General features: G+C 46.4%; 2 protein-coding genes across 2 annotated transcripts in view; both read right to left on the bottom strand.

The window, feature by feature from the left end:
* Window positions 1–45752: 45752 nt before the first annotated feature.
* On the bottom strand, window positions 45753–97870 carry RAD51 (RAD51 recombinase). Its single transcript, XM_040333763.1, has 10 exons — window positions 97706–97870; window positions 90050–90139; window positions 79720–79857; window positions 70165–70282; window positions 69976–70067; window positions 68269–68363; window positions 59049–59162; window positions 50843–50972; window positions 46523–46644; window positions 45753–46384 (listed from the first exon to the last, which is right to left on the bottom strand). The coding sequence occupies exons 2-10, from the start codon at window positions 90122–90124 to the stop codon at window positions 46261–46263; spliced, it is 1008 nt and encodes a 335-aa protein (XP_040189697.1). The 5' UTR covers window positions 90125–90139; window positions 97706–97870; the 3' UTR covers window positions 45753–46260.
* A 30436-nt stretch (window positions 97871–128306) lies between these two features.
* KNL1 (kinetochore scaffold 1) overlaps window positions 128307–144179 on the bottom strand; it is a 201129-nt gene continuing 185256 nt past the window's right edge. Inside the window, exons 24-26 of the mRNA XM_040332074.1 lie at window positions 138447–138565; window positions 130512–130634; window positions 128307–130306 (exon numbers count right to left, since the gene is read on the bottom strand). Coding sequence (XP_040188008.1) covers window positions 130210–130306; window positions 130512–130634; window positions 138447–138565 — 339 coding nt within the window. The 3' untranslated portion in view covers window positions 128307–130209. The remainder of the gene's footprint in view (window positions 130307–130511; window positions 130635–138446; window positions 138566–144179) is intronic.

Here is a 144179-nt window from a genome sequence, read left to right as displayed (position 1 = left end):
CTAGCAGGAAGAACCATCCCCACTGATCTGGACGGAGTGATCTCCTTGTGTAATCAGATCGATATTCGCTTTCAGGAAAGGACCCTAGAAAAGCGACGCCAACATTCCTTGGCCCTTAGTCAGCCTGAGCTCCCCTCTCTTCGACCCGTGGAGCATCCCTTGCCAACTGAGGAACCCATGCAGCTGGGTCGGACCAGGCTATCCCCTGAGGAACGTGCCAGGCGCAGAACTCTAGGCCTGTGTCTATACTGTGGGGGCAAAAGTCATTTTCGTGACACTTGCCCTCTTCGCCCCGAGAAACGCTCGGGTTCAATACATCTGGAAGGTGGAGTATTGGATCCAGAAATATCTCCTTCACCTTCTCGTCTTTTTCTTCCTGTGTCCCTTCATTTTGGTGCTTCTTCTCATTCGGTCTCGGCATATCTGGATTCCGGAGCCGCTGGCAATTTCATAGACTGGGAAATCGCATCGTCCATGAGACTTACCCTTTTGCCCCTCACCACACCATTGGTGGTCTCGGCGATTGATGGCACTGTTCTCCCGGGGGGTCCTATTCGCTTCCAGACGGTCCCTGTTAAGATGTCAGTAGGCACACTTCACCAGGAGTGGATATCCTTCCTTGTTCTACCTAAGACCTCAGCTCCTATCGTTTTGGGTCTTCCTTGGTTAAGACTCCATTCTCCTCACATTGACTGGACTGCCGGACAGATCCTGGCTTGGGGTCCCTCCTGTTCCACGTCTTGCCTACCCAAGGTTGCCCCAAAAGAGAAACTTCCTGTTGCCACCATTCCAGAATCTTTTGCTCGTCCCACCACATGTAGTGATGTCCGGAATGTGTCCTGCAATAGTCAGGCTGATGCACTTTTTAGCCAATGTAGCACTCTGGATGAGGAGCCCGTCTGTGAACCTGAGCCGATCATTCACTCCAGTTTACCGTTGACTGTCCCTAAAACGCACAGCCAGGCTAACTTGTCTGCGAGTTCTGCAGTCACTACGCCTTGTGATGCGATTCGGGTAATCGCTACACCTGAATATGCTATTCAATCGGCCTCTGCATCAGCTATGCCAGGTCAGCCCATGCCCAGTGAGCCTCCTACCTTTTCTTGTTCAGGCCCTCCTGCAACCTGTCTAAGGGGCTCAATCCATCCTTTGGATAGATTGCCATCGTCGGCCAAATGGGGTTTTCTACCTTGTTTTCAGGGCTCTCTGCATTCTGCTGGTTTCCCTGCTATCCAGCTTGACTCCTGTGCCCTGTCACCTTCTAACCAACCTGACTTCAGGGTTCCTCTGACCTCTGCCCAGTCTGATGGTCCTGTGCTTAATCCCCAGTTCATCTTTAAGGGTCTGCTTGATCCTCCTCGGATTCCTGTTGACCCTCTCATGCCCTTACTTATTCCTAAAAGGCCTTTGGTCCTCAATAAATCCTCTCCTCCTGTCCCTACTTCGGTTCTGGTCAATGAGGATACTCAAGTTCTGGATTCTCGTCTCCGCAGAGGCGTTCTTCAGTACCTTGTGCTTTGGAGAGGATTTGGTCCTGAGGAGGCGTCTTGGATTTCTGCATCTGAGATCTTTGCGCCCCATTTGTCGAAGAGGTTTCTTCTGGGATTCCCCTTTAGCCCTGGCTCCAGGCTGGGGAGGGGGAGGGGCCTTAAGAGGGAGGGTACTGTCATGAATATGCATCAAGCCTGTCTGCCTACCTGATCTCCATGTGTTCATTAGAGGCAGATCCTGCTCTGGTTCCCCTTTTTATCACTTCCTCTTCCTGTATGGCTCCACCCTAGTCCATCCCAGGAAGCCTATATTAACCGTTGCTCTACAGGTCTGCAGTGCTGTTCAACAGTGTTCCATGCTTAGTTCCTGTCTGCAGTGTATTGCTAGTTCCTGTTTGCAGAGTGCTACGATCATCTTCCGTGTACCGTTTTGGCTTGTCCCCGACTTCCCTGTCTGCCTGTGCCCCTGACTATTTGCATGTTCCACGGTTATCCTTGTCTGCCTGTTGCCCTGACCTCGGCCTGTCCATCACCACTGTTTGGTCTGCTGGCTGCTTCCCCCTTCTCCCTGCGGAGTGTGACTTGAGGAATCTCGGGGATGCGACCTGGACCCAGTAGCGGCCAAGACCATCCTTACCATCAAAGGCTCTGGTGAATACAATACTGGGTCTTAGACTCCGCGCCCTGGGTGATCTTAGGTTCACGCTTCGTCTCCGCTAGCAGCAGTCGGCCATAGGATTCACCACCCTGTGGTGCATCCCTGACCCCTACGGGGTGCACTTGTCACCTGGCTACGGGTGACCTGACAGGGAGTCAATGTTCGATTGTATCTCATACTCCTCATGGTTCGAAACCTGAACCGGCTGAGGATGTGGTACCGAGGTGGTGAAGCGGTTGCACACCAAAGGTTTTAATAAGGAGACATGGAATACATTTGAAATACGCACGTTAGAAGGAAAGTCTAATGCGTAAGCCATTGGGTTGATATTATGGAGAATACGGAAAGGCCCAATAAACCGTGGTGCCAGTTTTAGTGAGGGAACACGGAGTTGGAGGATGAAAGCCAGACCCTCTCCCCAACCTGGTAGAAAGGCACAGGTAGGCATCTGCGGTCAGCATGGAGTCTGTGCCTATCACTGGCACGTCGCAAGGACTCTTGGACCTGTACCCAAGTGGACGAAGATCACGGAGATGCTCCTCTAACGCAGGAATTCTTTGAGCAACAATTTAGTTAGGCAACATGGATTGTTGGAAACCATAATTCGCCATAAACTGAGACAAATAGGGAAGCGTTATTGACAGCACTATTGTGAGCAAACTCCACCCAAGGTAGGAGGTCTGACTAGTTCTTATGATGCTTAGAAATATAGCAATATAGAAACTGCTCCAAGGCTTGGTTGGCTCTTTCTGCGGCCCCATTGGACTGCGGGTGATAGGCAGAGGAGAACGAAAGCTGAATTCCCTATGTGCACAAATGGCTCGCCAAAACCTGGAGACAATCTGGCTACCCATGTCTGGGGTGATAACCTTGGGTATATACCATGTAATCAAAATCTCCTGAGTAAAAATGGATGCCAGTTCTTTGGATGTGGGCAACTTCTTAAGTGGAATACAATGTGACATCTTTGAGAAACGGTCAACCACCATAAGAAAAACTGTGTTGCCCTAATGCCACGTACATACGATTGTTTTTCGGCATGAATTTTTTTTTTCTTTTTTCAGCATGTCCAAAAAAACAACGTTTTTCCAACTTCATCATTAAAAACGATGTTGCCCACACACCATCGTTTTAGAAAAATGATGAACAAAGCGTGGTGACGTACAACACGTATGACGGCACTCTAAAGGGGAAGTTCTATTGGCCTTTGGGCTGCTTTTAGCTGACTCCTTGTTAGTGAAAGACGATTCGTGCTTTTTTGTCTGTTACAGCGTGATGAATTTGCTTACTCCATTATGTATGGTAGTTTTACCTGAACGAGCGCTCCCGTCTCATAACTTGCTTCTGGGCATGCGCGGGTTTAAAACTTCGTTTTTGCCCACACACGATCATTTTTTACAACCCGAAAAACAACATTTTTTAAAACGACGTTAAAAAATGCAGCATGTTCGAAAAAAATTTTGGTCGTTTTTCAGAAGCCGAAAAACGATGTGAAGCCCACACACGATCATTTTAAATGGCGTTTTTAAAAACTTCGATTTTTTTACATGCCGAAAAATGATCGTGTGTATGCGGCATGAGAGTCGGGTAACTCCACAAAAACAAAAAAACATAGACAGATGAGTCCAAGGCCTCTCTCCATTGAGTATGGGTTGAAGGAGATCCACTGGAAGGTGTCGTGGTGTCTTACTCTGAGCACACATGGAAAAAGCAGCTATGAAGGCGGCTACATCAGCACAGAGACTAGGCCACCAGAATTGTTGAGAAATAGCCCAAAAAAGTTGTTTCTTGCCTGGGTAGCCAGCTGCTTTGGGAGAATGGTAAGTCCGGAGCAAAGCAGTGCGGAGATTCTTAGGGACAAAGCAGCAGTCACAAGGTTTCTTGGGAGGAGATTGGATCTGAGCGGCAAGAACACCCAATAAGAGGATAGTATGCGACCAGTCTAAACTACGTAGCATGTTCAGCAATGCCAGGAGCCTGGCGGACAAGATGGGTGAACTAGAGATACTGTTGTACGAGGAGGATTTGGATTTTCTGGGAATTTCAGAGACCTGGTTCAACAGCTCTCATGATTGGTTGGCAACCATTCAAGGGTATACCCTTTATTGCAAGGAGAGAGAGGGTAAAAAAGGGGGAAGGGTATGCCTATATATCAAGAATAATGTACAAGTGAATGTGAGAGATGACATCGCTAAAGGAGCTAGGGAGGAGGTGGAATCCTTATAGGTAGAGCTCCAAAGGGATGAAGCTAAGGGGGAAATAATACTGGGAGTATGCTATAGGCCCCGTAACCTGAGGGAGGAGGGGGAGACAGACCTCCTTAGCAGCAAGGATGGGAAGTGTCATCATAATGGGGGATTTTAATTATCCAGACATAGACTGGGCGGAGGGAACCACGTATTCATCTAAGGCTCACCAGTTCCTAAATGTCTTGCAGGACAATTTTATGGGTCAGATTGTAGTCGCACCAACTAGAAATAAAGCTTTACTGGATCTACTGATTACCAACCTGATTACAGACCCGATCACGGATGTGGAAATACGGGGCAATCTAGGTAACAGTGATCACAGGTCAATTGGCTTCAGGGGAATACAAAGACACTGAATTTCAAAAGAGCCAACTTCCCTAAATTACGAACCTTGAAAGAAGGCATGAATTGGGATAAAATCTTAGGAACAAAGAACACAGAGGAGAGATTGCTTTAAGAGCATATTAAATAAGGGCATTAGCCAATGCATCGCATTGGGTAATACATTTAAAAGAGCAAGCAAAAGTCGTGGATGGCTTAACTCCAATGGAAAAATGCATATAAAAGCAAAAGAGAAGGGCTTCAAAAAAATACAAGGTTGAGGGATCATCATCAGCATTCAGACTTTATAAATAATGCAACAAGAAATGTAAGGGTGCAATTAGGGCGGACAAGATAGAACATAAAAGACAAGAGCAAAAAAAATCTTTAAGTATGTAAACAACCCTTTAAGAACTACAGACCATATTGGCCCCATAAATGACCATTTAAGAAGGAGGACAGACTATATTGGCCCCATAAAGAATGAGGAAGGACATCTGGTTACAAAGCATGGGGAGATGGCGAAAGTATTGATTTTATTCTTCCCAGTCTTCACGAGGTAATCGGGGGCTTCAGTAACCAAAATTTCAGTGTCTATCCTCATGACACATCATAGGAAGCACCTCCATGGTTAACAGAGGACAGAATTAAAATTAAACTTGGAAAACGTAATATTAATAAATCACTGGAACAAGATGGCTTGCACCCGAGGGTACTTGGGAAACTCAGTCAAGTAATTGCCAGACCATTGTTCCTAATTTTTACTGACAGTCTACTGACTGGAATAGTACCAGCTGATTGGAGAACAGCCAATGTAGCACCAATATTTAAAAAGGGCCCAAAATACATCCCTGGGAATTACAGACCAGTTAGCCTAACATCAATAGTATGTAAGCTCTTGGAGGGGATGATAAGGGACTATATACAAGATTTTAGTAATGACAACGGTATCATTAGCAGTAATCAGCATGGATTCATGAAGAATTGTTCTTGCCAAACTGATCTATTAACCTTCTATGAGGAGGCCAGTTGCCATCTAGATAAAGGAAGGCCCGTAGACGTGGTGTATCAGGATTTTGCAAAAGCATTTGACACAGTTCCTCATAAACATTTACTGTACAAAATAGGGTCTGTTGGCATGGACCATAGGGTGAGTACATGGATTGAAAACTGGCTACAAGGGTTCAGATGGTGGTGATAAATGGGGAGTACTCGGAATGGTCAGGAGTGGGTAGTGGGGTTCTCCAGGGTTCTGTGCTGGGACCAATCCTGTTTAATTTGTTCATAAACAACCTGGAGGATGGGGTAAGCAGTACAATCTCTGTATTTGCAGATGATACTAAGCTAAGCAGGAAAATAACTTCTCCGCAGGATGTGGAAACCTTGCAAAAAGATCTGAACAAATTAATGGGGTGGGCAAATACATGGCAAATGAAGTTCAATTTAGAAACATTTTAACCTCTTCCATACAGGGCTTTTATACACACCTCCATACCGGGCCTATTCTGGCACTTCTCTCCTACATGTACAAATCATAATTTTTTTGCTAGAAAATTACGCAGAACCCCCAAACATTATATATGTTTTTTTTAGCAGACACCCTAGGAAATAAAACGACGGTCATTGAAACCTTTTATTTTGCACGGTATTTGCGCAATCATTTTTCAAGCGCCTTTTTTTTTGAAAAAAAATGTTTCATGAATTAAAAAAATAACAAAACAGTAAAGTTAGCCCAATTTTTTTGTAAAATATGAAAGATTATGTTACACCAAGTAAATAGATACCTAACATGTCACGCTTTAAAATTGCGCACACTCATGGAATGGCGCCAAACTTCGGTACTTAAAAATCTCCATAGGCAACGCTTTGAAATTTTTTACAGGTTACCAGTTTAGATTTACAGAGGAGATCTAGTGCTAGAATTGTTGCTGGCACTCTAGCGCACGCGGCGATACCTCACATATGTGGTTTAAACGGCGTTAACATATGTCGGCGGGACTTGCGCGTGCATTCGCTTCTGCGCACAAGCTACTGGGGACAGGGGTGTTAAAAAAAAAAATGTCTTTCTTTTTTTTTTTTTTTACATATTTATTTATTTTTTTTACACTTTTCTTTTTTTTTTTTTATTATCACTTTTATTCCTATTACAAGGAATGTAAACATCCCTTGTAATAGGAATGTGTGTGACAGGTACTCTTTATGGAGAGATGCAGGGTCAATAAGACCCCACATCTCTCCTCCAGGCTGGAAAGCATGAAATCGGTGAAAAAAAATTCACAGATCTCATGTTTACTGTTGCTTAGCAGCCGCAATCGCGGCTTTGTTTACTTACGGGGACCCGGGCGTGACGTCATCACATCGCGCCCGGGTCCTCCGACGGTCATAGAGATGACTGGTGACCATCTGGTCACCAGTCATCTCTATGCTTCCTGCCAGCGCCGGACGATTCGTTCTCCGGGCCCCCGATGGCACGGGAGAGCCCGGAGAAGCACCGGATGGCGGCGGGAGGGGGGGGATGTCCCCTCCCGCCGCCTGTAAGAACGATCTAGCGGCGGAACCGCCGCTATGATCGTTCTTACGTTGTGCAGAATCGCCGGCACAAGAGAAGGATATCTGAATGATGCCTCTAGCTGCAGGCATCATTCAGATATCCCCCCCACAAAGCCCAGGACGTCATATGACGTCCACTCTGAACGGCAGAGGTTCTTTGTGGACGTCATTTTACTATGGGCCGGTAGGGAAGTGGTTAAATAATGCATTTGGGTGGCAAAAAATACGAATGCAATCTATACAATGGGGGAGAACCTCTGGGGGAATCTAGGATGGGAAGGGACCTGGTGTCCTAGTAGGTGATAGGCTCAGCAATGGCATGCAATTGCCAAGCTGCTGCTAACAAAGCAAAGAGAATATTGGCATGCATTAAAAAGGGGATTAACTCCGGAGATAAAATGATAATTATTTCACTCTACAAGACTCTGGTACGGCCGCACTTAGAGTATGCTGTTCAGTTCTGGGCACCAGTCCTCAGGAAGGATGTGCTGGAAACGGAGAGAGTACAAATAAGGGGAACAAAGCTAATAAAGGGTCTGGAGGATTTTAGTTATGAGGAAAGGTTGCGAGCACTGAACTTATTCTCTCTGGAGAAGAGACACTTGAGAATTGATATGATTTCAAATTACAAATACCATACTAGTGACCCCACAATAGGGAAGAGAGTTTACATGTGGCCACTCATTAAAATTAGAAGAAAATACGTAGAGGGTTCTTTACTGTAAGAGTGGCAATGATGTGGAATTCCCTTTCACAGGCGGTGGTCTCAGCGGGGGTCATCAATGGTTTCAATAAACTATTAGATAAGCACCTGAACAAACAAAACATACAGGGATATACAAGGTAATACTGACATATGGTCATACACATAGGTTGGACTTGATGGACTTTTTTGAACCTCACCTACTATGTAATTATGTAATTCTGTCACCCAAAGGTGATGTGAGACTAGTACGAACAGTGGCCAGAATACGATCGGGAGGTATCACAGGAGCAGGAACCAACTCCATCTTGGAAGCAGAGGAAAACTGTCACGACAATAGATCAGCCCTTACATTCTTAGTACTGGGTAAAAATGTGACTATGTAATTGAACCTTTACAGAAAAAGAGCACATCATGCTCTTCTGGGAGATAAGCATTTTGACTAGACATGTGCAATTTGCAAAAATTAGAAAAATTCGAAAATTGAAAAATTCGAAATTCAATTTTCGAATTTTTCAATTTTCGAATTTCGAATTGTTCAATTTTCAAAATTTCAATTTTTTTTTTTCGTTTCATTCGTTTTTTTTTCGTTTCATTCGTTTTTTCAGTTTTTTGCGTTTTCGGAAATCTGAAAATTTCCCGAATTTACGAAAAAAGCAAAAAAACAAATCTTTTTTTTCTTTCGAAATTTACGAATTTACGAAAAAGTATAAAAAAAACGAATGAAACAAAAACGGAAAAAACACATTTTTCGAATTTCCCGGATTTACGAAAAAATTAAAAAAACGAAAATGCACATGTCTAATTTTGACTCAGACAAGAATGTGAGATTCTTATGGTCAGTCAAAATAAGGACCAGCATGGTGGTACCTTCGAGGAGATGCCTCCATTCCTAAATGATAGCTAACAATTCTCTGTCCCCAATCTCTCTCTGCAGGAGACAATTTCTTAGAAAAGTAGCCACAAGGATGCATATAGCTACTTCAGTCTCAGATGCATCAACCTCAAGAATAAAGGGTAACGTAGGATAAGGATGTGCCAGCACAGGAGCTGAAACAAAGGCAGCCTTGAGAAACTCAAAGGCTTTAATGGAATCCGGAGACTAATTCTTTCACCGTCCTTTCTGGTCATATCAGTCAGGGGTTTGAACAGAGAAGAGAAGTTCCAAATACATTTCCGATAATAATTGTCAAAGCCAAGAAAACGTTGTAGCGTGCATAGATCTACGGGTTGAGGCCACTGTAGAACTGCAGATAAGTTTCTCTGGGTCCATCGAAAAAGCAGCAGTAGAAATGACATAACCCAGAAATGTAACCTGTTCACGATGGAACTCGCACCAACTTACAATAAAGGTTATTATTTCTCAGCCTCTATGTGGTGGCTCTCTAGGGATTTAGAATGCATGAGGATATCGTCGAGATAAACCACCACACATTGCTGCAACATATCTCGGGGGACATCGTTGATGAATTCCTGAAAAACTGCAGGAGTGTTGCAAAGACTAACTGGCATTACAAGGAATTCGTAATGTCCTGTACTGGTATTAAACTCAGTTTTCCATTCATCGCCCTCCTTGATCCTCACAAGATAGTATGCCCCTCTCAGATCGAGCTTCATGAAAACCATTGCTCCCTTGAGGCGATCAAATAATTCCATAATCAACAAAATCAGTGAAGCAATTGAGACCCCTATAATCGATACAAGGTCTCAGTTAACCACTCTTCTTTTTCACAAAGGAGAAGCCAGCACTAGCAGGAGGCGAGGATTTGCGGATGAAACCTTGAGAAAGTGCGTCGGCAACATACTCCTCCATGGCTTTATCCTAAGAGACAGACAAAGGGTAAACCAGGAAATGAGGGGGCATGGCACCAGGTTGAAGATCAATTGAGCAAACATATGACCAGTGTGGAGGCAAACTACCAGCTTGACCTTTGTCAAAGACATTGCTAAACTCATGGTACTCCTCTGACAAGGAGGAGACTGAAGGGGTTCACAAGACCTTAGCCACTTTCTGAAAACATGTTTTACTGCATTGTGGCAACCAGGAAAGAACCTCAGCACAAAGCTAATCAAAAGAGGGGTTGTGCCTCTATAACCAAGGATAACCAATAATCACTGGGAAATGAGGTGAGGAAATGAATTGGATTGTATCATGGTAAATACAGGCATGGTCAAGGGAGCAGTCTCATGAGTCACATGGGAAGGCTGTAGAGGTCTTGCATCAATTGAAAGTGGAGTGGCATTATGCTGCAGCAGAATTGAGTGTTTAGACAAAAAGGCACCATCTATAAACAGGCCTAAAGCCCCCCTTCTATCCATTTACCGGGATGGAGGCCTATGGTAGTTCTATCATATGCCTCATTTAAAGTCCCAACCTTATCCCCCCTTTTTTTACATTATCCAGGGATGGAGATGCGTTTCAGGAGTGGAATAAAGTGCCTCCACCGATCTACCACTGACAGTTAATTATGCATTGTCATTTTTTGACTAGCTGACCCAGGTTGATGTGGTCTGCTTTTGGTTTGGTGGTGTTTTGGTTTGGTAGGCATGTTTGGTTCAACTCTTGCATTTCTTTTGTTTTTCCAGTGCTCTTTTTTGCTAGACCAACTATAGGTAGGGGCATGGTCAGGTGATCACCTGCCCTTTATGTATTGATTAGCACTCCTGTGCTATTATTGAGGAGACTTTAAAATTCATAGTTAGGACTGCAGTAGACAGAGTGCCTTGACGGGGCCTGCAGCTTACACAGGTATTTGCAAAAGCATGCAACTAAACCTTTGTTTTTAATGCCTACAGCTAGACAGGATAATTTGGTTTATTGCTTTTTTGGTTGGTAATTTTGAGCCTGGCTATTATGGAAACATTTTTTATATTCCATATATACATTTAATTGCATACTGCTAAAAACACATCTCATTTAAAGTCCCAAAACCTCCCCCCCGTCTATCCATTTACAGGGATGGAGGCCTATGGTAGTTCTATCATATGCCTCATTTAAAGTCCCAACCTTATCCCCTCTTTTTTTACAGAGTCAATTAGAGTCTGTCTCAATAGACGACTCAGACCAAGAAAGGGTAACCACAACTAAAGGTTTATCCTTCAGGATAACTGGGGATGTAACAACGCCACCTAAGGTCTGTCCCCTACAAGACCTCAGGTGCAATGCATTTCCCTGATGGGTAGGACAAGACTGGCCTCAATAAAGGAACAATCTCTCCCTCCTCCTAAAGGCCCTCTCATCCGCAGAGAGATGTGTGAAGCCCAACTGCATGGGTTCTACTTTACTGGTGGACTCTGTACCAGGAGGCATGGGAGGCAAGGGTGGGACTGCAAAGCTCAAAGCCAAATGTACAGAAGGCTTCTGCAAGCGCTCCTTAAAGGAAGGTCTCTCTCAGAGTCTGGAGTCAATCAGAATGGCAAATGTGATCAACTTCTCCAGATCCGTAGGTATGTCTCGAGCTGCTATTTCATCATTGATATTATCTGAGAACCCATGAAAAAAAGCAGCCATGAGGGTCTCAATGTTCCAAGCGACCTCTGCTGCCAGAGTACGAAATTCAGTGGCGTAATCGGCAACAGTTCTCATACTCTGTTTAATGGACATAAGGCTCTTGGCAGCAGAAGTGGAGCATGCAGGAACGTCAAATACCCTTTTAAAGGAAGCCACAAACTAAGGGTAACTTAGGACAATGGGTTTTGCCATCTCCCATAGAGGGTTTGCCTAGGCCAGAAAGCAAAGAAATAATGAAGCCTACTTTGCTTCTGTCCATGGGGAATGCATGGGACAGCATCTCAATCTACTGTTTCCTTGTCGGAATTTCCGATCGTGTGTACGCGGCATAAGAGTTTAAATTTGTATGTAATCAGGCAGACCCTTGTACTACATGGTTTTGGTAAATCTAAAGACAAAAATCTGCAGAAAATCTAATAGTGTGTATGGGGCTTAAGTAATATACACTGATTTGGGTTATTTTAACCAAAGGTATGTAGCAGTATACATTTTGGCCAAAATGTATAAATAAAAATGACTAATTTGTAAAACTTTATAACAGAAACAAAGATTTTTTTTTTTTTTTTTTTAACCAGTTCCCGACCCCCGCATGTTCATGTACGTCCACAATATGGCACGTACAGGCACATGGGCGTACACGTACGTCCTCGCCTATTAGCGGGTGGGGGGTCCGATCGGGACCCCCCCCGCTACATGCGGAGGTCGGGTCCGCTCGGGGAGCGATCCGGGACCACGGCGCGGCTATTTGTTTATAGCCGCTCCGTCGCAATCGCTCCCCGGAGCTGAAGAACGGGGTGAGCCGTGTGTAAACACGGCTTCCCCGTCCTTCACTATGGCGGCGCATCGATCGCGTCATTCCCTTTATAGGGAAGACACGATCGATGACGTCATTCCTACAGCCACACCACCAAACAGTTGTAAACACATACTAGGTGCACCCTAACTCCTACAGCGCCACCTGTGGTTAACTCCCAAACTGCAACTGTCATTTTCACAATAAAGAATGCAATTTAAATGCATTTTTTGCTGTGAAAATGACAATGGTCCCAAAAATGTGTCAAAATTGTCCGAAGTGTCCGCCATAATGTCGCAGTCACGAAAAAAATTGCTGATCGCCGCCATTAGTAGTAAAAAAAAAAATAATAATAAAAATGCAATAAAACTATCCCCTATTTTGTAAACACTATAAATTTTGCGCAAACCAATCGATAAACGCTTATTGCGATTTTTTTTACTAAAAATAGGTAGAAGAATACGTATCGGCCTAAACTGAGGAAAAAAAATGTTTTTATATATGTTTTTGGGGGATATTTATTACAGCAAAAAGTAAAAAATATTGCTTTTTTTTCAAAATTGTCGCTCTATTTTTGTTTATAGCGCAAAAACTAAAAACCGCAGATGTGATCAAATACCACCAAAAGAAAGCTCTATTTGTGGGGAAAAAAGGACGCCAATTTTGTTTGGGAGCCACGTCGCACGACCGCGCAATTGTCTGTTAAAGCGACGCAGTCCCGAACTGTAAAAACACCTTGGGTCTTTAGGCTGCATATTGGTCCGGGGCTTAAGTGGTTAAGAAAGCTCTATTAGTGTGGGAAAAAAAGGACAAATATTTTGTATAGGTACAGTGTTGTATGACTGAGTAAATGTCATTAAAAATGTGAGAGCACTGAAAGCTGAAAATTGGTCTGGTTAGGAAGGGGGTTTAAGTGCCCAGTGGGCAAGTGGTTAATTTACAAAATGACCTTTGTATGCACATCTTCAGAAAGAAAAAGATAGTATGGAAATTCCATCCCTCGTAGAATACATTTTTATATCAAATGAGTTTAATAGCATTATGAGCCATTAACCACTTACCCCCCGGACCATATTGCTGCCCAAAGACCAGAGTACTTTTTGCGATTCGGGACTGCGTAGCTTTAACAGACAATTGCGCGGTCGTGCGACGTGGCTCCCAAACAAAATTGGCGTCCTTTTTTTCCCACAAATAGAGCTTTCTTTTGGTGGTATTTGATCACCTCTGCATTTTTTATTTTTTGCGCTATAAACAAAAATAGAACGACAATTTTGAAAAAAATGAATATTTTTTACTTTTTGCTGTAATAAATATCCCCCAAAAATATATAAAAAAACTTTTTTTTTCCTCAGTTTAGGCCGATACGTATTCTTCTACATATTTTTCGTAAAATAAGCGTTTATTGATTGGTTTGCGCTAGGGTTGTCCCGATACCACTTTTTTAGGACTGAGTACGAGTACCGATACTTTTTTTCAAGTAGTCGCCGATACCGAATACCGATACTTTTTTTTAAATGTGTCCCCAAATGCAGCGATGTCCCCCCACAGATGCAGCCAGCGTCACCCCCCATCCAGCCAGCGTCACCCCCCATCCAGCCAGCGTCACCCCCCATCCAGCCAGCGTCACCCCCCATCCAGCCAGCGTCACCCCCCATCCAGCCATTGTCTCCCCCCATGCAGCAATGTATCCCCCCATCCAGCCATTGTCACCCCCCATCCAGCAATGTATTCCCCCAGCCATTGTCACCCCCCATGCAGCCATTGTCACCCCCCATCCAGCCAGCGTCACCCCCCATCCAGCAATGTATTCCCCCAGCCATTGTCACCCCCCATGCAGCCAGCGTCACCCCCCATGCAGCCAGCGTCACCCCCCATGCAGCCAGCGTCACCCCCCATCCAGCCAGCGTCACCCCCCATCCAGCCAGCGTCACCCCCCATGCAGCCATTGTCACCCCCCCATCCAGCAATGTATTCCCCCAGCCATTGTCACCCTCCATGCAGCCATTGTCACCCCCCATGCAGCCAGCGTCACCCCCCATGCAGCCAGCGTCACCCCCCATGCAGCCAGCGTCACCCCCATGCAGCCAGCGTCACCCCCCATGCAGCCAGCGTCACCCCCCATGCAGCCAGCGTCACCCCCCATGCAGCCAGCGTCACCCCCCATCCAGCCAGCGTCACCCCCCCATCCAGCCAGCGTCACCCCCCATGCAGCCATTGTCACCCCCCATCCAGCAATGTATTCCCCCAGCCATTGTCACCCCCCATGCAGCCATTGTCACCCTCCATGCAGCCATTGTCACCCCCCATGCAGCCAGTGTCACCCCCCATGCAGCCAGCGTCACCCCCCATGCAGCCAGCGTCACCCCCCATGCAGCCAGCGTCACCCCCCATGCAGCCAGCGTCACCCCCCATGCAGCCAGCGTCCCCCCATCCAGCCAGCGTCACCCCCCATCCAGCCAGCGTCCCCCCATGCAGCCAGCGTCACCCCCCATCCAGCCAGCGTCACCCCCCATCCAGCCAGCGTCCCCCCATCCAGCCAGCGTCACCCCCCATCCAGCCAGCGTCACCCCCCATCCAGCCAGCGTCCCCCCATGCAGCCAGCGTCACCCCCCATCCAGCCAGCGTCCCCCCATCCAGCCAGCGTCTCCCCCCATCCAGCGTCTCCCCCCATCCAGCCATGTCACGCTTACCTGCATCCCCGCTGCCGCCGACTCTGTAATACGGGCGGGAACATTACAACTTTGAATCTCTGTTATGATTGGCGCCGCCCTTGCGTATAGACACTCCCCCTCGCTCGGGATTGGACAGTTCACCCGAGCGAGGGGGAGTGTCTATGCGTGGTGCGAATCATTACAGCTATTCAAAGCTGTAATGTTCCCGCCCGTATTACAGAGTCGGCGGCAGCGGGGATGAGGCGAATGGCGGCGGATTACGGCGTTTCGTGGCGGCTGGCGGCGTTCGGCGGCGGGCGGCGTTCGGCGGCGGCGGTCGGCGGCAAGTATTCTATTTATGTATCGGGGCGGGGTATCGGCGTCTGAGTATCGCCGAAAAAACTCGGAATCGGTCCCGATACCGATACTAGTATCGGTATCGGGACAACCCTAGTTTGCGCAAAAGTTATAGCGTTTACAAAATAGGGGGTATTTTTATGGCATTTTTATTAATATTTTTTTTTACTAGTAATGGCGGCGATCAGCGATTTTTTTTTCGGTATTGCGACATTATGGCGGACACTTCGGACATTTTTGACACATTTTTGGGACCATTGGCATTTTTATAGCGATCAGTGCTATAAAAATGCATTAGATTACTATAAAAATGCCACTGGCAGTGAAGGGGTTAACACTAGGGGGCGGGGAAGGGGTTAAGTATGCCTGTGTGTTCTTACTGTGGGGGGGGGGTGGCCTCACTAGGGGAAACACTGATCTTCTGTTCATACATTGTATGAACAGAAAATCAGCATTTCCCCTGCTGACAGGAACGAGAGCTGTGTGTTTACACACACAGCTCCCGTTCCCCGCTCTGTACCGAGCGATCGCGTGTGCCCGGCGGCGATCGCGCCCGCCGGGCACACGCACGGGAGTCGGGGGCGAGCGGGGGGCAGCTAATAGGCAGGACGTCATATTACGTGCTCTCGCCTAGGAGAGCCACCTTGTGGACGTATTTCGACGGTGCGGCGACGGCAAGTGGTTAATGAATTTTTGTAATGTTTTAGATGCCTTCAAAGTGTTGTTGCTAGGCAGAATAGTTAATCTTCCCACTTCCTGCACCTAGGTGCTTAATGCTTCCTAACCTACACCGCACAGACTCCTGGGAATGTAGTGGGTGTAAATTTCCAGGAGTCTGTGCACTCCCCAGTCTCAAAGAATCATGTGACTTGGACAGCACAGGTGCTGAAACCTGATCTGACACTGCTTGTGCAGCACTGAGCATGTTCGAGATCTGCAAGGCTGAAATCCAGGAAGTCATACAGTCTGGCTTCATGATGCCCACACTTAAGATGGCCCCAGTCAATTTCTATTTTATAAAGTGTCTAAATGCTGTAACAACCTAACAAAACGGACCTTAGTTTACAGGCCAACTTCACTAGAATACATTAAGCTTGTGTATTACAGGGGTATTTATATTTAAAAAGTGAAATTGTGGCCAGAACTCCACTTTAAGGGCAGGTATGCCTGGAGGGAGTCGACCCCTCCCTAAATGTATAGGGACGCACTGGACACCCATCAATAGCACAATGGCAATTAAAAACCAGTGTCCCCTCACCAGTTCACCGACAGTACAAACAAATGGCAACCACCCCAACCTAAATCTGGCTTTTGCAGCAAGCAGCACATGAAAGGGCGACACATATCAAAAAACAACAAACTAAGATTTTTATAGGATTGAATTGGTCATATACAGGGGTCAAGTCCTGGGGAAAAAAGTGTGGGAACTCCCACCCAAGATCCACTCCCCCACCAAAAAAAAAAAAAATGATACGCTCATATGCATAATTACTAAACCGCATGTTTTTTTTTTCTTTTGTCGATCCACTGTACCTTAGCAATCCTTTATGTTACTGGCCGCTTCCTGTATATGGATTCATTGGGTAGTGTGCGGGTATTCCGTCACTTCCTCGATGCCGCAATGTCTCCTGGGAGCTTTTGTCATTTTTCCCAGGAGACATTGCGGAGGTCTGCCGCGAGTTATCGTGGGATTTAGAAAGAACTTGAAGTTCTTTCTAAATCCCGCGATGACTCGCGGAAGACCTCCGCAATGTCTCCTGGGAAAAATGACAAAAGCTCCCAGGAGACATTGTGGCATCGAGGAAGTGATGCCCCTGACAGTGACTCAAGCTGGGCATCGCCGCTTAGTGAAGGATTGGCTCGGGCGGCTCGGCTGCTCTAGTCCTGCAAAGGGAACTGCATTCCTGCTGTGAAAAAGTGCAGGAACTCCGTTCCCACGCGTTCCCGCAGGACTTGAGCCCTGGTCATATACAGTATTATCATAGCAGTTTATACCATTTTACATTGGTTTATTTATGGCAGAAATCATTTAAATAAATTCTTATGGTTACTTTGGTCACTTTTGCTTATTTTTTTTCTTTTTGACACATGAATATATTCAGGTATTAATTATGTCTATTTAAAGGAGTAATGGTGTATGAAGTTTCAGGTGTCCCCAAAAAACTGCCAAAGCCATTCAACAATGGTTTTGGCAGCTTTTTGTGGGACACCTTAAGCTTCATACATTATTACCCCTTAAAACGAGCTAAAAATAACAATCTTGTATAGTATGCATACTGTTTTGTGAACTATAACTTTATTTCTTTTTAATTGAGATAAAACTCATAAATATCTGCATTCCACCACCTCTTACATACTGTATACGCACACCAAAAGCTGTAAGGAAAAGAAAAGGACATTAACTTGTGTACTCCGTTTGTATTCCATTTTTACTCAAGATACAGAATACAATACCCAAGGATTATAAATGTGTAAGAATCCATTAGCCCTAATATCTAGCTTTTTTTTTTTTTTTCCCTATCTAGGTATCCTAGTTGCTGTGAACCCTGGAAAATTAACCCCCCCTATCCAGGTATCCTAGTTGCCGTGAACCCTGGAAAATTAACCCCTAAATGTCCGTCCTTTAAGATAGTTTGCAGCACTATTTTCAGGGGGGAGTTAGGTTAATTTCATGTCACAGTGGATTAATGCTGACAGCAGAAGGAGAGGGGTGGGGGTAAGGGCCAGGCCTTGACAAGACAGATGACAGAGCTACATGCCAATGCGTGAGAATCCTACCCCTGCTCTGTTTTTCTTGCGTGACTGTTGCTTCCTCTTCTCCAACAGACAATTCTTATCTCCCGAAGGACAATCTTAACTATTTTCCTACAAGGAGCCTCTAGGCAATACTAAACAAAAACATAAGGAAAGTATTTTAAGGTGTCATTTAAGAACATATTGCCACTAGCACTTGTGCGCAGAAAACTATAGGAAACAGACCAGCATTTATTAAAATGTCAAAATTTAAAAACTAAAATATCGACTGCGCTCCTGCTTCAATACAACTGTAAATACAATCAAATTAGTAGATGATTGTCAAGGATCTCCAAAACACCTGTGAGTAGCTGCAGTATCTATTGCTACATTACTCAAGTAAGCATAGTTTTTGATTTTCATGTCTTATTGAGATAACCTAAATATACAGAAAGAAATTTTACACAGAGTTGCACTGCCTTTCAGTTACAGAAGGAAAAGAAACAAATAAAATGACCAGTGTAGTAAGGGGGCTAAAGGAGAACTCCAGATAAGATAAAATGTGCAAATAAATTGAATTAGTAAAGAAAGAAAAAGCAAGATTCCTAAAATGTACTGAGTTGGCCCGGGAAATAGTTACATGGGCCCAGATTCACATAGAACTGCGGCGGCGTAACGTATCGTAGATACGTTACACCGCCGCAAGTTTTCATCGCAAGTGCCTGATTCACCAAGCACTTGCATGAAAACTTACGCCGACGTAATTCAAAGGGGCGTGTGCCATTTAAATTAGGCGCGCTCCCACGCCGGACCTACTGCGCATGCTCTGTTTTGAAATTCCCGCCGTGCTTTGCACGAAGTGACGTCATTTTTTTCGAACGGCGACGTGCGTAGCGTACTTTCGTATTCCCGGACGTCTTACGCAAGAAAAAAAAAATTAAATTTCGACGCGGGAACGACGGCCATACTTCATACAGCACATATGTGGGCTGTGTAAAGTTAGGGCAGGTGTAGAGGCCCTCACACATTTACCCCTTCGCGGTCCCAGGGCTCCATACGATTTGACCACCCCCATGCGCACGACTCTGAAGGCCTGGGGGGCGGGATTGGGAATTGAGAAGTTCCCACGGACTGCAGTCTCCCCACATGCTCCCCTATGGAACAACCCTACACTGCCCCATTTTTTTTCATTACCGGATCCCATAATATGGGCCAAATGCGGTGTTAAACTGTTATCTGACCTCGCCACCGGCACGTCTATACGCCCCTTTAATCATATGGTATCCCATAACGGTGTGCCTTCCTCGCATTTATTTCGTTATATGCAACTGTCTCACGCGTTTAAAGCCCAAATAACACCGAATGTCACGCAAATAGTGCAATCTGATCTTGAGAGAGTCATTCGTTATGAATGTACCAAGAAACCGACCTCGGTCCTCTACGCGCATCTCCTTAGAGTCTCCTCCCCAGATTTGTCTAAGCTTCGTCAGCGATGGACACAGGACGTCCCGGGACTGGACTCAGAGGATTGGGAGGACATGTGGGATTTCCCCTTCAAAATACTGGTCTCCCTTCGAGACCGTCTCATACAATATAAAATTCTACACAGGGCCTATATTACCCCGTATAGGTTGCATAAGATGAAAGCCTCCCTGTCAGCGGAGTGCTGGAGGTGTACTGGGGACCCGGGAGACTTTATACACATCTTCTGGTCCTGCCCAGTAATTAAACACTACTGGACACAAGTACTATCGGTGATACAAGAGGTGGTAGGAATAGATGTAGCCCCAACTCCGCAGATATGCCTTTTGGGCTTAGTAGAAGAATTAGCCCCCAGGGTGGCAGAGAGAACTCTGATTGGACTCCTGTTATTCTTTGCCAGGAAAATGATCACTCTCTGCTGGAAAAAACGCGCCCCGCCATCCATACTGCTATGGAAATCACATGTCAATAAAGTACTGCCACTCTATAAAGGAACCTACCAAAATAGAGGATGCCCCAAAAAGTATGATAGAGTGTGGGCCAAATGGCTAGCAGAGGCCTCCACGGCGACCGGAGACTGACTGAGCTTGTAATTGTGTTTGTCTTTATTGTTTTGTTTCTCCTCTCTGTATTAGAACCTCTGCTATGGGTTTGCTGGATATAATTTGCGGTCCCTGGGGCCTCGACTGAAGAATTTGATACTTGGACATTTTAATTGAGCGAGAGCCACTACTGCACTAGGTTGTTTGTTTGTTGTCCCTTCTTGTAAACGTGCTGCAGCTGTATGTTACTAATGATGGAAGCAGCCTATGGCCAGCTGGTACTGACTCCTGCGTGGGTGTAGTCCCAATGCTGTGGCAGGTTTACTGATGTGGTTGTTTGTGTGTTTTATACTCAATAAAAAGATTTTCAAAAAAAAAAAAGTTAGGGCAGGTAAAACGACGACTAAAATTGCGACGGGAAACTAGACTAGCGACGACGTACCGAACGCGAAAAACCGGCGTGGATCGCCGTAAAACCTCATTTGCATACCCGACGCTGGAATACGACGCGAACTCCACCCAGCGGCGGCCGTGGTATTGCATCCTAAGATTCGACAGTGTAAAACAATTACACCTGTCGGATCTAAGGGCTATCTATGCGTAACTGATTCTATGAATCAGTCACATAGATACTCTGAGAGATACGACGGAGTATCTGAGATACGACGGAGTATCTGAGATACGACGGAGTATCTGAGATACGACGGAGTATCTGAGATACGACGGAGTATCTGAGATACGACGGAGTATCTGAGATACGACGGAGTATCTGAGATACTCCGTCGTATCTCTGCTGTGAATCTGGGCCATAGTACAAAGTCCATCAAGTTCAACCATAAGAAATAAAATAATAATAATATCGTACAATCACATATACCCAATTCTATACCCACAGTTGATCCAGAGGAAGGCAAAACCCCCCAGCAAAGCATGATCCAATTTGCTACAGCAAGGGAAAAAAAAGGGATTTTTATTAACAGCTTACCTGTAAAATCCTTTTCTTGTAGTACATCACGGGACACAGAGCAGCATAGCCATTACATATGGGTTATATAGTGTACCTTCAGGTGATGGACACTGGCACTCTCCGACAGGAAGTTCCCTCCCTATATAACCCCCACCCATAGTGGGAGTACCTCAGTTTTGTAGCAAGCAATATGCATCCCAAAATTCCCCATAAGAGGGGTGGGAGCTCTGTGTCCCGTGATGTACTACAAGAAAAGGATTTTACAGGTAAGCTGTTAATAAAAATCCCTTTTTCTTTATCGTACATCACGGGACACAGAGCAGCATAGCCATTACATATGGGATGTCCCCAAGCAATGCTCCATGAGGGGAGGGAGACAACCAGAAAAAAACAAACAAGAGGTGCCACCGGACAAGAGGAGATTAAACTGCGGCCCGCAGTACCGCCTGCCCAAAGGCTGAATCAGCGTTCCTCCTAACGTCCATTTGATAAAATTTTGCAAATGTGTGGACAGATGACCAGGTTGCTGCCCTGCAGACCTGAGCCATAGGGACCTGGTGATACGCTGCCCAAGAGGCACTTATAGCTCTAGTGGAATGAGCCTTAACCGATAAGGGTGGACTCTTCCCCTTCAGGCCATAGGTCTGAATAATCGTCTGCCTAATCCACTTAGCAATAGTGGCCTTAGACGCTGCCTGGCCCTTCTTGGGCCCTTCCGGCAGAATGAATAAGACGTCCGTCTTACGAATCTGGGCTGTAGCTTCCAAGTAAATCTTTACAGCTCTAACTACATCCAAGGAATGTAGTAACCTCTCTTCCTTAGAAGAAGGCTTTGGAAAAAATGATGGAAGAATCACATCTTGATTAAGGTGAAAATTTGATACCACCTTAGGCAGGAAGGACGGAAGCGGCCGCAAAACGACCCTGTCCTTATGCAATAATAAATAAGGTGCCTTACATGACAAGGCTGCCAACTCCGACACCCTTCTGGCGGATGCCATGGCCACCAGAAACACTAGTTTCCTAGTCAAAAGGACCAAAGGGATCACGGACAAGGGCTCAAAGGGCTGGCTTTGCAAGGCCGATAGAACCAAATTTAGATCCCAAGGATACAGGGGAGCTTTAATCGGGGGATTCACCCGAATAACACCTTGTAAAAAGGATTTCATTAAGGAATGGGCAGCCAACGATCTCTGGAAGAAGACCGACAAGGCAGACACCTGCCCCTTGATTGTGCCGACCGCCAAACCTTTTTCCACTCCCAACTGTAAAAACTCCAGGATTCTCCCAATAGTATATTTGCGGGGATCCCATTTCCTGGTTTCACACCAGGTAATATAGGCCTTCCACACCCTATAGTATATTAACCTGGAAACTGGTTTTCTTGCGTTTATAAGGGTAGAAACGACCTGCCCTGAAAGGCCTCTGTTTCTGAGAATCAGGGACTCAGCCGCCAGGCCGTTAAATTTAGGGCCTGTAAGGCAGGGTGGTAGAATGGCCCTTGTGAGAGGAGGTCCGGACGTAGAGGGAGGACCCAAGGCTCCTCTACGGTCATCCTTTTTATCAAGGAGTACCAAGGTCTTCGGGGCCACGCTGGGGCCACTAGAATCGCTGGCTTGCGTTCCCTTTGAATTCTGTGAAGAAGACGGGGTAGCATCCGTATTGGAGGGAAGGCATAGATTAGCGCATGCTAATGGACACACCAAGGCATCTGTCCCGCAGGCCAATGGATCCCTCGTTCGAGAGACAAAGTTTGCTACTTTGGCATTGAATCTGGACGCCATAATGTCCACCTCCGGAGTACCCCACTTCCGGCAAATGACCTGGAACACTTCGGGATGGAGGGACCACTCCCCTGGGGACATCTGTTGGCGGCTGAGGAAGTCCGCTTGCCAATTGTCCACCCCGGGGATAAAGATAGCTGAGATGCAGGGGACATGGGCTTCTGCCCATGAAAAGATCCGATCTACCTCCCTTTGGGCTGCCTGACTCCTGGTGCCACCCTGGTGGTTTATATAAGCTACGGCAGTGGCATTGTCGGATTGTACCCTTACTGGGGAGCCCTGCAGAACCTCCGTCCAGCCCAAAAGAGCCAACCGAGCTGCTCGGATCTCTAAGACATTTATGGGTAGGGCTGATTCTGCCCTTGACCATTTCCCCTGTAGGGTTAAATCGTCTAGGACTGCACCCCAACCTGATAGGCTGGCGTCCGTGGTTACTATCCTCCATGAGGGGGGATTGAACGATCTTCCTTTCAGAAGATTTTTTGTGACTAGCCACCAACACAGGCTCTGCCTTACCGCATAGGGAAGGGAAATGGGAAGATCCAAGGCCTGGAGTCTTTTGTCCCAGGCCGTGAGAATTGCTCTCTGTAGCCTCCGAGAATGGATCTGGGCATAGGGCACTGCCTCGAAGGTGGCCACTAGCTTTCCCAACAGGCGCATGCAGAGGCGTATAGATGGCCTTGTGCTGCTTAGGACTATGTGGATTAACTCCCTTATCGAGTCCACTCTGGACTGGGGCAGGAAGATCCGTTGTTGTCTTGTATCTAAAATCAGACCTAGATACTCCAACCTTCTTGTGGGCTGTAAAGCCGATTTGTCCCGGTTTAGAACCCAACCCAGGGACTCTAGGCAGTTTACTGCTAGCAACACTGCCCGATTTAGACCGGCCGCTGAGTGGTCGACTACCAGAAGATCGTCTAGGTAGGCCATGATCAGAATGCCCTGTTCCCTTAGGATGGCTAATACGGGGGCCAGGATCTTCGTAAAAACCCGAGGGGCCGTGGCTAGTCCGAACGGAAGAGCCACGAACTGATAATGCCGATAGTTTAGGGCAAAACGCAGATACCTGTAATGGCCTGGGAAAATCGGAACGTGCAGGTATGCGTCCTTTATATCGATGGAGGCCAAGAACTCCTTTCCTTGGAGGGCGGCCACCACCGAACGAATGGACTCCATTCGAAAAGACCGGACTCTTAAAAAGCGGTTTAATAACTTTAGGTCCAGAATAGGCCTGACGTCGCCGTTTGGCTTCGGGACAACGAAGAGGTTTGAGTAAAACCCTTGTCCTTGCTCCCCTGCTGGTACTTCCATAATCACTCCTTGAGATAGGAGTCGCTCTAGGGCGGACAGAAGCGATGCCTGTCTCTGAGGGTCGCCTGGAAGTCTTGACGTTTGAAAGTGAGGAGGGGGGAACTCCCGAAACTCCAGCTTGTACCCCTGAGTTACTGAGGACAGAACCCATTGGTCGGTAACTTGGGCCCCCCACAACTCCGAGAACAACCGGAGTCTTCCCCCCACTCGAGAGAGTGGGGGCGCCCCTTCACAAGGCTGCCTTAGGGGCAGCCTTAACCGGCTTACGGTTCCACGGTCTCTTGTTCCCTGCAGCTTGCCCCTGGGGCCTGTTTCCAGCTGCGCGTCCAGGAGGCCGTCGATACTGCCTAGAGAATGAGGGCCCTGGAACTGGAGAGGTTGGGCGCTTAAAAGAGGGACCTCGGAACCTTTTCTTAACCGGCAAAAGGGTGCTCTTACCACTAGAGATCTTTTGAATATATTTGTCAAGATCTTCTCCAAACAATCTCTCTCCTTGAAAGGAGAATCCTGTAAGGAGTTTTTTGCAGGGGGTTTCTGCAGACCAGTTCTTTAACCAAAGTAATCTTCTCATGTGAACCAAATACAGGGATAGGCGGGACGCCTGTTGGATTGAATCCTTGATAGCGTCTACCGCGAAACATAAAGCTCTAGGTAGATCGGCTAAGTCCTGAGCCTGTTGAGCCGGAAGGTCCTTTAGGGCCTGCTTGGCCTGGTCTTTTAAAGCCTGGCAGACGCCAATGGCAGCTACAGCTGGCTGGACCACTGCCCCCGCTGTGGCAAAGGATGCCTTCAGTAAGGTCTCAAGCCTTTTATCCACAGGATCTTTGAACATGTGAATATTGTCCACCGGACACGTTAACGCTTTATTGACACATGATATGGCTGCGTCAACAGTGGGGACAGCCCATTTCCTTGAAAACTCCTCCTCTAAAGGGTACATAACTGCGAACCTTTTAGGAGGCAAAAAAATCCTGTCTGGCTTAACCCAGTCCTGAAATATCAGGTCCTTTAATAAAGGATGGACCGGGAACACCAGGTTGGCTTGGGGCGCTTTTAGGGAGCCCAATGAGGACACAGCGGAGGCCAGAGGCTGAGGCAAAGGCATTTTAAAAGCTGACCGCACCATATCCGTTAAGGACTGGACCCACAATTTTTCTGCGTGAGAAGCTGAAAAAGGTTCTTCTATAGTAGAATCTTCAGAACCTAAATGGTCCAGGTGATCCTCAGCCTGGTCTCCTGTATCTTCCAATTCCTCAGTGGAAAGGACATCTTCCTCAGGAGATTCAAACCTGGGAGACGGGGACCTAGCCCGCTTCTTCCCGGATAAAGAGGCCGTAATAAGAGCGGCCATCCTTTTTTCAAATCCACCCAAGGTGGAGGCTAACATCTCTTCCGTTACATAGGAAGGAGTTGGTTGAATAGGGCCCGCCATAGCACCTAGCAACCCCGATGGCTCACCCAGGGCAGCAACCTCCGGATCCTCCGGGGAGGTAGGGGCAGGTGGATTCTGGGAAATATCCTCCGAGCCCGATGGGGAACCCTTCGGCTTTTTAACACCTTTAGCATTTTTAGCGTTCCCTGCACCCTTAGGAGCCATAATAAACAAATCTGAGATACTCCGCTAATATACAACTAACTGTAATAGCTGGAGAAAAACACACATTTAAATAAATGAGGAAAAAAATTAGGCTAGGGTAATGTTAGACAGAAAACTAAACTTCCCAAAACCTAACAAGAGATAGCAATATTGAGCCCCAAGGGCTTAATCATATCCTAATATTGCTTCCCTTAATGCTGGGCTAAGAGAGTACCAAATGCTAAGTACTCTGACTGCTACTTAGTACACCGGCTTTTCAGAGAAAATATGAGCTTAAACAGCTCTTTAGCAAGGTGTGTACAAAAAAACGGCCACTAGGTGTCACTGTGTCAGCATAACATAGGCAAACCTATCCTGCTCAGCTCAGCATCGCTGCTCCGTGTCCCTTCACAGCCTTCAGCAAACTGACAGGCTAAATAGAGTTTTCCCTCTGATGTACAGAGGGGAGGGAACTCCCTGGGCGTCCCCCGCCCCTCCACGCAGCGTCGGCGCCTATAACAGTGCGCGCGCACGCGCGCGCGCGCGCACGCTCCCGACGCCGCTCTACAGGAAGCAGGAAGCAGAATCCATGTGGGGAGAGGAGCCCGGGAGCTGCTGGAGACACACAGACATCAGGAAGTAAGTAATTTAAACCTGACATGCTCCCCTTTACATTTCATGGAGCAAAAACACCTTGTAGCAGCAGCAGCAGTCTATTAGCCCAGCCAGAGGAACAGTATACCTGGGTGTTTGAGCCATCCAGTCATGCAGACTTTGTGGTTTCTCTTTAGCCCATGCACAGAGGCATAAAAAAAGGCTTTTCCCCAGAGTCCCCTGTGGGGAGCCCACTGACAAACCAAGTTCCGTAGGCCCCCCGCTTACCTTTCCACGCCGCAGGGTATTGCTCATGCAAGAGGCCCAATCTTCCCCCTTCACCGTGGGTATGGTCATAGACCTTCAGGGACCGGGGTCCAAGTCAGGAACACCACACACCTGGACCTATACAGCACTACTGGCAGCAGGTATCCATAGGTTAAAAAACCCAGTCCTGGAACCCAGAGTCCAGCCCTCCAAGGAGAGGCATTATAGGCAAAACCCCATCCACGAATTGGGGCCCGGGTACCGTCCACTTTGGCTATGAAGCACCTTGGACGGATCCGGTCGGCTGGCCCTGGTCCCAAGGACAAACTGCAGGCACAACCTTCAACGTGCACCAACACCTAAGACACTGGCGAAAAAACTGAGGTACTCCCACTATGGGTGGGGGTTATATAGGGAGGGAACTTCCTGTCGGAGAGTGCCAGTGTCCATCACCTGAAGGTACACTATATAACCCATATGTAATGGCTATGCTGCTCTGTGTCCCGTGATGTACGATAAAGAAATTCCTTCCTGATCCCCTATGAGGCAATCGGATGTTCCCCGGATCAACTTTACCTATAAATGTTAGTACCCAGTTATATTATGTACATTTAGGAAAGTATCCAGACCTTTCTTAAAGCAATCTACTGAGCTGGCCAGAACCACGTCTGGAGGGAGTCTGTTCCACATTTTCACAGCTCTTACTGTGAAGAAACCTTTCCTTATTCTCCTCTTCTCAAGAGTGAATAAATTCAGTTCCTCTCATCTTTCCTCATAGCTGAGCTCCTCCATTCCTCTTATCAGTTTGGTTGCCCTTCTCTGCACTTTCTCCAGTTCCCCGATATCCTTTTTGAGAACTGGTGCCCAAAACTGAACTGCATATTCCAGATGAGGTCTTACTAATGATTTGTACAGGGGCAAAATTATATCTCTCTCTCTCTGGAGTCCATACCTCTCTTATACAAGAAAGGACTTTGGAAACCGCAGCTTGGCATTGCATGCCATTATTGAGCTTATGATCTACCAAAACCCCCAGATCCTTCTCCACTACAGATCCCCCCAGTTGTACTCCCCCTAGTATGTATGATGCATGCATATTCTTAGCCCCCAAGTGCATAACTTTACATTTATCTACATTAAACCTCATTTGCCACTTAGTCGCCCAATTAGACAGAGCATTGAGGTCGGCTTGTAAATTGGAGACATCCTGTAAGGACGTTATTCCACTGCATAGCTTGGTGTCATCTGCAAAGACAGAAATGTTACTTTTGATCTCAGACCCAATATCATTTATAAAGATATTAAAAAGTAAGGGTCCCAACACTGAACCTTGGGGTACACCACTGAGATAACCTTGGACCATTCAGAGTAAGAATCATTAACCACGACTCTCTGAATTCTGTCTTTTAGACAGTTTTCTATCCATTTACAAACTGATATTTCCAATCCTGTAGACTTTACCTTACACATGAGCCGTGTGTGCGGAACTGTATCGAACGCTTTTGCAAAATCCAAGTATACCACGTCCACAGCCACTCTGTCCAAGGTTTTACTTACCTCTTCATAAAAGGAAATCGGGTTTGTCTGACAATTTGTCTTTCATGAATCCATGCTGTCTGTTGCTTATTTTTTTTTCCAGCAAGAACTCATCCATGTGGTCTTTTATTTATTTATCTCTCCAGTATCTTCCCAACTATAGAAGTTAAACTAACAGGTCTATAGTTGCTTGGTAAAGACTTTGTTCCCTTTTTAAATATGGGCACCACATTGGCCCTGCGCCAATCCAGTGGTACTATTCCCGTCATAATGAGTCCCTAAAAATTAGATACAATGGCTTTGAAATTACAGAGCTCAATTCTTTTAGGATCGGTGGGTGGATGCCATCAGGCCTAGGTGCTTTATCCACCTTTTATTCTGTCTAAACATTTCTGGACCATATCACTTTTGAGCCATTGTGTATCATTTGGGGCTTTGTCACTCCCACCCCATGTCTTTACTTGTCTAGTATCATTCATTTATTTATCTACAAAAAGAGAAAAATAGTCAAACATACAGTAGGTCTAGAAATTTACATCTAGAATGGTGTCCAGACAAAAATATGATGGGGAGAAAAGAGGAACTTTGGCTTACGCCTTGCTCACATGAGCGGCCAGGGGGCGGTAAAACCAGGTGGTTGAGCCATAGTTCAACTGCCCCCAACTGCTTGCCTGACCACTGTCAGCCAGGCACTCTACGCTGTACACAGCCGCTAAGCAGCAGGAGTCACCATCACTGAACGCGACCAATACAGATCTATGGGGCAGCACTGCAACTATGTGCAGTTGGCTAGGCGTGAAGGTCCCTGAGGACCCTCCATTGGCTACCCCTGAAGGATCGGGTCACATTCAAGACCCTCTGCCTCTTTTACAAATGCACACAAGGAAACGCTCCTCAATACCTATGTGAGAAAATAAAACAACACACCCCTAGTCACCCCCTCCGGTCAACTAACCAAAACCTCCTCCACATCCCCAAGACCGGCTACAAATCTAAAGGAGAACAAAGATTTGCAGTCTAAGGACCACGGCTATGGAACGCTCTACCCACGGACATCCGCATGGAAGAAAACCATCGGGCCTTCAGAAAAAAACTTAACACCCACCTCTTCTGAAGACACAGGATGGCACTGGATGCAAAAAGCGCCTTGAGGCGATTTAGTTCGCATTTTTGTAGCGCTATACAAGTTACTCACTAAGGCAACTCAACGGAAGCGCAACTTAGCGGCCAGCCTAAATATTGCACCCTAAGATACGATGGCGCAGGAGACTTACGTCGCTCGTATCTTAGCCTAATTTAAGCGTATCTGGTTTCCAGAATACGCTTAAAATTAGGACAGCGTAGATTCAGAGTTACGTCGGCGTATCTACTGATACGCCGGCGTAAAGCTACCTGAATCTGGCTAATAGGGTATTATTGTGGGGCTTTTTAGGTACCAAGTTAACAAATTTGGGTTAAAAATTAACAGTATATTTATTATATAAAAAAAACAGACCAACAATAATAAAATACTACAACCTAAGTAGCGATCCTTGTGGTTCATTTCAGCTTCAGGTAGAAACTTTGACATGTTTCTCCTGTGCAACTTCTTTAGGAATAATTACTAACTACATGAAGCGACAATGTATTGAGCAAAAGAGAAACAATTATACTCTTGAAATCAAACACGTGGGGGTTTATTTACGAAGGCAAATCCACTTTGCACTACAAGTGTAAACTGCACTGAAGGTGCACTTGGAAGTGCAGTCGCTGTAAATCTGAGGGGTAGATCTGAAATGAGGGGAACCTCTGCTGATTTTATTATCCAATCATGTGCAAGCTAAAATGCTGTTTTTTATTTTCCCTGCATGTCCCCCTCGGATCTACAGCAACTGCACTTCCAAGTGCACTTTTAATGCAATTCCAAGTGCACTTTGCACTTGTAGTTTGAACTTGTAGTGCAAAGTGGATTTGCCTTTAGTAAATAACCCCCATGATGTAGAAAACTGTGTAGATATAATATGAATGTCTCATCACTAGTCTAGAACCCCATTCAGACTTCACAAGGATAAATATTCTCTTTGATAAAAAAAACAATCCAATTATAGGAATCAATAAAACAGCGTGTGTGCGTTGCTATATTAGGGACCCTGACAAGTCACAAGTCCAGGAAGTATATTGGCTTACTACAGGAATGGCAATGAGACCCACCAACCCAAGATTTATATCAGTATACATATAAACAAAATCAGCGGCAGTCCGTCCACAGAGGGCGCTGGAGCGCCGCCCCCTCTGGCTCCGCACCGCCACTGAAAATGAATGTATGTTATTGTTGCCAGCTTCCGCTGGTCTATTCAGGTGGCCGGATGTTGAGCACCAGGCCACCTGAATGACGGCAGCTGGTTGGCTGTGCGGAAGTGCCAATCAGAGCCAGCGGCTCTGATAGGCTTTCCGAGTACAGCCCTCGTCTCCTGGATGTCTTATCCTCGGGATGTACGGGGGTGCGTTCCTTGTACAAGACTGACGGCCGTCTCAGCCAATCAGGTTTGCCGATTCTGGTTATCGGTAAACTGATTGGCTGAAGCGTCACCAAGGCGGGAGAAGACATCGAGGACGTGGAAGGATTAAGGCAAGTGCATTTTACAGGGCACAGCGGCGACAATGGGCACAGAGGCGACAAGGGGGACAGTGGCATCAATGGGCACAGTAGTGACAATGGGCACAGTGGCAACAATTAAAGGGTACAGTGACATTCACAGTGGCAACAATGGGCACAGTGGTGACTGTGAAGGATATGTCAGTGTAATTCTCCCTGCTTGGTTAAATTGTGGGTTAGAGGTAAAATGGATTCATGTGTTACAAGCTATTGACATGTTAATGACCCGTCTGCAGCTAGCTCCTTATTTCAAAGGGATGTTAATCCTGTTTACTGTGATTAGAGGTGACTCATGTTATGTATTCTGATTGCTTCATTATGCGGTGCCAGGCTGCCCAGCTAATGTGTTCTGTACACCTTGTAATTAACTTCCCTGATGTCATTATTTAAAGAAAATGTGTCTCAGGTCGGCTCCGAATTGTCTGGCTATATTCTGTATGAGAAACTCCAGAGTGTGTGAAAAGGGGGTGGAGCTCCCATTGTTCCTTGATTAAGGATTTAGCTTGTAAAACTGTATTTATAACCAGCAGCAAGCTGCCAATAAATCAGTCTTGGTTCCAGCATTCAGTCTTGACTCATGTGTGGATGATCCTGTGATGTTCTTGTATGGAGAGGAGGGAATGCTTGACGGGGATATCATACCGATACCGTCACAATTGGTGGCAGCAGCGGGATTTTCCCTTCTACTCTCCTTTACACCCGGATTCCAAGCAGACACCGAAAGAACTACTGGAAGTTCGTGGAAGGATTGCTAGCAACAAAACCAAGCGGGTCATCATAGCAGAACTAATGGAGATGGACCAGGAGAACTTGGATGCAGCAACGCCAGCAGTACAAGAGATGGAGACACCAGTGATTCAGGAGGAGTCACCAACCAACAAGGCAATGAGAGAGAAGCTAGCATGGTTCGGTCCGAACCCAACGGCAGATGTGGTGCTGAAAGTGATGGACCTGTTAGCGAAGGAGGATAAACAAATAAGAGACGCAGAACTACAGTTAAAACTGGCAGCAGTCCAACAAGCAGCCGCACATTCTCCAAACAGTGAGTACAGCACAGCAGACGCAAGGAAGATTCCGTTTAGCGCTTTTAAAGCTTTTGATGAAAAGGACTGTGAAATTGATAACTACCTGGCAGATTTTGAGCGACAATGTAACCTGCACCGAATAGCTAGAAGAGAGTGGGTCGCAATATTGTCAGGCAAACTGTCAGGCAAAGCTTCTGATGCTTTCCGGACCGTGCCAGATCAGGATATCCATAGCTACGCCCGGGTTAAAGAAGTGCTCCTGGCTCGTTATGCAGTAACCCCAGAGTCCCACCGACAGAAGTTCAGGGACTCACGCAAAACCACGAAAGACTCTTACGCAGAATGGGCATGCCAGTTATCTCGGTCGGCCTCTAACTGGGTTAACAGCAGCCAGGCCACCACCGCAGAGGACATTTTGCAACTAATGCTCCTGGAGCAATTTTACAATCACATCCAGACGGATGTCAAAGACTGGGTGAGAGATCGCAGGCCCATGACTCTACCAGAGGCCGCAAAGTTGGCGGATGAATATGCGGATACTCGCAAGACGAACCAGGTCACACCACAGGTACAACCTCCACGACCAACGGTGCCCTCACACCCACCAGCCGCTAGATACCAACCTCCTAACAGACCGATGACATCGAGCCCTCGCTATCCACGCCAGGAGGACAACGAACAACGCTGCTTCCGGTGCAAACAGTTGGGTCACTTCAAGCAGAATTGCCCCCTGAATGACAACACCAGGTCAAATTGGTCTCAACCTGGGTACCGCCCACCAGCAGCAGCCCATTGTGTAGACTCGGCTTGGGATCCCCAGGAGCTGGGTCAGGAAGAACCATTGGGCACCCCTTACGAAGCCCTCATGGTACAATCTGTTATTACGGACAACAGGGAACACCATTGTCAGCTGGTCATGGGCGACAGCCATGAGCCGGAGGGGCCATGGAGGGAGCTGGGCAGAAAGAGGCACCGCCGGCTACCCCCCCAAGAAGAAGAGGTCCTGGAAGCCGTATAACAAGCTGACCTGGGAGGATAAGAAGCGACTGGAGGAGAGGGAGTCGCAGCGGGCGTCCCAGATGCGGGCCGAGATGTTCGCCAAGGGCCCACCGGTGGCCCCTTACAGCACCACCCAGTTCCTGATGATGAAGGACCACGTGGAGAGCCTGCAGGACATGAGCAAGCAGGAGCTGATCCGTGAGTACATAGAGCTGGAGGAGGAGAACAACCGCCTGAGGTCACAGCAGGCCGACCCCCCCAGGCTCCATGAACTGGAGATGGAGCTGGAGAAGCTCCAAGAGGAGAACCGGCGGCTGCGGAGGGAGCAGGGGGTGGCTGACCTTATGGGGCTCTGATTCCCCTCCCCCCCCCGGACTCCGAGCACCAGTGCTACAGCATTTCAACAAATATAACTTTTCCTTTTTATGAATCTCCTGTGATTGTCACTTCAGAGCCATAACCTGCCCCTCCCATAGCGGGACACCTAGACGGCGGCGCACAGACCCATTCGCCGTCTTCACACTGACTTCTGGTGACTCTGCAGATCGCACAAAGACTTGGGGACTGACCGGCGTGTGATCTGACGACCCGGTGGCATACCTGAGTCTGAAGCAGTTGCCAATGGAGGTCAGTCACGCCAAACGGAGTTAACCTCGGACTAAAAGCTCTGAACCCGTCAACCCTACTGGACCAGGGAAGGTCCAACCGGGTTTGCCGTAGCAGGGAGAAAAAGGGGGGCCATTGTGAAGTATATGTCAGTGTAATTCTCCCTGCTTGGTTAAATTGTGGGTTAGAGGTAAAATGGATTCATGTGTTACAAGCTATTGACATGTTAATGACCCGTCTGCAGCTAGCTCCTTATTTCAAAGGGATGTTAATCCTGTTTACTGTGATTAGAGGTGACTCATGTTATGTATTCTGATTGCTTCATTATGCGGTGCCAGGCTGCCCAGCTAATGTGTTCTGTACACCTTGTAATTAACTTCCCTGATGTCATTATTTAAAGAAAATGTGTCTCAGGTCGGCTCCGAATTGTCTGGCTATATTCTGTATGAGAAACTCCAGAGTGTGTGAAAAGGGGGTGGAGCTCCCATTGTTCCTTGATTAAGGATTTAGCTTGTAAAACTGTATTTATAACCAGCAGCAAGCTGCCAATAAATCAGTCTTGGTTCCAGCATTCAGTCTTGACTCATGTGTGGATGATCCTGTGATGTTCTTGTATGGAGAGGAGGGAATGCTTGACGGGGATATCATACCGATACCGTCACAGTGACAATTAAAGGGCACAGTGGTGACAATTGAGGGGCATATTGGTCACAATTGGCACAGTGGCGACAATTGAGGGGCACAGTGGCTGCATTTGATGGCATGGCACAGTGATGACAATTGATGGCATGGCACAGTGACTGCGTTTGATGGCATGGCAGAGCGACTGCGTTTGATGGCATGGCACAGCGACTGCATTTGATGGCATGGCACAGTGACTGCGTTTGGCATGGCACAGTGACTGCGTTTGATGGCATGGCACAGTGACTGCGTTTGATGACATGGCACAGCGACTGCGACTGTGTTTGATGGCATGGCACAGTGACTGCATTTGATGGCATGGCACAGCGACTGCGTTTGATGGCATGGCACAGCGACTGCGTTTAATGGCATGGCATGGCACAGCGGCTGCGTTTGATGGCATGGCACAGTGACTGCGTTTGATGGCATGGCACAGTGGTGCGAATTGATGGCATAGTGACTGCATTTGATGGCATGGCACAGTGGCGATAATTGATGGCACAGTGGCTGCGTTTGATGGCATGGCACAGTGGTGACAATTGATGCCACAGTGACTGCATTTGATGGCATGGCAAAGTGGTGACAATTGATGCCACAGTGGCTGCGTTTGATGGCATGGCACAGTGACTGCATTTGATGGCATGGCACAGTGGTGACAATTGATGGCTGCATTTGATGGGCATAGTGAGGCTGCAGTTTTTTTTAAGTTTGCGCCCCCCCAAAAAATTTGAGCACCAGCCGCCACTGCACAAAATTATACTTGCTACACTTTTCAATTGATCCCTATGATTATAGGGAAACACACAAATGTAATATCTATGAACTAGTAATTATACCCATTGACCACTAGAGGGTGCCCAGGTCAGACAAAAAGCTCCATTGAGTATATATCAGCAGGGGAAGGAGACTGTATTGTGAAAAAACATCATTACAATATTATCACACAACATAGGGCATATGAGTATATCAGCTTCATGTTCACTTCTAATCCTTGCTATATATATATCATGTATATATCATATATATATATATATATACACACACACACACACACACATACATACTAAAAGCCCCCCTAATTATATTTGGGTTCCTATATTACATAGTTAGTCTGGATGAAAAAAGACACAAGTCCATCTAGTTCAACCAATAAATATAACCTATAGGAATCTAAGTTTATCACTCTCTTTGCCAAAAACCCAAAGTGCATCGAAAGGCTAACCAGACATCCAATGTGGCAAGTAGAAAAAAAATGGCTAATAGGTACACAAAAAAAATACCCAGCAGGCAGGGCCGGTGCAAGGATTTTTGCCAACTAAGGCGAAGGTGCATTTTGGCCCGGACACCGACTGTCAGCCTCTCAGACTCCTCTCCGCTCTGACTGCGGAGAGCACGGCCTCGCCGCGGACACAGACAAGAAGAGGTGGAGGGAGAGGAGCACTCTGGCGCTTGAGCGCCTCCACCTCTGTGGCACCTGGGTGAACTGCACCCCGCGCACTCTCTAGAAAGTATAAATGGCCCTTCTGCTGCCTGCTGGAGTGCTAGTCTCGATCGGGCGACTGATTTTCTTCCCTGTTCCCTGGCTGGCGCTGTAAGGCAAGTGCCCATTTTGCCTTGCGCTTGCACCGGCCCTGCCATCAGGTTTAACCCTCTGCACTCACTCAGTATGGAGAGGTCATTGTATGGGCCACCCTCACAGTCTCCAGCAAAATGGCAACTATTTATGTCTCTCCCATCCTGCCATTGACATCAGACAGATGCAGACATTGATTGGCTTCCGGTGCGTATGCCCAGACCACTCCACTCATTCAGGTGCTTTCCTCAGTGTTCTAAAGATCTGATACATGTGTATCAGGGAATTGGTAGACCAGACTGTGTAACTGCATGGAGGAGACCAAAAACGCATGCAAGTGAAGAAAAAGGTGTTTATAAAAAAAGGTGACAAACAAGTGGAAACAACCAGTGCACAACAAGTAATATATACAAAATAAAGGGGAGATACCGGAATCGTAAACAAGCCAGGCCGAGGTCATACACAAGGGGATATCAATAGATGGGTAAGGACAGGAGAACAACAGGACAGGGCCTGGGTAACGGGCCCCGGATCTGCGAGACGGACACCGGGCGCTGGTCCAGCAAGCCAAGTAACGGGTATTGGTTTAACAGACTGAGACACCGGGATCCCAGACTGGAAGGGAGGCACCAAGACATCAGGCTGGAACGCAGGCACCAAGACATCAGGCTGGATGGCAGGCACCAAGACATCAGGCTGGGAAGCGGGCACATCAGCCCGGGAAGGCAGGCACATCAGCCCAGGAAGGCAGGCACATCGGACCGGGAAGGCAGGCACCAGGACATCAGACTGGAAAGCAGGCACATCAGACTGGAAAGCAGGCACATCAGACTGGAAGGCAGGCACATCAGACTGGAAGGCAGGCACCGGGACATCAGATGGGAAGGCAGGCACATCAGTCTGGAAGGCGGGCACAAGGACATCAGATTGGAAGGCAAGCACATCAGACTGGAAGGCAGGGACATCAGGCTGGGTAGCAAGCACTGGGACGTCAGACTGGGTAGCAGGCACTGGGACGTCAGACTGGGTAGCAGGCACTGGGACGTCAGACTGGGTAGCAGGCACTGGGACGTCAGACTGGGTAGCAGGCACTGGGATGTCAGACTAGGGTAGCAGGCACTGGGAAGACAGACTGGGTAGCAGGCACTGGGAAGTCAGACTGGGTAGCAGGCACAACAGACTGGACAGCAGGCAACGAGTTGGCAGATTTAGGTGGGTCATCAGGTTCAACTGGCAAGCATGCAGGCTGGAGCAGGTTGGTCAATGTGGAGACAGGTTGGGTTACTGCAGTGTTTCTCAATTCCAGTCCTCAGGCCCCCCCAACAGGTCAGGTTTTCAGGATTTCCATTATTTTGCACAGGTGATTTGATCAATTTCACTGCCTTAGTAATCACCACAGCCTTTTCATCTGAGGGAAATCCTGAAAACCTGACCTGTTGGGGGGGCCTGAGGACTGGAATTGAGAAACACTGGGTTACTGGCAGGATTGTGTGGGTCGGAAAGAACTTCCGATTCTTTTTTGGCATAGCCACTGCAGATTTGTAAGTAACGGGAAGACTGTATGAGAAAGGAAGGGCTGGAATGTGGTAGAGACATGGGGACAGTGGCTATAGGAAATTTTTGTGAAGTTGTTACAGGTGGAAGGGAAGAAGCAGGTGGATTGAAGGCAGGGTAGGTGCAGCAAGTAGAGACTGGATAATAGTACTTGGTGAGAAGCTGTGTATACTGGGCTGTAGCTGAGATTGCCATGGGCGACGGGGAGGCAGATTACCAACGGCAGGGCTGGATTGTTGTGGCTTGGCTAAACACAGGAGATCCGACCATGCCTGCAGCACAGGTTGAACAAAAGCTGGTTCACACACATCCTGTCTGATCAAAGACTGCACTGAATGAATATAATCAGATAACACCTGCTGGGAACAAGGGAAATAATGTTCATCAAAAGAAGCCGGATCATCCTGTAATAACCATACCGGGGATTCAATTTGCCGCCCGCCTGCCGTTGTTTGATGGCAGCAGTATAGCACTCCTGCACTAATCCGCGCTTTAAGGAATATAGGGGGCACACAGGCGCCCACCACGTGACCCAAGAGCCAGTGCACGTGGATGCCGGCTACCCGCGATTGATCCTGAGAAGGACAGAACGGAGATCTGTCAATGTAAACAGACAGATCTCCGTTCTGTCAGGGGAGTAGAGACAGATCGTCTGTTCCTAGTACTTAGGAACAGCGATCGGTATCCTCCCCCAGTCAGTCTCATCCTCCCCACAGTTAGAAACACATGAGGGAACACATTTAACCCCTTGATCGCCTCCTAGTGTTAACTCCTTCTCTGCCAATGACATTTATACAGTAATCAGTGGCTATTATTAGCTCTGATCGCTGTATAAATGTCAATGGTTCCAAAATAGTGTCAAAAGTGTCCGTTCTTTCCACCGCAATGCCAAAGTCCCGATAAAAATCGTAGATCAACGTCATTACTAGTAAAAAAAAATAGTAATAAAAATGCCGTGAATTTATCCCCTATTTTGAAGACGCTATAACTTTTGCCTAAACCAAACAATATACACGTATTGTGTTTTCTTTAATAAAAAATATGTAGTAGAAGCTGGGCTTTTTTTCTCGGACAATAGGTACAGGAACTCAATCATGACCCCCCTTACACACACCCTCCAAACCACATCAAATAGTGGGTGTGGTCAAATTTTACTAACAGGGATAGGGTTTTAACAGGGTCATTAAATACCAGGAGTGCAATATGTACAGAGTGCAAAGTTCATGGAGGGGGGTTACACACAGACTGCAGAGTTCAGGGTGTGCTGCATACAGAGTGCAGAGTTTAGCGGTGCGCTACACACAGAGTGCAGAATTACGCCTTCTTCCACAGCTGCTTCTTCTTGTGCAAGAATCAGTCAGCTGGAAGCCTGCCCCCCTCCCCTTGCAATCCACAGACATCGGTCAATGGGAAGTGCTGCAATGTGCTGGAAAATGGCAGTGACCCTACTACCTCCAAGGAGACTGAGCTGGGTGGAGTTGGCCCTGGATCCCTGTTACTGTGTATTTGAGGCCCTAGGGCAGGGATATGCAATTAGCGAACCTCCAGCTGTTGCAGAACTACAAGTCCCATGAGGCATAGCTGACAGCCACAAGCATGACACCCAGAGGCAGAGGCATGATGGGAATTTGAGTTTTGCAGCAGCTGGAGGTCCACTAATTGCTTATCCCTGCCCTAGGGAGTCCTGGACAGCACCTTTGATCCTCAGGAGGGTGGTCCAGGGGACTAAAAGAAGAAAATAACAGCTCACCTAATACATAGTAGCTCTATTGTTCTCATATTTCAGGGGGAGGGCGCAAATAGGAAGGTATAAAATATACAGAATATATAAATAAATGTGTCACATTAAAAGGGAATTGGCATCACTGAAGACAACCATGGGTAAGTAGTGGCCAAATATATTTTCCAAAGGAGTTTTGCCTTTAAATTGACAAGCAGGCCTCTTTAACATCTGGCAGAATGAAAAGATAAACTATTGTGAGAGTCAAGATCTTATTTGCTGTTAAATTCAATACTAACGTTTAAAATAATCGCCACATGGTCCAACGCATCATAATGATTTATGACACACTAATATTGTTGGCAGATTTAAAGGTTGGTGTATCTAGCAGGAGATACAAAACCACAAACATTTGCTGAGTATGAACTCCGAACCACTTGCGTGACAATCTGCCTGTGCCTTTCCAGGGTGTAGTGTAGCTCTTACAGAAAAATGACTGATTGGCAGGGCATAATGTATTGCAAGACTGAACGTTATTCCTTTCTGGAATCATTTTTTCTTTTTTTGCTTTGTTGTGAGATAGGATTAGGGAATTGGGAGAGGAAAGGAGACTATGTTTTGGCAAACCGAGAACTATGTTCATTCAGCATAATCATACATCCTGATTCATCACATACTGATGTTTTTAGTTCATTCAATAATTATCAACTGGAAAAGACAATCAGGTGTTTTGTTTAATTAACCACTTCCATACCGGGCACCTATACACCTTCCCGCCCAGACCATTTTTTAGCTTTCAGCGCTGTTGCACTTTGAATGACAATTGCGCGGTCATGCTACACGGTACCCAAACTAAATTTTTATAATTTTGTACCCACAAATAGAGCTTTATTTTGGTGCTATTTGATCACCTCTGGGATATTTATTTTCTGCAAAAAAAAAAAAAAAAAATTACAGAAAAAAAATATTTTTTTGTTTCTGTTATAAAACATTGTAAATAAGTACGTTTTCTCCTTCACTGATGGGCACTAATGGTACTGCACTGACGGGCACTGATGAGGTGGCACTGATGGGCTTGGTTAGGCGGCACGGATAGGTGGCACAGATGGGCATGGATAGGCGGCATGGATGGGCACTATTGTATGTGTTGTACTAATGGATGCCAATCAGTGCCAAACAATGCCTGCCAATCAGTGATGCCCATTGTGGGCACTGATTGGCATCCATTTTGTGTGTCATCATCCCTGGTGGTCTAGGGTGGCATCCTTTTTTTTTACACTGGTGGTCTATATGGCCATCCCTGGTGGTCCAGTGGGCATCCTCGGGGGGGCTGTGCTGATGATCGATCAGCACAAACCCCCCTGTCACAGGAGCAGCCGATCGGCTCTCCTCTACTCGCGTCTGACAGACGCGAGTGAGAAAAAGCCGCTTTTCCTATTTACATCGTGATCAGCCGTGATTGGACACGGCTGATCACGTGGTAAAGAGTCTCCATGAGAGACTCCTTACCTTGATCGGTGTTGCGGGGTGTCAGACTGACACCCTGCAACAACGATCGCCGCGATGCACGCCCCCGGGGGCGCGCAGCGGCTCAGAATCCTGAGGACGTCATATGACGTCCAGTCAGGATTCTACAACCACTTTGTCGACGTCAATATGTCATTGGCGGGCGGCAAGTGGTTAAACATTTTAGAGGCCGTTTCTCGGTTTATGCCTAAGCTACCCTGATATTGAATAAAATACACACATATAGAATATTGTGAAGAGCAGAGCCCCGATGCTCGACTTCTGGGGTCCCTCGGCGGCTCCTCCACACATTGTATAACCCCCCTAGGAGAAGCGTTCGCCTGGGGGTAACCTTCACCATAGACACCGAATGTAGGACTCGGCCTCACCCCCCGCGTGATTGGATTTGATTGACAGCAGCAGGAGCCAATGATTGCGCTGCTATCAATCTATCCAAGAGCTCAGGTGAGTAAAACAGGGGGGCTAGGTGGCCTTTCACTAGAAGAAGTTTTTTCACCTTAATGCATAGGATGCATTAGACCCCTTTTCACAGAGGCGCTTTGCAGGCGCTATAACGCAAAAAATAGCGCCTGCAATGCATCCTGAAAGAGCCGCTCCTCACACTCCAGTGTGAAAGCCCGAGGGCTTTCACACTGGAGCAGTGCGCTGGCAGGATGCTAAACAAAGTAATGCTAGCAGCATCTTTGGAGCGGTGTGTATACTGCTCCTCCACCGCTCCTGCCTATTAAAATTAATATATGGCTGCTTTGCGGGTGGTTTTAATCCTTTTTCAGCCGCTAGCAGCAAAATTGACGGTAATGCGCTGCTAAAAATAACATCGCTTTACCGCCGACGCACCCACCGCCCAAGTGTGAAAGGGGCCTTAAGGTGAAAAACACAAGGGTTTATGCATAGTCATTTTTACTAAGAATTGGTGCAAGTGCTTTATGTTCATTTCCCTAAAAAAGGGCTATGAAAAAAAACATGCAGATATGTCAAATTGATGCATACTCTTTGATGAAAAAAAATAATAATAATTAAGTTGCCTATTACCTGGAATATGAATTTTTTTTTAAAAATGCACAGCTCAGAGAAAAAAAAAAATGAAAACACCTACACTTGCTGAGCCCCAAACCAGTTAGCAGGAATGTCCCTCCTGAAATTCTCGTCAAAGCTGAACTTAAAGAGGAGGTTCACCCAAATAACATTTTTCTCAGAACAACTTCTTTAGACTTCTAACATGTACAGTCCGCAATTTTTTTTTACGGTATACATACCTTATAATCTATCTTTTCATTACAGCTTCCGGGGACTTCGCCCCGCGGGAGTAGGCGTTTCCAAGCCGAGGCGGCATGTCATCTGGGAGGTCGCCCAGATGATTGACGTCTTTTCAGCAAAAGCTCCCCCCGGTGGATAAGGCCCCGCCCCCCGTATTGCGTAGGCGCGTCCGAGTCTCCGAAAGAAGCCGAACATGCAGATCTGCTAGTCGGCTCTATACTGCGCAGGATTTCATAGAGAGTACAAAAATACAAATGTTATTTCTTGTATATTGAGGGACTCAGGAAGTCATTCTGTAAGAACGTCCAAAAGCAGTCCACCTGAGGGATAGGCAACAGCAAAAACACCAATAGGTCCAATGGAACAGAACTGGGGACTTCTTGCAGCCAAAGGAGAAACGACCAAGGCTAAAACTGGATGACTAGGTAAGGGAAACTTAATTACAGAGGTAACGGCTTGTGAAACAGGTGACCTGTCGCACAACGCGCGTCACCAGATTTCCGGAAATAGCCGAGCTGCGAGTCGGCACTATACAGCGCCTGCGCCCGCTGTGTAGCGCAGGCGCCGTATAGTGCCGATTCGCAGCTCGGCTATTTCCCGACATCTGGTGACGCGCGTTGTGCGACAGGTCACCTGTTTCACAAGCCGTCAATCATCGAACTGAATGATAGGAACGCCCAGTCCCGCAGTCATCGGAACCCGAAAGCCCTGGACAAAAACAGAATATAGAAAGGAATGTACAGAGAAAAAAAAAATAAAAAATTACCTGCCGAAAGTAAATGCCCTTACTATGCTGGCTCTGCTAGATTTAATGTTAACATTTTTTTTGGGTGAACCCCCGCTTTAAAGCTTTCCCACTCTCTCTGCCTATTCAATATAGGCCGAGTTGTAATTACTATTATAGCTTGTCATTGTACTTCATTATAAATAATTTGGGTTCACTTTCCCGTTTTTCTTCCAGCTTTTAAACTGAAATCCGATCATACCATTGTATGAATCCGACCTCAGTGGTTACCGTAGTTGACGGGTCTTGATCTTCCCACTATCCCTAAAGTATACCATGTTACTATTCGTGTGTCTGGTCCATTAACCATCTCAGGCTCACTCAAACCTTTTCTTAACCACTTGACCACTGGGCACTTAAACACCCTTAATAACCAGACCAATTTTCAGCTTTCGGTGCTCTCACATTTTGAATGACAATAACTCAGTTATACAACACTGTATTTATATGAAATTTTCGTTCTTTTTTTTCACACAAATGGAGCTTTCTTTTGGTGGTATTTGACCACCTCAGCGGTTTTTATTTTTTTCGCTATAAATGAAAAAAAGAACATAAAATTTTGTAAAAAAAAAAAAATAATTTTGATGGCACTGGTGTGGCTCTGGTGGCACCGATTAGTACACAGGTGGCACTGGTGGGCACAGGCTGTAGTGGCACCGATTAGCGCACAGGCAACACTGGTGGCACAGATAAGCACTGGTGTGGACTGTAGTGGCACTGGTGTTGGTTTGGTGGCACTTTGGGGCACAGATGTGGCACTGCTCAATAAAAAAAAAAACTCACTGTTTGGGTCACAAATCACTCTCCTCTCACACTGGATCAGTGTGAGGAGAGTGATGAACTTGCAATGACCCTGCTGTCTGTTTCTTTACCACATGATCTCTCCGTCCAATGACGGAGCGATCACAAATGTAAACGGCCGCTGTCATTGGCCGTTTACCGAGATCTGTGTTGCTATGGGTCCCGCACGGATGTTCCCGAATGATTCTCTGGGAGGACATTAATTAACAACCGCCCTGTAGACGTACATTTGCAATAGGGCGGTTGTAAAGTGGTTAACCTTACGCGGGTTTATCCTGCGTGAGATAGATATTTTTTTATTTATATTGAATTTATTCCAATCCTTTCTTTGCGATCTTAGACATAGTTTATACACTGTAGAATCTGCGCCGTCAGCCCGGGGCTCAATTTTTCTGTCTCTTATTAGGATCGTGTGCTGGCCATCGCCCCATTGGGGGTTCATATGCAATGCACTTATGTTCTGCTGTCCTATAGACAGAGACATCAGTGTCAAGGTGATTGGCAAGACTACGCTGCATGGAAGGTTTCCTGATGCCCTTTGGAGGTATTTTCAGTGGAATGGCACTACTCACATGAATGCAAACCCCTTATTTGGCTGCACATGATCGACGTATCATTGACTAACTTTTTTGGAAATGTAATAACTGGTTATGCCGAGTTACTAACTTGTTATCAATGTAATACTTATTGTGGCTTCTTTTCTCTGTATATTTACCATCGATCGTCTATTCCTGTGTGTTCCTGAAGAAGCCCAGGTTTTGGGTGAAACATGTTGGACTGACAACACGGGTCTCACAAGAAAGCCATTTTGCACAGTTGAAAAAATCACATTCTTGCCATTTTAGATGCGTATTTCTTTATAATATTTGTATTAATAAATTATATATTTTTCTAAAAAAATCTTTGACTATTCCATGAAGTCTGGTTTTGGCTAAAGTATACTTCTATATGTAAAAAAACAAGGACATTTTTGAATAAGCCAACTGGCATCCTTAAAAATCCCACACCATACCCCGGTTTCGGGGATCTTTTGATTATAAAATCACTTAGGGATATAGGTGCAGTTGGATATAATCGCATGCTCTATAATTTACTTATCTATAGGCAATACAGAAGCTTTAAAGGCTGTACCAGAGCTTGCAGGACTTGCATAGAGCCATCCAACAATCCATAAGGTTAGTTGGAATGCTCTTACAAAAGTACAGATGCAGTTTAATAAAAAAAAACATAACATTCATCAACTGTTTCAGAAGGATGCTTTGTCAAATTTTGCCGAAATGGAAAAATTGTTACACTGACATGTACCCTACAGTAAATTTGCAGCTATACACAATTGCATCAAGATGAGAAATCACTTTCTATCATGTTGATAATTTATGGCACCACCTAGTGGTTATACCAATGTAGCATTTTTTTTTTTTTACTGTAAAAGTGGAATATCATTTAGGCTCCATTCACACCAATGCGTTTGATGCATTTTGCAGAAATGCAGGGAAATTTAACATCGTTTCCTATGGAACATTTTCACCTCAATGCTTTTTGAGCCTCTACATTTTTGGAAAGGGTCAGGGACTTTTTCCCTGCAAAAAGCAACGTTTTGCATGTAATAGAATTCAATGGACCCGCATCCAAAAAAAAAAAAACAAAAAAAAAAAAAAAAAACGCAAATTGCGGTAAAAATGCATGTCGAAAAATGCAGCAAACACCGCAAATATTCTCAAAAGCAACATGCATAGGTGTGAATCAAGCCTTAGCCTGCCTTAGGTTGCTCTGCAAATAGTGTGAATGGGGGCCTTGCAAGCTAAAGACAGAATATTGGTAACTATTTCGATCTGTAGTTCCCATGGTGCTGCATGTGTGATCAGCTATACGTGTGATCAGCTATAACACCAGCCATTTAGGGGTTGAAAGTTCACCCGAGAGCCCACATAACTGTCACAGCTAATGGTTGTGTTGCTCTTTAAATAGAAAAAATATATAACAATGATCAATGCAAAAGTATGTAATTATTATTCCGTTTATTTTATCAATATATATACACATCAAATCTAAAACAAAGAAAAAAACTTTTTACAACATCTTATAAAGAGGGATGTCACCTGAAAATTCTGATGTACAGATTTAGATTCGGTTGCCGAAAGAGGCCGTTTCTCGCAGAGTTAAAAAAATTTTGTAGTTTACATAAATTAATACGGTTTTAGGTGATATAGCATGCAGAAACCGCTGTATACTGTATTTAACGCCAATGTAAGGTGAATAAAATACTGGCTTCAGCTCAGATCGTTCGATTAAGCCCAATGTGGGCAAAACATGTAAGGGGGTGTGACCGAGTTGAATACAGTGTGTGGCGGTATCGGCATGCTATATTACATTTTGGAGTGAGATGTGCTCTATTTTTGAAGGAACCTAAATACAGAGTGTAAACCTGGGCGACTGATACTTGAAGGCACGGATCTCTTATTGCGTTTGTTAAACTGTTTTAGGCGATTGCGGCTACATTAGCGTACTTAAAAAAAAAAAAAAAAAAAAAAAAAAAAACACCACATTTGAGTATTGCACATACTTCACCATTTTTGTATTGCTTGTGGATTTAATAGCTTGCCCTGAAAAATTAGCTATTTGTGCAAAGTATCATGTACACTATCCTCAGTCACTATGGGCAACAGTACATTATTTTATATGGTATTTACATTTCAAGTCCATTACTACATTGTTTATTGTAGACAACAATAAGCAAAAGAGAAGATGTCGAGAAAAATAAGTCCAGATGTAATTAATACAAGCGATGTGAAAACCATAAACAAAGTATGTAAATTGTATTTTGTGCATGTACTTTGTTCTGTGAGCAAGATCAAAGATCCTCAAAAAAACAATGCGAGTTGAAATATTACACTTGGTTTTAGGGACATTAACTGGACAATGCAGATTTCCTTCCATGGTCGTTATCTTTGTCTCCCATCCTCTGATCATTCTTTCTGTAGTATGAGCAAGTCGTGTTGCATGTATATAGTATTTGTGAACATTCAGTCCTTGGCATCACCCACTCCATCTGCATTGATTGCAAACATTGCCTCTGCCTCAGGCAGACATGGAGAGTCATAGATCTTACAGATTCTGGTCTCTCCTCTACCCTTCCGTAAGTAAAGTCTGTAACAAGATAAAATGTATAAACATATAAATAAAAAAACAAACCAAAAAAAAAAAAGTTATTTTTTTTGCCCGCAACAAGACTAGGAATATCATAGCTATGAAAAAAAAAATGCAACTTTTGCTAATAGGTCATACCTCGTCGTAGATGCATGTGCAATAATATTTCCTCCAATGGGCTTTTTAGGATCAGCAGCAAACATGGCAGCTCCATCCACTTGTGCTACAACCTGGTTTGTAATCACAACAGCTACGCCAAACTTTGAGAGAAAACAAGATTTGTTATGACATTAAAGAAGAACCGCAGCCTGCTCACATAAAATGTGTAATAAAAACATATTTGCCATTCTGAAGCTTCCCTCCAACCACTTTGCATATTTTATATATACTGTGATTTTGTACTTGCTGCAAAAATCTCCCTCTACTACAAGTCTGGCTGCAGCCATTTTAACTGTGGCCAGCTGAAGCTGCTACCTGCTCACTTCCTGGATTTTGCACGCATGCACCTCCAGCTCTGCAGCTTTCATTGGCCCTCTGACTCATCCCCCCTCCCTTCCTGGCAAACTCTGAGGAGAGTTTGAGAGAAAGCTGTGCATGTCATTAGCCTAGGCCAATTACCAGACAAGAAACAGGAAGTGTGCTGGCAAAAAATTATGTTTTACTATCCAAAAAGGTAAAACAAGGGCAGAAGATTTAATAGATGGAAAGTTGAAAAAAATGACTGAAGGTCTGCTCTAGTGTCTAGTACTATATGCAGATGGCCATAGTTTAATGTGAAATTTAACAGTGCACAGATCAGTAGAGAACATACCATCTCTAAAGCCCATCATAGTTGATAGGTGGATTCATGTTGTGGCCATACAGCTCGGAGGTTTAGCAATATATGCCGAGACCAAAAAAAAACACCCCACACACTTAGGCCGACTTACATTGACTGAAGATTCTCAATTCCTTTAGTAAATCAGTCTTAATCAATGGAGCCTGCTTTCCCCAATTTTGTTAATATAGTCTGGATTCCCCCACAGTCTTGCATTTCTAAAGATACACAGCAGAAAGCAGATCTACTTTCCTATGACAAGTTTTATTGTAGGGAAGGAATGAACCTTTAAAGGGGTTCTAAACAGGTAAAGACGTTTACACTTTAATGCATTGTACCTCTGCTTGCCTGATCCAGAGCTGTGCATGACAGCAGCAGTTCTCTTATATAAAAAGGAGATAAATATATGATCAGGAGACAAATATCTGGGACGTACTAATTAGTATGTCCAATTAAGGGCCTCTAATACTTACTTGAAGAGCAATTTTAAAACAAAAACGAGGGCGCTATTCTTAATGTGACAGTAACCAAATAACTTTTAGTGGCTAAAAACAAAAAGGGATATATGGTGCTACAAAAAAAAAAAGAAGTATGACTGATATCAATATGCAAATCCAAATACCTGTGCATACATACGCATAAACCCATCTTTTAGGCAATGGCCTGCAGAACAGCAACCTTTCCACAGCCCAGTCTAAATATTTCATCATACAATGACATACAGATCTAGTGACTAGTGCAAGATAAACTGGACCAAAAAGATTAACCAGCTGGGAGGAGTAAAATGTGTCCACCCCCCACAGTCTACATTCATATGGAATAAACATAGCGAACAACAAACCACTACTCAGCTGCAATCAATTTACTTAGATACAGATACACAAAGCTAGATCATCATGCCAGTAACCATCTAGCCATGTACCAGAGAAATTTCCATTTATCTCTCCTTATGCCACAAGGCAACTGCAAAGGTCGCCTTCGGACTCCAGCAGCAGACAAGTTGGAGATGTCGACTTAACGCAGCCCCCACTCGGCCGGCGTGCGACATCACCGGCCGATCGGCGCACGCGCTGTGGTAATCTAGGTGCCATACTACAAAGGTTCAGGAAGCAGCGTGGGTAGCTCCAGCGCGCAGGCGATAAAAAGCACGCCTGGATACAATCCCAATACTGGGCAGGGTCGGTCCAGAGGCCACCCCCCGCTCATGAGTATGCAAACACTTGGGTATCATTGTAGTGATTGGAAAGGATAGCCAGATAGGGCCTCCCAATCACGGGAGCAAGCCCTATGTGCAGACCCGACAGGACAAATGCGGGGCAACATAGAAGGCACCGAGCATACACACACACACACACACTTTGTTTTTAATATTGGACTTCAAGTAAATATAATAGGCCAGGTTTGGACCTTTACCACTTCCCTACCCGCCCATAGTCATATGAGATCCACAGATGGGATCTCCCATCTCGGGTGGATGTCCTACGACGTTCTGGGCTTCCCGGCCTTCTAGGGGGGGGGGCGCACGCTGCAGCATCGCTCAGAACCCGGTGCATGAGATGTCTGCCGGGCACCCGCGATTGCCCGCAATCACGGCAGGACCGTGGATCTGTGTGTGTAAACACACAGATCCACGTCCTGTCAGAGGTGAGGAGACTGATGTGTATTCCCAGTACAGAGGAACACAGATCGATCTCCTCCCCTTGTTAGTCCCCTACAGTTAGAATCACACACTAGGGAACATATTTATCCCCCTTCAGTGCCCCCTAGTGTTAACCTCTTCCCTGCCAGTCAAATTTACACAGTAATCAGTGCAGTTTTATAGCACCAATCGCTGTATAAATGTGAATGGTCCGGAAAATGGGTCAAAAGTGTCCGATATGTCATGGTTATAATAAAATAAAACAGATTGTCGCCATTACTAGTAAAAAAAAATAAAAATAAAAATGCAATAAATCTATCCCCTATTTTGTAGACGCTATAACTTTTGCGCAAACCAATCAATATATGCTTATTGCGATTTTTACCAAAAATATGTAAAATACGTATCGGCCTACACCGGAGGAAAAAATATTTTTATAGATTTTTTTTTTGGTGAGGTTTATTATAGCAAAAAAGTAAAATACTATTTTTTTTTTCAAAATTGTCGGTCTATTTTTGTTTATAGAGCAAAAACCGCAGAGATGATCAAATACCACCAAAATAAAGCGCTATTTGTGGGGAAAAAGAAGTCAAGTTCATTTGGGAGCCACATAGCACAATTGTCAGTTAAAGCGACGCAGTGCCGAATCGCAAAACGTGCTCTGGTAAGGAAGGGGATAAATTCTTCCAGGGCTAAAGTGGTTAGACATACGAACTGGCAACTCCAGGTATTTGTCTCTTGATATTGAGTTCATATTTAATTATTTTCATTGTAGCCTGGTCTCTGTGGTGTCCCCCTCCCCTGGGAGTGTGGACGGATGTGGTGACCTCCCTTATGGTCTGCTGGGTAAGCTTGCAAGGAGTTGGACAGAATAAATATTTAGTCAAAATACGTATTAATGGATTTGTATAAAACATTGTGTTGATAATTTTAATATATGCGACCATCTTTATTCTAGTCTTTTGACTAGTTAGTGGTGGTCTGAAATATCCCCTGAAGAAGCTAAACTTGGCAAAACATGTCAGAATCAGACATCACTCCATGACCACCTACACAATGGAAAAACTTATGACCAATGAAGTAAATTTAATCTTTGTAAATAAAAATGTATGTTTTCTATGCAAGTTTCCTTTTTCACTCTTTGGCACTGCCATAATCCCACAAAAATCCTGTTCCATATATTTATTAGAAATCTGAACAGACTGCCGACATTAGGTAAATAGATCACAAACCCATGCAGGGAGATAGTAGTGTGCCATTGAGGCACGGACTTATGGGTTCCATAGAGCAGTGGTCATCAACCTTGTCCTGCAGGGCCCACAAACAGGCCAGGTTTGCAAGATAACTGAAATACATCACAGCTGATATCATTTGCTCCTCGGTGATTGCAGTATTCTAGACTGCATCTCCCCCAAGGTAATGCATAAAACCTGGCCTGTTGGTGGGCCCTGCAGGACAGGGTTGATGACCACTGCCATAGAGGACTGCTGAGCCTGGTGGTACAAGCGGCTGCTTTCAAGCCTGCAGCTCCTGGGGCGGGCAGTGAACCCAAAGGATGCTGGATCTTTGGCACACCCAGAAATGACATCTGTGGTCAGGGCTTGTCACTGCTGGCCAGGGGAAACACCAGGAGCAGGCAGAAGTGCTCCACTATGGAGACAGTACTGTGCGGGCAACCAACGAGGACGTCCATTGATCCGGCATCCATTGAGCTCGCCACCTGCCCCTGCCTGGGAGCTCCAGGATTAGAGGCCACCAGGCTCTGCAGAGTCAACTATGAAACCCATGTGAGTCACAGTGCCATCTCCCTGCATGGGCTTGTGATCAATTCACCCAATGTCAGTCTGTTCAGTTTTCCAATTCTTTGAATTTGCTGAATCTGCCCTCCCTTCAGAAGGAAGTTCATTCTGTTTCTGAATCACAAAAAAAAAACAAAAAAAAAAAACACTTACTGCACATTCAAGATGTCGGACTTGCTTAAATCAAAAATTGGAGTACAAACCTCATCAGCAAGTCTTAGTAGCATTCTCAAAAAGCGGGCCAAATGCATCTGTCTCGCTGAAAGTTCCCCTCTTCCCGAATAGTCTGTCCTATACAAAGCAGTAGCACTGTCCACGATGAGAAGTGCATACCTAGAGAAACAAAGATACAAAAAAAAAAAAAATACAAAACCTTTAGGGCTGCTTCACATCGACACCAGGGCCGCACCGGGGAAAACAAAAGCACAGCTATTTCATGGGTTTTGAGTCAGTTAGCTGTGCCTTCTCATGATGTCCTACGGTTTTGGAGCGATTTCAGCGCACCAAAGATGCAGCATGCAGGAGTTTTAGTGTGCTTTCTGAAACTGCACCAATAGCAAGACTTCATAGAAGCCTATAGGAAAGCACAGCTAACCTAACACAAAACAAACCACCATTCCCTGTTCGTAAACATTCACATCATACAAATGAAAATAATTAACCTAGTGTGTGTTAAAGTATGGTTGCGACTGTGGATTTACCTTTCAAATGAAGCAGGCTAAGATTTTGTGTGAAAAAAAACACAAAAAAAAACACGGCTTTAAAAAGGGTCACTAAAGGAATTCTTCCTTTACCTTACTGCAGTCCTGGTTTCATGTCCTCATTGTTCGTTTTTGCTTTGATGTTGCTGTAATTCCTCTCTGTTCTGGACACTTCCTGGTTGTCTGTTTCCTGATAACCACAGTACTGAGAGATTTCTCACTGTGGTCCCTAATCAAGGAGGTGTGATTACTGTGTGTCTAAAATCCCTCAGCACCAATCCAGTTTCGTTTTACAATCCATCACTGCCCTCTATTGGCTCTCTGGCTCTGTACATCAGAGAACCAGGAAACAACAGCAAAAAGGAAACTAAACTGCAGGCACATTATATGATTGGTTTTTATCTATTTTTAATCATTTTTAAAAGGAATCAGTTAACTATTATGTCTCTATATACCCTGTAAACAGTCATTTCAGCTAAAAAAAATGTTTTCCTTTAGTGACCCTTTAAAGCCATCAGTTTACCAGAGACCAGCAACCCCACAGAGGACTTCAATCCAAATATTTGGGCACTGAACCAAACACAATTCATAGACTGGACAGTGCAATTCTTTGGTAGCCAATCTTGATAAATAAAAAAGGACGGATGACAAACACCACAATCTGAGAATATGCTTTACCCACTTGTCTACACCACCACAGCTGGGGTAATTTAAGTGAAGGGGAGGAAGTACACATGTCCTGAAAGAGTTCTACAAAGTTTTCTTGCTGGCCTTTTTTCAGGAAAGCACCTGGCAAAAACCCTGGTCCGGTCTTGAACTCCCGGAGAGGATCTGTACTGGCTTAGGATTCTGTGAAGGTTTGACCACATTAATACATGGTTTTCCCCCACTCCATCTAGAATTACAAGATTGTCCCAACAGCAGGCACTACAATGTGCCTGCCATCAGTCCACACAAGTTCCTCCCCTGTACGTTGTCTGAGGTTCCTTTGAACATGGTACTGAGCTCTGGGTAAGTATAAATATATAACAAAAAAAAACAAACACACACGACTTACCGGTGACAGTATTTCTAAGAGCCTTTCGGGACAACCTTGGACAGAGCGCAGCTCCGCTTTTTTAACAGAAAACACACCCAGGCTTTAAATCCTTCCTCTTCCACCATGGCTTCAGTTATTGTGGCCTCCGACACACTGGAAAATAAAGCACAGAAAAATCAATACTATGATAGACACATCACAATTACTTCGAAGATATATTAGGGAGGGAAATAGCGGTTGTCCTGAAAGGCTCTTAGAAATACTGTCACCGGTAAGTCTAAGTTTTTCTCAAATCGCCTTTCAGGACAACCTTGGAGAGGATAGCCAAGTAACTTACCCTAGGGTGGGACTACTGCATGCAGTACCTTCCTGCTGAAGGCTTGATCTGCAGCAGACAGGAAGTCCAACCTATAGTGCCGAATAAATGTTAACTGGACCAAGTGGCAACCTTGCAAATTTGATCAGGCGAAGCACCGGCCGTTTCGGCCCAGGAAACTGCTGTTGAACTCTTTGAGTTAGCAGCAATACCTGAGGAAGGCATTTCTCCTTTGGCTCGATAGGCTTCTGAAATTGCTTGTCTAAGCCATCTGCCGAGCATACTTTTTGAAGCTTTTTTCCCCTTTGCGGGGACCTGAGAACACCACAAAGTTTGACTCTCTGAAATCCTTGGTGACGGAAAGGAACTGTAACAAACATCTTCTCACATCCAGTGTATGGAAAGCTTGGGTAAAATTATTTCCTGCAAGCGATGAAACGTATTGTATCAGGTTAACCCTCAAGGGATTGCTTCCAATTTACAAATGTTATCACTTGGTTTAGTTAACATATGCTTTGTTGGGGCGTGGCCTGACGAGGCATGTGAGCAGACGTGCTGCACGGAGCTCCCGCCGTTGATCCTGGATTCGATCATTCCCTCGCCGCATTAAACGCCCGAAATCGCTGCTAAAAGGTGCGGACTGTACCCGGGGTACCTCAGAAACCAGGGGCTACGATAATCCCGGCATGATGACCTGAGGAAACCGCGGAGACGCCGCGGTCTCGGCCTCCCAGGACTCACAAGATGGCGCCTGGATGCTCCAGCCCCAGAAAACACGAGGCCAGGACAAGAAAACGGAGCAGAGGGGTAAGTCCACCAAACCCCCTAAAGCAAAAGAACAAGCCAGGGACATGCTGTATTACACCCAAAAGCTTGCAGGCCCTAGTGACCCCACACAGGCTGGGAATCAGCAGCGCTCTGCACAAGTGGAGCTGCCTGAAAATGACACTGCAGGGGGGGGGGGGGGATGGATGACTGAGCCGATGGAGTCAGTCCCTGATCCCATGTTAGTTCTGCAAGTGACACAGTCGGAAGATAGCCCCTAGCCCACCCCAAGTGAAATACTGTATGCAGTCCATAAGTCTACAGCCTCTGAATGCTTTGAAAGACCGTTTTGGGGGGCTGGAAGAAAAGGTGTCTCTCCTCCGCCAAGATATACAAAAGATCAGGGAGCGAACCACAGCTGTGGAGGGGAGAGTGAGCGATATGGAAGATCAGATGCCCCATATTACTAGGGATGCACGCGGTGCGGCCCAGCAGGCCTATGACAAGACTGATGAAATTGAGAATCGCCTCAGACGCAATAATGTGCACATTGTGGGGCTTCCGGAGAAAATTGAGGGCAGAGACCCTACAACATGTTGAGAACTGGCTGCAGGAGGTGTTCGGTAAAGATGCGTGCCCCCTTGCCCCCTGGCAACCCACCCAGAGCAATGCTGGCGAGACTCCTGAACTACAGAGACCGTGAGGTAGTGCTGCGACTGGCGAGAGAAAAGGGCACGGTGCCGCACAATGGCACAAGAATCTTTTACCCGGACTTCTCGGCAGAAGTACAGCGCCGACGCTCGAGATTTGCTGAGGTCAAGAAAACGCCTGCAAAAGCTTCAGCTCCCTGCCTAGAGCTCCATGGAAGCTAAATGCCTTCTGGCTTAAACTGTTTACCTCGCCGGAAAGGGTCATCTCCCAGATACGGGAATTTTTTAGATCGCATGCCAATCGTAGTGATAGCCTTCAGACTTGGGAGACCTTTAAAGCATTTACTAGAGGGGTCTTCATCCACGAGGTACAAATCGTAATAATTCTTCGGCCCTGCAGGAACAAGTGGGTGACCAGGTGAAAAAGCTTGAACTGGCATATGTGACAGATCCGTCTGATTCGGCACAGGAGGCATGGATGTCGGCCCAGGATTCCCTGGACCATCAGATCCTCCACTGCGGAACGTAAAAGGTTCTTTACTAAACTAGCATTCTTTGAGGAGGGGGAGAAGACGGGCCGCTTGCTTGCTAGAATTGCACGCTCTCAGCAGCAGTCGCCGGCTATTGGTGCTATTTGTGCAACTAACGGCAGGCTGGTTAATTCCCCTGATGCTATTGTATTCGAGCTGGCCACTTTATGAGGATCTATATGGGTCAAGGGAGGATTACACGGATCACGAGTTAGTCACATACATGTCCCAAATTAATTTGCCGTCGTTGTCTGCAGGGGCTCGTAAGCAATTAGATGCACCTATAACTCTGGAAGAGCTTCAGGCCGCGGCTTGCTCTTTTCCTACATGCAAGTCCCCGGGCGAGGATGGGTTGCCCATGGAAGTGTTCACCCTGTATGGGGAGCTGCTACTCCCTGAACTATTGAAGGTTTTGAATGCTTCACTCTGAACAAGGCCAATGTGATCTTATTGTTGAAACCAGGGAAGGAGCCAGTTGACCCGGGCTCTTATAGGCCCTTTCTTTTGTTTTTGGTTCTATTTGTCACATGTATATCACGCATTTTTTTTAGACGTTGCAGCTTGAGTTATCAATTCAACATTTGTTTTTTTCATAAATTTTTCTACACATATCAAGTTAGTACTTCATTTTTCTTTTAGCGCAATATATTTACTCCTTGTTGCTAAAGAAAACAGACCTGGTCTGTTGCTCAGTGGTCCAAAGTCCTCTTTTCTAAAGAGCAAATTTTGCATCTCATTTGGAAACCAAGGACCCAGAGAATGGAGGAAGAATGGAGAGGCACACACTACAAGATACTTAAAGTCCAGTGTGAAGTTTCCACAGTCTGTGTTGATTTGGGGAGCCATTACATCTGCTGGTGTTGCACCTGCCCCCACTGCCAAAAGCACCAAAACCTGGTTCAATGACCGTGGGATTACTCTGCTTGGTTGGCCAGCAAACTCGCCTGACCTGAACCCCATAGGGAAGCTATGGGTCATTGCCAAGAGAAAGATGAGACGCGAGACCGAACAATGCAGAAGAGCTGAAGGCCGCTATTGGTCTTCCATAACACCTGATGGCTTCCATGCCAAGCCGCATTGAGACAGTAATTGCTGCAAAAGGGGAACAAACCAAGTACATATGCATGCTTATACTTTTTTTAGAGGCGCGATATTGTTTTAAGTACAATCCTTGTTTTATTGATTGCATGCAATATTCAAATTTTCTGAGATTGTGTATTTGGGGTTTTCATGAGCTGTAAGCCATAATCCTCACAATTATGACAAATCACGTCTTGAACCATCTTGCTTTGCATGTAATGAGTCTCACCTTTTAAAGTTGCATTAGTGAAATAAATGAACTTTTGCACGATATTAAAATTTTTCGAGTTTCACCTGTATTAGTTTACAGAATTATTATGCAACTAAATGAAAGACTAGAATTTTTTCCCATCTCACTTGTCTCATCTGTTAAAAGGGGAGATGGGGGGGGGGGGGGAGAGGGGGGGGATATCGATGCACCCTTCTTTTCAATAACAGTTATAAGTCTTCAATTCATGGAGTTTGACAGCTTCTTGATCTGTTGACGATCAACTTTTTGTGCAGCAGCAACCACAGGCTCCTAGACACTGTTCCTGTGTACTGTATTGCTTCACTGTAAATCTCCCATTTAAGAAGGACCCACAATTTCTCAATAGGATTTAGGTCAGATGAGAAGAGAAAGGGGGCCATGTAATTCTTTCATCTAAGGTTTTGTACCACGATGCATGCGATGGAGCATTGTCCTGCACAAATATTATGGTCTTGAAAGATGTAGATTTTCCTGTACCACTGCTTGAGGAAAGTAACTTCTGAAAACTGGCAGTAGGTTTGAGAGTTGATTTTGAGACCATCTTCAACCCCAAAAGCAAGTCAGTTGAATCTTTTTTGGCCCATTTTGCCAGAGGAAAACAAGCTGCCTAATAAATGCACACCTTGGTAAAGGGTGTTTATCTTTTAGGGCCACGCCTTCCCTCATTACAAGAATGCACATCACCTGATATGCTTAAATCCAATAAGCATTCAAGTTTATACAGCTTGGAGTTGGGACAATATACAGAAAAATTATGATTTGGTCAAAATACTCACTTACCCTTTAATTGTGCACACAGTGTTTTAAAAGCAATATTAGAATTTTCTGCCCAGTTAGAAAATAATAGCCAGTTGTAGACTGAAATAGGAGTGGATTTCTTATTTCATAAACTGCTGCTGTCACAATCAATTTTGTTAAACAAAAAAAAAGGGATCTATTCTCTTGGAACTGCACTTTTGGAAGTGGCCTACAAATGTCCAGGAAAAACGGCAAATTACAGGCTACAAAAAAACATTATGTATTTAGTAACCCAGATTTTACCCCCAGAGCTCTAGACAGACAAGGGTTGGTGGATACCTGAGAAATTTAGCTGAGGACTCTGATGTGACAGGGAACTCCACTTAAGACTGGAGGTGCCATAAATTAAAAAAAGGTTAACACTCCATTACAGGCAGCCTAGGTACAAGGATCAGAAAACTGCTTCTCAATTTCTCACAAGACCTTGCATGGTTTGACTCGCCCTATAAAATTTTGATATCAAAAGCAACATTTCCAACATTTAGCTGGCCAAATGGAAAGCAATTATGCCACCTTTCTGCTTTCACCATCTCTATTTTAACAGATTAAGCCAGGTTTTCTATGGTAGAAAAAGGTCAGGTTTTAGAAGATGGGGAAGCTGATAGCTTATGTTCAGCTTTATTGAAATTTTGTAAAAAGTGGAGAAAAAAAAAAAAAGAAAAAAAAGGGACCAGCTTCATAATCTGGTGAAAGTAGAGCCACTATTAAACAAAATGAGCAATACATAAATGTAAAACATTTACAAGCCACAGATATAGAAAATGTGTGTGGTACTACAGCGCTACTATTTCTATTTCCAAAGGAAAAATTATATAAAATAACTAAATAATACAGCTGCAAACACAAAAAGGTGTACAAAACCAAAAGTGATAAATGAATATAGGTGTTGCGCTAGTATTAACTTATTCCTATAAATACAATAGTGCATACGAGATCCCCAGGTGGAGCATAATAATTGGGCAAAGGTGCAAATTAACATCAAGCAAACAATAAGTTAATAACATGAGGATAAAAAAAAAAAAAAAAACAGTGAGGTGCTATAAGGTGCAAAACAAAACAGTCCCGTTTGAAATCAGCATGAAACCTTCATGGAAAAAAACAGCAACCTGCACAATCACTGAGAGGAAAAAATGACAAACAATCCTGTGTTATGGAGTGTTCAGTGCATGGAGACTTCACCCCCTGGATCTCCTATTCCTTCAGGGCAATACAGCTCATAATAGGAAAAAGAAAACAGACATAGTGCAAATAACGTTTTAGGATAGATGAAAGAAACTTTGCAATACAGCGATTGCACTCACGATACATTCGATCAAAAGAAGCTCAGCTGTAGAGTCAAACGCAGCTCAGTGCTTTGCGATCTCCTCAGTTGGACGGATCTCCCGATCACGTCACTAGGCTCCTCCCCCACGCGTATCGTCACTGGACACGTGACTTATTCATGCAACCCATGAAAAAGTCACGTGTCCAGTGACGATACGCGTGGGGGAGGAGCCTAGTGACGCGATCTACGGGAGATCCGTCCAACTGAGGAGATCGCAAAGCACTGAGCTGCGTTTGACTCTACAGCTGAGCTTCTTTTGATCGAATGTATCGTGAGTGCAATCGCTGTATTGCAAAGTTTCTTTCATCTATCCTAAAACGTTATTTGCACTATGTCTGTTTTCTTTTTCCTATTATGAGCCCGTATGGAGAAAAGTAACCAGGGATCCTCAGGATTATAACCTTACTCTGGTCCAAATAGAACTGAGAAACACAATCTGAGTTGATAACTATATACTTTAAATTTATTTTTTACCTAAATTGTACTATGTATCTATGTATTCTATTACCATATATTTATTCTCTGTTATAGTTTGCATCATATACCCTTTCCTCCGAAGAAGACCCATATGTGGGGGTCGAAGCGCGTCAAGGAAAACAACTTAACCTGAAGATCAGCCATTCATGTTGATCAGTGTCATGTAATTTTGGTGCTATATTCTCATATGTATGTGTCCTCAGTATAAACTGTACCTGAGTTCATTGTTTTACGACTTTGTACTTGTAAAAAAGTAAAAAAATGTATTTAATAACAAATTGGTACGTCTCTGTAATTGTTTATATAATTTTTGCTGCCTAAAAACCCCACTGGGGAGCCCTTCCTTTTTCATTACCTTTACAGGGGTGAGCAGCACTTTCCCTACCCCTTTGTGTCCTTTCTTTATTTACATAGTTTTAAACATTTGTACCATCTCCTATACATTGCATTAAATATAAACAAAGGTTTTAAAACTTTACCTGGATTCTGCCATCATGGCAGACGCCTGATATAAAAGCTGGGTTTGATGGTCCGTGTTAAATGCCCGAGCATAAGCCACATTGTCAAGAACATCACTGCCAGACAACCCATACCTATTAAAAAATAAAATAATAATATGATCACAAGCCAAAAGAGTGCAATTTCCTTAAAATAAAAGCATATAATATGATATTCTGTGCTTACAAAACCTGCATGCATAAGCCTGATTAGACTACTAGTTCAGTTATAACCAGAGACAGAGCTGAAAGACATTTAAAAAAGAACATTCTCATGGATGCTGTGCAGATCCTATTCCATTACCACTGACTTCTATAGGTCTCTCAATTCATGTGACTTTTTATGCACATGTTTGAAAATGCAACTTGTTTTTTAAACACTATCAAAGCCCAGTTTCAGACATCTACCACCACATAAGCAAGACATGTTTAAAGTAATTTTGCAAACGTTTGTAAATTGGTTTATACGGAGGAGAAAAAAAAAAAACAAACACACAGGTTCCAACATGTACCCAACATATTTTTACTGCATGGATTCCAGAGAAAATATCTGCAATTTGCTTTTACATTTAGGTGCCGCACCACCATCCCAATCACAGTAACAAGCCAACAGTCACAAAGGGCATAACACTTGATATGGTCAGTAGACATGTGCATTCGTTTTCGTCTGAATGCATTTGTTAGAATTTCAGGAAACGAAAACCGAAAGATCCATAATAAAAAATGCTTTATTTTCGTTTTCATTGCGGTCGATTGTGCCTAACCTTAACTCTATTAGTCCAATATTATTCTACATAAAGAGAAAAGATGCGACATTATAGAGACATGAAGAGTCGACATAGACAGAAAAGATTCGACAGAGAAAAAAGATTTGACATAGACATGAAGATTTGACTAATTAGCTAAAAACAACTGTAAAGTATGCCTGTGAAATAGCGCATGCTTCCCGTACTTAGAACTGTCACTGCACAAAGTGTCATTTCTGAAAGAAAAAAAGTAATTTAAAAATGACTCGCGGCTATAATGAATTGTCGGCTCCCGGCAATTCAGAGAATGCATTCATAAAAAAAAAAAAGTGTGGGGGTCCCCCCAAATTCAATTACCAGGCCTTTCAGGTCTGGTATGGATATTAAGGGGGAACCCCGCCGTCAATTAAAAAAAAAAAGTGGGGTTCCCCCCAAATATCCATTCTAGACCCTTCAGGTCTGGTGTGGATTTTAAGGGGAACTCCACCCCAAATAAAAAAAAGGCGTGGAGTTCCTCCATGAATCCACACCAGACCCCTTATCAGAGCACGTGATAAGGATACGGCTCTCACTCAAGACAGGGAAACCGGTACTGCTTACTGGCTCAAATTGTATGGCAAGAATTGACACACAGTCTTGCCTTGTTCCCAAAAAATGCAGAGAGATGGCTGCAGCTTGGGGAGCTGCTTTTATTGGCAAATTAAATCACAAAACCTATGCATTCAGATTGGTTAGCTTATACATTCACTCCCATTTACCCGCCCCCCTGCGACGTCTGTACTATAGCGCATGTAATACACATGCAAGTCCTTTGTTCGATATTCATACACATGGGTCCCTGGTCAGCTCTGCATGGGTCTGGCCATATATGGTATAACAGTTCTTCTTAGCACAAAGTTCCTTCATTGAAATGAGAAGGGGGGGAAGGGAGGTTGAACACATTTGGAGCATAAGGGGAAAATGGCATCATCTGTTCTTGATAATAGTCCTTTTGTATCTCCATCACTATTGTGGCATATTTTTCACGTGTGTGTGTGTGTATATATATATATATATATATATATATATATATATATATATATATATATATATATATATATATATATATATATATATATATATATATAAAAAACAAATTAAAAGAATATAAGCAGAGAAAACATTTTAGTGGTTCTAATAAAAGAATTAGCTTAACTCAAAAATATAAATTTTAGCCCAATCCATCACACACGCAACCTGGCCGGCCGCAGAAAAAAAAAAGAAGAGGGGGGGGGGACGAGAGAGCACCCCCCCTCCTGAACCGTACCAGGCCACATGCCCTCAACATCTGAAAGGCCCCTTTAACAAAAAGGACCCCCAGATCCTGCCCCCCCCCCCCCCCATGTGAATTGGTAAAAAAAAAAATTGGTAAAAATAAAAAATAAATCCAGCGGTGGTAATCCACTCTCGGTCCCAGCTCCCCGCTCCTACATTGTCGGTATCCAGCGATGGCTAATCTCCTCTCCGCCGGGGTCCAGCAATGAGATGTCCATCCAGGTCCCGGATCCAGAGCGCAGCATCGCTGGCCGCTTGTCACCACCGGAGACAGCCCTGCGAATGACGCGGCTGGAGCTAGTGACATATCTTATATAGGTGAGGCGGGCCACCTGTCACATGACCCCGCCTCCTCTGACAATGCCAAGATGCCACAAAACCCCCCCAAATGACCTTTTTTGGAAAGAAGACACCCCAAGCTATTTGCGGAGAGGCATGTTGAGTCCATGGAATATAATTTTTTTTTGCCCCAAGTGATTGAATATTGACCAAAAAAAAAAAAAAAATTACAAAATGTTGTCACTAAATGATATATTTCTCACACATGCCATGGTTATATGTGGAATTGCACCCCAAAATACATTCTGCTGCTTCTCCTGAGTACGGGGATACCACATGTGTGGGACTTTTTGGGAGCCTAGCCGCGTACAGGACCCCAAAAACCAATCACCACCTTCAAGATTTCTAAGGACATACATTTTTGATTTCACTCACAAATCTTGAAGGCGGTGATTGGTTTTTGGGGTCCCGTACGCGGCTAGGCTCCCAAAAAGTCCCACACATGTGGTATCTCCATACTCATGAGAAGCAGCAGAATGTATTTTGGGGTGCAATTCCACATATAACCATGGCATGTGTGAGAAATATATCATTTAGTGACAACGTTTTGTAATTTTTTTTTGGTCAATATTCAATTACTTGGGGCAAAAAAATTAAATATTCCATGGATTTAACATGCCTCTCAGCAAATAGCTTGGGGTGTCTTTCCAAAATGGGGTCATTTGGGGGGGTTGTTTGCCATCTTGGCATTTTATGGCCTTCAAAACTGCGATAGGTAGTGAGTAGTGAAATCAAAAATTTACACCCTTAGAAAGCCTGAAGGCGGCGATTGCTTTTTGGGGTCCCGTATGCAGCTAGGCTCCCAAAAAGTCTCACACATGTGGTATCCCCGTACTCAGGAGAAGCAGCAGAATGTATTTTGGGGTGTAATTCCACATATGGGGGGGGGGGGTTATGCTTTGCGCGTGGGTGTAAGCGTTACTGGCACTAACTAGCTACCTAGCGGCAGCAGCGACACTAATACAGCGATCAGAAAAACGATCGCTTAGCGACGCTGGCAATAGGGGGGTGAAAGGGTTAACTCTAGGGGCAATAAGGGGGTTAAAACCTTTATTAGAAAATGTATGGGGGTACCCAACGCTATAAAAACCTGGCGGGCGAACCTCAAAAAATAACTAGCTACCTAGCGGCACGAGCGACACTAATACAGCGATCAGAAAAACGATCGCTTAGTGACGCTGGCAAAAGGGGGGTGAAAGGGTTAACTAGGGGGTGATCAAGGGGGTTAAAACCTTTATTGGGGGGGTAGGGGGCTACCCTGGACCTAATAAAGGTTTTAACCCCCTTGATCACCCCCTAGTTAACCCTTTCACCCCCCTTTTGCCAGCGTCACTAAGCGATCGTTTTCCTGATCGCTGTATTAGTGTCGCTCGTGCCGCTAGGTAGCTAGTTTTTTTTGAGGTTCGCCGCCATGTTTTTATAGCGTTAGGTACCCCCATTAATGTTCTAATGCTATAAAAACATAGCGGCGAACCTCAAAAAAAAAAAACTAGCTACCTAGTGGCACGAGCGACACTGATACAGCGATCAGAAAAACGATCGCTTCGCGACGCTGGCAAAAGGGGGGTGAAAGGGTTAACTAAGGGGTGATCACGGGGTTAAAACCTTTATTGGGGATCACTTCCTCCTCTGCCTGTGTTTACAGTGCAGGCAGAAGGATGTGCATTGGCTGAGAGCGATCCGGAGGGGGCGGACAAAAACGAACCACCGCCCCCTCATCCCTCAGACAGCCACGGGGACCGCCGCAAGTACCGGGGGGGGGGGGGTCCCGATCGGACCCCCATCAAGCAGAGCACGTACAGGTACGTTGATGTGCCTGTCCGTACCATTCTGCCGACGTACATGCGGCGGTCCGAAAGTGGTTAAATAAAGGACTTTTTTCCCACACCATTTTTTTTAAAACATTTTGGGTGGAGTTCCCCTTAAAATCCACACCAGACCTGAAGGGCCTGGAATGGATATTTGGGGGGAACCCCACGTCATTTTTTTTAAAATTGATGTCGGAGTTCCCCTTAATATCCATACCAGACCCGAAGGGCCTGGTAATTGAATTTGGGGGGACCCTCACGCTTTTTTTTTTATGAATGAATTCTCTCTGAATTGCCGGGAGTCATTATAGCTGCAAGTGATTTTTAAATTATTTTTTTTCCTTCAGAAATGACACTTTGTGCAGAGACAGTTCTAAGTACAGGAAACTTGTGCTATTTCACATGCATACTTTACAGCCCCCCTAGGTTTTTGTTTTTTTTAAAGATTCTGTCGAATCTCTCCTTTTTAAGATTCCGTCAAATCTTCTTAGAACATTCGACAGACACCATAAGCCTTTAATGATAGATTCAACCTTAATTCATTTGGATTTTCGGACGAATGCATAAAAACGAAATAAATAAAAACGAAATAAAATAAAAAACTATTTCGGGAGTAACTAAATAAATTTATTTTTAGGACGAAAACGAAATTCCGAAACAAAATATTTCAGTGTACACATGTCCAATTGTCAGCATATGTCAGAAAGCGCATAAATTGGCCTGAAACGCTAAAACCGGTAAAGATATATGCAGGCACCTGTAGGGGAGAGGTAGTTGTCACTTCACATTCCTGAGCAAAAATCACTAGGTACTCTGAAAAATAATGCTGCACATTCAACTACTGAAGCAAACAAGGTTTGAAATTACATTGAGGCTGGATTCACACTATGGATTTTTAGTGCTTTTTGCAGATTTGCACTACAGAACGCGATCCATAGGAAACCATGTTAAAATGGACTGTAGTGCAAATCTGCAAAATGCAAAAAGCACTAAAAATGCATAGATGTGAATCCAGCCTTAAGTGCTTCTGAAGCCAAAAGCCTTTAAAACTTTTCAGATACAGCAAGTAAAAGGCCCTAATGCACAGTGGATATTATATAAAAAAAAAAGCTGCCTGTAGAAAGCTGTAGTGAGGTTTTTAGCATTTTGGTAGCAGCGTTTGGCTCTCAGCAAAACTATACTCCCATAAAAGCTTATGGCACAAAAACGTTAATAAAAACACAGAATAGTCATGTTTTTAAAGCGGTTTTTAGATTTTTTCAGAGTTAAAGCGGTTGTAAACACGCACAATCCACTTTTTGCTACAGGCAAGCTTATAATGAGGCTTACCTGTAGCTACCCCGGATATCCCACGTTTAGTGCAGGGTTTAGAAGATATCCCCTATATTTGCACGTGCCGACGTAATCGGCACCCTGAAGCAACAGCACATACGTGCCGTTGCTTCAGTGAGTGTGCCGTCAGCGGCGGCTCTGGCCAATCAGTGCCGGAGCCACAATAGCCGGAAGCAACTACGGGAGCGATGTTGCCAGCCGGTGCCGTGTACGGGCACCGCATCGGAGGCTTCGATCTCAGGTGAGTATTACATAACTAGTATGCTATGCATACTAGCTCATTATGCCCTTTTCTTGCAGGGTTTTTTTTTATTATTATGTGGGTTTACAACCATTTTAAAGTGTTTTTACAGCTGAAAAACTCCTCAAAATCCACTAGAATACTAGCTATAAAATAAAATATAGATATACATATTTATTATGCTGAAGGGTAGAGTTGACAAATAAAAGATATACGTTCATAAAACAATCATGAGCCAAAAAGGAACTGCTGCAGCACCACTGTCGAAACAAATTTTAGCATGGAGTGAAGCTGCATCAAGGGACACATCACAAACATTCTTTAAGCCCTGGACCAACCGGTCCGCCAATTCAACTTACTCTCGGGGCATCTGGCTAGAAGTCAAGACATGACGCAAAACTTTGGCCCATCCGTGCCGTAGTCAACACGGGCCAAAATGCTGACCCAGCGCAGCAATGGTGAAAAAAGGATAGGTCACCAGGATCACCATGTCCCCGGGAGTAGAACCCCATTTGGAGGACCACACACACAAGACCAAAAATATGAGGGGGCAGGGAGGATGGGCCCAAGGCATCTACTTGCAGATCCAACGGAGTGTGGGCAAGTGTCCTATAACAAATCCGCCTCTCCCGTGAAGTGGGGGGCTGTTGGCCAGTGTAACACTGACAGACTAAAGGCGCCCGTGTATGGTGTATCCCTGTAAGAAATTTAACTCGCTGGCCGCCCTGGTCCAGAATGGGGCATGTCACTGCTGACTGAATTTGGAGCTAGCGGTTTGCGCATGCTCACTGATTAGACTGGGGTGACCACTTATCCAGACAGTCGCCCATGCCTGTTAGGTCTTCGTAGAAAAAAAAAAAAAAATGAAAAATATAGCAAAGCTATAGGACCACAAGAACCCAATGGAAAGAAGAAACAAAATACATCCATAATTTTATGTTTGTTTTCACCAGAACAGGAAGAGTGGAGAAATAAACCACATGGGACACTTTCCAGGTGCTCTTTTAGATGGGCAGCCAGAAAGAGGTACAAAAAAAAACAAAAAAAACAAAGAGACATGGCAAAAAAACTGACAGGGGATTAAAAGCACCCCCCCCCCCCCCCATCCACAACAAGAAAAAGGTTGCCTATATACACATGCAGCATCCTCGCAAATTTTACTTTTTGGCTGAATGCCAGACAAAGCTTGAAGCAAATGCCGCCCCTTAATTTATCCATTCTTCCTACTATGGAGACTCTGGCAGCTTACACAAATTTGCAAATGTGTGCAAACACTGACCCAGTCTGCTTTAAAAAACAATTTGGTTGTTTTTCAGGCTGGCAGGTGTGCGATAGCTTCAAGCATGTCCTACCACAATAATGAGCAGTCTCACTGGCCAATATTGGTTGGGCAAGCTTCTGCATCAGCAGGAAGATAATATTTTTATCTTTAGAAAGGTCTGTTGAGCCCATAATTCAGGTTGTTCTGTTGATGATTTGATTGTTTCCTCTGGGGCCATAACACCATATCCCTATAGAAGTATTTTTTTTACCTCAAGACATAGTCAAAAAAATAAATCTATCAGAAAATGTCAAAGCTAGATAGAATCTGTCAGGCCATCCCATTTTGGGGAGATTTCCCACCATGCCATTTCCAGTACACTGTCGTCACTTGTGTGTCATCTTGGACAGTACAGCCCTCTTTGAATGCATAAGATTAAAGTAGGCCAGTGGGAAATGAGCCATTTCACCTAAAATACTTATATCTGGCAAACTGGCAGCAATTTAGAGATTCCAGAAAAAAAAAAAAAAAAAAAAAAAAAATGATGAGCACTAGCGTCATAACCAAGAGAGTTACGCGGATCCAAATCAGATTTCCTCAATCATGTATGGTAAGGAGCTGAGACTGACGATTATAATAATAAAAAAAAAAAAAAAAAAAAAAAGATACATGTGCACACACAAAAAGTTAAGTAAACCCCCACACAACTTATCAGTGTAATCGAACCAGCTCTTTAAAAGCAGGAGACCATACACCGTTACAATACAAAAAAGTTAAAAGGGGTTGTAAACCTCTGTTTTAAAACTTAATGCATCCTATGCATTAAGGTGAAAAAACACTTTGCAGTGTCCAGCCCACCCCCCCCCCCCCCCCCCCCGTTTTACTTACCCGAGCCCTGAATTTTCATGGCCGCATCGCTCTTCATTGGATAGATAGCAGCACAGCCATTGGCTCCCGCTGCTGACAATCAAATCCAATGACACAGGACCCGATCGCCGCTGGAGTCCCGCGATCGGTCCCCGGAGCTGAAGAACGGGGAGAGGCGTGTGTAGACACGGCTTTCCCGTTCTTCACTGGCGGCAGCATCGATCGGGTCATCCCTTTTATAGGGGGACACGATCGATGACGTCACACCTACAGCCACACCCCCTACAGTTGTAAACACACTTCAGGGAACACATAACCCCAACAGCGCCCCCTGTGGTTAACTCCCAAACTGCAATTGTCATTTTCACAATAAACAATGCATTTTAAATGCATTTTTTGCTGTGAAAATGACAATGGTCCCAAAAATGTGTCAAAATTGTCCGAAGTGAAAGATATAACACGTTTCAGAAAAAACAAACAATCGCCGAGTTGGAAAAGGGGGATTACCTTCCTTAGGTCAGTATTTTGTTGGACCACATTTTCCTTCAATTACAGACCTTAAGTCTGTTGGGATAGGTCTCCACTAACTTTACACATCTAGACAATATTTGCAGACTCTTCTTTGCAGAGTTGCTCAAGTTCAGTTAAATTTGACGGTGACCATTTGTGAACTGGTCTGGTCTCAGACTAGGCCGTGCAAGGACATTCACCTTCTCCAACCACTGTGTGGTCATTTTTGCTGTGTGTCTCATGTTGGAAGGTAAACCTTCTCCCTAGTGACAATTTTCTGGCAGAGGGCAGTAGATTTTCCTCAAGAATTTGATGGTATTTTGCCCAATCCATTTTTCTTCTACCCTGGCACATGGACCAGTCCTTGCAGCAGAAAAAAACACCCCCATAACAGGATATTACTACCTCCATGCCTTACTGTAGGAATGGTGTTTTTTGGCTGGCAATTTTAGTCTCATCTGACCACTTAAAAAAAAAAAAACCCTTGAATATTCTGAGGCCACAAGGGAAAAGGCAATACGGTCAGAGGAGACTAACATGTATATATTTGGCCTCAACACCAAAACATACATATCTAGCAGAGGGGGTGATCCTTTTTCCAACTCGGAATTGTTTTTAAAAACAGAAATCAATGACACGTTGGTGTTCTTTCACTTGGCTGTTATAAGTTGCAATAGTAAATACAGCTGGATAAAACAAACTGTCTTCATTTCAGGCTGCAAAGCAAAAAACACACCACACACACACACACACACACACACACACACACACACACACACAATACCTTTCAGCAACAGCAAGCAGCCTTTCGGGTCGAAAAGTGCCCTCTGTGTCTATGTACATGGCTTTCCCTTCACCACCACCTCGGTCAATTGGGAGCTGAAAAAAAAAAAAAAAAAAAAAAATTAAGTGTACGATACCAAACCGTAACATAATTTAAATACAATGTTCAAAAAAAAAAAAAAAAAAAAAAAAACAAAAAAAAAAATTTAAAAAAAATTTGGATTAAGGAACATTTTGAAAACAGACCTCAATGGGGAAATTTATCATCATACTATAATATAATAAGGATGCCACATTGTTTGATGGAAATTAAATTAAATCAACCTTTCCGTTTTTTTTTCTCTTATCTTTAAAATGAAAATATATAATAATAAATATTTTTGTATTGAGCGCTCCAAGACAACAAAAGAGATGGTCAATTTTCCTTATTGGGATCCTTAGAGCAGAATAAGGCTTTAATAGGAGGAGCAGGGATGACCCAACTTCCCCCTAAGACAATTGACACACCTGGTACTTCTGGATGCGTATTGCCCCCAATTCCTCCCACATGGCAGCACTAATGCATGACGACAACAAAGCTGCTCGGGAACCTCGCTGCTGTCACACTGAGGTGGCAACAGAGTTTTTAGACATTTCAAAACAGAAACCATCACCAAGAATTCAAAAGAAGCAATTCAGACAACTCTTTCTGACCCACAAGGGCATTCTGGGGATGGAATCAGTTACAATGTTCAGACTACCAATTATGGCCAGCAGATAGCAAAAGATGTTCATGCCAAAGGACAAGAAATTAGATCTTCCGCTCATTGTGGACTTCTCTGCAAATATCCTTATAAATAAATAATTTTGCCTGTAGAAATTACTGTTCTTTTCAGATAGTTCATGCCTCGGGTCTTAAAAACTGAAATCTTGAAGCCTTATTTGTTGAGCTACTATGTCTAAATGTAGAATATCAGGATATGAGACATTAGTGGTGCAATAGGGTTGGCCGGGGAACAAGTAAGCTTTGTGGAGGGCTCAGAACCGACAGTTTTCTCAGTACATACTAGGCGAGGTTTCCGCATCAACAGAACCACTTTGTTGCACGAATGGTAAATTTTGGTAAGAAATTTTATTTAATTGTAAACGGGCGACAGGGACACTTTAAGATGAGCACTGTAAACATTGCATATGTTAAACAACTTAAAGCGGGGGTTCACCCTATAAAACGCAAAAAAAAAATGTTTTTCTTATACCATAAAATCAGGCATTGTAGCGCGAGCTACAGTATGCCTGTCCCGATTTTTTTATCCCCGTACTCACCTTGTACTCGTACATCGAAGATACCGTCTCCCCTCGGGGAATGGGCGTGCCTATGGAGACGGAGGATGATTGACGGCCGGCTCTGGCGCGTCACGCTTCTCCGGAAATAGCCGAAATAGGCTTGGCTCTTCACGGCGCCTGTGCATAGCCTGTGCGCAGGCGCCGTGAAGAGCCGAGACCTACTCCGGCTGTCTTCGGGGAGAGTGACGTGCCAGGGCCGGCCGTCAATCATCCTCCCTCGCCAAAATCTTTAATGTACAAGTACACAGTGAGTACGGGGGTAAAAAAATCTGGACAGGCATACTGTAGCTCGCGCTACAATGCCTGTCTCGATGGAAAAATTATGTAAGTGAGGGTGAACTACCGCTTTAAAAAAGCAGTTATACACAGATTTGAGTGCGCTTACCTGACAGGTCACTGCCAACGTGTGGCACAACTGAGTCTTTCCTGTGCGGAACTCCCCAAACATCTCTGTAATGGACCCCGTTTCAATACCCCCTAGTTTAAAAAAAAAAAAATAATGAGTACATAACATACTTATTTCTAGAAAACTATATAATATAAATTATTCCATTTAATAGGAAAATGTGTGAACCTTGTAATAACTTGTCCAGCTCCTTCGAGCCTGTTGTAATCTGTATTATTTCAGAACGTCTCTGATGGAATTCTGTTGCTGTAGTAAATCCCATAGGAACAAGTTTAGCAGCTTCTGCCTTCAGGGGAAAAAAAAAAAAAAAAAGGTTTACAAAAATGCTAAAAATGTTATAGGAAGTTTGAAATCAGTATTGAATAGGTTTAGTCAGCAAAATGACTAGCTTTAAAGCCAACTTGTCAGGGGATGGCAAACCTTTAAAACAGCAATACTATGTAACAGCAGATTTATTCTTCCCTGTGAGGTGCGTCACTCTTGAAAAGCTTCAGGCACGGATACTATATGGCACTTAGGGGGGGTGTCAGACAGCATGTCCACAGCGATTCCTTCCTCTAAATCCTACATCACCACTGTGTAGTGTTCTGTAGGGATGTCTGTGGGAAGAACCAAAAGAGGGCACTATCCAACATACAAAAACTGTTGGGTAGTAGTGCCACTTTGGAGCTCCTCAACATTCCACCCAATCGCAGTGTCTTAAATGGTATAGCTGTGCGAACGGTTTTCCATCCAACAGGCTCTAAAATAAACTTGATGTGAGAAAAAACAGGGAGAATGCATTCCTATGCTTACTTTTACAAATGTTGGTAGCCTGACCAACAGGCTGGTCTTGTTTCAATACTTTGACCTGAAACAAACACGCACAAAAGGACTTTTCTCATCTGCATACCTGTTCTAAGGTCAGTGGCTAAGACAGTATTGAAACCAGTGGGTCACAGATAGACACCTACCATGTTTGGGGGGGGGAGGGGGGGGACGACTTCAACATTTATCTCATAAGTGTATGGAATTCATAGAAGAGAACAGAGCTCAAGACTGCAACACAGGGCAGCTTCATACGTACAGCTTTTCTAATGCTCAAATAAAAAAACATTGTGGGGCTGGCTACAGACATTCTCACGACTTTTTACGTTGGCAAAATGGCACGGACAGGCATAGGTACGTCCCCTTTAAGAAGCGCACTCGCGACCCTGCTGCCTTCTCCGCGAGTCTGACTGCGGGTCCCACGGACTCGATTGCCACAAGGATACCCGCAATCGTCTCACGGAGAGTTGCTTATGTAAACAAGCATCTCCACGCTCTGCCTAGTGACAATAACGGTGATCACCGCTTCTTGTAATCGGAAGCAGTGATCACTGTCTTATCACACACAGCCCCCCCCCCCCCCCCCCTACAGTTAAAAGAGCTCATCAGGGAACACTTAACCCCTTCACTGCCAGTAAAAAGTGCATTTTTATAGCACTGATTGCTGTAAAAATTGACAATGGTCCCAAAAATGTGTCAAAAAAAGTGTCCGCCATATATTGTCGCAGTCACAAAAAAAAAAAAAAAGCCATAAACCTATCACCTATTTTGTAGACGCTATGGGGCAGATCCACAAAGATCTGCCCCGGCGCAGCGTATCTGAGATACGCTACAACTTACTTTTTTGGTTTGAATCATGAACGAATTTGCGCCGTAAGTTACGGCGGCGTAGTGTATCTCTCGTGGCGTAACGGCGCCCAATTCAAATCGGCGAGTAGGGGGGCGCGTTTCATTTAAATGAAGCGCGTCCCCGCGCCGAACGAACTGTCCTAAATTTCCCGCCGTGCATTGCGCTAAATGACGTCGCAAGGACGTCATTGTTTTGACGTGGACGTAAATTACGTCCAGCCCGATTCACGGGCGACTTTACGCAAATAAAATATATATTTTTTTAATTATGCGCGGGAACGACAGCCATACTTAACATTGAGTACGCCAAACAGCAGCTTTAACTATACGCCGAAAAAAGCCGACTTGAGACGTAAAAGAATGAGACGGCCGCTCATACATTCGTGGATCGTCGGAAATAGCCAATTTGCATACTCGACGCGGAAAACGGCGGGAACGCCACCCAGCGGACGCCGAAGAATTGCATCTTAGATCCGAAGGCGTACGAAGACGCACGCCTGTCGGATCTAACCCAGATGCCGTTGTATCTTGTTTTGAGGATTCAAAACAGATACGACGCGGGAAATTTGAAGATACGCCAGCGTACTCGCTTTGTGGATCTGCCCCTATAACTTATAACTTGCGCAAACCGATCAATAAATGCTTATTACGATTTTTTTACCAAAAATGTGTAGAATACGTATCGACCAAAACTGGAAATTTTGTTTTTTATATATTTTTGGGGACATTATAGCAAAAAGTAAAAAACTAAATATTGAATTTTTTTCAAAATGGTCGCTCCATTTTTGTTTATAGCACAAAAAATAAAAACCACAAAGGTGATTAAATGCCAAAAGAAAGCTCTATTTGTGTGGAGAAAAAAAAAGAGATTTTTAATACAGCTTACCTGTAAAATCCTTTTCTTGGAGTACATCACGGGACACAGAGCAGCATATTCATTACTATGTGGGTTATATGGAGTACCTTCAGGTGATGGACACTGGCAATCTCAAACAGGAAGTGCCCCTCCCTATATAACCCCCTCCCATAGGAGGAGTACCTCAGTTTTGTAGCAAGCAGTATGCCTCCCAAAATGGTCCTCAAAAGAGGGGTGGGAGCTCTGTGTCCCGTGATGTACTCCAAGAAAAAGATTTTACAGGTAAGCTGTATTAAAAATCTCTTTTTCTTTATCGTTACATCACGGGACACAGAGCGGCATTCATTACTATATGGGATGTCCCAAAGCAATGCTTACAATGAGGGGAGGGAGAACATCTCCAAGACAAAAGGATTTAATTTAGAGAAATACTCAAATCATAATAAATCCAACTTAGTTGAGAAAAATAATCTTAAATTTTAAATTTAACTCAAAAAAGAGGAGCCCCCGGAATCCGAGGGTCTCAAACTGCAGCCTGCAGCACTGCCTGCCCAAAGGCTGTATCAGAATTCCTTCTTACGTCCAACTGGTAGAATTTTGTAAACGTGTGGACAGAAGACCAGGTTGCCGCCTTGCAAACTTGAGCCATAGAGATCTGGTGGTGTGCTGCCCAGGAGGCGCCCATGGCCCTAGTAGAATGAGCCCTTAATGATACTGGAGGAGGCAACCCTTTCAAGTCGTAGGCCTGAGTGATTAATTGCTTAATCCACCTAGAAATGGTGGACTTTGCAGCTGCCTGCCCCTTCTTGGGCCCATCCGGTAAAATGAACAGCACATCTGTTTTCCGGATCTTCTTTGTAGCTTTAAGATAGGCTTTCATGGCCCTGACAATATCCAAGGTATGCAGCAACCCTTCCTTTCTGGAAGTAGGTTTAGGGAAGAAGGATGGTAATACCAAATCCTGGTTCAAATGAAAACTGGATATAACCTTCGGTAGGAAGGAAGGATGAGGGCGGAGAACGACCCTGTCCTTATGAAAAATAAGATATGGTTCCTTACAGGATAAGGCCGCCAGTTCCGATACTCTTCTTGCGGAAACTATGGCGACCAAAAATACTAACTTCCTTGTCAGTAAAACCAAAGGAATTTCAGCCAACGGCTCAAACGGTTGTTTCTGTAAACTTGACAGAACAAGATTTAAATCCCACGGACAAAGCGGGGATTTAACTGGAGGTTTAATACGTAAGACCCCTTGAAGGAAGGTCTTAACCAGCGAGTGGGTGGCCAGCGGCCGCTGAAACCACACTGACAGAGCAGAAATCTGTCCTTTGATTGTGCTTAATGCCAGTCCTTTATCCACTCCTAGCTGGAGAAAACGTAAAACTCTATCGATGGTGAACTTGCGAGGAAGCCATAGCTTGGACTCACACCAGCCTACATAGGCCTTCCAGACCCTGTGATAAATCACCCTAGAGACCGGTTTCCTGGCTCTGATTAGGGTAGAGATTACTCTCTGAGACAGACCTCTACCCCTGAGAATCAGGGATTCAGCCTCCAGGCCGTCAAATTTAGATGCCGTAAGGCAGGGTGGAGGATCGGACCTTGCGATAGCAGGTCTGGCCGTAGAGGAAGAGTCCAAGGGTCTCCCACTACCATCCTTAAGATTAGTGAGTACCATGCCCTTCTGGGCCATGCTGGAGCTACCAGGATGACTGGTATGTGCTCCACCCGGATCCTGCGCAGCAGGCGGGGTAGTAACTGGAGCAGGGGAAACGCATACAGAAGTTTGAACTGATGCCAAGGGCAAACCAACGCATCGGTTCCACAGGCCATCGGATCCCTTGAGCGGGACATGAACCTGTCTAGCTTCTTGTTGAGTCTCGATGCCATGATATCCACGTCCGGCACTCCCCATCCTTGGCAGAGTGCTTGAAAGATTTGTGGATGCAGAGACCATTCCCCCGGCAATAGAGTCTGGCGGCTTAAGAAGTCCGCCTGAAAGTTGTCCACTCCTGGAATGAATATTGCCGATATGCAGGGCACATGAGCCTCTGCCCATAGGAGAATCAAGCTCACCTCTCTCTGAGCGGCTTGACTCCTGGTTCCCCCTTGGTGATTTATGCATGCCACGGCCGTGGCATTGTCTGATTGAATTCTCACCGGGAACCCCTGCAATTTTGACGTCCAAGCCCTGAGGGCTAGTCGAGCAGCTCTGAGCTCCAAGATGTTGATGGGCAACTGCTTCTCTGGCTTTGCCCAAGTACCTTGGCGAGTGCAACCATCCAAAATTGCTCCCCAGCCCGTCAGGCTGGCGTCTGTGGTCACTATCTTCCAAGCCACTGGGCTGAAAGACTTCCCCTTCAGTAGATTCTGAGGGTCTAACCACCAACACAGACTTTGTCGGACTCTTGATGAGAGCGGCAACGGGATATCTAAGGCCTGTGGCCTTCTGCTCCATGCTGACAGGATGGCTGCCTGCAGGATGCGAGTGTGGCTCTGGGCGTATGGTACCGCCTCGAATGTGGCCACCATCTTGCCTAGTAACCTCATACATAGGCGAATAGTCGGTTCCTTCTTGCTTAGAACCAGTAGGATTAATTCCTTGATGGCTTTGACCTTCCTCAGAGGTAGAAACACTCTTTGTTGTTCTGTGTCTAATCTCATGCCGAGATATTCCAACTGCCTTGTGGGCAGGAAAGCTGACTTTTCTCGATTTAGGACCCAGCCGAACTTCGAGGTATTGGACCGTGAGGGCCACTGCTCGCTCCAAGCCGGGAGACGAGTGATCTATGACTAGGAGGTCATCCAGGTATGCTAGGATCGTGACCCCTTGGATCCTTAGCTTGGCTAGGATTGGAGCTAGGACCTTCGTGAACACCCGGGGGGCCGTAGCCAACCCGAAGGGAAGCGCCACAAATTGGAAATGACGCGAAGCCACCATGAAGCGTAGATATCTTTGATGTGGCTGATAAATTGGAACATGAAGGTAGGCATCCTTTATGTCTATGGACGCCATGAAGTCGTCCTTTTGGAGTGTGGCAGCTGCTGACCGCACGGGTTCCATCCGAAATGAGCGGACTTTTAGGTATGCATTTACCATCTTTAGGTCCAAAATTGGCCTGACATCTCCATTGGACTTTGGGATGATGAATAGGTTGGAGTAGAAACCCAGCCCCTGTTCCAGGACTGGTACCTCCACTATTACTTCCTGGGAAAGTAGATGATTTAATGCCGACATTAATGCGGCTCCCTTCTCAGGATCGTTTGGAATCCTCGACGCCTGGAAATGAGGAGGAGGAAACTTTAGGAAATCTAATTTGTAGCCCGTGGCCACGGAAGACCGTACCCACTCGTCGGGAATGCTGGCTTCCCAGACCTCTGAAAAGAGTCGCAGCCTTCCCCCCACCTTCGTGGGTGGGGGCGCCCCTTCATAAGGTCGGCTTGGGGGCTGGTTTTGCTGGTTTGCGAAACCACTGCTTTCTGCCTCTAGCAGCCTGTCCTTGTGACTTGCTGTTGAAGCCGAAGTTTGCTTTCGCAGGAGGCCGTCGATACTGTTTGGCATTAGAGGGCCCCTGCCCAGGGGAGTACTGTCGTTTAAACGCAGGCCCCTGAAACTTCTTCTTAGTTGGCAAGAGAGTACTTTTGCCGTTTGAAATGGTCTGAATGTATTTATCTAGGTCTTCTCCGAAGAGTCGTCCTCCATGGAAGGGGAACCCTACCAGGAGCTTCTTGCATGGGGGCTCGGCCTCCCAGCTTTTTAACCATAAGAGTCTTCTCATATGGATAAGGGATAACGATAAACGTGACGCTTGCTGGATAGAATCCTTAATTGCGTCTACCGTAAAACATATGGCCTTAGGGACATCCGAAAATTCTTCTGCCTGCTGGGCAGGAATAAGTTTAAGCATCTGCTTAATTTGATCCGATAATGCTTGAGCAACCCCAATCGCAGCCACAGCTGGCTGTACTACTGCCCCTGCAGTAGTGAAGGAGTTCTTAAGTAGTGCTTCCAAGCGTTTATCAACTGGATCCTTGAATACCTGTATGTTTTCTACAGGGCATGTTAACGACTTGTTAATACATGAGATGGCTGCGTCCACTGCAGGAGTAGCCCATTTCTTGGAAAATTTATCTTCCATAGGATATAGGGCAGAGAATCTTTTAGGTGGTAAGAAGATTTTATCTGGCTTGTTCCAATCTTGGAACAAAACTCCCTCTAGTAGAGGATGGATCGGAAACACAGCATTGCTTTGAGGCGCCCTCAGTGAGCCCAAAGCTGAAATCGTCGATACCTGGAGATCTGGTACTGGCAAGTTGAATGCATTATGGACCAAGTCCGTTAAGGCTTGAATCCACCAGCTCTCCCCTTGGGAGACTGCTCCAGACTCCTCTGTATCCGGATCTTCGATCCCTGAACCTACTTGGTCCTTGTCCAAGAGGTCGTCCAATTCCCCTGAGGAAAGGACCTCCTCTTCTGAGGGTCCGCGCTCGGGCGACGGAGATCTAATCCGTTTACTGCCCCGCATAGCTGTGGCTATCATTTTTCCCATTCTTTTCTCCATCTCCTTTAAAGAGGTGAGTAATACCTCGTCCGTGACCATCTTGGGGTTGGACTGACCCGCGCCAGCTCCAGCCCCAGATCCCGATGGCCCCAAGGCTCCCTGTGGGGAAAGCAGCGGCATAACTTTGTCCGAGACCTCAGACTCTCTGGGGGAATCCCCACCTCTTGTACCCTCTGACCCGGATGCCATGGTACAATACCGAGGTACACCTGCTAGCTTATTGGTACTTGGAACTATAAATAGTTAATTGCCCAAACACCTGTTTGGGGGATAAAAAATGCTTCCTCTCCCCTAGATGACTTTTTTTTTTTTTTTTCAATCTTTTTTTTTTTTTTGTTTCAAATCCAGGAAAGAAAAAGCATTCTGTCCCCCTGAGTAGTATTGCAAAGAAAAACTATGAGATGGAAAAGAAACAGCCTATTTCTAGGCTTGAAAACAGTCTTCTGAAGACTGCAATATCCTTTCTGGCCACTGTGTGTCCTCGGCGCCCCGTGCTGCCGCTCTGGTCTTTCCTCCCCAGTTCCAATGTATCGAATGAGCTGTTTGGAACGAAAAAGGAAGGGCCGCCCCTTCCTTAAGCCACTGACCCGCCCTTCCCCCCTCAGCTAAACGGCGCGAATTGCGCCTATAACACGTGAACGCGCGCCCGCCGATAGGGGGGGGGGGGGGGGTTGGGGGGAAGGGAGCCTCTCTGCTCCAGCTGGAACCACGAGGAGGTCAGCGTTTTTGCCTGCTTGCAGGGTCTGAGGAGGAAGACTGATGGAGCATCGCCTGGAGGCTTGCAGGTAAGCACAGCTCTCTGACACACACATACACATTATATCACACAGGCCCCACTCAATGCTTTTCCAACACTACAAGGGAGGTCACTTCTTATGGGGAATAATACACATAGAGCCATCCTATCATTAAGATATGTGACTAGTTTGCCAGATGCAGCGCATAACTTTAGGCATGTCCCCTGTGACCCCCCAGAAAAAACCTGCTAAGAACCAAGTTCCGCAAGTTTTCCCCTCACTTACCTGCTCCATGCCGCAGGACTTTGCCAAGCAAGAGGCCCAATCTTCCCCCATCTCCGTGGGGATGTCTAGACCTTCAGGCCCTGGGTTCCTATGAAGGATCCACTGTCCTGGGCCCATATAGCACTCTGGCAACAGAAACATTAGGCACCCAAAGGTTTCTAAGTTCTGGGCCCAGGGTCCAGCTCTCTAAAAAGAAAAGCATTATGGGCTATACCCCAAGGGTTTGGGGTCCGGTTACTGACCACTTTAGCGCTGAGGCCTTTGGACAGAACAGGTTAGCTCACCTAATCCCAAGGATGCGGAGGCAAGCTAAACCATGACCAACACCTAAGACACTGGTGTAAAAACTGAGGTACTCCTCCTATGGGAGGGGGTTATATAGGGAGGGGCATTTCCTGTTTGAGATTGCCAGTGTCCATCACCTGAAGGTACTCCATATAACCCATATAGTAATGAATGCCGCTCTGTGTCCCGTGATGTAACGATAAAGAAAAAATGTTTGTTTGGGAACCACGTCGCACGACCGCGCAATTGTCAGTTAAAGCGACGCAGTGCCAAATCGCAAAAAGTGGCCTGGTCTTTGACCAGCTAAATAGTCTGGGGCTGAAGTGGTTAAAGAAGTGTTCGAGTCACACTGCACAATAAAACAAAAAAAAAATAAAGGAGGCTTTACCCACACCAAAAAATTGTAGAAGTAGTGAATGAGCATGCTATGTGACTGAAGGAGATCAAAAGCTACAGAAAAGAAAAAAACTAAAGCTATTATAGGTAGGGAACATATTTGTTGTATCTGTGTAGTAGGACCAGGAAGTTACAGCCATAGCACTGCTGCATCAGAGAGTTGCTGAAAACATCCAATACATACTGCATATTGGGAATTTTCTACTACTGCCACGTTACATTATATGGGAATGGGCAAACGGATTTCAGCACCGGTCATCTTTTTAAACCAATTTCTGCCCTATCCAATCTATTATATATTGTCCGACTAAGGGTTACTGTCCTGTAACAAAGCATCTGGAAAATCCGCTGAAGAAGTCCCGCCCCTGGGACGCAACGTTCGGTAGGGAGAGCGTGACGTCACCCGCTATCATAGTCACACACACGCCTGTTACTCTTGGCACTGGACTAAGTGCCTTGCTCTGTAAGTGCATTTTATTCATTAAATTTTACTGCTCTGTCTCCACGGAGAAACACTATGTGCCGTTTTTTCTTTCATATTTGGATTTGATGCTTGACTGCTGACCTTCCTTTTTGGAGACCTTTTTATCATTGCTGGATTTCCCTTGTTATTGGAGATACCCTTATGGGAATGCTGTATATGACCTTATCTAACAGAGGGTCATATCTGTGAGGTGAGCGGCCATTGCTACCATTGGTGGAGGTGTTTCTACTTAATTCCACGCTACAGCACCTGCATGATTTTCTACTCATCACCAGTCACTTTAGAAAAGATTCTTTATGGACTTTCTAATATTGGACTTTTAGCGCTGCACTACCTATTTTTTATTTACTCTCAGGAATTTTATTAATTGAATCCCAGTGTTCAGCTGCTTGTTTTATATGTGTTTTTATTGCGCTGATTATATTTTCTACATTTGCAAAATTAGGAGGATGTCCGACTTACTAGAATTTTGTCAGCTTTGGCCTCACTAATGCCTTTAATATTAAGAAGTTCCTTCTTTGGTGCATAAGCAACTGCTTCTACTGTATGGAATCCAGCTTCTTCCAGTTTCTTCACATCATTCGCATTGATGCCACATTGCTTAACAGAAAACAGAGAAAAAAAAACATTTAGTTACTGCCATTGTTCTCGAATAGGAAGAAGTTTCTTCACAGCCCTGTCTAAATTTCACAGAGACAGAGCCAATGTACCTAAACACACCAAATTCTACTCATCGCCTATGGAAAAAATAGATAAAATGGCAAATGACAATGAAAATATCGTGAAAAATTGTGAGTGAATTTTGCTGGGTGAAGCAGTCCAGGCTGTTTTATAATACCACACAACAGAAGAACATGCTTCCTGGCAATACTTCACCATTTCTAGTCACCCATAAAACATTTAATGCCAACATATAAAACAGGCTATACAGAACAATTAAAAAAAAAAAGTCACATATCCATTTTGTCACGGCATTCACCATTTTTCACAGTAACTATTAGAAATTAAATATTGTAGAATTCTGTGCTATGATGGTCATACATATTGCAACTCTGTAGTAGGAGGGACTTGTATAAAACAGAACTATTTATGTAGCCCATGTCACTTCAGTTGTTCAAAATGCAATGAGTTACAGCAGTATGAACTCCCCTCCATAGGACCGAGTGCAATGGACAGAGCATGCACAGACTTGGCTAGAGGTCGACCGATATATCAGCCGATATTTGGCCATTTTAAAGAAAATCAGGAGATTATCCAAATAAGGCCGATATTGAACATTGGCCGCACCTCTGTCAGCAGAGTGTGGAGAAGGAACGCAAGGTTCCTCCTCCACACTGTTGGAAGAGGAGGGGGGAAGAGAGGGGGGGGGCGGGGAGACTGTCAAAATTGAGGTTGGATGTAGGGGGTGGGCTGGACCCAGCTATCCAACACCAGCCAATGGGATCTGGGCGGGCCGCCATGTGTATGTGGTCCCGCCCCTTTCTTAAACAGCCCAATCATTTGCTGGATAGCTGGTGGGTCCCGCCCACCTCCATCATCACGCTGAATTTGACAGCGATTCTCTCTCTCCATACAGTTTCATACACACCGCGGCACTGGAGAGAGCATTCAGTTTCACTATCGGCTGTGAAACCTCCCATTGGCATCCAGTGCCATCTGCCAATTCCAACTGGTGCCACATGCCCAAAAAAAAGTTTCTAAATATCGGCATCAGCCAGAGGAAAAACCCATATCGGTCGACCTTTAGACTTGGCTCCCTAACATTTTTTACAAGTGGCTCCATGAATGATATCTCACTGGTTTGGGGACAAGTGCGTAGAAAGACAGGCAGAGGGAAAAGCAGTAAGGCAAGCAGCAAAATAAGCACAACTGAACCAAGAGTGCAATTACACTTTAAAGGGGTGGTTCCCCCGAAAAACTACTTTTTTTTTTTATTACACTGCCCCCCCACATTACAATCCAATTAAGGCTATTATTTTTTTGATGCTGTACATACCTTTGTACAGCATATTCACCCGTGCATCCGGGTTGCGAGTCCCGCGGGAGTGGGCGTTCCTAACAGGTCTGTGATTGACGTTTTGACCAAAAACAAGCTCCCCCCGTCGCGTAAGCCGCGTCACGATTGGCGAAAGGAGCCGAACGGCGATGCGTAGTATAGCGCCGACTCGCCGTTCGGCTCCTTTCGCCAACCGACGCGATGGGGGGGGGGGGGAGCTCGTTTTGGGGCAAAACGTCAATCACAGACCTGTTAGGAACGCCCACTCCCGCGGGACTCGCAACCCGGATGCACGGGTGAATATGCTGTACAAAAGGTATGTACAGCATCAAAAAAATAATAATAGCCTTAATCGGATTGTAATGTGGGGGGGCAGTGTAATAAAAAAAAATAGTTTTTAGGGGGAACCACCCCTTTAAGGTTATGTAAACACAATGAACTTACTGTATTGGTGCCCTTTTGGTCTGTTAAATATACCATAGGAAGTATTTTGTTATATCCATTTGATGCATGCAAAAAAGATACCTTTTGGTTGCTGATAAACTTCCTATGCTCTCTACCTCTACATTAGTATTTGTTACAATGCATCAGTTATTCCTTAGGACTACAGACCCCCAACCCTTTGTTATGGAGAAGGGGGAGGAAAGTGGATTCTAAGGCCCTTTCCTGCAACAGAAGGGTGAATGAAAATCATCACCCCAGTAAAGGTACACCCTCAACAGGTAAATCTAAAGGTAAAAATGCTTAAAATAAAAAAAGAGCCATCACATTCAAAACTGAAATATTACATTTTCGTTTCTGGGTTCAGATATGCTTTAAGCAAAATCCTAACACCTTCATTACCAGTTTAAAATAATGGCAGACCTCAGATACATACAAGTACTGTATACATTTCCCCTGCTGCAGACAGGCCAGGGCTGTGCCAGTATTTACATGCAGTGTTACCCAAGAGTTCTTTAAAGGGGAGCTCCACCCAAACGCAAAAGTTCTACTTATGTGCTTCCTCCCCGCCTCCGGTGCCACATTTGTAAAAAACAGGCATCTGCTCCCAGTTCCGTGTAAGGGCGCCGAAGCGACCTACGTCATTTTCAGCCCTTCATTTTTCCCCCACTGCCTTCTGGGAGATACACGGGTCCCATAAGACAAGACAACAGGGCCCATTCAGAAAGTGCAGCGCGACTCACGCATGCGCATAAGAAACAGGCAAGGCTTCACTTCCTGTTTCCCTTCATAAAGGATGCCAGCGGCTGCACCCGAAGCCGATAGATGGGTCGGTTTCAGGTGCTGACATTGCAGGCTCCCTGGATAGGCAAGTGTCCTTATATTAAAAGTCAGCAGTTACCGTATTTGTAGCTGCTCCCCCAGACTGGAACTCCTTAAGACCGCAAATCCAACACTAGAGAATAATGGCCATCCAGCAAGACCGAACTGAGCAGAAGATTGACACTTGCATATCTTCTACACACCGGAGTACAAATCAGCCGATGCCGATTTAAAAAAAAAAAAAAAAAGCCAAAACTCGGCCGATATAATCGGTTGACCTCTATTCACAACAGTTGTGTTTCAGATGCATTTTTAGAGGCCAAGTTCAACTTTGGAATTATCTACCCACCAGCTGCAGCCTTCAATGGCGATGCCCTACATGGTGGATTGATTCATTACGTACGCTGTGTCTGTTGTGCACCAGCTAGCAGTGTACTTTTTAAATGCGAGATTATTTTAAAGCGTGGCATTTTATATGGAAAGCACTATGATGGTCTGTACGCTTTATCTGATTTTCCATCAGTGGAATTGGTGAATGTTACATATGGTGAGAACTAGGTCGATTTTTGGATTTATGTGTATTAATTATGTGTATTAATTATGTGTATTAATTATGTGTATTAATTATGTGTATTAATTATGTGTATTAATTATGTGTATTAATTATGTGTATTAATTATGTGTATTAATTATGTGTATTAATTATGTGTATTAATTATGTGTATTAATTATGTGTATTAATTATGTGTATTAATGTTTTCTGACGTGTTTCTTACTAGTAAAAATCCAGTATTTCCGGCTAGAAAAAAAAAAACACTTATAACCCCCAATTATATTTTTTCTTTTTTTAGCAACAACTGCAGAGAATAAAATAGCAGTTGCTGTAATATTATGTCACGTGGTATTTATGCAGTGGTCTTTCAAGCGCAATAAAAAAAAAAAAATGAATGAATACAAATATAAATAAAACAGTAAAGTTTTTATTACCAGTTTTTGTGGTATCTAAATTATACATACAAGTGCAATTATTCGAGGCTTGTGTTCAATAAATGTTAAGCGATAAAGTAATTTGTTTAAGAAATTTTCTGTAAGTGGTTGTTAACCCACTTTCGGTTATTTACATACTTTGTTTTGTATCCTAATACAGTGCCCCCGTCTGACTCGTAAAAAAAAAAGAAAACCTCCTTCACTGTATTTCACTGCGACATGTCAAAATGCACCAGGGCTAAGGGATCAAGCACTTTCAAGTGAATCAGGTGGAGCATGATGACTATTCTGTTTTTCATGAATTTTGGAATATTTATATAATAACATATGAACAGTGAAAAACTGAACAGTTTGTCACTGGATTTTTTTGGCAAGTCTACCTTTGGAACATGTTCCCCCTGTTTTTGCAGTGGAACACATTCCTGCAAAAGTGGAGGGGGAACCAGACCCCACACCGGCTGTCACAATTTGAAAAGCTGCGTCCTGTGAATGAATGACTACAAATGCCTTCAACCATCCTGGCTAAAAACTTGTAGTCCTTATTCTTTAAAAGCCCTGCGATTTTAGTGGGTGTTTGGTGCACATTAGGACCCTTTCGCGCCAATTAGTTTTTCAGTTAAAGCTGGAAGAATATGTATTTTTACCACGACTGACGGGTATAAAGAGTTCCATAGGATTTAAAGAGATGCATTTTCCATTATTATTATTTTTTTTCCCCTTTTTTTTTTTTTTTTTAACTGTGGGAAGCCCTTTTATCTGGCTTCCCACAGAACATGGAAATGCAATTATTTTAGTAAAAATAAATGGATAAATTCCTTTTCTTAGCAGTATAAAGCAATCTTATCAGGGTCTGGCCAAGCACTGGTTAAAGACAAGCAGGAGCTTGACCTTTTTGGTGGAAGTTCACTTTAATGTGCAATGTATGTTCCTTGCTAAAGAACTTTTTTTTATCAACCTATGGGTAAAGCTCAGTTTTAAGAATATTCTAATATAAAAAAAAGGTTTAATCAAAACACTTTAGTTATGAATAGACTGGGGGAAGAGTAAACATAGATATAATTGCTGTTCTTAAAGTGGAACTTAAATCCTGCTAGATCACTTCAGGTTGGCCCCATTTGCAGGTATAGATATGTAAAACATTAAAAATAAGTATACAATTTAAAATACACTCACCCTACCCTGCGCATGCTCAGTTACTCTCCATCTTTAGGCACTTTGAGTTTGTACAGGCCAATCTGCTGACAGCCTTAAAGCAGAATTAAATACTCCCAACTAGGGATGAGCTTCGTGTTAGAGTCAAACTCATGTTTAACCAGTTGCCGAATTTCAAACAATATGGGCCATTCGGCGCAAAATTCGAGTGTTGCGTCATGGCCCATAATTCACTGCGTCATCGCAGTGCATTGCTGGCTGATGATTGGCCAAGCATGCACTATGACCCGCATGCTTGGCCAATCACAGTGCCATCAGGACAGAGCCATAATTGGCCAAAGGAAGGGTGCCTTTGGCCAATCATGGCTCAGGGGAGTAGGTACACGCCCCACACTATACAAGGCCGCCTGCGTGCCGGCCTAGTGTAGTGTGTTGCGGAGAGAGTAAGAGAGATAGAGAGTCAGTGTCCTTTCATTTCAGATAGATAGAGCAGGCGATTGGAGTTTGCATGTCACACTGACTAAAGCTTATATACACACACTATTCAGTTTAGCTAGATCTCACTTCAGAGTGTTCCTGTTATTCTCACTGCAGTATATTAAGTCAGTGTGGTGTAGTCTGGCCACAGTGTTCACGTAAAGCTCACTGCAGACTATTGTTTTTCTATTACTGATAATACAAGCAGTTGATTGAGCTAACCTGCAGTATAGTAAGTCAGTGTACTGTATACTGGCCAGTGTGCAGCTAAAGCTGACTGCAGACAATTCCTTGTGTACCCAACTATTCCAATACATCAAATAAAGTATGTCTGGAAGGCCAACAAGGACAGACAGACACACACACACACACAGGCCAATAAAAGAGGGCAAGCAGGATCTCTGCGTCTAGAGGCAACAGTGCTGGTCATGGACACAGTGCATCCTCATCAGCACGTGGCTGCGGGGCACGCTTGTCCTTTCCCCCCCCCCCAGCAGCTGGCTGTGTTGAGCCGCAACATGCTGAAGAGTTGGTAGAGTGGAGGACCAAGCCGTCATCCTCTCACCCAGCCTCAGGGTACTTTGTCTGCCAAAGCGGCCTCTTCCCTCGGCTCAATGGCATCAGTCACTCCTTCCCTAGCCCCACCATGTCCTCCTGAGGAGTCCCCCGAACTGTTTGACCACAGTGTTGGGCACATGCTGCAGGAGGATGCGCAGCGTTTTGAAGGCTCCGATGATGGTACCCAGATTGAGGAAGGCAGTAACGTGAGCCCAGAGAGAGGGGGTGCCCAAGAAGGACAGCGAGGAAGATCAACGAGGCAGGATGCCCTCCAGCTTAAGGGCAGCACACCAACTGCATCACACCGCAGAGCTCCGCATGTGCCGGGCGCTGCCGTCTCTGCGCGTTATTCCAAACGTTTTTTGGTGTGGGCTTTTTTGAGACGTGTGCATCAGATCGCACCGTTGCCATTTGCAACATATGTCTCAAGCGTATATCTTGCATGGCCAAAACGCCAGCTGCTTGGGCACCACATGCTTGACCAGACAAATGTCGACCTGCCATGCAGTTCATTGGCAAGTGTACCTAAAAGACCCACACCAAAGAACAAAGCGGACCTCTCCTTGCTCCTCATCAGCTGGGATCTCCAACCCCACTATACCTTCAGTCCTCTCAAACCTGCACTGAGAGGAATGAAGTTGTAGAATTGGGTGCGTCACAGCCAAGTACTTGTGGGCAATCTGCCATCGGTACACCAACGTCAGATTGTACCAGGCAAATTTCCCTGCCCCAGCGCCAAAAGAAGTTTGCTCCCAGCCATCCACATGCCCAGCGGTTGAATGCTAGCTTGGCTAAATTGCTAGCAACAACTGTTGCCTTTTCAGGTGGTAGACTCTGCCCTCTTCCGTGAGTTTGTGGAATGTGCGGTTCCTCAGTGGCAGGTTCCCAAACGCCACTTTCACGGAAGACTATTCTGGCTCTCTAACGGCATGTAGAAGACAATGTCTTGGCCTTGCTGGACAGGGCAGTCAGATGCATATTACCGCTGACCCATGGTCCAGCAGGCATGGACAGGGAACGTTGCCTATCTTTCACGGTGCATTGGGTGACTCTGCTGGCAGCTGGGAAGGATGCAGGACAGGGTGCAGTAGTGTTGGAGGTTGTTCCGCCACCAAAACGCTACTACTACTGGTGATTCCGACACCTCTCCTCCACCCCCTCCTCTTCCTCCATGGCCTCTTCCTGTTCCGATTTGTCCTCAGAACCAGCGGTCCTTCGTAGGTGTTCAAGGGGCTACGCAAGTACGCAGGCAAAAAGATGCCATGCGATGCTTGAGCTGGTATGCTTGGGGGACAAGAGCCACACTGGGGAAGAGATTCTGTAAGCTCTGCAGGGCCAGGCTCAGAGGTGGTTAAAGCCACACCAGCTTAAGCCAGGAATGGTGGTTTGCGACAATGGCACCAACAGGGACAAGGGACAACTGACCCATGTGCCCCGTTTGGCTCACATCCTTAACTTGGTGGTGTAGCGGTTCTTGGGCAGGTACCTGGGCTTACAGGAGGTCTTGAGGCAGGCCAGGAAACTGTGCATTTCCGCCAGTCATACAATGCCAGTGCTCGGCTGGCTGACTTCCAAAGGGAATACAAACTGCCCAAGAACCGCCTAATCTGCGACATGCCCACCAGGTGAAACTCAACCTTGGCCATGCTGCAGCAGCTGCACACGCAGCAGAGGGCCATCAATGAGTATCTGTGCCAATATGGCACCAGGACAGGGGAGCTTTTTTTGGCCATGCCAGTGGGTCATGATCAGGGATGCATGCACTGTCCTGTCACTATTTGAGGAGGCCACGAGGATAGTGAGCAGTGAGTACATGCATCAGTGACACTGTCCCTCTTGTGCACCTGTTGGAGCATGCGCTGCGTGGAATAATGGACAGGGCACTTGAGGCAGAACAGAGGGAGGAAGAGGAGGACTTGCTTACCTCTCAAGGCCCCCTTTATCCAGACAGTGTTCCTGCTGGCCCACCGATCACACAGGAAGACGAGGATTGTATCAGCATGGAGGTGGAGCCTAGCACTCAGCATCAGTCTTCAAGGGATCATTTACAGTCACAAGAAACCCATGGACTTGAATGTGGCTGAGAGGAGGTGGCTGCAGATCATGTCGCCTTAGTGACCCAGAGGACTCCGGACCAAATGCCTCAGCAAACCTACGCTGCATGGCCTACCTGATCCTGCAAAGAGAAAATCTACCCCAAGGAAGGTAAATTCTCTATTGTCAGAGTTAATATGGGAAAAACGTGTCTCCTCTCCACCTATGCTTTATCACCAATCCTTGTTTCATTAAAAACCCCAAATTTTCAAAAAAAACAATTGTCATTGGGACAGAAACTGAGGTCCAATGTTCTCAACAGGTGCACAGACAGCAAAACAAATGTAACAGGGGTGATAACCCGACCCTATGTTTTCCAAAAAGCTTAAAAAGATTTTTTTTTGCTGGAGCTACACTTTAAAAAATTTACCAGTTCAAAATTACAAACAGATTCTACTCAAGAACAAACCTACAGTGTCGGTCTTGTTTGCACCGCCTGTATACTGCTGTTCAGAGTATATAGGGCCCACGCCTTTCTTTTTTTATTTGGGTGCAGGGTTCCCCTTCATATCCATACAAGACCCAAAGGGGCTGGTATTGCCGGAACCAGACATTACATTAAAGCTGCAAGCAGTTTTAAATGACTTATTCCTTTAGAATTGTAATTTTGTGCAGGGACCGTTCTAAACATGCACCACTTCACAGGCATACTATAGACACCCCCCCCCCCCCGGTACAATATTTAAAGGAATATTTCACTTTTATTTTTTCACTTTAAGCATCATTAAAATCACTGCTCCCGAAAAAACGGCAGTTTTTAAAACTTTTTTTGCATTGATACATGTCCCCTGGGGCAGGACCAGGGTCCCCAAACCCTTTTTAGGACAAAAACTTGCACTATAGCCTTTAAAATTTGCACTTTTGATTTTTCAAGTTCGAGTCCCGTAGACTTTAACGGGGTTCGAAAGTTTGCGCAAACTTTCGGTCCATTCGCATGTTCTGGTGCGAACCGAACCGGGGGGGGTGTTCGGCTCATGCCTACTCCCAACCTTTACAGCCAAGGAAGCGGCTTCCGTTTGATCGGCATCTGCCATGGTGCTGCTAATGTAATTAGTTATGACACTAGCCATTTGATGGTTTGACAGTTTGGGTGAGGAACTGAGGATACAAAAATGGAGTTAGCATTTCCAGCATTCCAAAAATGTAATTTTTCAAAAAAAAAAAAAAACGGCAAATAAATGGGTTAGTTCTGCTTGATGATTTACTGCTGGGGCTTTAGCAAAATGGCAGCCTCTTGCAGAAGGAGCAGTTGTCACCAGGACAGAAAAAGGCATACAGAAATCTTTAGGCTGGAGTTGCTTTAAAAACGAAAATGGGTTCAGACCACGCATGCTTGTAAGCAAAAGCACATTTTCACAAACATTGGATTTTTAACGAATCCCATTCTATTTGTAATCAAATGAAAGTGATTAATAGCTAAATGATCTCTCCCTGCCAGCGCTCTTGGATCATCAATTAAGAATGGTAATTTCATAAAAACAGGAATAGCAGCTGCTATAAACTAAATAAAACATTCAAACATATGCTGCAGTCAAGCCATAACATTTGCAGTGCTTAAATCCAAAATAAACAAATAAAATGAATGTTCATTTGTCCAAAATCGATTAAATTGGGAACGATTGAAATGTTCATCAAGGGGCATTGAATTGCAGAGAAGGGAGGTGACCATCCCTGCAATCTGGGACCATCACAGCTACAAGCTGGACTGAGAGCAGCTGAGGGACCATTCTGATACATCTAGACTGACAGAGGCCATCCCAGATGCAAAGATACAGATTGTGACAGGCGCAAGTTCTGCTTTTTTCTGGTGAATGGGAGACCATAGGGGCGATTACTCACGTGGTGTGGCGACAGGATGCAAATTTGGAAAGCATTCCCCTTCATGAACGTGTCAATTGATTTTGGACAAATGAACATTAATTTTGTTTATTTTGGATTACTTTAAGCACTGCTAATGTTATGGTTTGACTGTAGCACGTTTGAAATCCCATTCTAATATATATATATAAATAAAAAAAAAACACCCCCCACACACACACGTGAAGGCATAATGAATGTAAAAGGCTCTCTCTCAACGTACTGGAACTGACAAAATATTTTCAATGTCAAAGCAGAAAGGTTATGTGCTACTGATGTGGTATACTGAGCACATGGGCAACATTCTAATTCCCTCAGAAGCATCATTTTAGAGAGACGCAGGGTAGCCTGTCAAACACCATGAACAAGACTGGACTGTAGAAATCTTTGGCGCTGTGCATACTTTACCTCAAGCCTGGATATGGGCTGAGGCCCAAAGGATTCCTCTTCGGCAGATGTTTCATGTTGCGCTTGCATGGCCATTTTTCTTCAATGAAACTGGATGGAAATGTTAAATAATAAAATGTTAACATAAAATGTCAGTAAAAGCTATAGAAATGTATACAACTACAGAGTAGATAGAACAGACCGCCACGTCAGCTGTGGAGTTTTTTTTACTAAACGTTAAAAACTTTTAAGAACACACAGTTAGGGCCTCTCAGACTATGGGCTTGTGTTGATCATTGAGAATTCATTGACCAGTGCATTTGACCCACAGGTGACCACCTTCATTTGGGTTTTGCCGTCCCTTAAAAAGGGGTTGTAAAGTCTCCAGGTTTTTCATCTTAAAGCGGAATTCCACCTCCACTCCCGCCCGTCGGAACCCTCCCCCCTCCGGTGTCACATTTGACACCTTTCAGGGGGGAGCAGATACCCGTCTAAAGACACAGTCTGTGGACAGGACGTCAGATCCCGTCCCCCGTTGTGTTCTGGGAAACACTCGGCTCCCAGAACACAGCGGGAACCAGTCAGCACGGCACAGCGCGACTCGCGAATGCGCCGTAGGGAACCGGGCAGTGAAGCCGGAGCGCTTCACTTCCTGGTTCCCTCAGAGGATGGCGGTGGGGAGCAGCAGAGAGAGACGAGCGATCACTCGTCCTCTGCTGCAGACGGCACTGGACTCCAGGACAGGTAAGTGTGCTGATATTAAAAGTCAGCAGCTGCAGCATTTGTAGCTGCTGGCTTTTAATATTTTTTTTTTTCAGGGGACATTCACTTTAATGCATTCTATGTCAAATGGACGAAGCAGCGGGACTTGTGAGCGCCTGCATGGGTGCCATGAGGGAAAGCTGCTTTCCGTGGGGGCACCCGATCAGGAGCACCCCAGAAAAGAGGATCAGGACTGCTCTGTTCAAAACCCTTGCACAGCGCAGGCAAGTATAACAGGTTTGTGATGAAAAAAAAAAAAAAAGTACAATTACTTTAAGACTAGCATTGAAATGCAAAACCCTTCTGATGCGAACAAAAGCCACAAGCCCTCAATCACACAGGTGGCAGCAAACACAAATATCCAAGCTTATAAAACATTGTAAAAGTTAGTGATATGGCCCTCCTGCAGGCAACACTGATATGGGGACCTCTGCTTTGACTGCTCGTGGTAGATTAGTGTGAAATAAAACACAAAGTAGGTGTACTTTGTTACACCAACTTTTGCTGGTGGGAAATAGAGCTGCATGATTAATCGTGAAGAATCTAAATTACAATGTTTTTCTCTTCCCGATCTTCAAAACAGCATGTTACGGTTCTCCAACAGGTGCAGAGAGTTCTCACAGCTGGATAAACAAAAACCAGGCAGCCTGCCAAGTTTTAATATAACATGGAAACAAAATATCTTTTCATTCTTTTAGCAAAGGAAAGAACTCCAGGCCAGCTTTCAGCGCTGTCACACTTTGAATGACAATTACAGTCATGCAACACTGTACCCATATGAAACTTATATTTTTTGCACACAAATAGTTTTCTTTTGGTGGTATTTAATCAATGTGGGTTTTCTTATTTGCAAACAAAATAATAAAAAAAAAAAAAAAGTATTTTTTCTTATTCACTGATGGGCACTGCACTGATGGGATCGATTTCATTAAAGGTCGATGGATAGTTTTTTCTCTGGCCGATATTTAGAATTTGGGGCGGCCGATATATACCGATTTTTGGGGCTGATATTTTAGGCAGATTTTTTGGCAGGTGGCACAGATTGGCACTGGTTAGCATTGGCAGGTTTCACAGCCGATAGTGTAACTGTGAAACTGAATGCTCTCTGCAGCACCGTGGTGTGTGAAACTGTATGGAGAGAGAGAGCGCGAGGAGCTGACAAATTCAGCGTGATGTCGGAGGTGGACGGGACCCAGCAGCTATGCAGTCAATGATTGAACTGTTTAAGAAAGGGGCCCGCCCAGATCCCATCCCAGTGGCTGGTGTTGGATAGCTGGGTCCCGCCCACCCCCGACATTCAACCTCAATTTTGACAGCTCCTCTCTCTCCCCCTACAGTTTCACACACCGCGGCACTGCTCGGCCAACAGTGTTGAGAAGGGAAGAGGATTCTCCAGAGAATCCAGCTGGCAGAGGTGCGATCGGCAGTGTTAGGACTGACATTCCACAACTCCCATTATGCACGGCTGCCCCCTCACGCTACAGCTACTGGGGCTGACAAACCCCCAGGACGAAAATACTACTCGCCATGGCGACCTGGCGCCTGGGGTTTGTCGAGCCCTGCATTATATGCAAAGCAAGATAGTGATTTGTCATAATTGTGATGATTATGGCTTACAGCTCATGAAAATCCCAAATCCACAATCTCAGAAAACTTATACCGTATATTACATGCAATCAATAAAACAAGGATTGTACATAGAACAATATCGGACCTCTAAAAAGTAGAAGCATGCATATGTACTCAGTACTTGGTTTGGGCCCATTTTGCAGCAATTACTGCATCAATGCAGCGTGGCATGGAAGCTATCAGCCTGTCTCACTGCTGAGGTGTTATGGAAGGCCAGGATGCTTCAATAGAGGCCTTTAGCTCTTCTGCATTGTTTGGTCTCATGTCTCTCATCTTTCTCTTGGCAATGCCCCATAGATTCTCTATGGGGGTCAGGTGAGGCGAGTTTGCTGGCCAATCAAGCACAGTAATCCCACGGTCATTGAACCAGGTTTTGGTGCTTTTGGCAGTGTGTGCAGATGCCAATCATAGGGCACACCAGCAGGTGTTATAAGAGACTTGTTATGTGGTCCTACGAATTCGCTCCCTTGTTGGCCACTAGTACGTTTTTGAAAAATAGTGCAAACATTCATACGCAAATGCTCATCAGTACAGTCAATAGCAAGAAATTTTTTTTTTTAAAGATCTTAAAAAAAAAAAGGTTTTCTTTTAACCACTTAAAGCGGAGCTCCACCCTAAAGTGGAACTTCCGCTCATTGGAAACCTCCCCTCCTCCGGTGTCACATTTGACACCTTTCAGGGGGGTGCAGATACCCGTCTAAAGCCTCGTACACACGGTCTGACTTTTTGCCAACAAACTTCAAAATGAGCAAGTTTTCTAAAAAATCCGACCGTGTGTACGCTCCATCAGACAAAAGTTTGCTTTGCAAACGGACAAACTTTTCAGCAACAAAAGTCCGATGGTGCAAAGTCCGACTGCGTGTACAGAAATCCATCGGACTTTTGTCCAAAGTACAAACACACATGCCCAGAGCCAATGTTAAAATCAAACAATAGCAGAAGTTGACCAAATGATGGGGGGGGGGGTGGGGGGTAAAGAGCAGAAAAAACATGTGATGTTGGGAATGTTTGCAGAAAAGTCCTATGGGTGTGCGCGGCCATCCCCCTTTGGACAAAAACCCACGGAAAAGTTTGTTTGACGTCCGATTGTATGTATGAGGCTTAAGACAGGCATTTGCACCCACTTCCGGGAGTCCTCTCTGCGGGGGAACAGCGAGGATGGCGCTGCACGACTCGCGCCGTAGGGAATCGGGCAGTGAAGCTGGAACGCTTCGCTTCCCGAATTCCCTCACCGAGGATGGCGGTGGGGGCAGCAGATAGACGATTGCTCGTCTTCTACTGCAGACATTGCTGGACTCCAGGACAGGTAAGCGTCCATATATTAAAAGTCAGCAGCTGCAGTATTTGTAGCTGCTGGCTTTTAATATTTTTAAAACAGCGGAGCTCCGCTTTAAGCCCCGAACCATTTTGCTGGTGAATGACCGGGCCACTTTTTGCGATTTGGCCCTTGCGTCGCTTTAACCGACAATTGCGCAGTCGTGCGACGTGGCTCCCAAACAAAGTTTACGTCCTTTATTTCCCACAAATAGCTTTCTTTTGGTGGTATTTGATCACCTCTGCGGTTTTTATTTGTTGCGCTATAAACAAAGCAAGATTATTTTACTTTTTGTTACAATATCCCCCCCCCCCCCCCCCCCCAAAAAAATATATATATATAAAAAAAAAAAAAAAAAATTCTCCTCAGTTTAGGCTGATACGTATTCTTCTACATATTTTGGGTAAAAAAAAAAAAAAAAAAATCTCAATAAGCGTTTATTGATCAGTTTGTGCAAAAGTTATAGCGTCTACAAAAATGGGCATAGTTTTGAGGCATTTTTTTTTTTACTAGTAATGGTGGCGATCTGCGATTTTTATTGTGACTGCGACATTATGGCGGACTCATCGGACACTTAACACATTTTTGGGACCATTGTAATTTTTACAGCGATCAGTGCTATAAAAATGCACCGACTACTGTAAAAATGACACTAGCAGTGAAGGGGTTAACTACTAGGTGGCGCTCAAGAGGCTAAGTGTGCCTAGGGATGTGTTCTAACTGTAGGGGGAGATGGGCTTACTGTGACAACAGTGATCACAGCTTCCGATTACAGGGAGCTGTGTACACTGTCCTGTCACTAGAAAGTGGTGTCCAATCTGTCCACCACAATGTCGCTGTCCAGAAAAAAAAACAAATCTTTACCCTATTTTGTAGACGCTATGACCTTTGCGCAAACCAATCAATATACGCTTATTACGATTGTTTTTTTACCAAAAATATGTAGAATATACATTGGCCTAAACTGATGAAAACTTGTTTTTTTGGGGGGGGTATTATAGCAAAAAACATTTTTTTTTTCACAATTGGTCCTTTTTGGTGATCAAATACAACCAAAATAAAGCTCTATTTGTGGGGGGAAAAAGGGCATCAATTTTGTTTGGGTACAGCGTCGCATGACCAGGCAATTGTCAGTTAAAACGGAGGTTCACCCAAAAGTAAACCTCCGCTATTCGAAACCCTCCCCCCCTCCGGTGTCACATTCGACACCTTTCAGGGGGAGGGGGGGGTGAAGATACCTGTATAAAACAGGCCCCTCCGCGTCACCCCCCCCCCCCCCCAGTTGTGTTCTGGGAAACACTCAGCTCCCAGAACACAACAGGGACCAGTGGGAACTGCACATCGCGACTCGCGCAGTAGGGAACCGGGCAGTGAAGCCTCATCGCTTCACTTCCCGATTCCCTTACCGAAGATGGCGGCGGGGGAAGCCGAGAGCCAAGCTATCGCTTGGCTACAGCGGGCGACTTGGACAGGTAAGTGTTAATTTAAAAGTCAGCAGCTGCTGAATTTGTAGCTGCTGGCTTTCACAAAAAAAACATTTTCAGGTGAACCCCGGCTTTAAAGCGACGCAGTGCCGTATCACAAAAAATGGCCTGGTCATTCAGCCTAGGTTCACACTGCTGCGATTTTGCCGCGATTTCGGCCGCAATTTAATGTAAATCGCGGCCCACTACTTTTTGAAATCGCAGATGCGGCGTCGCACTGATTAGGACAGTGCCATTGCCGACAATTGCCACCGATTTGAGATGCGATTTGACATGTTAAATCGCATCTCAAATCGTTCCAAATCGTACCCAGTGTGAACCAGGGCTAAGAGGGTAAATCCTTCCGGGGCTGAAGTGATTAAAGAAGAAATATGTTATCCTGCATGTCGTCACAGTCACATGAATTTGGTGACACTGTCAACACTGGACTTGATGCAGGAGCCTCCAAGCCCCGTTGTTAATATGAAAGGATTTGATAGAATGTATTAACCACTTCCCGACCGCCGCATGTAAATGTACGTCCACAGAATGGCACGTACAGGCAAATGGGCGTACATGTACGCCTTTGCCTTCTAGCGGGTGGGGGTCCGATCGGTCAGGTTCCCTCGGGGAGCGATCCGGGACGACGGCGCAGCTATTTGTTTATAGCCGCTCCGTCGCGATCGCTGCCCGGAGCTGAAGAACAGGGAGAGCCGTATGTAAACACGGCTTCCCCGTGCTTCACTATGGCGGCATATCGATCGAGTGATCCCTTATATAAGGGAGACTCGATCGATGACGTCAGTCCTACAGCCACACCCCCCTACAGTTGTAAACACACAAGTGAACACTAACTCCTACAGTGCCCCTTGTGGTTAACTCCCAAACTGCAACTGTCATTTTCACAATAAACAATGCAATTTAAATGCATTTTTTGCTGTGAAAATGACAACGGTCCCAAAAATGTGTCAAAATTGTCCGCCATAATGTCGCAGTCACGAAAAAAATAAATAAATAAAAAAATCGCTGATCGCCGCCATTAGTAGTAAAAAAAATTTTTTTTATAAAAATGCAATAAAACTATCCCCTATTTTGTAAACGCTATAAATTTTGCGCAAACCAATCGATAAACGCTTATTGCGATTTTTTTTACTAAAAATAGGTCGAATACGTATCGGCCTAAACTGAGGGAAAAAAAAGTTTTAGATATGTTTTTGGGCGATATTTATTAGAACAAAAAGTAAAAAATATTGCATTTTTTTCAAAATTGTCGCTCTATTTTTGTTTATAGCGCAAAAAATAAAAACCGCAGAGGTGATCAAATACCACCAAAAGAAAGCTCTATTTGTGGGGAAAAAAGGACGCCAATTTTGTTTGGGAGCCACGTCGCACGACCGCGCAATTGTCTGTTAAAGCGACGCAGTGCCGAATCGCAAAACCTGGCCTGGGCATTTAGCTGCCTAAAGGTCCGGGGCTTAAGTGGTTAATTATGCACACAAGGGAATAGGTGCAGCCACATTTGTTTTTTTAATTCCTATGCGTTTGGCAGCCCACTGAAATGAAGTGGCTGTCAGACACTCGATATGGTGTGCACCTAGGGTTGCCACCTTATCCCTTTAAACCCAAAACACATTACACAGGTTCTGAGGCAAATTTAATGCAGATAAGGCACTAAGGGCCCTTTCACACGGGCGGACGAACGGTCCGTTTTTTACAAGTCCGCTAATGTCCGTACAGATCCGCCTCTGCAAAGATCCGCTTTTTCAGACGGAAGAAAACCTTTTTTTTCTTCCGTCTGGCGGAACGGATCGGATAAATACGGACACACGGTCCGTATTCATCCGATTCCCCATAGGGGAGAGCGGAGGATAGACAGGGCGGTCTCTGCACAGTGTGCGGGGACCGCCCTGTCCGCCGACAGCTCAGCGGGGATTTACGCATGATCCCCGCTAAGCCGACGGACACACACGGGGCGGATCAATATGGATCCGCTCCGTGTGAAAGAGCCCTAAATGAGTTTAATTACCAACTTAATCATCCACAAAACCTGTGTGTAATTAATATGTCCAGTGGTTTAAAGGGATGAGGTGGCAACCCTATGTGAACCGGCCCTAAAACCAAGAGTGCTTAATTTAGGCTCCATGCACACTGGGCTTCAGAAACATCTGTTCTCTTGGGAGTAAAAAAAGCCCAATCCTCCATTGCAGCTCAATGTACGCAGCTCTATACACACTCCAGCTTCCAGGGGGCGCTCCAACCCTCGGCTCACTCACCACCGGTTACCTAAAACCGGTGTCCGGGCTGCGCATGCGCAGTTCCGGCCGGGCATCTCCAGACAACTCTCCTGTCTGCTCTCTGGAAGCTTTACCAGCAGCCTATCTGTATGTGCGGAGAACACCTTCCGTCACCACATACAGTGTTCCGACTCTACCTCCCAGACACAGCACACTAGTCCGCTGAATGGCGGGGAAAAGCGGACCGTGTGCTAGACTAGTGCAGCACACTCACTGTCACTCCCGATGTGTCCTCCACACAACCCGGGCCACACCGACCCGCTCCCACCGTCTTCTTCACTAGACACGGATCAGCTGCACCCCGGCCTGTACGAATATCCCGCCAAAGCAGCCGCGTCACACGTCACTCCCCCAGCGCTCACTTCCGGTGCAGAGTGGGGGGCGTACCTGGAGCGTGTTCTCTGTGGTGATTGGTGTTATAGCTAGAGATTCTATGTACTGTCCAGGAGCATGATGGGTAATGAGGAGCCAAACACATCCGCACCAAACAATGTCACATGCTGCTGCTGGTTTGTCCTTACTTATGGTGACTGCAGCATTGGTTTTCTCTTGGCTAGGTTCCCATATATGGAGAACACATGCATAATTCTGCAAATGTCCCAATTCTTCAGCAGACACACGCGGTGTTCTTATATTCATGTAAATAAAAATATACATGTTTTTTTTTTACTGGAAAACTACTTAAAACCCCCAAACATTTTATATATATATATATATATATATTTTAATTATTATGAATATAATACCGGGGGGGCCACCGGGATTTCTTTTAAGGCTTTTTAGTGTGTATGGCCCGGATTCACAAAGCGCTTGCGCCGACGTATCTCCATATACGCCGCGCAAGTGCAAATATGCGCCGTCGTATCTATGCGCCTGACCCACAAACTAAGATACGCCTAAAAACAGGCTTCATCCCACCGACGTAACTTGCCTACGCCGGCGTAGAGTGGGCGCATATTTACGCTGGACGCATTTGGCGCTCCCATTGATTTTCTATTCAAATATGCAAATGAGGGAGGTACGGCGATTCTCGATCGTACGTGCGCCCGACACAGGCTATGCAATGTGCACGCAAATCGTACGTCCGGCGTAAAGTTATGCCCCATAAAGGAGGTGTAACTCAGCAGCAGACATGCAAAGGTCTGTACCAGGGAACACAAGCCGACGCATTTTACGTAGTTTACGTTGGACGTGAATATGACTAGGCGTAGGTTACGTTCACGCCGTAGGCAGTGATCCGGTGTATCTTAGGCAGTTGTTCCGACATATTTGTGAGCATGCGCACTGAGATGCATCCACAGGACAGCGCATGCACCGTTCATAATACGTATCTGTCTGGCGCTCGGCCCATCATTTTCATAGGGTCATGCCTCATTTGCATGACTCACGCCCACTTCCACCTACGCCGGCTTACGCCTAGGAAACCAAGCGCAGTTTTGGGAGCAAGTGCTTTGTGAATTCCATGCTTGCCTCTCTGCGCTGCGTCGGCGTAGCGTACGGGAGATACGCTACGGCGGCATAAATGTGCGCCGATGTCTGTAAATCTGGGCCATTGCGTGTATATATATATATACACACACACATAGAGCATCTCACAAAAGTGAGTACACCCCTCACATTTTTGTAAATATTTTATTATATCTTTTCATGTGACAACACTGAAGAAATGACACTGTGCTACAATGTTGTGTAGTGAGTGTACAGCTTGTATAACAGTGTAAATTTGCTCTCCCCTCAAAATAACTCAACACACAGCCATTAATGTCTAAACCGCTGGCAACAAAAGTGAGTACACCCCTAAGTGAAAATGTCCAAATTGGGCCCAAATTGTCAATATTTTGTGTGGCCACCATTATTTTCCTGCACTGCCTTAACCCTCTTGGGCATGGAATTCACCAGAGCTTCACAGGTTGCGTTTTCCACTCCTCCATGATGACATCACGAGCTGGTGGATGTTGGAGACCTTGCGCTCCTCCACCTTCCGTTTGAGGATGTCCCACAGATGCTCAATAGCGTTTAGGTCTGGAGACATGCTTGGCCAGTCCATCACCTTTGCCCAAAGCTTCTTTAGCAAGGCAGTGGTCATCTTGGAGGTGTGTTTTGGGTTGTTATCATGGTGGAATACTGCCCTGCGGTCCAATCTTCGAAGGGAGGGGATCATGCTCTGCTTCAGTATGTCACAGTATATGTTTGCATGAATGGTTCCCCCAATGATCTGTAGCTCCCCAGTGCCGGCAGCACTCATGCAGCCCCAGACCATGACGCTCCCACCACCATGCTTGACTGTAGGAAAGACACACTTGTCTTTGTACTCCTCACCTGGTTGGCGCAACACACGCTTGACACCATCTGAACCAAATAAGTTTATCTTGGTCTCATCAGAACACAGGACATGGTTCCAGTAACCTTACTTGTGCATCATCGTTAGAAGAGGCTTCCTTCTGGGATGACAGCTATGCAGACCAATTTGATGCAGTGTGCGGCGTATGGTCTGAGCACTGGCAGGCTTACCCCCCACCCCTTCAACCTCTGCAGCAACTCTGGCAGCACTCATATGTCTATTTCCCAAAGTCAACCTCTGGATATGAAGCTGAGCACGTGCACTGAACTTCTTTGGTCGACCATGGCGAGGCCTGTTCTGAGTGTAACCTGTCCTGTTAAATGGCTGTATGGTCTTGGCCACCGTGCTGCAGCTCAGTTTCAGAGTCTTGGCAATCTTCTTATAGCCTAGGCCATTTTTATGTAGAGCAACACATTTTTTTTCAGATGCTCAGAGAGTTCTTTGCCATGAGGTGCCATGTTAAATTCCAGTGAGAGCGATAACACCAAATTTAACACACCTGCTCCCCATTGACACCTGAGACCTTGTAACACTAACGAGTCACATGACACCGGGGGGGGGGGGTAGCTAATTGGACCCAATTTGAACATCTTCACTTAGGGGTGTACTCACTTTTGTTGCCAGCGGTTTAGACATTAATGGCTGTGTGTTGAGTTATTTTGAGGGGACAGCAAATGTACACTGTTATACAAGCAGTACACTCACTACACAACATTGTAGCAAAGTGTCATTTCTCCAGTGTTGTCACATGAAAAGATATAATAAAATATTTACAAAAATGTGAAGGGTGTACTTACTTTTGTGAAATACAGTATATATATATATATATATATATATATTTACACACTGTGGGAGATTAGCTCGTGGGGATCACCTTTTATGAATCAAAGTCAGTAAACAGGCACTTTCTTAAGGCTACGTAGTCCGCCAGCTCAGCAGGAGATCTCTCCTCTGAGCCGGCGAATGACAACTCACTGAGCGGGGAGGGGCTTGTGCAGCACCGCTGTCTCCTATGGAGAGATCTGATGAAAACGGACAGCATGTCGGATCGGGTCGGATGTCAGCGCACATGTCTCCACTGACATCCGACGCTCCATAGGACTGCATGGAGCGGCCGTTCAGGTCCGCCGACCAAAACTGACCAGCGGACCTAAACTGCCCGACCGTGTGAAAGGGGCCTAAAAGTCTGGCGGGTGCCAGGTTTTATTTACAAGAGGTTTTCAGGTAAAAATAAACAAAACAGTAAATTAAATCCTTGCCGTCCGACGCTTAACTAAACAAATGGTCTCCTCTCTATACAGTGCGGGGCTGGTCCCCGTCACCCACAAAACATATGAGAAAGCAAACATTTTTCTTTTTAATCCACACCAACAGAGCTCCTCACTTAGGTTCCCTCCTGAGCCTCCAAAACCAGAGCCATGCTGGGCTCTCTTCCTGGTCTTTTAACTTCCACCCGAGTGTGGACTCAGGTGGACCAGAACATCAGGACCGGAACCCAGCCTGCCACAGAGGCTGGAAAAACCCAGGCCGGATTTTGGTTCATTCCCTTACAATAAAGCCAATGCGAGGTGAAATGTACATATAATCGTGTATCTCACCTTGCATACCTACACAAACTCACACGCCTTGAGGAAGAGCAGGTATGCTTGAAAGTGTACAGTCGCTATGTGCTATATCTATTGACGTTTTGTATGAAGTAAATTATTGCATTGGCGATCGTGTCCTTTCGTTTATACACAGCTCCCAACTGTCCCTGAAGCATAGTCCCGCTGTCCCTCATTACTCCTCATTTGTCCCTCATTTTGGTCAGATCTATATAGATATATATAAAATGCACTTTTTAACTATTGTAAGAGTGAGAGTCCCTGTCCCTATGGAAATGGAGCAGAACATCAGGATCGGAACCCAGCCTGCCACAGAGGCTGGAAAAACCTGGACCGGATTCTGGTTCATTCCCTAACAACAGAGCGAATACGAGGTGAAATGTACCTATAATCGTGTATCTCACCTTGCATACCGTCACATATCCTACCCCTCTGCTCAAGCCTCTGCGGCTGAGCACTTGACCCAACCATACAGTGCATGCCGGAGAGGGCATCTGCATTATTTTGGAACTTTCCCAGACTGTGCTTCACCGCAAACTTAAAGGGCTGTAAAGCCAGGAACCACCTTGTCACGCGGGCATTTTTCTCCCTGTTGTCACACATCCATTTTAGGGGAGCATGGTCGGTGACCAGCTTAAATGACCTCCCCAATAGGTAATACCTCTAGGGAGTCTAAGGCCCATTTAATGGCGAGACACTCCTTTTCTACGATGGCATAGTTTTTTGCATGCTTGTTCAGCTTCTGGCTCAGGTATGCCACTGGGTGCTCCTCAACATCCTTGTTCTGTGACAGTACGGTCGTTAGCCCACCTCAGAGGCTTCTATCTGTACAACAAACTCCTTGCTGAAGTCCGGGGTTACTAGTACCGCTAATGCACAAAGGACCTTTTTTAATTTCTGAAACGCCTCCTCGGCCTCAGGGTTCCATTTGACCATGACCGATTCTCTACCCTTCGTCAGGTCAGAGGGGCAGCCATGATGGTAAAGTTGGGTATGAACCATCTGTAATGCCCAGGAAGGCCCTCACTTGTTTTTTATTGATCGGTTGGGGCAATTTTTGAATTGCCTCAACCTTATTGGTCTGTGACTTGACGACTCCCCGGCCAATAACGTACCCAAGGTACTTGGCCTCCTACAGGCCTATGGCACACTTTTTTGGGTTGGCCGTGAGACCTGCTTTCCTAAGGGAATCTATCACTGCTTGTACACGGAGCAGGTGCGATTCCCAATCTGGGCTGTGGATGACCACATCGTCCAAATACGAGCGATGTGGTCTCAAGGTTTTGTCCATCATTCACTGGAATGATGCAGGGGCTCCGTGCAGACCAAACGGCATTCGGTTGTACTAAAATGAGCCCTCAGGAGTGGAAAAGGCAGTCTTCTCCTGGGCTGATTCAGTTAGCGGTATTTGCCAATAGCCTTTTGTTCCAGGGTCGTTATGTAGCGAGCCTGTCCTTACCTGTCCACGAGTTTGTCGACCCGGGGCATCGGGTAAGCTTCGAACTTGGACACACTGTTACGTTTTTTAACATTTCTTAAAATCTAGCAGGTGCCAGGTTTTATTTACAAGAGGTTTTCAGGTAAAAATAAACAAAGCAGTAAATTAAAAATCCTTGTCGTCCGGCGCTAAACTAAACAAATGGTCTCCTCTCTATACTGTGCTGGGCTGGTCCCCGTCACCCACAAAACATACGATAAAGCAAACCTTTATCGTATGAAAGACCCAAGCCGGATTCTGGTTCATATCCTTACAACGGAGCAAATGCGAGGTGAAATGTACCTATAATCGTGTATCTGACCGAGCATACCGTCACAATACACACACTCACACCTCACACGCCTTAAGGAAGAGCAGGGATGCTTGAAAGTGTACAGTCGCTATGTGCTATATCTATTGCACGTTTTGTATGAAGTAAATTATTGCATTGGAGATCGTGTCCTTTCGCTTATACACAGCTCCCAACTGTCCCTGAAGCATAGTCCCGCTGTCCCTCATTCCTCCTCATTTGAGTCTGATCTATATAGATGTATATAAAATGCACTTTTTATCTATTTTTTTTATATTAGTGAGAGTCCCTGTCCCTATCCCTATGGAAATGGAGCAAAATTGGACACAGAGTTTGCATGTTGGCGGACTGCAGAGCTACAGAGTGTAGAATCGAAAAGGAGAGGACTGCTCCGGCAGCTTTCTCCAGATTTTGCTATATTCGGATGGGGCTCTGTAGTTTGGAGATCCCGCAGAGACTTGGGTGGGATGGGATCTCCAACCATGTGTCCGGGTCTTGAGGACAGCCAGCAGGGTGTGTGCCCAGGTGCACACAGCCCATATAACAAGGAACTGGTGAGAGCAGTGTGTTGAGGGTGGTGGAGAGTGAGCAGCTTGCTACTGCTGTGTGAAGACAGACCTGTGTCTGGAAAGCGGTCTTCCCTGTGGGAGACTGCAGCTCTTGTTGGATTCTTTGCCCAGAGACAGGGAAAAGCTGGTCAGCCTTGAGAGTCGGGGGGAGACTGAGGAAGCCAGTGAGGCTAGGGGGCTGGAAAGAATTGCAAAACCTGTCAAGAGCAAGCAGAGGAACTGCTGACAAGAGAGCCAGGTGGCTCGGTATGTTTTTCTTATTTTTGGAGTGCTAAATGAAGTTAAACCCCTGTGTGGGAATCCTGAATGGACCTTTTTGCTTTTGTTTTTGCATTTAATAAATGCAGGCTGCCAGGCCCTGAACTTTAATGCCTGTCTGATGTGGACTCACTGCACAAAAAACACATTTATCACTTGAGCTAAACACTCCAATATCACACTATCAAAAAGTGTTTCCCAGTGCTAAACCTTTCATCTGATTTCTAAATGACTGCATTTGTCAATTCCAAAAGCCAATATAAAGGAATAGTAGTGGGAAATAAAAGCACTTGTGAGTTTAACCAATCTTGTTTTTTGTACACTTCTCCTTTAAGGGTGTGTGGCAAGGGGTGTTTCCTATGCCTACATACTTTTGTAGGCATTACTAAAATTGATGAAAAGACGAGAAGAAAACTGGTCAAAGAGGCTGCCAAGAGACCCACAGCAACATTAAAGGGGCTGAAGGAATATCTGGCAAGTACTGGCTGTGTGGTACATGTGACAACAATCTCCTGTATTCTTCATATGTCTGGGCTATGGGGTAAAGTGGCAAGACAGAAGCCTTTTCCTAAAAGGGAAAAACATCCAAGCCCGGCTACATTTTTAGAAAACACATCTGAAGTGTGAAGTCTCCAAAAAGCATTTGGGTCTGATGAAACTTAGGTTGAACTTTTTGGCCATAATTCCAAAAGATATGTTTGGTGCAAAACCAATAAATATTATTTAGAATTTTCGATCATAACGAATGACCTGAAAAAAATAAACGAAAACTAACACATTTTTTGGCAGTACACGTCTACCGATCACAGCTAGGAACACAATTGTTTACAATAGATGGGATGAAAGGAAGCCCATCCATTGTTTGCAATTGTCATGTGGTCTGCTGTGATTGGTCACATGGTAGGAAAACAGGTGTATAGGCGCTGCAACCTTCCCACATAAAAGCTCTGCCCGGTTCTCAGACCTTGAGGCTGCTGACACCTCCAACGTACTAGAATAAGGAAAGGGGTGGTTGGCACTCAGGAAGACATCCAAAATAGTATTCCTTTTCTAAATACATGTGCAAAGCTGTAAAACAGCAGCGAGCCAGTAAACTGATCAGTCATTGGCTGTTGTCGATGTGCAATCCGGGAGGATGTCATCAACAAAAGTCGCACTCAAACGTCATCTTGCTATAGGCTGGACAGGAACTGGTTAAACTCCAAAAACATTTTTTTAGGGAAACGATGATGTTACGCAGAGTAGATACCAGACATGTCATGCTTTAAAGTTGCGTACGCCCATGGACGGCACCAAAATATGGTACCCAAAAGCAACACTTTAAAAGCCTTTACAAGTTATCAGTTTAGAGTTATAATGGAGGTCTGGAGCTAGAATTATTGCTCTCTCTCTCTGTTGTGCGCAATACCTCACATGTATGGTGTGATCAACGTTTACATAAGTGCGCAGGACAGGGGGGGTTGGCAGGCACAGCACTATGAAGTGCCTTTATGCGCTGTGGCATTAAAATCATTTTGATTTCTCTCATCTTTTAGTCCAAACAAGACTATCTGTTACTCTATAATTCCTCTAGCGCCGTTCTATGGAAGCAGTAGGTTTAAAGAGCACACGAAACTCTTGAGATAACTTATTTACTAACTTCAGCTTTTCTTCATATATAACACTGACAATTTCGCAGCAGGCAGTCCATGTACAAACACGTGTTAAATAAAGTATAACAAATGGCGGTTCAACTGTTCAATCTTGTCATTCTACATAAAATGGTAGATATATTTCTTTCTTCAGTATCTGTACTCTCACTTTAAGTTATTTAATCACTTTATGATCTCTCCGAGGCTTAATCAATAGTTTCACTCACTCTATATTGCTGTTTGCTGTGATGTTTGGAATTGAAATTTGCTGTTTGAGGTTTGGTGTTTGGTGGAACAAGTGAACACATAACTAGTTTGTATACAGTTCTAATCACATTATTAAAAATAGGAACATACTATATATAACTGTATTAAAGGAGTTCTCTGACCTAAAACTTTTAACCCCCGCTGTGCCCGGGCTGTAAAAAAATAGAAAATAAACTTTCACTTACCTGCCTACGATCCCCCGTTGTTCCGATATCGCCGTCCCGTTCTCCGGTCCCGGTCTCTTCCGCTTCCTGGGGGTCGGTGACTCATAGTGCGCTCAGCCTATCAGCGGCCGCAGCAATGTCCCGTCGCGGCCACTGATAGGCTGAGCGCACTATGAATCACCGACACACAGGAAGCGGAAGAGACCGGGACCGGAGAACGGGACGGCGATATCGGAACAACGGGGGATCGTAGGCAGGTAAGTGAAAGTTTATTTTCTATTTTTTTACAGCCCGGGCACAGCGGGGGTTAAAAGTTTTAGGTCAGAGAACTCCTTTAAATATCTATTTTGGCCACTTGCTTCCATAAAACAGAACTCTGAGTGGATGTGTGTCTACTCAGATCTTCTCTCTCTGGTGTAATGAGCTCTAACAGCTCTGCTAGGGAACTTTCCAGACAGAATGAGTGTTATGCCGCGTACACACCATCACTTTATGTGATGAAAAAAAACGACATTTTCTGTGAAGTAAAAAATGACGTTTTTGAAACTTCAATTTTCAAAGACGAAGTTGCCTACACACCATCGTTTTTCTCACAATGTTCTAGCAAAGCGAGGTTACGTTCCACCACGTTTTTCCATTGAAGCTCGCTTCATAAGTAGCTTCTAGGCATGCGCGGGTGAAAAAACGTCGTTTTAAACGACGTTTTTGCTACACACGGTCAATTTCTGTGAAGTAAAAGTTGACGTTTTGAAAAACGACACATAAAATTGAAGCATGCTTCAATTTTTTTTGGTCGTTTTTTAGAAGACATAAAACAACGTTTTCCCCCACACACGGTCAATTAAAGTGACGTTTTTAAAAACGTCATTTTTTTTCATCACATAAAGTGATGGTGTGTACGCGGCATAAGGCCTCGTACACACGACCGGATCTGTCCGTTGGAATTTATCCGTGGATCAGTTCCAGCACACAAATCCAGTCGTGTGTACGGCCTAGCGGACATTTTTCGGCGGAGATTTCTCCAGCCGACGGTTTTCAAGCAGATAAAAATTTCTTAGCATGCTAAGAAATCTATCCGCTGGAAACCTGTCCGTTGGACTGATCTGGTCATCTGTACAGACTCACCGGATAAGTCCAAGCGATCCCCATCCCTCGCATGCGTCGAAGTTATTCGACGCATGCGTGGAAGTATTTACCTTCCAGGGTCGCGCACGTCGCCGCGTCATCGTCGCGGCACGTCACCGCTTATGTTTTCCGCGGGGATTTTGATCTGATGGTGTGTACAGCCCATCAGATCAAAATCGGGAGCAGAAATGTCCGCTGGAAACGGTCCGGCGGACCGTTTCCAACGGATATCCTCTCGTCTGTACGAGGCCTAAGGCTGGCTGTGATTGGCCAAGACTCCTGCTCAATGTGAGATTGGCCAAGACTCCTGATGAGTCACAAAAGCTTAAAGGGGTTTTCCACCCATTTTTTAAGTTTATTAAAAGTCAGCAGCTACAAAAAGTGTAGCTGCTGGCTTTTAATAAACTGACACTTACCTGCTCCAGCGTTCCAGCGACGCGCCGGCCGGGGGTCCGCTCCTCTCCCCCCCCTCCCCGGCCGGCGTCTTCATTGTCACTGTGGGCACCCGGCCGTGACAGCTTTCGGCTTCACGGCCGGGCACCCACTGCGCATGCGCGAGCGGCACTGCGCATGCGCGCGCAGCCCGGCGCTGCGCTGTTTGATTGGACAGGCGATCGCCTGGGACCTGTCACGTGTCCCAGGCGATCGCCTACAGGGAGGGGCTGCCAAAAGGCGATATGACGTATCGCCTTTGCAGCCCCTCGGCGGAAGGAGGAAGTGGGACAGGAAGTCCCCTTCTCCTGAAGCCCCCACTCCCCCCCCCCAAAAAAACGACATGCCAACTGTGGCATGTAAAGGGGAGAGTAGTGGGTTAAGAGGAAGTTCCATTTTTGGCTGGAACTCCTCTTTAACTCTATGCTTTCTGGTTTCAATTCTGCTGGGTCTTGAGCTTACATTACAGTCACACAACAAATATTAAAAGGCATATTCTCTCTTTTTGCTTCTGTGAACACAATCTACAACTGTTATATGACATCCATATATAAAGTCACAGTAAATAACGCTTTTATCTCTCACATATGAGCATATGAACTGTATTAAGGTTATTAGCAGGTCTAGCTGTATATGCATGTAAGTCAAATTAGCAACTGAGAACAGGTCTTAGCTGGCCAGCTACAGGGGGTTCGCTTTCAATTTTTTCTTTTTTATATTATAGTTTATTTCATTAAACAAAAAAAGTCTCCAACTTTTTTTTCACTGTTAACTACTTGCCGACCAGCCGCCGCAGTTCTATGGCGGCAGGTTGGCTCCCCTGCGCCAGAACCTGTAGTATAACGTTGGCTCTCTAAGCGCTCGTCCCTGACTCCCGCGCGCGTGCCCGGTGGGTGCGATCGCCGCCGCCCACGATTGCTCGTTACAGAGTGAGGACCGGGAGCTGTGTGTGTAAACACACAGCTCCCGGTCCTGTCAGGGGAGAAATGCCTGACCGTCTGTTCATACAATGTATGAACAGCGATCAGTCATTTCCCCTAGTGAGGCCACCCCCCCTACAGTTAGAACACACCCAGGGAACATACTTAACCCCTTCCCCGCCCCCTAGTGTTAACCCCTTCCCTGCCAGTGGCATTTTTATAGTAATCCAATTCATTTTTATAGCACTGATCGCTATAAAAATGCCAATGGTCCCAAAAATGTGTCAAAAGTGTCCGCCATAATGTCGCAGTACCGAAAAAAATTGCTGATCACCGCCATTACTAGTAAAAAAAAAAATATTAATAAAAATGCCATAAAACCGCAAACCAATCAATAAACGTTTATTTCGATTTTTTTTTTACGAAAAATATGTAGAAGAATACGTATCGGCCTAAACTGAGGAAAAAAATATTTTTTTTATAAATTTTTGGGGGATATTTATTATAGCAAAAAATATTCATTTTTTCCAAAATTGTCGCAAATTTTTGTTTATAGCGCAAAAACTAAAAACCTGCAGAGATGATCAAATACCACCAAAAGAAAGCTCTATTTGTGGGAAAAAAAGGACGCCAATTTTGTTTGGGAGCCACGTCGCACGACCGCGCAATTGTCAGTTAAAGCGACGCAGTGCCGAATCGCAAAAAGTGCTCTGGTCTTTGACCAGCAATATGGTCCGGGGATTAAGTGGTTAATGCTATCACAGGGGATAAATAACATCCCTTGTGATGGGGGCATGGCCGGATGTGATCGAGGCAGCACGTATTCCTCTGGAGCTCCATTTATCCTGTTACTATTCGTCAATTTGGCGCAAAACTACCCGACTTGTGGACACACTACCGGACAGGGGAAGGGGTCCTGAAACTAATAATGCATTCCTCATCTTCCAAGAAAGCCCACAAGGCGCAGCGGCTTACCCGTTCCACGAAGGATGCTGCGGGAGACTCCGCCCCCACCATCTTGTCTTCACAGCAGACGGATAAGCACGCCAAACAAGCTGCTGCAAAGATGGCGCAAGTGTGGTCTGCGGTGGAGCTTGGGGCTGATAAAAGGATTTTTGTACTCACCGTAAAATCCATTTCTCTGAGTTCATAGACGGACACAGCATCCTTTGACCTTAGGGTTATGCTTCTTCCTACCAGGAGATTTAGGCAGAATTCTACAGCACTTAAGGTGTTAAAAACTTTCCTTCATGCCGCTCCTCCCAGGGGGCGTGGCTCCCCCAGGCATAACCCCCACTCTGCTTCAGCAGCCTCAGTTCGTAACAAGCAGTACAAACAAAGGAGGGGTGGGTGCTGTGTCCGTCTATGAACTCAGAGAAATGGATTTTACGGTGAGTACAAAAATCCTTTTTTCTCTTTCGTTCATAGACGGACACAGCATCCTTTGACCTTAGGGACGTCCCCAAGCAGTGTCAAAAAAAATTCGAGGGGTGGGAAAATAACACAGCAAAAACAGGTTACACCCCAAACAAAACCGGAGTTACTCAACGGAGGAACTCCAACCTTAAACTGCAGCCTGTAACACCCTGCGGCCGAAGGAGGCATCAGAAGATGCACTCACATCCACCTTATAAAACTTTGAAAAAGTGTGGAACGACGACCAGGTCGCTGCCTTACACACCTGTAACACAGAGGCTTGGTGTCGGAAGCCCAGGAGGCCCCGATCGCCCTGGTCGAATGCGCCATGACCCGAAAGGGAGGCGCCCGCCCCTTCAGGGCGTAGGCCTGAAGCACAACCTGTCGGATCCACCTGGAAATGGTGGCCGACGAGACTGCCAGGCCCATACTGGGACCGGACACAGACACGAACAGCGAGTCCGACTTCCGGAACGGAGCTGTCGCCGACAAGTAAACTCGAAGGGCCCGAACCACATCCAGAGAATGTAAAGAGGCTTCCTTCGGGTTCTTCGGCTGAGGACATAATGATGGAACAACAATGTCCTCGTTAATGTGAAAAGGCCGAAACGACCTTCGGAAGAAAAGAGGGCTGCGGGCGCAGCACCGCCTTATCCTGATGGATGACCAAGTAGGGGGCCTTGCAAGACAAGGCCGCCAGTTCAGACACTCGTCTGATAGAGGTAATAGCTACCAGAAAGATCACCTTCTGCGACAAAGTCAGCAAGGGGATCTCCCGAATGTCCTCAAAGGGGGCACGCTGAAGCGCCGAGAGGACCAAGTTCAAGTCCCAAGAAGGTAGCGGAGGGCGCACCGGGGGGGCCACATGCCGGACCCCCTGCACAAACGTGCGAACCAAAGAATTCGCTGCCAAGGGACGCTGAAAATAAACAGCCAGAGCAGAAATCTGACTCTTGATCGTGCTCAAGGCAAGAGCCTGGTCCACTCCCCGCTGTAGGAACAGCAGGAACCGGGACACCACGTAAGTACGGGGTGCCACTTCATCTCCTCACACATAGAGATGTATGCTTTCCATGTACGATGTAAATTTTTCGAGAAGTGGACTTCCGTGCACGCAGCATGGTAGAGATTACCGGGCCCGACAGGCCCCGGTCCTTCAGTACCTGGTTTTCAACAGCCACGCCGTTAAAGCCAGTGACCGTAAAGCGGGATGGAAGATCGGGCCCTGAGACAGGAGATCTTCCCTCCGAGGCAGACGCCAGGGGGCGTCTGCCACCAGACGTACCAGGTCCGCGTACCAAGAGCGACGCGGCCAATCTGGGGCGATCAGGATCGTTGGAATACCTTCGGCTTCCACCGGCTTCCACCCTGCGCAGCAGGCGGGGTAGGAGCCTTTAGAGGAGGGAAGGCGTAAATCAGGTGATATTGACCCCAGGGAGCCACTAACGCGTCTGACGCGTCTGCCCACGGGTCCCTTGACCTGGCCACAAACCGTGGTACCTTCCGATTGAGACGGGACGCCAGAAGGTCCACGTCTGGAGTGCCCCATTTTTGGCACAGGATCTGAAACACCTCCGGGTGGAGAGACCACTCCCCTTGATCCAGAGTCATGCGACTTAGGAAGTCGGCTTGCCAATTCAGAACTCCCGGAATGTATACCGCCGACAGGGACGGAACGGACCTTTCGGCCCACCGAAGTATGTGAGCGACCTCCGTCGCCGCGGCCGAGCTCCTTGTGCCGCCCTGATGATTGACGTACGCCACGGCCGTGGCGTTGTCGGACTGGATCCTGACAGGACGGCCCTGTAGCTCCAGCGACCACCTGACAAGGCACAGCTTGATTGCTCGGAGCTCCAGGATATTGATCGGCAGGCGGGACTCCTCCCGAGTCCAGCGCCCCTGGGCTGACTGGGTGCCCCAGACGCCCCCCCAGCCGAAGAGGCTGGCTCCGTCGTGACCACTGTCCAGCGGCACGGAAGAAAAGACTTCCCGGACTGAAGCACCGGAGACGTCAGCCACCATGCCAGGGAAGATTTGGCCAGATGGCTCAACCGAATCTGGCGATCCAGAGAAGATGGGACCCTGTCCCATCGTGACAGAATCTCCTTCTGTAGTACCCTGGTGTGGAATTGGGCATACAGAACCGCCTCGAAGGAGGCCACCCTCAGACCCAGAACCCGCATGCAGAAGCGAAGAGATGACCACTTCTGGGTCAACAACTGTCTCACTGCAGATTGCAGGGTCAGCAGGTTTTGCGATGGGAGGAACACTTTTGTCTCCCCCGAATCCAAAACCAGCCCCAGGTGTTCCAGCCTCTGGGACGGAACCAACACTGATTTTCTGAGATTCAGAAAACCAGCCAAACTCCTGCAGAGTCCGACACGTGATGGACACGTCCTCCTCTAACTCTGAGCCTGAAGAAGCTCTCAGGAGAAGGTCGTCCAGGTATCCCACGATAGCGATCCCTCGCTGCCGTAGCAAGGCCAGGATCGGGGCGAGCACCTTGGTGAACACCCGTGATGCCGACGCCAGCCCGAACGGGAGGGCCACGAATTGATAGTGGTCCTCCCCGATCGCAAAGCGCAGATACCTTTGGTGGCTTGTGCAAACGGGAACATGCAGGTATGCGTCCATGATGTCTAAGGACGCCATGAAGTCCCCCTGGTGGAGGGACGCTATGATAGAACGGACCGACTCCATCCTGAATCGCTGCGCCTTGACAAAGGAGTTGAGGGCCTTTAGGTCCAGGATAGGGCGAACCCCTCCCTTCTTGGGGACCACGAACAGATTGGAGTAGAACCCCCGAAACCGTTCCAGCGAGGGGACCGGCACAACCACCCCCCTGTCCAGAAGAACCTGGACAGCCCCGGACAGGGCTAGCCGACGATCCGGAGGAAGCTGGAGGTTGGATGGAAAAAATCTGTTTGGGGGACAAGAAAGGAACTCTATCTTGTACCCCGAGGCGACCACCTCGCAAACCCAACGGTCGGATAGAAGAGAATTCCACCGATCCACGAAGTCGTGAAGCCGTCCCCCCACCCGAGACCCGGGCGGGGGCAGACCTTCATGCGGAAGCAGGCTTGTCCGCAGGCTTGTTCGGTTTTTTGAACCAGGGGCGCTTACGCCTGGCAGCAAGGGCTTTTGCACCTTGCGGACCTTTTCCAGCCGCGCTGGCGCACGAAAAAAACCGCTTAGGGGGTAGTAAAAGTAGGACCTTGCTTGCGGCGAGGTTCCCTACCCTTCCCCGACTGAGGGAGCAAGGTGCTCTTACCTCCAGTGGCATCCTTAATGATGTCATCCAGGGATGCCCCCAAAAGCCGTCCGCCCTTAAAGGGCAAATCTATCAAGGCCTTTTTTGAGGACTGGTCAGCCGACCAGCACTTCAGCCATATAAGGCGGCGCAGAACCACTGCGTAGACAGAAGCCCTGGAAAGCAAAGGAATCTAATCCATATCCGCCTCGCAGAGAAACTTCTGACCCTGAATCAACTGCTCAGCCAGGTCCCTAGAGGACTCGGAAGCACCCTGGACCTCCAGATCCTGCAGCAGGAGCTTCGCCCTTTCAGTTAGCGTCTGAGCAACCAGGGCGCCGGCCAGAGCCGGCCTTACCGCCGAACCCACCACCGAGAACAGGGAGCGGGCCACGGCCTCCACTCTCCTATCAGCGGGGTCCTTGAAAGCAGGAGCCCCCTCCACAGGCAACGTAGTAGCCTTACTCAGTCTGGACACAGGAGGGTCCACCGACGGAGGAGTGACCCACTTTTTTAAAAAGTCCTCCTCCAGGGGGTAACGGGTATCAAAGCTTTTAGGAATAGTAAAAGCCTTTTGCGGTGTATCCCATTCCTTATACAACATATTGTCTAAATAAGGAACACAGGGGAATACCTTAGCGGTACGCGGTGGTTTGCGGAATCCAAAAGGGACTGACACCGCTGGTGTCTCCGCCACATCCTCTAAATGAAGAGTCTCACGCACCGCAGTAATAAGAGCTCCAACAAATTCCTTGTCAGCAGACTCCGCAGCAGAGTCATCCTCGCTGTCCATGTGGGTTAAGCCCGCATCCTCTGACATGACAGAACCAGAAGCATCAGATTCTGCGTCAGAGATATCCCCAGAAACAGCCTCCGGGGGGGGCGCTTTTTTACCCCCCAACCGAGCACTGGCTGCTCCAAACCTGGTGAGAAAAAGACTCCAGGACAGCCGACACCGACTCAACAGATGTGGCAGGGGAAGGGGCGCTTAAGGGTTAATTCCGGCATTGTGAGGAATGAGGGGCCTGATTCAGGCTCCATATTGCAGCTGCCGTGTCACCCCCACTGCCAATGGCAGGAAAAAAGTCCCCCACAGGTCACCTCCCGGCCGCTAGAGCACAGTATGGGGCCCCCTGAGACTCACCACCCTCTGTACAGCGCGGTCTGTGAAGGCAAGTGTGTGCTGAGGAGAAGCTGCAGCGCTGCGTCTGTCCCCTCAGATGATTCGCGGTCTTTTTTCCCCGCCGAAACGGCCACTAGAGGCCGAACTAGTGCTGAAAACGGCGCCGGCCACAAGAAAATGGCCGCCGAATAATACAAGCGTGGCTCCGGCAAAATGGCCGCCGTTGCGCAGTTTTAAAAAGACAGTGTAGGGTGACCACATTTCCAAACTGCCATTCAGGGACACCCCCCCCCCCCCCAAAAAAAAAATACGTTTTTTTACTAATTTTTTTGCCAGTTTTGGGGGCAGGGGCGTATCATGAAATCAGCGGGCCCGTGACAGAGGGCTGGGTGACAGGGGACTGGGTGACAGAGGGCTGGGTGACAGAGGGCTGGGTGACAGGGGACAGAGGGCTGGGTGACAGGGGACAGAGGGCTGGGTGACAGGGGACAGAGGGCTGGGTGACAGGGGACAGAGGGCTGGGTGACAGGGGGCTGGGTGACAGGGGGCTGGGTGACAGGGGGCTGGGTGACAGGGTGACGGGGACAGGGTGACGGGGACAGGGGACTGGGTGACAGGGGACTGGGTGACAGGGGACTGGGTGACAGGGGACTGGGTGACAGAGGAGTGGGTGACATGGTGACGGAGGGCTGGGTGACAGGGGGCTGGGTGACAGGGGGCTGGGTGACAGGGGGCTGGGTGACAGGGGGCTGGGTGACAGAGGGCTGGGTGACAGAGGGCTGGGTGACAGGGGACTGGGTGACAGAGGGCTGGGTGACAGGTGACAGAGGGCTGAGTGACAGAGGGCTGAGTGACAGAGGGCTGGGTGACAGAGGGCTGGGTGACAGGTGACAGAGGGCTGGGTGACAGAGGGCTGGGTGACAGGGGACAGAGGGCTGGGTGACAGGGGACAGAGGGCTGGGTGACAGGGGACAGAGGGCTGGGTGACAGGGGACAGAGGGCTGGGTGACAGGGGACAGAGGGCTGGGTGACAGGGGGCTGGGTGACAGGGGGCTGGGTGACAGGGGGCTGGGTGACAGGGTGACGGGGACAGGGTGACGGGGACAGGGGACTGGGTGACAGAGGGCTGGGTGACAGAGGGCTGGGTGACAGGGGACTGGGTGACAGAGGGCTGGGTGACAGGTGACAGAGGGCTGAGTGACAGAGGGCTGAGTGACAGAGGGCTGGGTGACAGAGGGCTGGGTGACAGGTGACAGAGGGCTGGGTGACAGAGGGCTGGGTGACAGAGGGCTGGGTGACAGAGGGCTGGATGACAGAGGACTGGGTGACAGAGGACTGGGTGACAGGGGACTGGGTGACAGGGGACTGGGTGACAGGGGACAGGGTGACAGGGGACTGGGTGGCAGGGGGCTGGGTGACAGAGGGCTGGGTGACAGAGGGCTGGGTGACAGAGGGCTGGGTGACAGAGGGCTGGGTGACAGGGTGACAGAGGGCTGGGTGACAGAGGGCTGGGTGACAGGGTGACAGAGGGCTGGGTGACAGAGGGCTGGGTGACAGGGTGACAGAGGGCTTGGTGACAGAGGGCTGGGTGACAGGGTGACAGAGGGCTGGGTGACAGAGGGCTGGGTGACAGAGGGCTGGGTGACAGAGGGCTGGGTGACAGAGGACTGGGTGACAGAGGGCTGGGTGACAGAGGGCTGGGTGACAGAGGGACTGGGGGACAGAGGGACTGGGGGACAGAGGGACTGGGGGACAGGGGACAGGGTGACAGAGGGCTGGGTGACAGGGGATTGGGTGACGGAGGACTGGGTGACGGAGAGCTGGGTGACAGGGGGCTGGGTGACGGAGGGCTGGGTGACGGAGGGCTGGGTGACGGAGAGCTGAGTGACGGAGAGCTGGGTGACGGAGAGCTGGGTGACGGAGAGCTGGGTGACGGAGGGCTGGGTGACGGAGGGCTGGGTGACGGAGGGCTGGGTGACAGAGTGACTGGGTGACGGAGAGCTGGGTGACGGAGAGCTGGGTGACGGAGAGCTGGGTGACGGAGAGCTGGGTGACGGAGAGCTGGGTGACGGAGAGCTGGGTGACGGAGGGACTGGGTGACAGAGGGACTGGGTGACAGAGGGACTGGGTGACAGAGTGACTGGGTGACAGAGGGACTGGGTGACGGAGGGACTGGGTGACGGAGGGACAGAGTGACGGAGGGACAGAGTGACTGGGTGACAGAGGGACTGGGTGACAGAGTGACTGGGTGACAGAGGGACTGGGTGACAGAGGGACTGGGTGACAGAGGGACTGGGTGACAGAGGGACTGGGTGACAGAGGGACTGGGTGACAGAGTGACTGGGTGACAGAGGGACAGGGTGACAGGGGACTGGGTGACAGGGGACTGGGTGACAGGGTGACAGGGGACAGGGTGACAGAGGGCTGGGTGACAGAGGGCTGGGTGACAGAGGGCTGGTTGACAGAGGGACTGGGGGACAGAGGGACTGGGGGACAGGGGACAGGGTGACAGAGGGCTGGGTGACAGAGGGACTGGGTGACAGGGGATTGGGTGACGGAGGACTGGGTGACGGAGAGCTGGGTGACAGGGGCCTGGGTGACGGAGGGCTGGGTGACGGAGAGCTGAGTGACGGAGAGCTGGGTGACGGAGAGCTGGGTGACGGAGAGCTGGGTGACGGAGAGCTGGGTGACGGAGGGCTGGGTGACGGAGAGCTGGGTGACAGAGGGCTGGGTGACAGAGTGACTGGGTGACGGAGAGCTGGGTGACGGAGAGCTGGGTGACGGAGAGCTGGGTGACGGAGAGCTGGGTGACGGAGAGCTGGGTGACGGAGAGCTGGGTGACGGAGAGCTGGGTGACGGAGAGCTGGGTGACGGAGAGCTGGGTGACGGAGAGCTGGGTGACGGAGAGCTGGGTGACGGAGAGCTGGGTGACAGAGGGACTGGGTGACAGAGGGACTGGGTGACAGAGGGACTGGGTGACAGAGGGACTGGGTGACAGAGGGACTGGGTGACAGAGTGACTGGGTGACAGAGGGACTGGGTGACAGAGGGACTGGGTGACGGAGGGACAGAGTGACGGAGGGACAGAGTGACGGAGGGACAGAGTGACTGGGTGACAGAGTGACTGGGTGACAGAGTGACTGGGTGACAGAGTGACTGGGTGACAGAGGGACTGGGTGACAGAGTGACTGGGTGACAGAGGGACTGGGTGACAGAGGGACTGGGTGACAGAGGGACTGGGTGACAGAGGGACTGGGTGACAGAGTGACTGGGTGACAGAGGGACAGGGTGACAGGGGACTGGGTGACAGGGGACTGGGTGACAGGGGACTGGGTGACAGGGTGACAGGGGACAGGGTGACAGGGGACAGGGTGACAGGGGACAGGGTGACAGGGTGACAGGGGACTGGAGGGCTGGGTGACAGAGGGCTGGGTGACAGAGGGCTGGGTGACAGAGGGCTGGGTGACAGGGTGACAGAGGGCTGGGTGACAGAGGGCTGGGTGACAGGGTGACAGAGGGCTGGGTGACAGAGGGCTGGGTGACAGGGTGACAGAGGGCTGGGTGACAGAGGGCTGGGTGACAGGGTGACAGAGGGCTGGGTGACAGAGGGCTGGGTGACAGAGGGCTGGGTGACAGAGGGCTGGGTGACAGAGGACTGGGTGACAGAGGGCTGGGTGACAGAGGGCTGGGTGACAGAGGGCTGGGTGACAGAGGGCTGGGTGACAGAGGGACTGGGGGACAGAGGGACTGGGTGACGGAGGACTGGGTGACAGAGGGACTGGGTGACAGAGGGACTGGGTGACAGAGGGACTGGGTGACAGAGGGACTGGGTGACAGAGTGACTGGGTGACAGAGTGACTGGGTGACAGAGGGACAGGGTGACAGGGGACTGGATGACAGAGAGCTGGGTGACAGGGGACTGGGTGACAGGGTGACAGGGGACAGAGGGCTGGGTGACAGAGGGCTGGGTGACAGAGGGCTGGGTGACAGAGGGCTGGGTGACAGGGTGACAGAGGGCTGGGTGACAGAGCGCTGGGTGACAGGGTGACAGAGGGCTGGGTGACAGAGGGCTGGGTGACAGGGTGACAGAGGGCTGGGTGACAGAGGGCTGGGTGACAGGGTGACAGAGGGCTGGGTGACAGAGGGCTGGGTGACAGAGGACTGGGTGACAGAGGGCTGGGTGACAGAGGGCTGGGTGACAGAGGGACTGGGGGACAGGGGACATGGTGACAGAGGGACTGGGTGACAGGGGATTGGGTGACGGAGGACTGGGTGACGGAGAGCTGGGTGACAGGGGGATGGGTGACAGGGGGCTGGGTGACGGGGGGCTGGGTGACGGGGGGCTGGGTGACGGAGAGCTGGGTGACGGAGAGCTGGGTGACGGAGAGCTGGGTGACGGAGAGCTGGGTGACGGAGGGCTGGGTGACGGAGAGCTGGGTGACGGAGAGCTGGGTGACAGAGGGCTGGGTGACAGAGTGACTGGGTGACGGAGAGCTGGGTGACGGAGAGCTGGGTGACGGAGAGCTGGGTGACGGAGAGCTGGGTGACAGAGGGACTGGGTGACAGAGTGACTGGGTGACAGAGGGACTGGGTGACAGAGGGACTGGGTGACAGAGGAACTGGGTGACAGAGGGACTGGGTGACAGAGTGACTGGGTGACAGAGTGACTGGGTGACAGAGTGACTGGGTGAAAGAGGGACTGGGTGACGGAGAGCTGGGTGACGGAGAGCTGGGTGACGGAGAGCTGGGTGACGGAGGGACTGGGTGACAGAGGGACAGAGTGACTGGGTGACAGAGTGACTGGGTGACAGAGGGACAGAGTGACTGGGTGACAGAGGGACTGGGTGACAGAGGGACTGGGTGACAGAGGGACTGGGTGACAGAGTGACTGGGTGACAGAGGACTGGGTGACAGAGTGACTGGGTGACAGAGGGACTGGGTGACAGAGTGACTGGGTGACAGAGGGACTGGGTGACGGAGGGACTGGGTGACGGAGGGACTGGGTGACGGAGGGACAGAGTGACTGGGTGACAGAGTGACTGGGTGACAGAGGGACTGGGTGACAGAGGGACTGGGTGACAGAGTGACTGGGTGACAGAGGGACTGGGTGACAGAGGGACAGAGGGACTGGGTGACAGAGGGACTGGGTGACAGAGGGACTGGGTGACAGAGGGACTGGGTGACGGAGAGCTGGGTGACGGAGGGACTGGGTGACGGAGGGACAGAGTGACTGGGTGACAGAGGGACTGGGTGACAGAGGGACTGGGTGACAGAGGGACTGGGTGACGGAGGGACTGGGTGACGGAGGGACAGAGTGACTGGGTGACAGAGTGACAGAGTGACTGGGTGACAGAGTGACTGGGTGACAGAGTGACTGGGTGACAGAGGGACTGGGTGACAGAGGGACTGGGTGACGGAGGGACAGAGTGACTGGGTGACAGAGTGACTGGGTGACAGAGTGACTGGGTGACAGAGGGACTGGGTGACGGAGAGCTGGGTGACGGAGAGCTGGGTGACGGAGGGACTGGGTGACGGAGAGCTGGGTGACGGAGGGACTGGGTGACGGAGAGCTGGGTGACGGAGGGACTGGGTGACAGAGGGACAGAGTGACTGGGTGACAGAGGGACAGAGTGACTGGGTGACAGAGGACTGGGTAGAGAGAGATTATACAGTCCACATTACAATTTACAGGGGCAGCAAAGGTGACAGAGAAAAGGGGGGTGCACCATGCAACCCCCCCCCCCTCTCTCACTGTCACCTCTGCTGCCCCTGCAAATTGTAATCTGGACTGTATAATATCTCCCCCCATTGCATGGTCAACCCCCCCCCCCCCTCCCCTGCACCTACCTTTTCTGCCCCTGCTCCAAGGATGGCCGGCGCGGCGCAGCGGAAGTCGGGACTCGCGGGAGGTCGGGACTCAGGACGGACGGCGGATCGAGTCCAGCTGAGCAACCGAGGCCTGGAGGGGAGGAGGAGGAGGTCTTGGTCTGTGCCGCGGTACTGGTAGGTGACGGTGAGTGACTCACTGTCTCTGCCTGCCCTGTAACGATGCTGCTGCTCTCTCTGCAGCAAGAACCGCGGCTGGCCGTTGGAGGAGGAGGAGGTGGGGGTGGAGTCGGAGCCGCAGAGAGAGCGGGACACGGTCGGTGACGTCACTGGTTGCTACAAGCCAAGCGGGGCTTCCCTAGCAACCAGTGATTTAGAATCATTTAATTACAGCGACAGCAGCAGCAGTGAGTGTGGCAGGCAGTTGATTCCGGGACTCTCTATTGTCCCGGTTTGAAGGCTCCCGGGACACGGGACAAAAATGTATATTACGGGACGATCCCGGGCAAACCGGGACACGTGGTCACCCTAACAGTGTACCCAAAAATGACAGTACACCAAAACAGCACACAGCACACACAAAAATGCCCAGAATGTCCACCACAGTCCCCTGCAGTGACACAGAACAGCCCCAGCCATACCACGAGTGAAAAAAAAAAAAAATGAGCCCCAGAGAAAAAAAACCCCTGCACAGCCGTCACCCAAAGGGGGAAGGAGGGAGAGGAATAAGGGAGAGAGGAAAGCAGGGAAAAACCCTCAGTCGACCTCCCAAGGGAAAACATTCCAGCCAGACCACTTACCTGAGTAAGGGGCCACTACTTACCTGTCCTGCGACTACCCGGCTGGAGGTATCCCAGACAGAACCAACGTCCGCGAACGGCATGGTTGTCAGCCAGACACACTGTGACAAGGCCATAGAGACCGGTCATATGTGTACCCTAGAACCGAAGTTCCCCGGCCGCCCCTGGAGCAATGGGGCCTGTCGTGGACGTCCCAAAGCGGAGCTGAGGGCCGGCACACGCTCGAAGGCCGAACCTGGGGGGACTACAAGGGTCGAGGACCCAGCCTGTCACCCAGTCGGCTGTTGATAGAAGAATCGCAGGATTCAAAATAAAATAAAAAAGCGAGGAAAAAACTCGCAAAAAGCAAAAAAATTTTGCAAGAAAAAACTCCAGAGTCCAGGACTCCAGAGAGAGCCTGACTCTCCTGACGGTTAGGCAGAAACAAACTGAGGCTGCTGAAGCAGAGTGGGGGTTATGCCTGGGGGAGCCACGCCCCCTGGGAGGAGCGGCATGAAGGAAAGTTTTTAACACCTTAAGTGCTGTAGAATTCTGCCTAAATCTCCTGGTAGGAAGAAGCATAACCCTAAGGTCAAAGGATGCTGTGTCCGTCTATGAACGAAAGAGAAATAGAGTCAGCAGAGGACCCGGTGCTAGCTGTGGATCCAGATGCGAGTACCAGGCCGATCCTAATGGGATGCATTGATCACCTCTCATCAGAATGTACCCTGATTAGCCACGACCTGGATAAATTATGGGGTCAGCTCACCACTGTGGAGGTAATAATCTCTTACGTGGAGGACACCTCGCACACTCCTGGAGCCCACCTGTTGGAGTTTAGAGACCTGGTGAGATGCCTACAGCACAGGGCAGACGACGCTGAAGACAGGCAGCAGAGGAATAATATACAGGTGATGGGGCTGCGGGAGGGAGCCGAGGGGGACAAACCTGTCCCGTTTGCAGAGCTATAATTCAAGCAGCCACTTTCATTGCAGGACCTGCCCCCATCTATGTTGTAGAAAGAGCTCACAGGGTCCCCACTGGTGTTAGACCCCTGGCCCTTCCTGGTCAGAATTCCTGAACTTCAGGGACCAGGACATGATTTTAGCCAAATCCAGGAAACATCAAGTATTGAGCCATGAGAATGCCTGTGTGATGCTGTTCCCAGACTTCTTGGCTGCAACCCAGCAAAAACGTTGCTCTTTCAATGATGTCCGCAAGCGCTTAAGAGAAAAGGAGATTCAATATAGTATGCTCTACCCAAGCAAGCTTCGTGTTCAATACAGAGGGGTCATGAAGTTCTTTGAGAATCAAGTGGAGGCAAGTGAATGGTTGGATAGAGCTTTAATGTGTTGATGCTTGCTCACTTTCACTGTCCTGGTATACATGCTGTGATGCTTATGATCTCTGCTACACCTGCTGTGCCCTGTTAACCAATCCATTATCTTTCACTTCATAGCCTTGCTAGCACAGCTCTTACTTTGGGACTACCTCCTCAGGCCACTAGATATCTACAGCTAACTTCACTCCCTTGCAATATTCTAGTATGTGCGGTGGCTGAGGGCGAGTATGGGTGATCACTTTGGCTGGAAGATACAACCAGAATGACATTCTCCTGGGTTTTTATTGCTGATGGCATTCATTTTTGACCATAAGAAATGTATCACGGCATGCCACTGGAGGAAGCCATTCCCCCTACTTTGCTTTGTATTTTATTATTGTTCCTACTTGCGCCTATTTTCCTATTGCTCCACGCTGCTCCCGCAAGGAGCGCTCAGAGGATCTGCAGAATCACCAACAGAACTGCCGAACCTTCGATTGCCGCAACTGGAGCTTACCACAATTTTTTTGTTTGGTTTTGGGACTAATGCCACGTACACACGGTCGTTTTTTGTCTTGTAAAAAAAACATGGTTTTTTCTCATGAAAAAAAAACGACGTTTTTCAAACTTAATTTAAAAAAAACGACGTTGCCTACACACCATCGTTTTTTCAAAATGCTCTAGCAAAGCGCGGTTACGTTCAGCACGTACGGCGGCACTCTGTTCCATTCAAGCTCGCGTCATAACTTGCTTCTGAGCATGCGCGGGTTTAAAAACGTAGTTTTAAACGTCGTTTTAGCCCACACACGGTCATTTTTATGACACAAAAAACGACATAAAAAATTAAAGCATGTTCGAATTTTTTATGTTGTTTTTCAGAAGACATAAACCAACGTTTTCCCCACACATGGTTATTTTAAATGAAGTTTTGAAAAATTACGTTTTTTCCCCCTCACAAAAAACGACCGTGTGTACGCGGCATAAGCTGCATACTGCAGTTTTTTTTATTAGTTGTTTGGTTCTGTTTCTGGTCTAATAGCAGAATGTCACAGCTCACCAAAATGTCTTAATTTTTTGCACTTTTTTCCTAGGGAATGCTAATGCTATTTCTAATAACATTGATAAAGATAGGGACGTGTTGACACTGCTGGGATACATTTACCAGAGGTGATAGTCATGGCAGATAAAGTAAAATTTTTGTCTTGGAATGGTAGGGGCCTCAACCACAAGTTTAAATGAGCCTCAATATTCCAATACTAGAAACAGACCAAGCCGCATGTCATTTTCCTTCAGGAGACTCACCTGGATGGTAGCAATATTTTAGCTCTACATAGGTCATGGATTCAAAGAGCCTTCCACTCTACTTATTCTAACGCTGCTAGAGGGGTTTCCATACTAATTAGTAAAACCATCCCCTGCACAATCCACAGGGGGTCTCTGATACAGGGGAGTCGATATGTAGCAGTGGTTCTGGAAATATGTCATCGTAAAATATTGCTGGTTAATATATACCTGCCTCCTGCTTCAAAGGTACAATTGCTGTATGATTTACTGGTTCAGCTGGCACAATATGCACTCCTTTCTATGGTTCTGATGGGCGATTTCAATGCTGTCCTAGATGTGGTTTTGGACTCCTTCAATCCAAATAGATTGAGTTCCTCAGATTTGATAGGCTGGGCCTCTGTGGCCGGATTGTCAGAGCTATGGCGTTGGAAGCATCCAGCAGATAGATGCTTCTCTCATATATCAACGGCCCACAGATCCTCGGCCAGGATAGTTCTGTCCTTTGGCAATAGTCTTATCTTACCATTCATGACAGACAATCCTCTTTCTCTTACCCTGAGTTTTTCAACAGGGGCGAAGAGGGGGGGTTGGCGGCTCTTAACCAGCTCTTTGCACCATGAACAGATTTCTGCCCAGCTGGAGGAATCAATAAAGTCATATTGGTCCTTTAATGCTGATTTGGCAGATCCCCCAGTGGTATGGGATGCCTTTAAGGCTGTGCCTAGGGGGGAATGTATATCTGCCATTAAGCCAGCCCGCACAAATGACAATGAGGATTTTAAACTTCTGCAACAGAGGGAATGTGCGGAGGCTCTTGTGGGAACCCCCACAGGAGCCTCTTATGAATCCCTGCTAGAAACTAGACATGTGCGGTTCGTTTGGGTACGAATTTCCAAAAATACGTACATTCGGAAGCTTCCGAAATCCGAATTGCTATGCTTCCTAATTTTACGAAATTTTGTTTTCTTCTGCTGCTGAGTGAGGGTTGGGAAAATTACCTTTTTTAATATGGGAGTGGGAAACTGGTACTGGTAGTCGATGGGAGATTCAGATTTAGACAAAAGAAGAATGTTCGTTAATATCGTTTTATTATTGTTATGAAGTTAAAAACCCAGGAAGTCAGCACAGCAGAGGGATGGTGGGAGCCCCTCATAATGAGCACAGCAGGGGTACAGCCCCAGGAGGAAGTCAGCACAGGGATGGTGGGAGCCCCTCATGAGCACAGCAGGGGTACAGCCCCAGGAGGAAGTCAACAGCACAGGGATGGTGGGAGCCCCACATAATGAGTCGATGACTGCCATTGGATTGAATACGAATTTTTGTTGAATGTTCGTTTATTATTAGGGGCTCCCACCATCCATGTGCTGACTTCCTGGGTTTGCTTATTCATCATAAAGAATGTTCGTAATTGTTATGAAAAGTTAACGAACCTTCGACGAAAATTCGTATTCAATCCAAATAGAATTTCGGACACAAATTAGGAAATACAAACTAACGGGTCAGCCCGGGCTACAATACCTTTCTCAATATGGCAGTCGTCGAACTCATGAGGAACTCCCATCATCCCTGTGCTGACTTCCTCCTGGGGCTGTGCCCCTTCTGTGCTCATTATGAGGGGCTCCCACTATCCCTGTGCTGTGCTCATTGTGAGGGGCTATGCTGGCCACGCATGTGAACAATCTAGGATATATCGCACATGCACCTGCTTGTTTGTGGGAGTCCAAGCATGTGCAGTGATGAAAGGAAGGGCAAGTTGGCTATGGCACCTTACACTGGAGCAGACAGTGCAACAAGGAAATGGTTGTTTAATCCTGCAACAGGCTAGTACCAGCTGATGGAGAGACTGCTCTGCCCGGCTAGGTTGCACAAGGGAGCAGTTGGACAAGAGCCAAGGAGTAAAACCCTAGGTCCCTCTATTGTGGCTTGTGCCCTCTTGCCTAACAAACCGTCAACCACCTCCTCCCCATGAGGAAAGTCTTCAAGCATCATGGGAAATGTAGTTCCAAAACATCTGGTGTGCCAAGGTTCGCCATCACTGCTATAGAGTCTACAAACTATGGTATATATACATACACACACACACACACACACACACACACACACTGTAATTTACGCAGCTTTACGCACTGGTTGGGAGGGTCACTAACCGACACAGACATCACTAGTGACACCAATACAGTGATAATTCTGTACCAATGACACTGGCTGGCAAGGGGTTAACTGTGTGCCTAACAAGCGTTTTTTGGCAGTTCTTTCTCCCTGGTTGTCAAAGGGAAGAAACAGCGACATCGCTGTTCTATACACCAAATTCAACGTGTTTGCAAATACACAACTCTTTGCTACGATTGTACACAGTCGATCAGCAGTTTTCAGCCGGTCTCATCAGCTGAAATCTGCTGCCAAACCAGTTGCGTATCCAACCACATCGTGGTCAGCTGTGGGCATGTGCATGCGCGCCACCAAACCAGAAGTGCACTACTCACAGTAGCTCTGAGTGGGTAAGCAGTTAAAATACAGCGTCCATTTACAGATTAAAAAAAACAAAAAAAAAAACACCTTAACGACTGCACAGCATAAGCGGTTTGTTGAAAATGGGGTTGAAAAAGAGTCAACTTGGTCCATTTGAACAAGGGGTGGAGAATTCACTCCACTAATTGTTTAGAACTTTTTAAACAAGGGGACAATTCACTGTCCCTCAGACTGTTGGGGGCCAGATCAATGCAGCCTCACCAGTGCCAAGCAGAACAGCCAGCCTCACCAGTGCACAGGGATTAGAGAGGAGCATCGGGGGACTTACCACCATCAACAGGCACCCACGAGGAGGATCCTTGTGAAGTTTTCCTGTGCTGGAACGGGCTCTCTGCGTCTTCACCCCCTACCCCCCCCAGACAGTGCCCGAGCTTGGTCTTGTTTCCCACTATGGGGTGGGGTCCGGAGAATAAATCTCTCCGGGCGGACCACATGTTATGGGGGTTCCAGTGCCTGAAGGGCTGGTTAAAAGACCTTGGCGGACCCCTGGTTTAGATGTATGTGCAAATACAGTGAGGGAAAGAGACATTTAATCCTGTAATTTTGTAACGCTTGCCCACTGACAAAGAAATGCTCAGTCTATAATTTTAATGGTATGTTTATTTTACCAGTGAGGGACAGAACAAAAATATCCAGAAAAACACATTACAAAATAGTTATAACTTGATTTGCATTTTAAATGAGTGAAATTAGTATTTGATCCCCTATCAGCAAGATTTCTGGCTCCCAGGTGTCTTCTATACAGGCAACAAGCTGAGATTAGGAGCACTCGTCTAAAGGGAATGCTCCTAATCTCAGCTTGTTACCTGTATAAAAGGACACCTGTCCACAGAAGCCATCAGATTCCAATCTCTCCACCATGGCCAAGACCAAATAGCTGTCCAAGGATGTCAGACAAGATTATAGACCGACACACGGCTGAAATGGGCTACAAGACGATCACTAAGAAGTTTGGTGAGAGGGCAACAACAGTTGGTCAGATTATTCGCAAATGAAAGTAACACAAATTAACTAAAAATCTCTCCCAGTCTGGGGCTCCATGCAAGATCTCACCTCGTGGAGTTTCAATGATCATGAGAACGGTGAGGAATCAGCCCAGAACTACACAAGAGAATCTTGTCCATGATCTCAAGGCAGCTGATACCATGGTCACCAAGAAAACATAATGCACTATGCCATGAAGGACTGAAATCCTGCAGCGCCTGCAAGGTCCCCCCACTCAAAGCACATGTACGGGCCTGTCAAGTTTCATAATGAACATCTGAATAACTTAGAGTACTGGGTGAAAGTGTTGTGCCATGTTTGGAGGAGGAGAAATGCTACCTTAGACCAAGAACACTATTCCCTATTGTCAAACAAGGAGCTGGAAACCTGCTTTGTGGGTGTTTTGCTACTAAGGGGGCAGGACAACTTCACTGCATCAAAAGGGAGGATAGACAAGGCCATGTACCATCAAATCTTGTGCAAGAACTTCCTTCCCTCAGCCAGGGCATTGAAAAAAAAGGTTTGTGGATGGGTAATCTAGCATGACAATGAACCAAAACACACAGCCAAGGCAACAAAGGTATGGCTCAAGAAGAAGCACATTAATCCAAACCTTAATCCCATAGAAAATATGTGGAGGTTCAAGTTACCAAAAGTCAGCCCCGTAACCTTAATGACTTGGAGAGTCAAAGAGGAGTGGGACAAAATCCCTCCTGAGATGTGTGCATACCTGGTGGCAAACTACAAGAAATGTCTGACCTCTGATTGCCAACAAGGGTTTTGCCACCAGGTACCAAGTCATGTTTTGCGAAGGGGTCAAATACCGGTTGGTTGAAATGCAAATAAATGTATAACTTTTTTTAAATGTTTTTCTGGATTTTTTGTTATTCTGTCTCTCACTGTTAAAACTAGACCTACCATTAAAATGATAGACTGATCATTTCTTTCTCAGTGGGCAAATGCAATTGCAAAAATAAAATAAAAAAAGAAGCAAAGAAAAGATTGGTACACATGTGAAAAAGCAGCCTAAAACTTTAATGGTGGCCCAAAACGATAATACAAAATATTTGTGTGTATAATAGATAGATTATATATATATATATGTATATATATATATATATATATATAATCTATCTCCATATTTACTATAGAATTACATTTTCAAAAAGTCTTCACCATAATAAATATAACATACAAACCATTATACATGTTAAACTGAGCGATTTTAACCTTTATTTGCAAAATATTGTTGAAAAAAAAAATGGTTTCAATGTGATCATTTAATGTGATGTTTAAACAATGCAAAAGATAATTTATTTCTCCATTTTATTCATTAAAACAATGCTCTGGCATTAAATATAATTTAAAGACAACATACATACATTTAAAAACAACATAAATATATTCAAAGTAAATGCTAAGGTTACAAAATTGCAAATATTTACAATGGGTATGAATATTTATATCTGTACTCTATAAATTTATATATATATATATACACACACACACACACACACACACACACACACACGAGAAAGCTTGTGAACCCTTAAGGCCCTGTTCACAAATTGCCAAGCGGGAATGAAGGTTCCCACTTGGAATTTTTGTTGTGCAATTTTAACGCAATTCCATATGTCCCACATTTACTTTAATAGGCTGCCCTATGTGCGTTGTCGCCCACAAGGAGCTCTTGCTCGTTTTTCTTTTTGCGACAACCTTAGGGCAAATTCTTAAACACCCATTTGGTTGTGACTGCTGAACCGTGGGCAGAATCACTGCAATGCTACCTTTATGTCCAAGTCGCATGATGTGAATGGGACCTTATACACCATTTGCATTTATGAATAAATGTGACCTGTCCTAACAGACAGGCTCATTTTACTAACACATACACACCACATACACTGCTATAATACTCCTATATACTGCTACTATACTCCACTACCTGTCCTCAACAGAGTTTTGGTAGGATAAAATGCCAGGATGTGTGGGTATGCCTTGACATAGCATACATTGCACTAAAAAGCCAAGGTTTACATATCGTGCCCCCCATTAAGGCTGTAATTAAACCCCCATGCAGGATGGAGAGAAGTCGCAACCTTTTTGGATCTGTGCAGTAGTGTGTATTTGCAAGACCCCCTTGCATACTCAGGATCATGATATCACTTAGAATGGCACTACAGCCCTCCCCCACACAAACTTTCTGAAGACCATTGAGCAAAGCTTTATGAGCAAAAGTTGAGTATTTTGGTAAAGTACACAAATTAACTTTTGGCAGTAAAACATTAAACACCAACGTCAATGATAAAATCATTGAGCAACCAGTGAATTCCAAGCTTAATCAAGAAAGACAATAGCATCTGTAATCCAAAACAAAAAAATAAGCTAGTATGTAAACAAATATAGTTCAGACAAAAATCCATATTTTGGAATGACTGGACCTCAACCCCATCTGATCAAAAGCAAGACGTCCCAAAATTATTAACATGTGCAATGAAATGGTTTAGTATACATGAATAACCTGAAAACAAACCAAAAGGCTGAACAGGTCCAATCACCAGCTATAGATTATGTTTAGTTTCAGCAACTTTCAATACCGGCAGTTATTATTATTTACCTTTATTGCTTAAAGGTTTTAAAAGCAATAAAAGATTATGGCAATGTAAAATGTGTGCACGGTTTACCAAATAAAATACTTTCCTATTATGCAACTTCATGCCGAAATCCAGATAAGGGTCAACAAACCATATCACAACTGTATATTCCCAACATGTCAAACAGCATTTTCAGCCGTCCGCAATGGCATCCCATATATTTCAGTAAAGTTTTCTTCAAATGTAGAAAACTGGATAAGACAAATAAGGTAAAGTATGGAACAATGCTGGCCAACTGATTTACTGTATCAAACAATTTGCAATCTGAATGTACTTATACAATATAGACCAATTTTAAACACACTTAAGACAACAGAATTACATATCAGTTTGTTCAAGATTCTGTTTCATCTCAAAATTCTGGATGTAGGAGAGAGTCAATGTTGCTGGCTCCATTTCTGAGCAAGTCTCTGTGTTTTAGGAGATTTAGCATCATATTAGCATGCATTTGGGATTTAAACCAGGAGATGTTCATGGATGCTTTTCACAGATCTCTTCAGAAGCCACAGACCCAAAGGAACCTTGGAAATCGCTGCAGCTACTCTGCTGTATCTGCAAAGGAAAACATACGACACTAAAGTACCAATACTGGAGGCAACAAAGCAGATGTTTACAGTTTAAAGTGCATTCAGGTATGATTTATTACCTACATGTCTGAAGTGACAGGTTAGTTCTGCTGCTACACCTTGCAAAATTTTATAATTTCCAGCTCATGTTTTCCAAACATTATGAACACGTCAATTAAAAATGTACTTACTCCATGTTCCCAATGCGATTTAGTACTGTAAAGGACAGCGGATCTGTTGGATACATCGCTGAAATCTGTATGCCCAGTTCAAACTTTGTAAAAGCTGCAGTACTTGAAAACAGAAGCTTCACTCTAAAAGAAACCAAAAATAAATAAAAAAAATAAACCCATATGTGGGGATGTATAACCTGTATGTTTGGTTCACCACTGCAAAAGGGTGATGGGGATTGCCACTTACAGGAATAAACAAGTTTGGAAACAAAACCACAACCTGACATACATCTAGTATGAGGATTACAAACATACCATCTCATTTTTTTTTTTATTATTAACCACTTAAGGACCGCCACACGACGATATACGTCGGCAGAATGGCACAGGGACGTATATATACGTCCCCTTTAAGAGCCCAGCTGTGGGTCGCTGGCGCGCGCTCGCGACCCGGTCTGAAGCTCTGTGACCGGACCCGATCGCCGCCGGTGTCCCGCGATCGGTCACAGGAGCTGAACTGGGAGAGGTGTGTGTAAACACACCTTCCCCGGTCTTCACTGTGGCAATGTCAGTGATAGTCTGTTCCCTGATATAGGGGACGACGATCACTGATGTCACACGTCCAGCCCATCCCCCCTACAGTTAGAAACACACATGCGGTCACACTTAACCCCTACAGCGCCCCCTAGTGGTTAACTCCTTCACTGCATTGTCATTTTCACAGTTTAATCAGTGCATTTTTTTTAGCACTTTTTGCTGTGAAAATTACAATGGTCCAAAAAAATGTGTCAAAATTGTCCGATGTGTGCGCCATAATGTCGCAGTCACGAAATACCACCAAAAGAAAGCTCTATTTGTGGGAAAAAAAGGACGTCTGAAAGCCACATCGCACGACCGCGCAATTGTCAGTTAAAGAGACGCAGTGCCGAATCGCAAAAAGGGGCAAGGTCCTTAACCTGCATAATGGTCCGGGTCTTAAGTGGTTAAGAGATCATTTTTTTTTCATAGTAAAACAATTGTTTGTTATCCTCATTATAAAATTATGCCAAATATTAACAATAAACTGGAACACTAGGAATCTTTACTGATAAAAAAGGATTTTTGTACTCACCGTAAAATCCATTTCTCTGAGTTCATAGACGGACACAGCATCCTTTGACCTTAGGGTTATGCTTCTTCCTACCAGGAGATTTAGGCAGAATTCTACAGCACTTAAGGTGTTAAAAACTTTCCTTCATGCCGCTCCTCCCAGGGGGCGTGGCTCCCCCAGGCATAACCCCCACTCTGCTTTAGCAGCCTCAGTTCGTAACAAGCAGTACAAACAAAGGAGGGGTGGGTGCTGTGTCCGTCTATGAACTCAGAGAAATGGATTTTACGGTGAGTACAAAAATCCTTTTTTCTCTTTCGTTCATAGACGGACACAGCATCCTTTGACCTTAGGGACGTCCCCAAGCAGTGTCAAAAAAATTCGAGGGGTGGGAAAATAACACAGCAAAAACAGGTTACACCCCAAACAAAACCGGAGTTACTCAACGGAGGAACTCCAACCTGTAACACCCTGCGGCCGAAGGAGGCATCAGAAGATGCACTCACATCCACCTTATAAAACTTTGAAAAAGTGTGGAACGACGACCAGGTCGCTGCCTTACACACCTGTAACACAGAGGCTTGGTGTCGGAAGCCCAGGAGGCCCCGATCGCCCTGGTCGAATGCGCCATGACCCGAAAGGGAGGCGCCCGCCCCTTCAGGGCGTAGGCCTGAAGCACAACCTGTCGGATCCACCTGGAAATGGTGGCCGACGAGACTGCCAGGCCCTTACTGGGACCGGACACAGACACGAACAGCGAGTCCGACTTCCGGAACGGAGCTGTCGCCGACAAGTAAACTCGAAGGGCCCGAACCACATCCAGAGAATGTAAAGAGGCCTCCTTCGGGTTCTTCGGCTGAGGACATAATGATGGAACAACAATGTCCTCGTTAATGTGAAAGGCCGAAACGACCTTCGGAAGAAAAGAGGGCTGCGGGCGCAGCACCGCCTTATCCTGATGGATGACCAAGTAGGGGGCCTTGCAATACAAGGCCGCCAGTTCAGACACTCGTCTGATAGAGGTAATAGCTACCAGAAAGACCACCTTCTGCGACAAAGTCAGCAAGGGGATCTCCCGAATGTCCTCAAAGGGGGCACGCTGAAGCGCCGAGAGGACCAAGTTCAAGTCCCAAGAAGGTAGCGGAGGGCGCACCGGGGGGGCCACATGCCGGACCCCCTGCACAAACGTGCGAACCAAAGAATTCGCTGCCAAGGGACGCTGAAAATAAACAGCCTGAGCAGAAATCTGACTCTTGATCGTGCTCAAGGCAAGAGCCTGGTCCACTCCCCGCTGTAGGAACAGCAGGATCCGGGACACCACGTAAGTACGGGGGTGCCACTTCATCTCCTCACACAGAGATGTATGCTTTCCATGTACGATGGTAAATTTTTCGAGAAGTGGACTTCCGTGCACGCAGCATGGTAGAGATTACCGGGCCCGACAGGCCCCGGTCCTTCAGTACCTGGTTTTCAATAGCCACGCCGTTAAAGCCAGTGACCGTAAAGCAGGATGGAAGATCGGGCCCTGAGACAGGAGATCTTCCCTCAGAGGCAGACGCCAGGGGGCGTCTGTCACCAGACGTACCAGGTCCGCGTACCAAGAGCGACGCGGCCAATCCGGGGCGATCAGGATCGTTGGAATACCTTCGGCTTCCACCCTGCGCAGCAGGCGGGGTAGGAGCCTTAGAGGAGGGAAGGCGTAAATCAGGTGATATTGACCCAGGGAGCCACTAACGCGTCTGACGCGTCTGCCCACGGGTCCCTTGACCTAGCCACAAACCGTGGTACCTTCCGATTGAGACGGGACGCCAGAAGGTCCACGTCTGGAGTGCCCCATTTTTGGCACAGGATCTGAAACACCTCCGGGTGGAGAGACCACTCCCCTTGATCCAGAGTCATGCGACTTAGGGAGTCGGCTTGCCAATTCAGAACTCCCGGAATGTATACCGCCGACAGGGCCGGAACGGACCTTTCGGCCCACCGAAGTATGTGAGCGACCTCCGTCGCCGCGGCCGAGCTCCTTGTGCCGCCCTGATGATTGATGTACGCCACGGCCGTGGCGTTGTCGGACTGGATTCTGACAGGACGGCCCTGTAGCTCCAGCGACCACCTGACAAGGCACAGCTTGATTGCTCGGAGCTCCAGGATATTGATCGGCAGGCGGGACTCCTCCCGAGTCCAGCGCCCCTGGGCTGACTGGGTGCCCCAGACGCCCCCCCAGCCGAAGAGGCTGGCATCCGTCGTGACCACTGTCCAGCGGCACGGAAGAAAAGACTTCCCGGACCGAAGCACCGGAGACGTCAGCCACCATGCCAGGGAAGACTTGGCCAGATGGCTCAACCGAATCTGGTGATCCAGAGAAGATGGGACCCTGTCCCATCGTGACAGAATCTCCTTCTGTAGTACCCTGGTGTGGATTGGGCATACAGAACTGCCTCGAAGGAGGCCACCATCAGACCCAGAACCCGCATGCAGAAGCGAAGAGATGACCACTTCTGGGTCAACAACTGTCTCACTGCAGATTGCAGGGTCAGCAGGTTTTGCGATGGGAGGAACACTTTTGTCTCCCCCGAATCCAAAACCAGCCCCAGGGGTTCCAGCCTCTGGGACGGAACCAACACTGATTTTCTGAGATTCAGAAACCAGCCGAACTCCTGCAGAGTCCGACACGTGATGGACACGTCCTCCTCTAACTCTGAGCCTGAAGAAGCTCTCAGGAGAAGGTCGTCCAGGTATCCCACGATAGCGATCCCTCGCTGCCGTAGCAAGGCCAGGATCGGGGCGAGCACCTTGGTGAACACCCGTGGTGCCGACGCCAGCCCGAACGGGAGGGCCACGAATTGATAGTGGTCCTCCCCGATCGCAAAGCGCAGATACCTTTGGTGGCTTGTGCAAACGGGAACATGTGCGGCGAGGTTCCCTACCCTTCCCCGACTGAGGGAGCAAGGTGCTCTTACCTCCAGTGGCATCCTTAATGATGTCATCCAGGGATGCCCCCAAAAGCCGTCCGCCCTTAAAGGGCAAATCTACCAAGGCCTTTTTTGAGTACTGGTCAGCCGACCAGCACTTCAGCCATATAAGGCGGCGCAGAACCACTGCGTAGACAGAAGCCCTGGAAAGCAAAGGAATCTAATCCATATCCGCCTCGCAGAGAAACTTCTGACCCTGAATCAACTGTTCAGCCAGGTCCCTAGAGGACTCGGAAGCCCCCTGGACCTCCAGGTCCTGCAGCAGGAGCTTCGCCCTTTCAGTCAGCGTCTGAGCTACCAGGGCTCCGGCCAGAGCCGGCCTTACCACCGAACCCACCACCGAGAACAGGGAGCGGGCCACGGCCTCCACTCTCCTATTAGCGGGGTCCTTGAAAGCAGGAGCCCCCTCCACAGGCAACGTAGTAGCCTTACTCAGTCTGGACACAGGAGGGTCCACCGACGGAGGAGTGACCCACTTTTTTAAAAAAGTCCTCCTCCAGGGGGTAACGGTAGCAAAGCTTTTAGGAACCGTAAAAGCCTTTTGCGGTGTATCCCATTCCTTATACAACATATTGTCTAAATAAGGAACACAGGGGAATACCTTAGCGGTACGCGGTGGTTTGCGGAATCCAAAAGGACTGACACCGCTGGTGTCTCCGCCAAATCCTCTAAATGAAGAGCCTCACGCACCGCAGTAATAAGAGCTCCAACAAATTCCTTATCAGCAGACTCCGCAGCAGAGTCATCCTCGCTGTCCATGTGGGTTAAGCCCGCATCCTCTGACATGACAGAACCAGAAGCATCAGATTCTGCGTCAGAGATATCCCCAGAAACAGCCTCCGGGGGGGGGCGCTTTTTTACCCCCCAACCGAGCACTGGCTGCTTCAAACCTGGTGAGAAAAGACTCCAGGACAGCCGACACCGATTCAACAGATGTGGCAGGGGGAGGGGCGCTTAAGGGTTAATTCCGGCATTGTAAGAAATGAGGGGCCTGATTCAGGCTCCATATTGCCGTTGCCATTTCACCCCTACTGCCAAGGGCAGGAAAAAAGTCCCCCACAGGTCACCTCCCGGCCGCTAGAGCACAGTATGGGGCCCCCTGAGACTCACCACCCCCTGGTACAGCGCGGTCTGTGAAGGCAAGTGTGTGCTGAGGAGAAGCTGCAGCGCTGCGTCTGTCCCCTCAGATGATTCGCGGTCTTTTTTCCCCGCCGAAACGGCCACTAGAGGCCGAACTAGTGCTGAAAATGGCGCCGGCCACAAGAAAATGGCCGCCGAATAATACAAGCGCGGCTCCGGCAAAATGGCCGCCGTTGCGCAGTTTTAAAAAGACAGTGTACCCAAAAATGACAGTACACCAAAACAGCACACAGCACACACAAAAATGCCCAGAATGTCCACCACAGTCCCCTGCAGTGACACAGAACAGCCCCAGCCATACCCGAGTGAAAAAAAAAAAAAAAAAAAAAAAAATATGAGCCCCAGGGAAAAAACCCCCTGCACAGCCGTCACCCAAAGGGGAAAGGAGGGAGAGGAATAAGGGAGAGAGGAAAGCAGGGGAAAACCCTCAGTCGACCTCCCAAGGGAAAACATTCCAGCCAGACCACTTACCTGAGTAAGGGGCCACTACTTACCTGTCCTGCGACTACCTGGCTGGAGGTATCCCAGACAGAACCAACGTCCGCGAACGGCATGGCTGTCAGCCAGACACACTGTGACAAGGCCATAGAGACCGGTCATATGTGTGCCCTAGAACCGAAGTTCCCCGGCCGCCCCTGGAGCAATGGGGCCTGTCGTGGACGTCCCAAAGCGGAGCTGAGGGCCGGCACACGCTCGAAGGCCGAACCTGGGGGGACTACAAGGGTCGAGGACCCAGCCTGTCACCCAGTCGGCTGTTGATAGAAGAATCGCAGGATTCAAAAATAAAAATAAAATAAAAAAGCGAGGAAAAAACTCGCAAAATGCAAAAAAATTTGCAAGAAAAAACTCCAGAGTCCAGGACTCCAGAGAGAGCCTGACTCTCCTGACGGTTAGGCAGAAACAAAACTGAGGCTGCTAAAGCAGAGTGGGGGTTATGCTTGGGGGAGCCACGCCCCCTGGGAGGAGCGGCATGAAGGAAAGTTTTTAACACCTTAAGTGCTGTAGAATTCTGCCTAAATCTCCTGGTAGGAAGAAGCATAACCCTAAGGTCAAAGGATGCTGTGTCCGTCTATGAACGAAAGAGAAATGAATACGGTCTGCCAGGGCTGTGGAGGATTAGGAAAGTAAAGCGCTTTTACTATGACCTAGACCAGGGATCTCCAAACTACGGCTCTCTAGCTGTTGCTGAACTACACATCCCAACTATGACAGCATGGATGGAGGACACCAGGGATGTCAGAATACCCCAACAGTAATTGCATCTGATTGGATACGGTCACTGGCTGACCATTTTTCACCGGTCTCCTTTTACAAAGGTCTGTTGAAATATCTACTTTTGCCAAACTGGAGGATGATGATAGGGCTACAAATAGTTAGAATTTTGGCAGATTTCTGCTGAATGGCCTGGATTTCAAGCTGTCTGTGGCAGACAAGTCAGAATCTTCTGCACAATGCACATCTCATGTTAAAGTAGTATTAAAGACAAAATCGTTTTTCTTTATTTTGTATACAGGGGACGGTCTTAACCCCTGTCAGTTTTATTTTTACCATCCGTTTCCCATTGGGGAGATTTCCCCTCACTTCTTGTCCCAAAGCCAAAACAGGAAATCCCTGCAAAGTCAGTAAGCCTCTGGTTGCCACCAGAACTAGAGTCCCTAATGGACGATTTTCTCTACGTCAATGTTCTAGGGACAACACAACATTTGGGAGATCTCATTAGGTAAAACAGGAAGTGTGTGAGGCAATCCCTCCAGAACATTTCCCCTCTTACTGTTCTGGCGATGACCCAAATTTTGTCATTTTCTTTTACTTTCACTTCTGGGTAGAACAATAAACATAAGAAGATGAATCTCCATAATGGGGCACAGATAGTAATAAAAGACCTGACAGGGTTTTGTCTTTAGTTACACTTTAACTTTATCAAACATACTTGGTTTTAAAGTGATCCCTATTACTGTTTATGTAAAAAATGGGCAAAGCACTTTAAAACAAGCCCTCATTCACCACTAGCTATAGGTCATTGTAGAAAAATGAATCTTCAAAGTTTAGAATAAGGTTTCTTTACATGGCCAATGAGCACACCCTGTGAATTCCAGGGCCAAGAATTTGCAACTGGATTTATAGGCTTGTGCGAAGAGTCGTGCCTGCTCAGCCCTTCCAATGCAATGACAGGTTGACACAGACAGCAACTATTCATGACTGTTCACACAGCCAGTGATTACTTGGCCATGTGAACCATCACAGATAGCTAAACATCGCTGTCAGCCTGTTATTGCATTGTATGAACTACGCGGCTGTAACACACCTGTCATTCCAGTCACAGGGATTTGCAGATTCTTGCCGCTGAAATTCGTAGGATCTGTACCCCATTTCCTGTGTATATGCATCCTAAAAGGCACAGAAATCGTTTTTTTCTTTACTTCTAATGTAACCAAGCACCAGGTGCAGAAAGCTGCTAAAAAGTCATTGAAATTGGAATTAGAATCTGATCTTTGAGAGTTACGTGCATACAGCTAGAGAGGTCAGTGATTGATTGTTTAAAAGTTCTTTTAACATTTTGCCAAGAAATTGTACAAACAACACACACACACACACACACACACTTGTCTGGCTCAGTTGGACTTTAAATATAATTTACAGTGATGGTGCATTTCTTTACTGTCCGCTTATAACTGTTAAACTTCTTGTATAGGCACACACCATGCCATACTATTTCATACTATTGGCATGCCATACTATTTCAGAAATATCACTTACTCATTGTTTTTCACGTCGGTCCTCACAATGTTGTATTTTGCACCCCATTTCATTAGGTATTCAACCTCTTCTCCAAGTAGTTTACATCTGCTCACCACAAGTGACACGTCAAAAAGAAGCTGCAACAATCCAATTGGAGCTCAGTCAAAGGGTTTTAATTATTTATTCATTACATGTTAAACATCAAGATCTTTTTTGCTAAACTAAATATCAGACAGATTATTGCACAGAATGCCCTGCCACCAAAATTGCAAACTATTTTGCCTACTGGAGGCCATAGCAGTGAGGTAACCCCTCACAGGTTACACCAGGCTTAGAGAAAATTTTCCTTAGGATGTTCTGCAGCATAGACATAAGTAAGGATAATACCTGGTTAGGCTGAAAGGCAGAGACCAGCTTTGGGAGGAAGTAGGCCTTAGGCCTAAAAGACAACTTTGGTCCTGTCCAACACCAAGAAAGGCTCCTTGCAGGATAAAGCTGCCAATTCAGAGACCCTCCATGCAGAGGTGATAGCAACAAGAAAGTTTGCCTTATAGGTAAAGTCAGGCAAGGGAATATCCCCAATAGTTTTTAAAAGGGCTGCTTCTGCAGAACAGAGAACCAGACTGAGGCTTCAACGTGACACAGATCATCATACGGGCAAGTTTACAATTCTTTTAAAGCTAGCAATCGAGAAGCACGATGGAACACCGACACTTGGGACAGGAGGTTTGTACAACCCGAAAGGGTCCATGGATCCTCTAATAGTCCGTGCATGTCTAAGTTCTTCATACAGGACACGCTCTAGTAGCAAGTGGACTGGGAAGGTCCTTGCTGTTTAGGGAACTTAATGGACCCCACAATAGATATCTTGGGGTAAAATCATCTCAGGCTGTCCCAATGTGATTACAGAGTATACAGTACCCCCTAACTTGGATGAGATCAGATTGTTGCAGACATGTCATCTTAATCGAATGAATTAGGAGACCTCCTCAACAGTCACCTCTCCCTCAGATAATATGTCCATCCGATGGGCCAAAATCAGATGGATTCAGGAAGGGAGGCCAAAAATGGAACAGCTAAATAGGATCCCTGCTACATACGGTTTCAGTAAGGCCAGACATTCTGCCAGATGAAGGCAAGAAGTCAGTTTCAAGCAACCAGAGGAAAGGGTACCAGGGCCCTGAATGCATGAACTACCACCCCCAATAGAGCTAGAAGCGGAGCCTCAGCTAGCACGTCCATCTGACCCTTTCACTGCGCTTAATATCTGAAATTCTTATAACATCCCCACACTGGTACTCATGTTTTTAGTCAATTACCGCAACCTAGGTAGTGTTATAATACCAGGAGATGTTGCCTGCCCAAAGTCCCACCTTCAAAGAGGAAGAGGCAGCGTGCACAGCCGCACTAGCCTTATTGAGAACAATGCAGCACAGGTACAGTACACATTCAGGTGCACTAGGTGGAACTTGGGGCATGTAAACAGGTGTGTAAACACTGAGAAATGGCTTTTCATTTAAAGTTTTATTTAACGCCAGCAATCCCAGTTCCATAATGCAAGTTCCTTCCATAGCCCATTATATCCCTTTGCACTCAGCATTCCTCAGCTTAGTCAGCAAGAAATAATAGGCGTGGTCATCAAAAACAAGCAAACGCAGTACAGAACACAAAACACAATGTGGGTCCAGAAGTAGACTTCTCAGACGACAGTCTGACAGGTGAGAAGCAGCAGCCGAGATAAACCCAGTGTGTACCAAAACCAGACAGACAATGGAGGGGACTCCATGTAGAATGTTCTGAAGCACGGCAGAGAGAAGCCTAAATATCCTAAATATGTCCTGGTCAAAGGGAAGGGAAACAAAGTTTAGAAACAAAAAGCCCTGTCCACAAAGCAACCTTACCCTGGTGAAGAAAGTGCAAAAGGCATCTTGCCGATGCAGGCTACCAAATCAGAACTTGCTTTGCAGAAGTGATGGCAAGAAGACAACCTTGTAAGAAAGGATAGGTAGGGAAATATCCCTGTTAATTGAAAGTGCGTTCTAAAAAAAAAAAAAAAAAAAAAAAAAACAGGGTGAAATGTCCCAGACTTACTGGAAATAAAAATAAAAATCATGCGAACACCCTGTAAAAAGGCCTTCCCCACAAAAGAGTGAGGTGCAAATGGCTACTGAAGCAACCACGAAGGCCAAGATTTTGTCATCACAAGATGAAAAGTTGACTCAGACCAGACTGGAGAAAACAGGAATTATCCCTCAGAGTACATTCTGGGACAAAATTTCACATAAAGCGAGACACCAAGTTCTATGGTAGACTGTATGAGAAGTCAGCTACTTCCACGCGAGTGAAACAGAGTGGGGACTGCTTCACAACACACCTGGTCGAATCCATGCTTGTCACCCGAGTGCCTAGGTATAGGCACTGTTAACCACTTCCATACTGGGCACTTAAACCCCTTCCTGACCAGAGGACTTTTTGCGATTCGGCACTGCGTCGCTTTAACTGACAATTGCGCGGTCGTGCGACGTGGCTCCCAAACAAAATTAACGTCCTTTTTTCCCCACAAATAGAGCTTTCTTTTGGTGGTATTTGATCACCTCTGCGGTTTTTATTTTTTGCGCTATAAACAAAAATAGAGCGACAATTTTGAAAAAAAATAAAATATTTTTACTTTGTTGCTATAATAAATAGCTCAATTTTTTTTTTTACGTTTTTTTTTAATCCTCAGTCTAGGCCGATACGTATTCTACATATTTTTAGTAAAAAAAAAAAAAATCGCAATAAGCGACTGGTTTGCGCAAAAGTTATAGCGCCTACAAAATAAGGGACAGAATTATTATTTTTTTTTTTTTTTACTAGAAATGGCGGCGATCTGCGATTTTTATTGGGACTGCGACGTTATGGCGGACACGTCGGACACTTTTGACACATTTTTGGCGCCATTCACATTTATACTGCAATCAGTGCTATAAATATGCACTAATTACTGTATAATTTTTTTTTTTACTAGAAATGGCGGCGATCTGCGATTTTTATTGGGACTGCAACGTTATGGCGGACACATCGGACACTTTTGACACATTTTTGGCGCCATTCACATTTATACTGCAATCAGTGCTATAAATATGCACTAATTACTGTATAAATGCTTTTTTTTTACTAGAAATGGCGGCGATCTGCGATTTTTATTGGGACTGCGACGTTATGGCGGACACATCGGACACTTTTGACACATTTTTGGCGCCATTCACATTTATACTGCAATCAGTGCTATAAATATGCACTAATTACTGTATAAATGTGACTGGCAGGGAAGGGGTTAACACTAGGGGGTGAGGAAGGGGTTAAATGTGTACCCTAATTAGTGTTCTAACTGTGGGGGAGGGGGGTGACTGGGGGGGGTGACCGATCTATGTCTCTATGTACAAGAGACACAGATCCGTCTCCTCTCTCCCCTGACAGCACCGCTGTCTGCGAGAGCCGGGAATGAGAGATGATCTCATATGTAAACATATGAGATCATCTCTCATTGGCCGCACAGATCGCCTAGGAAACGGCCGCTCCGATTGGCCGTTCACGGCGATCTGTGACTGGCTGTGTCCAAGGGACACGGCCAGTACAGAAGTTCCCCGCCGCGCGCTCGGGAGCGCGCGCGGGGAACGTGTAAAGGAGAGGCCGTAAAAACACGGCCTGTTAGAGATTGGGAGCCGCGCTGAGGCCGTACAAAGTCGTACGGCCGTCAGCAAGTGGTTAAAGTAAGCGGCCATTTGGCCTGTGTGTTTTTAAACTATTTTTTTTATATTAAAATGGAATTATACTATGGTCTGCCTTTTTTTCACAATTTTTTCCTAAACAACCAGCCATCTGGCGGAGTTTCCTTCTGACCCAATCCTATGGTATTAGTACATACCATATCCAAACTGTACCCAAGCTCCATCTGACCTTTCTTTTTAATTAAAGAGGGCATGGTGGTTTGGTAAGTAGGCACTTGCCTTCATTCTCACTGGGTGTCGTTTGTTCCATATCTGCACAGCGGTGACAGTGAAAGCATATCAAGCAGTTTCAAGTTGGACTTTTCTCATTGTTTTTACTGCTGGCAAAATATTGTAGCACATTGCAACTGGTTTTGTGTATTTGAATGTTGTTTTGGATGTAAAATTTTACCTTCACAGGATTAATGTTATACTGAGCACAAGCACAACTGAGCACAATTTCACTTTTTGTATTGCCCTCAGGGCATCCTTATAGGATTTAATAATTATTTAATTATCGCCCCCTTATTATACACCCTCCATTATTCAGTTTTTTTACTTTGAGGGGAGCAGCTTTAACACTATGTATAGTATTTTCTCACCATAGCGCAGAGTACCTATTCATTGGAAAGAATAAACCTCAGGACCAGGACTGCAACCAGGTCAACAAACCAGCGATTTAAAAATAGTTAAAAACGAGTCCAAAGAGCAGACAATTCAGATGAACAGGGGAAGGCCCACAGAAAGTTAGCCAGAAAGCCAAGTATAAACACCACAACCTCCTTCCCTAGTCCAGTGCAAGGAGAATCAACAATTAGTCCTTCGACTCAATACTGTAGGAGTATCAGAGGAGAGAGACTTTGATCTTGTAAACCTGATCCCACAGAGGTACAGGAACATCAACTGCAAAGGATTCCTGGATATTGCAGGAAACCTATTCAGTTCACATTCGGTGTCCCTCACTTGTGACAGGAGATTTAAAACAGGAATACAGTCAAGACATAGTTACAAGGGTTGAATAAGGACACCATTCTATCCATTTCAACCAGTGTGTGTTTCACTACAAGGGCTTTTTTTCAGGGGGAACTTGGGGGAACTCAGTTCCACCACCTCTGGCTCAGACCCCTTGGTGCCTGCTCACCTCAATCACTTGTAAACACAGAAGTCTGGTTTCTGTGTTTACAAGTGACAGCTTTGTAACCACCCGAACTCTGCACTCAGTATGTAATGCAATTCTGGTATTTAATGCCCCTTTAAGACCCTTCTACTGTTTGTGAAATCTGAACGGGTCGTGGTTGAGTTCCTGCACCTATTTTCTGATAAAAAAAGCTCTGTTCACTACCATTGTCAATATCACTGCCCATTGTGTTTGCTAAAAACAAAACATGCCTCTTTATGCTAGTGTTAAGGCACCCAAGTTTAACTTATGTTCTTATAGATTTATTGCCCATTGGAATGCATTAAAAGTGCCATTTAACCCCTTTACGGACAAGGTTAAAATGAATCTTGATGCCCAAGCCCAATTTTGCAACTTTGACATTGTACATATCACCACAACTAATTTAATCATTCAGGTGGATTATACCCATTTTTTTCAGGACAAATTGAGCTTTCATTTGCTGACAAATGGTAAAGGATATCTCCTGAATTATTTTGTATGCTCAAAAAGGAAAAAACTGTTACTACCAGCAAAGAACAACCCAAAATAAAATGAACCTGCTCCTGCCACAATACCACATATATGCATGTTATTTGTACCCGTAGTACAGCCCAGAAACAATAGTGTGCATTTTGCTTTTTTTGTCCTACCTAAAAACATACCCAACACCAAACACAAATTTTGAGGAAAAAAAAGTTGTTTTAAACTCCTGCCCAAAATATACTGCCCCCGAACTTTGACCCAAATTCTAACCCTGCCACTGACCTAGATCAAACTGTGATCAATTTTTTTCTTAAATCATTATTTTACACGTGCTCTTTTTCTTTCTGCAAAGAGAAAGTT

This window comes from Rana temporaria, chromosome 13 (genome assembly GCF_905171775.1).
Source record: "Rana temporaria chromosome 13, aRanTem1.1, whole genome shotgun sequence".
Taxonomy (NCBI): domain Eukaryota; kingdom Metazoa; phylum Chordata; class Amphibia; order Anura; family Ranidae; genus Rana; species Rana temporaria.
Note: the sequence above shows the minus strand (reverse complement) of the source record. Positions and strands in the feature narration are given on the sequence as shown.

What these genes read in the sequence shown, in the direction of transcription:
- RAD51 (XM_040333763.1), bottom strand. Translation starts at nt 90,124, where the DNA reads ATGGCCATGCAAGCGCAACATGAAACATCTGCCGAAGAGGAATCCTTT. An exon ending in GCTGGACAAGTTATTACAAG is followed by an intron (nt 70,068 to 70,164) that starts GTTCACACATTT and finishes TTTTTAAACTAG; the next exon opens with GGGGTATTGAAACGGGGTCC. An exon ending in GCCATGATGGCAGAATCCAG is followed by an intron (nt 50,973 to 59,048) that starts GTAAAGTTTTAA and finishes TTGTTTCTCTAG; the next exon opens with GTATGCACTTCTCATCGTGG.